This window comes from Ranitomeya imitator, chromosome 5, assembly GCF_032444005.1.
Source record: "Ranitomeya imitator isolate aRanImi1 chromosome 5, aRanImi1.pri, whole genome shotgun sequence".
Lineage (NCBI taxonomy): Eukaryota > Metazoa > Chordata > Amphibia > Anura > Dendrobatidae > Ranitomeya > Ranitomeya imitator.
Window position 1 is genome coordinate 636,881,641 of NC_091286.1, and position 144,179 is coordinate 637,025,819.

General features: G+C 46.7%; 1 protein-coding gene across 2 annotated transcripts; it reads right to left on the reverse strand.

Annotated features, from left to right (window-relative positions):
* Positions 1–14,792: 14,792 nt before the first annotated feature.
* On the reverse strand, positions 14,793–88,484 carry CYRIA (CYFIP related Rac1 interactor A). Of its 2 annotated transcripts, none has more exons than XM_069728118.1 (12): positions 88,373–88,484; positions 66,484–66,549; positions 32,900–32,979; positions 29,472–29,593; positions 29,075–29,180; positions 27,892–28,028; positions 27,655–27,732; positions 26,516–26,632; positions 26,345–26,424; positions 18,341–18,467; positions 16,697–16,767; positions 14,793–16,325 (listed from the first exon to the last, which is right to left on the reverse strand). In XM_069728118.1, the coding sequence occupies exons 3-12, from the start codon at positions 32,970–32,972 to the stop codon at positions 16,262–16,264; spliced, it is 975 nt and encodes a 324-aa protein (XP_069584219.1). In that variant the 5' UTR covers positions 32,973–32,979; positions 66,484–66,549; positions 88,373–88,484; the 3' UTR covers positions 14,793–16,261. The 2 variants fall into 2 exon arrangements, with proteins under 2 accessions (XP_069584219.1, XP_069584220.1); XM_069728119.1 differs by lacking the exon at positions 32,900–32,979 and adding an exon at positions 33,168–33,247.
* Between the last annotated feature and the right edge of the window lie 55,695 nt (positions 88,485–144,179).

A 144,179-nucleotide genomic window follows, 5' to 3' on the forward strand; every position in this document is an offset into this window, starting at 1 on the left:
TAAAGATGAAAGTCACAAACGCAGAAATGAAACAGGTTTCAGCAAAGGGAGGCCAGACTTACTAAATAGACAGAGGATAGGAAAGGAAGCTTTGCGATCAGCACAAAAAACCACGCAGAGTGTGCAAAAAGACCTCCGCACCGACTAACGGTGCGGAGATGCCACTCTGCATCCCAGAGCTTCCAGCTAGCAAGACAAAATCATGATATCCAGCTGGACAAGAAAACAATGAACGAATTAGATACTATCAGGAACTTAGCTTTTGCTGGAGTAGACAGGTCACCAGAAAGATCCAAGAGCGAACTGAACCAATGCAGAAACATTGACAGCTGGCATGGAGTAACGATCTAAGTGGAGTTAAATAGAGCTGCAAACCAAAGGATAAACCCCGTCACCTGTGTAAGGAACCTCAGAAGCAGCAGCTCCACTCACAGCCACCAGAGGGAGCCCACGGACAGAACTCACCGAAGTACCATTCACGACCACAGGAGGGAGCTCGACAACAGAATTCACAACAGATATCGTTGTGTTTGACATGCAGCAGCGATCTGGCTCCTGCTGTGCCATCGTTGGTCGGCGCAGAAAGTCCAGAACTTTATTTTGTCGCTGGATCTCCTGCAGACATTGCTGAATCGGCGTGTGTGACGCCGATTCAGCGATGTCTTCACTGGTAACAAGGGTAAACATCGGGTTACTAAGCGCAGGGCCGCGCTTAGTAACCCGGTGTTTACCCTGGTTACCAACGTACACGTATAAAAAAACCAAACAGTACATACTTACATTCCGGTGTCTGTCCTCTCCGGCGCTCTGCTTCTCTGCACTGTGTAAGCGCAGCGGCCGGAAAGCACAGCAGTGACGTCACCGCTGTACTCTGCTTTCCGGCCGGCGCTTAGTGCAGAGAAGCAGAGCGCTGGAGAGGACAGACACCGGAATGTAAGTATGTACGTTTTTTTTTTTTTTACGTTTACGCTGGTAACCAGGGTAAACATCGGGTTACTAAGCGCGGCCCTGCGCTTAGTAACCCGATGTTTACCCTGGTCACCAGGGGACTTAGCATAGTTGGTCGCTGGAGAGCTGTCTGTGTGACAGCTCTCCAGCGACCACACAGCGACGCTGCAGCGATTGGGATCGTTGTCTAGATCGCTGCGTCGCTTAATGTGACGGTACTTTTATAAAGGGAATTGCTTGCACCAGAAATTTTTAGGTGCTTCATAGCAAAAGCGGTGAATACATATTTTTAGTCATTTGATCCCATAAATTTAATTTATTCCTATATTTTTCTCACTGCACTTTACCAACTCAGACTATTTAGTGCTGATGCCTCGCACACAAATTGGATTACAAAAATATTTACACACAGGTTGTAATGAAACAAAATAGGTAAAAGCCAGGGGGTGAATAGTTTTGCAAACGGCTGTATAATAGTGTTTTCTTATTGGGTAGAGGTTCCTTTGTCACTGTAATGTATCTGCCACTCCTTGAACCCAAATACATTATTGGTCAACCCCACTAATTAAGGCTGCTTTCACACATCAGGTTTTTTGTTTCAGGCTAAATCTGGCTCTCGGGAGAAAAACCGGAACCGGAAAAAATAAAAACCGTATCCGGTTTTTCCATTGACTTGTATTAGCGCCGGATTGCCCAGTGTTCCTTCCGGCGCTTCCGGCTGTTTGCTAGAATGGAAGCCTATGGGAGCCGGAAGGTGCCGGATGCAGAAAATGGCGGATCCGGCAGCCTGATCCGGTTTTTTAAACTGAGCATGCTCCAAAAAATTTTTTATCCAATAATCTAGATAGGCTAGCCGGATCCATCAAAAAAACGGATCCGTCGCATCAGTTTTTCACAATCTGCGCCGAATCCAGTTTTTCCAACATTTGCCGGATTTAGCCTGAAACAAAAAATGATGAGGTCTGAAAGTAGCCTAATGGGCCCAGGCAGGTGAAAAACAAATACTCATCTCCCGGCCCGACTGTGCCCCTCAGTACTGCTTCTTCTCTTAGCATAAACAAAAACTGCCGCTGTTTTCCCTCAGTATTTACGTGATGCTCCCTATGGATGGTGATACCAGAAGTATGGAGGAGGCAAATAATGTTTTTTGGGTTTTTTTTTCCACCACTCTGTGCCTATTAATAGGGGGGTTGTTTTTGCTTTTTGTGATGATCTAGCCAGTGTCGGCAGTAATGGATTGTCTCAATGGGATATAAAGTAGAAGCACAGGGTGCATTTTTATGGCCACACCGGTATTGACTTCCACGATCCCATATGTTGTGAGTTAACGTCAAAGGCAAAGAATTGAAAGCAGGCGGGTGGAGACATTTATAAGATGACCATTTCCTTTCTCGCTGTCACATGGCAAGTTCACAATTCGTAAATATTTCAGACTCTCTATAACAAATCCATGAAAGGTACCAGGCCAGTGAGTTTATAGGAACTAGTAAATTTTATCACAAACTGTTTGTGCAAAAGGAATAGCCACATTCCTAAGTAATCAGCACTAAACTGGTTGTAAAAGAAGGATTTTAATTTTATTTATTGCATGAAAAAGGCTTCGATAACCAGTGGTTCTCCAGCCCTGTTAAGAGTAAAATGCCAAACTTTGGATTCCTCTTCTACCCATGTTTTACCCTTTAAGGACTAGAATTTTAACCTTAAAGTAAATCTCCATCTTTTGTAATTTTGCATATTAAGGTCTGAAAACCTGCTTTGAGCAGTTTCTCAATATATGTGTATAAAGGATGTGTTTTGTTTTTCTTAAACCCAAGCTCCAAATTACTTGTAGTCACAACGAGAGGGAGCTCACTGTAGCCTGTTAGGCCGGGGTCACACTTGCGAGTGCAAAGCGAGAAACTAGCGCAAGTCTCTTGCCTCAATACCCGGCACTGCCACCGGCACTTGGGACCAGAGCGTTCGGCTGCACGTATTTCTATGCAGCTGAACACTTCTGGTCCCGAGTGCCGGGTATTGAGACGAGAGACTCGTGCGAGTTTCTCGCATTGCACTGGGAAGTGTGACCCCGGCCTTAGACTCGAATCTGCTACCTCTAGTGGTGGCTGCAAGAAGCAAGCATGTTAGATCTCAAATTTTACTCAACGTAAGGGCTTTGGAACTTTGCATCAAAAAAGAATGTTAGAACTACTAAAAGGAGAAATGAGAATTTTTTACTCCCAGTAGAATTGTGCACCTATTTAGATTTAAAAAAAAAAAAAAGTAATAAAAAAAGGGTTGTCCAGTCTGAAAAAAGTGTGCAGTCACTTTGCGGCATACTTCTGAATAATCACTCAGTCAGGATTCTACGAAAGCGAACTATCATGTGAGCACAAATATGTTTCTGGTCACATACCAACTAGACGAGCTCGCCTCGATACAAGTGAATCGATACATACCGAGAAGTCTAGTCTGCACTAATAAAGTGCAAATTATTCCAGAAAACTGGAGAAACAATCATGATGAGTTAGGTCCAAACAGTCTGTAACAGGCACATGATGCAAAACTTTTAATAAAAACCATGTGATGCGAAAACTATTTTAAGTCCAAAATACATGCATTTAGGTGAAAAAAAAAAGTCGTCAGATTCCCTTAAAGATAACTAAATCTACCAATAACTGGATATAGCTTCACCAGGGGACAACATTCCTGTAACATTATGTCAAGTATTATTTGAGAAATAAGTATAAAAAATAAAAAAACAACATTAAAACCCCAATCCAGCCAACCTGGCAGCGGTCCAGCGGAGAACATTTGGGAAGCATTACAGGCCTTATCACAGGTAGCCTACCTTATAAAATCTGCTCCTGTACGTTTGCCTTTCCTGTACGCGGAGCACAAGGTTACCCTCGTTCTATACATTTGCGCTAGGAAATGCAATCTATTATACAGAAGGAATGTCTGCGAGCTGAACGCTCTTCATTATTTTGTAAAGCCTACGTTTTTATCCTTTAATCTAAAAGCAACACACGGGGGTTCAGCCCGGTGCCCCTTTCACGGGAAGGAAAAGCAGATTTGCACATTTTAAAAATCTCCAGTAGGTAAAAATTGTAAAAGGACATATTGTTCCAATGTACATTTATTACAAAGCATTATGTGCCGGCTGTGGGCAATTTCAGACTAAACTGTTAAACGGTGTGCAATATGGCACATACCTTCACTTGGGGATAGCTTTTTTTTTTATTTACAGGTTCAAACAGCTACATCAGAAACCGCAATCTGATCTCACCTAATTTCTCTTCATTGTGCTCTTACACGTTACAATAGGCCACATCAGAGACATAGAACAATTCGCTCTAGTTTTTCTGCCATAAATCAGCAGGCTATGAAGCGTGTATTGTTTATACTGGCAAATTGCCTCTACGGAGAGGAAGAGGGCTACAACTCTAGTGCCATTTACTGTAAGTAGCAATCCTAAAAGTCAATATCCTTGTCCAATGACCTAGGATAAAAGCCAAACCAGATTTTTCATTTCGCAGACACGCATTTCGGGGTGCTGCCCCTCATCAGTGCAAAGCAAGACATCGGATTTGGCTGTATGAGAGGCCTCCGACTGAGCCGAAGGGGTAACATCTCCTCTCCTTGTGGAGAGTGACATGACTGACATGAATATACACAAGGACACCTCCACATTCCCCCTACAGGAGCTTTTTCTAATGTTCCATTCTAAATCCACACCTATTAAGACAGAGTTGGTCCCTTTGCAGCTAAAACATATTCTGCTTTTATGGGAAGACTGGCTACAAGATTCTGGAGGTATCTATGGGAGTTTTTGCCCTTTCATCCAGAAGAGCATTTGTGAGGTCAGACATTGATGCGGTTGGAGGCCAGGCTCACAATCTCCGTTCTAGCTCATTCAAAATGTGTTGGATGGCGGGTTTGAAGTCCAGGTTCTGCGCACCCAGTCATGTTCTTCAAACCAAACTCCCGCAACCAATTTTTTTTGGACCTTGGATACTGGGCACGGGGAACAGAAAAGGGCCTTCCCCAAAGTGTTCCTACAAAGGCGGAAGCTACTATTCGCCAAAATGTCTAGTATGCTATCCCATGAAAAAAAAAAAAAAAGACCATTATTCAAATTTTACAGCTGTCCCAATGCAGGCAATGCTCTCCTTGTTTTCACCAAACCTAGACTCATCTATCACACAACAGATAAAATGATAGTGTAATAAAAAAAAGCATGAGAAAAAAAAAGGGTCCAATACATTAAAAGGTTATTCACATCTTTGTAAAGTGACAGAGGGTGGTAGCCGTGGATGAGTTGCTGCTTAATCACACCCTGGCACTTTACAGGAAAATTGTCTCCCAGGCCCGATATGCTACCTAGTGTAGGGTGCGTCACGCTCGCCTGTAGGCCGTAGGCCCCCAGTATCTCCAGGAGCCTCCGCACATAACTCAGGGGACACACAGTTCATTTCAACAAGCTAAAGTTTACTGGATGGTTCAAGCTCATCTTATCGTAACACGCAGTATTGGGCATGACACATCTCCTTAATACAGTGCATCTTCAGCATTACTATCTGGTCCTCCTGGACTATCCCTATATTTACTATTTCTTTCAGCCCCGGGGATTTCCTATCAGTTACCTTCCCTTATCGTGGCTCCACGTCCGTAGTCTCATGTACACCAGAGGGTAAGGCACTCTTCATAATATCTGTACTGATCTTTGAGCTTCAGACGTTGAAGGAAGGTCCGCAAAGAATTCCAATAAAGGCCCCTTCACATTAAGCGACGCTGCAGCGATACCAACAACGATCCGGATCGCTGCAGCGTCGCTGTTTGGTCGCTGGAGAGCTGTCACACAGACCGCTCTCCAGCGACCAACGATGCCGGTAACCAGGGTAAACATCGGGTAACTAAGCGCAGGGCCGCGCTTAGTAACCCGATGTTTACCCTGGTTACCTTCCTAAAAGTAAAAAAAAACAAACACTACATACTTACCTAACGCTGTCTGTCCCCGGCGCTGTGCTCTGCACTCCTCCTGTACTGTCTGTGTGAGCACAGCGGCCGGAAAGCAGAGCGGTGATGTCACCGCTCTGCTTTCCGGCTGACCGACGCTCACAGTCAGTGCAGGAGGAGTGCAGAGCACAGCGCTGGAGGACAGACAGCGTTAGGTAAGTATGTACTGTTTGTTTTTTTACTTTTAGGATGGTAACCAGGGTAAACATCGGGTTACTAAGCGCGGCCCTGCGCTTAGTTACCCGATGTTTACCCTGGTTACCAGTGAAGACATCGCTGGATCGGTGTCACACACGCCGATCCAGCGATGTCCACGGGAGATCCAGCGACGAAATAAAGTTCTGGACTTTCTTCAGCGACCAACGATCTCCCAGCAGGGGCCTGATCGTTGGTCGCTGTCACACATAACGATATCGCTGCTACGTCACAAAAAGCAACGATATCGTTAACAATATCGTTATGTGTGAAGGTACCTTTAGGCTTTCCACTGCCCCGAACGATAGAGGATTGCCCACTACAATTTGAACTTGCCCTTGGTTACTTTACTTTCCTATCTGATCATCTAAAAAAAGCAGTCCCTTTTTACTGGGGCTTTCCCCTCCCACTATGGATTGGTCCAAAATTTTAACCAGGTCTGAAACTGACAAATATACTTTTACAAACATTATGCATAGAATTTGCATACATGATCAGTACAAGTTGTAGCTGTCAGCCAGGCTGGTTTGCCAGAGACCAAATACAGTTGGACTCATGAGATCTCTCCCTCTTTAGCTTTACAGACAAAATGCTAATTTTAGTACCTACATTATACAGCCATTCTGACATGCATTATGAAAGTAAGTACATCAAGTCTAAGAGATCCATTTAATAATGCATGCAGCTAGCAGTATTCTGAAATTTGGTGACAGACCCGCTTTAATAAAGAATCAAGCGTCATAGCCTAAGGAGAGACTCGGGTTATTTTTTAACCCTTTCATGACTGAATATAGATGGCCAGAGCAAAATTTGACTTTTTGGAATGGTGTGTTCTGAAAATTGGGAATTATTCGTAATGCATCTAAGATTTTTATTTTATTTTCATAAATTATTTTAGTATACCTTTCCACCTCCTTGTTTCCCCTGTATCCCCACCCTACTATTTCTCTACAATGCCAGAGCTGTCAATCAAAGAAGAGGAAGGTGGAAATAGAGGGAAAACAAGCAGGTGGGAAGGAGCACTTAAATGTTTGGCCACACCAAGGGTGCACCCAGCGCCTGGATTTGGTTTGAACAGTCATTCTGTGCTGACACATCCCCTTTAAAAGGTAATCTGTCAGATCCCCTGATTCCGCTAACGTGGCGATCTAGGTGTGGATTTCTTTATTCTAATATGGTGTTTCATGCGACTTACCAATGCTGCAGTGTTCGCAAAATGAAATTTCATCCTGCAGTGTCGCATATACTAATGAAGTAGGACTAGTCCAGCGGGGCGCCCCTTATCCTGGTCTAGTCCTACCTATGAGCTTCTAATCACGCTTCCCTGGGCTCAAAGGACACAATGGTCTAAAGTAAACAGTCAGTGTATGATGCCTGTTAAACAAGGGCTAGGGAGGCGTAATTAATAAAATCCAAGTGAGACTTTGCGTCTGGAGGAGAGAAGGTTTTTCCACCAACATAGAAGAGGATTCTTTACTGTTAGGGCAGTGAGAATCTGGAATTGCTTACCTGAGGAGGTGGTGATGGCGAACTCAGTCGAGGGGTTCAAGAGAGGCCTGGATGTCTTCCTGGAGCAGAACAATATTGTATCATACAATTATTAGGTTCTGTAGAAGGACGTAGATCTGGGGATTTATTATGATGGAATATAGGCTGAACTGGATGGACAAATGTCTTTTTTCGGCCTTACTAACTATGTTGACACTGCACATTAATAGCTATGATATTTTTCAGACTATAAGATGCACTCCAGGTCTTGAAAGTAGAAAATAGGAAAAACTTATTTCCTACTAATTAATACTTTGGAGGTGTAAAGAAGTGGAGGGGTCAATATCACTCATTTTAATCCAATAGGTTAGAATAGGGAAGTACACAGTATATACTCATGTATGAGCCGAGTTTTTCAGCACTTTTTTTTGTGCTGAAAACACCCCACCTCGGCTTATACACAAGTCATTGTCCCAGATAGACAGCGGGGGAGGTGGAGTGGCGGAGCAGCAGGTCACAGAGGCAGAAGGTGGCTGCAGCTAAAGCCTGTTGCTAAAGAGAGATGAATATTCACTGTGCTGACAGTGAATATTCATTTCTCTTATAGCGCGCACAGTTACAGCCGCAGCCTTCCAGCACACATCCTACTCACTTTCCCTGCGTGTCCTCGCTGCATCTCGTTCATTCTGGCTCTTCCTGCCGAGCAATTACGTGGTCCTGCCCATTAAGGGAATGAACATTCACGCCTCAACCACTCCCATAGGCGTGGAGTAAATATTCATTCCCTTAATGAGCAGGACCACGTGATCGCTCGGCAGGAAGAGCTGCTGGCGCCAGAAAAACTGTATTTTCGGACTATAAGACACATCTGGGTTTTAGAGGTCTAAAATAGGGAAAAAATATTTGAAGCAAAAAAAAAAAAATTGGTAAAATTCAATAACATACTATTATGTGTGGTGTTATTATATATAATAGTATGTTATTATATTGGAAGCAGCGGGTAGAAGATGGTGCTGCGGGACCAGTGCGGTGAGTATAAGAATGGGGGCACAGGGCTTATATTCAAAGCACCACTCCAGAACTGAAAAATAACACTGGAATGCTGCTTTAAGATGCCATTGGGAGAACTATAACTCCCAGCATGCCCTGCAGATCCTATGGCATGCTGGGAGTTATAGTTCAACACAGGAGTGGCAGAGTGCTTTATTGTGTGTTGTAAAGACTAACCTTTTAATTGTGGCAGCCAGCCAATTACTGTGGTGAGCTGAAACGCTGGAGCATCCCATGACTGCACACACAGAGCCCTCCCTCTTGTTACCTCTCCACAGCACAGGTCATAAGAGGAAGCCTGCAGATTCTAGTGTGGGATCTCAAGGACCTGTGATGACATCAGAAGAGGGAGGGCTCTGTGCTGTCATGTGATGCTCCAGCCCGCCCACTTCATGACATCACACAGGTCCTTATGCCTCAGTATTCAGCATCCAACCCAGCCCAGGCAGGTATGCAGGGAAATTGTCCCCTCTGGCCCCTGCTGCTGCCCTCTCCTCCACCGGACACACAGATCTCCTTAGCCGCTGCAGGAATCCAGCGCTGGGGAAACCATGTGTGTTTCAGTGAAGGGCTATTCATTTGCTGCTCACTGCTCAGCTGACAGGTGGGCAGGGAAGCGGCTAATGAATATTCACTGCAATTTAATCATCGGGACCACATGGTTTCTCGAAACCAGAGCTGGGACATTTTTCTGCCTCCTGTAAGTGGGATCACAGTGCGATCCCACTAGCCGCTGCCCACCCTCCCCACATGCTACATTCCGACCATAAGACGCACCCGCACTTTCCTCCCAAATTTGGAGGAAAAAAAAGTGCGTCTTATGGTGGGAAGAATACAGTAGATGCAGCAAGGGCACACATTGATGCAGTAATTGATACAAAAGGAGCCCCAAACAAGTACTGAGTGCATTTACTGAACATTTCAGTAGGCCAACATTTCGGATTTTAAAATCATTTTTCAAGCTGGTGTTATAAAGTATTCTAATTTACTGAGATAATGACTTTTGGGTTTTCATTGGCTGCAAGCCATAATCATCAACATTAACAGAAATAAACACTTGAAAGAGATCACTCTAATGACTCTATATGAGATTCACTTTTTGTATTGAAGAACTAAAATAAATTAACTTTTTGATGATACTCTAATGAGAAGCACCTGTATAATCAGTGCTTTGCATGTGTAGTTTTCTGTACTTGTATTTAGCTAATAAATTAATGAAAAAAAAATAGTTTAGGGTCCTCATTATTAATAGCCAGCTGAGGAAAAGCAAACAGCTGTGAACTGGTGTTATTATTCTGGGGAGGGGCCAATATCCATGGATCTTCCCAACAGATAAGCTTTCTGCTTAGCCTTTACTTGTTAGTAAAGGGGGACATCTCACCCCAGAAATTGATGTGGTATCCCCCCTATTTTTAATAACAAGCAAAGTCTAATCAGACAGCTGAGGGCTATTTTTAATAGGATGGGGTCATGGATACTGACCCCTTCCCAGACAAATAAACACCAGCCTTCAGCCGCTCGAGAAATGGCGTAGCCATTAGATGAGACAGTTCTGGTGCTAAGCCTCGGCTCTTACCAATTGCCCTAAAGCGTTGGAAATTGGGGCATTGGTTTTGGGGTTGATGTCAGATTTTGTCATGTCTGCTGACATCAAGTCCAGGGGTTAGTAATGGAGAGATAAGTAAATAAGGCAGCACACTGCAGCGCTGAAACATGCAAACATGAAACACGAAAATTGAACTGCATTACTGCACTAGAAATATGAAAAATGAGAGTGTTTAGCGCATAACAATAGCCAATTTATGTGTACCTGGTAGCCACTTTAGGGCATCTCTCTTATACCAGGTCCTACACTTTCCTTTCCTCGCCGAGAATAAACGTCTCCATCTGAATGGGTACCTGTGAAACCTCTTCTTAGACTAAAATTATCTCTCTCTGTGGAGGGGTTATGGATCTGTTGCAATTAAAACACCTGTGGCTAAGAGGCGGAGTGCACAATCAGAAGGCTAAAGAATACATTTCAAACCCCTCCACAGAGAGAGAGAATTTTAGTCTAAGAAGAGGTTTCACAGGTACCCATTCAGATGGAGACGTTTATTCTCAGCGAGGAAAGGAAAGTGTAGGACCTGGTATAAGAGAGATGCCCTAAAGTGTCTACCAGGTACACACAAATTGGCCATTTTTATGCGCTAAACGCTCTCATTTTTCATATTTCTACTGCAGTAATGCAGTTCAATTTTGGTGTTTCATGTTTGCATGTTTCAGCGCTGCAGAGTGCTGCCTTATTTACTTGACTGTATACGAGTTGGTGACTCTAGGTTCAGCACCTGTTCACACTTAGTCTATGTTTGGATGTGATGGTCAGTTTTTTTAAAAAAGTAATGGAGAGATGTCCGTCAGATACACCCAGCAATCCACATTTTGCCAGGGAATCTTCCAAATAAATATCGGATTTGTCCAGTTTGAAAAGCCCAATATTTCATAACCTTTAACCAGAATCATTCTTTAAAAGTGAACGTTGGTCATGACTGATCTGACAAAATGTTACTAACGTGCTGTTGGGCGTTGTAGCCATGATCCTACATCATTCTCCCTCAGCTCCAGCTGCATCAAGAGCGGCTTACCAAATTCTCCCAGCTGTGGCGTCCTTTTATTCCACACTGAGTAATTTCACAGATAAATCTTTTTGCATCAGGAGTTTGTTTCTTTTTTTACTTAAATAAGTAGCCTCTTTTTTTTTTCGTTTTTGTGCTTCTATTCTCCCTTCTCTTGACTATTTTACCATCTACGTAGATCTTTTGGGGGACAGGTTGTAATTTTGAATGACACCATTCACATCTCCATATAAATGTATTAAAGAGCAAGGGAAAAAAATGCAAGTTCGGTAAAGGAGATTAAAAAAAAACAATGGAAGACAAAGCATTTTTTTTTTTTAACATTCACTACTCAGGGAAAATTCTTCAGCTCAGCACAATTACAGAGATATCAAACTTGTATATTTTTTTTTATTTTAGTGGTTTAAAAAAAATCCAGAACTTTTGGAGAAAAACAAAACATTTGTCGGTGTCACATTTGAGACCTGGAACGTGTTATCACAAGGGCTTGTTTTCTGTGTATCGAGCTGTAGCTTTTTCATTCATTTTTTTTTTTTTGGGGGGGGGAGGGGGGAGGAGGAGAAGTGAAGTCACCAAAATTCATCAATTCTGGAGGTTTTCTTTTATTTACGACTAGCTGAAGAGCCCGGCGTTGCCTGGGCATAGTAAATATCTGTGGTTAGTTATAGCACCTCACTTCTCTTATTTTCCCATCACGCCTCTCATTTTCCCCCTCACATCTCTCATTTTCTCCCTCACTCCTCTCATTCCCCCCTAACACTTGTCATTTCGACCTCACATCTGTCATTTTCCGATCACTCCACCATTTTCCCTCACTCCTCATTTTGCAATCACACTTTTTCATTTTCACCTCAGTATATACATGTTTGTCATCTCCCTTATATAGTATACACCTGTATGTCATCTCCTGTATATAGTATATACCTGTTTGTCATCTCCCCTGTATATAGTATATACCTGCTGTGTCATCTCCCCTGTATATAGTATATACCTGTATGTCTTCTTCTATATATAGTATATATCTGTGTCATCTCCTCCTGTATATAGTATATACCTGTATGTCATCTTCTATATAGCATATACCTGTATGTCATCTCCTCCTGTATATAGTATATACCTGTAGGTCATCTGCTCCTGTATATAGTATATACCTGTAGGTCATCTCCCCTGTATATAGTATGTACCTGTATGTCATCTCCTCCTGTATATAGTATATATCTGTGTGTCATCTCCTCCTGTATATAGTATATATCTGTGTGTCATCTCCTCCTGTATATAGTACATACCTGTGTGTCATCTCTTCCTGTATTAGACCTCGTTCACACGTTATTTGCTCAGTATTTTTACCTCAGTATTTGTAAGCTAAATTGGCAGCCTGATAAATCCCCAGCCAACAGGAAGTCCTCCCCCTGGCAGTATACATTAGCTCACACATACACATAAAAGACAGGTCATGTGACTGACAGCTGCCGTATTTCCTATATGGAACATTTGTTGCTCTTCTAGTTTGTCTGCTTATTAATCAGATTTTTATTCTTGAAGTATAATACCAGACTTGTGTGTGTTTTAGGGCGAGTTTCGTTTGTCAAGTTGTGTGTGTTGAGTTGCGTGTGGCGACATGCATGTAGCGACTTTTGTGAGATGAGTTTTGTGTGGCGAGTTGCATGTGACAGGTTAGTGTAGCAAGTTGTGTGCAGCGAGTTTTGCGCGTGGTGAGTTTTATGTGTAGTACCTTTTGAGTATGTGCAAGTTTTGCATGTGTTGCAACTTTTGTGCATGTGGCAATTTTTCCGCGTGTGCAAGTTTTGCGTGTGGCGAGTTTTCCATGAGGTGAGTTTTGCACTTGTGGCGAGTTTTGCGTGAGCCTAGTTTTTGCATGTGGCGAGTTTTGCGCATGGCGAGTTTTGAGCAGCGACTTTTGTGTTTCGACTTTTATGTGGCGAGGTTGGTGTATGTGTGGTGAAATGTGTGCTGAGGGTGATATGTGTTCAAGCACATTTTGTGTGTGTGTTCATATCACCGTGTGTGGAGAGTATCCCATGTCGGGGCCCCACCTTAGCAACTGTACGGTGTATATACTCTTTGGCGCCATCGCTCTCATTCTTTAAGTCCCCCTTGTTCACATCTGGCAGCTGTCAATTTGCCTCCAACACTTTTCCTTTCATTTTTTCCCATTATGTAGATAGGGGCAAAATTGTTTGGTGAATTGGAAAGCGCGGGGTTAAAATTTCGCCTCACAACATAGCCTATGACGCTCTTGGGGTCCAGACATGTGACTGTGCAAAATTTTGTGGCTGTAGCTGCGACGCCTCCAACACTTTTCCTTTCACTTTTTCCCCATTATGTAGATAGGGGCAAAATTGTTTGGTGAATTGGAAAGCGCGGGGTTAAAATTTCGCCTCACAACATAGCCTATGACGCTCTCGGGGTCCAGACGTGTGACTGTGCAAAATTTTGTAGCTGTAGCTGCGACGGTGCAGATGCCAATCCCGGACACACACACACATTCAGCTTTATATATTAGATATATCTGTGTGTCATCTCCTCCTGTATATAGTATATACCTGTATGTCATCTTCTATATAGCATACATACACACACATTCAGCTTTATATATTAGATGTTTATGGTTACAGTCAATTTTATATTTTGACAGATACGGATGCAGAGAAACCAAATAGGATAGGGAAAAAGAAAAAAAACAACTTTATTATCAGACTGGTTAAAGGTAGATGATTTAAAGGGGTTGTCGAAGACTACTTTTTTTTTTTTTTTTTACTGTGTTGTTGAGTAGTTAGAAACTACCTGCCTGTTCTATTAGGTGCCGTCTCAGAGCGGTCACAGTTTGCTCCTGCCAGCAACTCAGCTACTCCACGTCAACAGAATAGCTCTTCTTCCCGTCTGCTCTGTTGACGGGTGTAACTTCAGATGTCATGGTGATTGACCGCTGGCTCCCTGCAGGGAGGCAGTGGGGAGCCAGTGGTCAATCAGCATGATTTCCGCAGTCACACCCCATCAACAGAGCAGAAGAGACGCCGTTGCACTGTCGAGGTCATTGGCAGAATCGCCGGCAGGGGCAGTCTGGGACCGCTCTATGCTGGCAGACAGCAGTGCCAGGCATAAGAGGCAGGTAGTTAGCAACTAGCTGCCTGTTCTCAGGCACACAGTAAAAAGATTATTATAATCCTGGATAAACCCTTTAAGTTTTGTTTTATTTTTTAAAAAACATTTTTAACTTCCAAAACACATCACCGGTCGCCAAACGTTGAACTAAAAGTATTTTTAAGGCGCTTTCTTAATTTATTTGTTTTCTTTTAGATGCACCGAAACAACAAACATTTGGATGTAAAAGGTGAACTTGCCTTTTAAAGTTTTCAAGAAGTTCAGAAGTCCACAAAGAAAACTTCTACAGGAGAACACAGAGGGAACAAAGCGCTCAGCACCAGATTTCATTACAATACCCGATTTTAGCAGCACAGAAAATGAAAAAAATCAGGGACGTCTATTACAATTCAATTTATTTGGTACTGCAATGGAGTAGCAATCAGGACTTCTATAAAAGGGACTTCATAGATAGAGCATTAATATATAAGATCTGGACTCTCTTTATACTGTACGGGGAGTGTTAGCTCATGCTCTGTAACGGAGGAGGAATACAATACAAGCAGACATCTGTTAGCAGCACTGATCCACAATCAGCCAACCTTTACGTCAAAACTGGCCACGAAAGAATAAGAAGAATAAAACCGGAGAGCATAAAAAGCCGCGGTATTCTACAACGGAGGGCGGGCGGCCGCCGACGTCCAATGTCCCCAGTGCACACGTTCTTCTCCATCACTTGTGAGAATAAAAATCACCAAAGACTAAACCTTGAATTATCCTTCTTTGTCCGATGGTAAAAGGACATTCAACTGGAGGTCTAGTCCGGGGAAAGCTGAGCAGCAACCCATATGGCTATTATTACCGCGAACACAGGGGTCGACACTCGGCATTACAGTGAAAGACACCCTGGAACGGGCAATGACCGTATTCTCGCCCGGTACGACCTCAGATGTATGCAGAAGTAATACAGTGCCCACAGACACTGTGGCCACTGGACCAAATTTGTGCCTTTTATTTTTGGCCAACTTCTGCAGCATACGACAGCGAATATAGCACCTAAAGCTTTATAGTGAGCCGCCCACCAGGACTCCGTACATCACTGTCCCCCACATACAACAATCCTATATGTATGAAGGGGATAGGGCGTGCCTCACTGCTTAATTAATCAGCACTGGCTGTTCAGGAGTTTAGAAAAGCTGGGTGGCACAGACTGTGGACGCGGCAATAGCAGCCATATTTGTCACCACCCTACAGCCCTATTCAGCTGTTGGGGGTGACTACTTATAATTATTGGTGATTTTTCTTGTGGGGTGGGGGGAATGTAGTGGCGTTCAATGCACTTTAAGGCCGCAGACCTGACATCGGAGATGAAACAATTATAATAAAACAGTGCCTAAACTTCATCATAGGACAAACCGACACGTAAAAACACAACAGCAGATACAACCAACCAATTCACACAGTATTAAAGTATGGTTTAAGCACTTTGGTAAAAAAAAAAAAAAAAAAAAAAAAAAACCCTAAAAAAACAAAACAAAAAAAAAAACACATACATTTGTTCAATTTGCAAGTCCAAATGATGATAACGACAATAATAATAATAATAGTGTATGTGAATGTAAGGTTGTGCTAAATCAGTCAGATCACTCACTCTTCAGGCGGCGGTCGGACACGACCACCCTGCCCGCGAGCAGAGGACCCCGCGGACCCCTGAAGAGCTCAAGACAAGTATATAAGTCTAAGTTTCAGTGACGAAAAAGGTAATGGCTGTGTAAATACACATAAGTATTAACATCAATCTGTATTAAATTATGTAAACATATACATCTTCTGAGGTCAGTAAAAGAATCCCCTTCACGCGCAGGATTTTACTGAAGCATCGTCCGGATCTGTTTCGAAGTGGTCTCGTCGTTCAGGTGCTTTGTAGTAAACCTGCGGTGAGAGAAAGAAGTAAATTAAAGGGGTTCTCCACAGCTTAGGTCATCAATGTCAGATTGGTGGGGGTCATTGTCTGATACGCAGCCACCAAAATCACATTCGCTCTTAGATGCAGTATCCAAGAACGGCCACATGGAGCAGTACTGACTCCCCCCGGCTCTGTACATATGGCCGCCACAGGTGCAGCGGGACCGCCGCGTGTCACACAAGACACACAGATCTGAGATCAATGTCCTTCCTTATATACTGATTATATAACCAGGCGCTAAAAAAGGTGATGGACGGGCTTATAAATCCCAAATGTGCACCTTATACCCAAAAAACAATTTTTTTTCCAGGATGAGACAAGCTGTGCTGTACTGTACCTGAGTGCATTTAATAGGCCCTCCACAGAATCCGCCGGCTGCTCCTTCAATACCTTTATACAGCCCTTCATCTGCAAAGGGAAACAGATCAAAGAGACGCCAAAAATCATCACATTCCGATATTGAGAATATACAGTCAAAAATGAAGTATTTCTCCCAGAGAATTTTTATACACATTTATTTCCTTTCCGTGTACTGGAACAACACAAAAAAACTGAAAAAAGGCAAACTGAATCACATCCTTGAAAACATCCATAATACAATTAAAAATTAAATTATTCCCTGTTCATTACATAGAATAAACCCCCTCACCTCTGCTGCACTGTCCGTATAGAAAGGGACAACACGGTCACAATCATTAAACTCCTACCCGAGAGGCTCCCGTTATCAGGCCTGAACGGCCATTGCTTTCCCTGCAGGGGAGAATGTAAACCAGCTGTATTCACAGAATAGGTCCTAAATGTGTGTACAGTGGGGGTCCGTCTGCTGGGACCTGCATAGTTCCCACAAGAGAGTACCAGAAAGTCCCCCAAGTGACTGTATTGGCAATGTATATGCTCAACTACTGATACACAGCTACTTGACTGACAAGGGTCAGCCTGTCAGCCCCGTCTGGCGGCACACGGGACCCAGGTAACGCCGCACCATCTGGCGGCACACTGGTCCAAGGTAACGCCGCACCGTCTGGCGGCACGCGGGAACGAGGTAACGCCGCACCGTCTGGCGGCACACGGGACCGAGGTAACGCCGCACCATCTGGCGGCACGCGGGACCGAGGTAACGCCGCACCGTCTGGCGGCACGCGGGACCGAGGTAACGCCGCACCGTCTGGCGGCACGCGGGACCGAGGTAACGCCGCACCGTCTGGCGGCACGCGGGACCGAGGTAACGCCGCACCGTCTGGCGGCACGCGGGACCGAGGTAACGCCGCACCGTCTGGCGGAACACGGGACCGAGGTAACGCCGCACCGTCTGGCGGCACACGGGACCGAGGTAACGCCGCACCGTCTGGCGGCACACGGGACCGAGGTAACGCCGCACCGTCTGGCGGCACACGGGACCGAGGTAACGCCGCACCGTCTGGCGGCACACGGGACCGAGGTAACGCCGCACCGTCTGGCGGCACACGGGACCGAGGTAACGCCGCACCGTCTGGCGGCACACGGGACCGAGGTAACGCCGCACCGTCTGGCGGCACACGGGACCGAGGTAACGCCGCACCGTCTGGCGGCACACGGGACCGAGGTAACGCCGCACCGTCTGGCGGCACACGGGACCGAGGTAACGCCGCACCGTCTGGCGGCACACGGGACCGAGGTAACGCCGCACCGTCTGGCGGCACACGGGACTGAGGTAACGCCGCACCGTCTGGCGGCACACGGGACCGAGGTAACGCCGCACCGTCTGGCGGCACATGGGACCGAGGTAACGCCGCACCGTCTGGCGGCACACGGGACCGAGGTAACGCCGCACCGTCTGGCGGCACATGGGCAGAGGTAACACCGCACCGTCTGGCACCACATGAGACAGAGTTAACGCCGCACCGTCTGGCGGCACATTGGACCGAGGTAACCCCGCCCCGTCCGGCGGCACACAATAGTGAAAGACCAGTGTCACAAGGAACACAAACATCTGGCAGCTTACATCAATCTTTGACGTCTTGCAGAATGCTCCAACTGGATGTACATGGTCATAAAGAATGATAACGCCGACCATTACTCTCATACAGAACATGAGCGTGTCTTCACTGGTGAACCGACTGCTGTATTCTCTGCAGGCATTGAAAGAAGGGAAAAAAGGAAATAAATATAAAAACTACCAAATAACTACATACCCAGATTGTGAGATTCCCACCCCTGACTAATTTTTATGCAAATTAAAATCTGCTTTTTACAGTACTAGCAAAAACTACGAGATTACAGAAATCTCATGTAGACGCTTGTGTTTCCTAACAGAATTTAAAAAACTGCTGTGTTTTTGAAAACTGCAGCATTTCACTTTTGAGCGGTTTTTTTCGCCCATAAAAAGCAATAAGTGCAAAAAAAAAGCAGCAAAACGCTGATATCAAATTTTGCAGTTTTTAGTGAAAAAACCCCACAGGTACAGCAGGATGTGAAACACACACTGATTTTTGTGATTTTTCCAAGAATAAACCATAATGTCATGGCATGGATGTTAGTGTTAGTATAGTTTAATAAAATTAGTGTTATATGTTAAAGTAAACAATGCCCAACCAACTCAATGTCCTAACCAACATGTCTGGTAAGGCATTGAATTGGTAGGGCACAGTAACACATTGGTAAACTATTCAGTTGGTAAGGCACCATTTACCTAACACATTGGTAGGGCACTGAGTTGGTAGGGCACAGTAACCTAACACATTGGTAGGGCACTGAGATGGTAGGGCACAGTAACCTAACACATTAGTAGGGCACTGAGTTGGTAGGGCACAGTAACCTAACACATTGGTAGGGCACTGAGTTGGTAGGGCACAGTAACCTAACACATTAGTAGGGCACTGAGTTGGTAGGGCACAGTAACCTAACACATTGGTAGGGCACTGAGTTGGTAGGGCACAGTAACCTAACACATTAGTAGGGCATTGAGATGGTAGGGCACAGTAACCTAACACATTGGTAGGGCACTGAGTTGGTAGGGCACAGTAACCTAACACATTGGTAGGGCACTGAGTTGGTAGGGCACAGTAACCTAACACATTAGTAGGGCATTGAGATGGTAGGGCAATGTTTACCTATGTGTTAGGTAAGCAATGCCTTACCGACTCAATGCCCTACCAGTGTGTTAGATAAACCATGCCAGACTAATTCAACCCTCCTGCTGTTTTTACATTTGAAATTGTGTATTCTTTCATGAACAAACCTTAGTTAACTGTTTCAAACTTAAATCCACAATTTTTTTTTTTCGGAACAGTCACTATTACCTCAGGCATTAAAAAAAAAAAAAAAAAGGTTATCCCCTGAATTATGGGATCCTGAAAAACAGCGTATTGGCTGCAGTTTTTTTTTTTTACTGCCAAGAGATCAGGTTTTGGCTGCAGCAAAAAAGCAACATATCAACATAAGGAGTGCACATACCCTAAGGCTAAGCATTTGGTGCAGAAATTCTGCACCTTGCCAGGAAAAGTACAGCTTTTTTTTTTTTTTTTTTTGGTGCAGATTTTTCCCCACTCATTAGCTATAGTTGAAATCTGCAGCAAAAACGCTGAAAGAATTGACATGCTGCAGATTTAAATGTGCAAAAAAAACCTGACAAATCTGTAAAGTGTTCACAGGCCCTTAGTACATGCACCAAACCCAACATTAAGATAAGTCACAATGGAACTAGTAGTTTCCATAAACGCAAAACACCTTATCAATTATCAGTATATATTTAACCCCTTTCTGACATTAGACATACTATCCCGTCGAGGTGGGGTGGGCCCCTATGACCACCGACGGGATAGTACGTCATACGCGATCGGCCGCGCTCACGGGGCCTATCGCAGCTGACATCCGGCACTATGTGCCAGGAGCGGTCACAAACCGCTCCCGGCACATTAACCCCCGACACACCGCGATCAAATATGATCGCGATGTGCCGGCAGTACAGGGAAGCATCGCGCAGGGAGGGGGCACCCTGCGGGCTTCCCTGAGACCCCCACAGCAACGCGATGTGATCGCGTTGCTGCGAGGGCCTCCCTACCTCCCTCCCTGTAGCAGGCCCAGATCCAAGATGGCCACGGCATCCAGGTCCTGCAGGGAGGGAGGTGGCTTCACAGAGCCTGCTCAGAGGCTCCCCGGGACAAAGAAAAAAAAAAAAATTCCAAATGTGTAAAAAAAAAAAAAAAAGAAAAAAAGAAAAAAAACTAAATAATGAAAAAAATATATATTATTCCCATAAATACATTTCATTATCTAAATTAAAAAAAAAAAAACACAATAAAAGTACACATATTTAGTATCGCCGCATCCGTAACGGCCCGACCTATAAAACTGGCCCACTAGTTAACCCCTTCAGTAAACACCGTAAGAAAATTAAAAAAACGAGGCAAAAAACGCTTTATTATCATACCGCCGAACAAAAAGTGGAATAACACGCGATCAAAAAGACAGATATATATAACCATGGTACCGCTGAAAACGTCATCTTGTCCCACAAAAAACGAGCCGCCATACAGCATCATCAGCAAAAAAATAAAAAAGTTATAGTCCTGAGAATAAAGCGATGCAAAAATAATTATTTTTTCTATAAAATAGTTTTTTTGGTATAAAAGCGCCAAAACATAAAAAAAATGATATAAATGAGGTGTCGCTGTAATAGTTCTGACCCCAAGAATAAAACTGCTTTATCAATTTTACCAAACGCGGAACGGTATAAACGCCTCCCCCAAAAGAAATTCAGGAATTGCTGGTTTTTGGTCATTCTGCCTCACAAAAATCGGAATAAAAAGCGATCAAAAAATGCCACGTGCCCAAAAATGTTACCAATAAAAACGTCGGCTCGTCCCGCAAAAAACAAGACCTCACATGACTCTGTGGACCAAAATATAGAAAAATTATAGTTCTCAAAATGTGGTAACGCAAAAAATATTTTTTGCAATAAAAAGCGTCTTTCAGTGTGTGACGGCTGCCAATCATAAAAATCCGCTAAAAAACTCGCTATAAAAGTAAATCAAACCCCCCTTCATCACTCTCTTAGATATGGAAAAATTAAAAAAATGTATTTATTTCCATTTTCCCATTAGGGTTAGGGTTAGGGCTAGGGCTAGGGCTAGGGTTAGGGCTAGGGTTAGGGCTAGGGCTAGGGTTAAGGCTACAGTTAGGGTTGGGGCTAAAGTTACGGTTAGGGTTTAGATTACATTTACAGTTTGGATTCGGGTTTCAGTTAGAATTGGGGGGTTTCCACTGTTTCGGCACATCAGGGGCTCTCCAAACCCGACATGGCGTCCAATCTCAATTCCAGCCAATTCTGCGTTGAAAAAGTAAAACAGTGCTCCTTCCCTTCCGAGCTCTCCCGTGTGCCCAAACAGGGGTTTACCCCAACATATGGGGTATCAGCGTACTCAGGACAAATAGGACAACAACTTTTGGGGTCCAATTTCTCCTGTTACCCTTGGGAAAATACAAAACTGGGGGCTAAAAAATAATTTTTGTGGGAAAAAAAAAGGATTTTTTATTTTCATGGCTCTGCGTTATAAACTGTAGTGAAACACTTGGGGGTTCAAAGTTCTTACAACACATCTAGATAAGTTCCTTAGGGGGTCTAGTTTCCAATATGGGGTCACTTGTGGGGGGTTTCTACTGTTTAGGTACATTAGGGGCTCTGCGAACGCAAGGTGACGCCTGCAGACCATTCCATCTAAGTCTGCATTCCAAACGGCGCTCCTTCCCTTCCGAGCCCTCCCATGCGCCCAAACGGTGGTTCCCCCCCCACATATGGGGTATCGGCGTACTCAGGACAAATTGGACAACAAATTTTGGCGTCCAATTTCTCCTGTTACCCTCGGGAAAATACAAAACTGGGGGCTAAAAAATTAATTTTTGTGGGAAAAAATTTTTGTTTTATTTTTACGGCTCTGCATTATAAACTTCTGTGAAGCCCTTGGTGGGTCAGAGTGCTCAAAACACATCTAGATAAGTTCCTTAGGGGGTCTACTTTCCAAAATGGTGTCACTTGTGGGGGGTTTCAATGTTTAGGCACATCAGTGGCTCTCCAAACGCAACATGGCGTCCCATCTCAATTCCTGTCAATTCTGCATTGAAAAGTCAAATGGCGCTACTTCCCTTCCGAGCTCTCCTATGTGCCTAAACAGTGGTTTACCCCCACATATGAGGTATCAGCGTACTCAGGACAAATTGTACAACAACTGTTGGGGTCCATTTTCTCCTGTTACCCTTGGTAAAATAAAACAAATTGGAGCTGAAGTAAATTTTTTGTGAAAAAAAGTAAAATGTGCATTTTTATTTAAACATTCCAAAAATTCCTGTGAAGCACCAGAAGGGTTAATAAACTTCTTGAATGTGGTTTTGAGCACCTTGAGGGGTGCAGTTTTTAGAATGGTGTCACACTTGGGTATTTTCTATCATATAGACCCCTCAAAATGACATCAAATGAGATGTGGTCCCTAAAAAAAAAATGGTGTTTTAAAAATGAGAAATTGCTGGTCAACTTTTAACCCTTATAACTCCCTAACAAAAAAAATTTTTGGTTCCAAAATTGTGCTGATGTAAAGTAGACATGTGAGAAATGTTACTTGTTAAGTATTTTGTGTGACATCTCTGTGATTTAATTGCATAAAAATTCAAAGTTGGAAAATTGCGAAATTTTCATAATTTTCGCCAAATTTCCGTTTTTTTTTCACAAATAAATGCAGGTAATATTAAAGAAATTTTACCACTATCATGAAGTACAATATGTCACGAGAAAACAATGTCAGATTCACTGGGATCCGTTGAAGCGTTTCAGAGTTATAACCTCATAAAGGGACAGTGGTCAGAATTGTAAAATTTGGCCCGGTCATTAACGTGCAAACCACCCTTGGGAGTAAAGGGGTTAAAAAAAAACAATTGCCAAAATGGAGCCCCGTAGCAAATATTTTTGGAAGTTATAGATAGAAAATAAACAATAAGGGGTACACATCGTACATCTATTACACACATACCGCAACATTGGAAGTGAAGGGGCTGTCATAACAAGGGGGAGAGCAAGAGCAATACAGATCTTTACAGATAGTCGCTGTAAGGAATAGATTAAATAGGTGCACATAAAATATTTTTGCTTCAGCCCATCTCAAATTGAAGACTAAGGCTCTGTGCAAAAGAGATTATAGAATCTATATATATATATAATTGTCTAAGGGTTTTTCCGTCTGTCTGTCTGTCTGTCTGTCTGTCTGTCCTGGAAATCCCGGCTCTCTGATTGATTGGTCGAGGCCTGGCGGCCTCGACCAATCAGAGACCGGCACAGCATCGACGTAGAAATCCCGCGTCTCTGATTGGTCGAGGCCGCCAGGCCTCGACCAATCAGCAACGGGCACAGCGATGATGATGTCATAAAGGACGTAGAAATCCCGCGTCTGATTGGTCGAGGCCGCCAGGCCTCGACCAATCAGCAACGGGCACAGCGACGATGATGTCATAAAGGACGTAGACATCTCACGTTTCTGATTCAGCGACGGGCACAGTATCGACATAGATGTCATAATGGTTGCCATGGCGACGATGATGTCATAGGTTGCCTCGAACAATCAGCGACGGGCACAGTCTGCCGCGAATTCTGGAATCATCATTGTCCATATACTACTGGGACATGCATATTCTAGAATACCCGATGCGTTAGAATCGGGCCACAATCTAGTGATATATATATATATATATATATATATATATATACAGTGGGGCAAAAAAGTATTTAGTCAGTCAGCAATAGTGCAAGTTCCACCACTTAAAAAGATGAGAGGCGTCTGTAATTTACATCATAGGTAGACCTCAACTATGGGAGACAAACTGAGAAAAAAAAATCCAGAAAATCACATTGTCTGTTTTTTTAACATTTTATTTGCATATTATGGTGGAAAATAAGTATTTGGTCAGAAACAAACAATCAAGATTTCTGGCTCTCACAGACCTGTAACTTCTTCTTTAAGAGTCTCCTCTTTCCTCCACTCATTACCTGTAGTAATGGCACCTGTTTAAACTTGTTATCAGTATAAAAAGACACCTGTGCACACCCTCAAACAGTCTGACTCCAAACTCCACTATGGTGAAGACCAAAGAGCTGTCAAAGGACACCAGAAACAAAATTGTAGCCCTGCACCAGGCTGGGAAGACTGAATCTGCAATAGCCAACCAGCTTGGAGTGAAGAAATCAACAGTGGGAGCAATAATTAGAAAATGGAAGACATACAAGACCACTGATAATCTCCCTCGATCTGGGGCTCCACGCAAAATCCCACCCCGTGGGGTCAGAATGATCACAAGAACAGTGAGCAAAAATCCCAGAACCACGCGGGGGGACCTAGTGAATGAACTGCAGAGAGCTGGGATCAATGTAACAAGGCCTACCATAAGTAACACACTACGCCACCATGGACTCAGATCCTGCAGTGCCAGACGTGTCCCACTGCTTAAGCCAGTACATGTCCGGGCCCGTCTGAAGTTTGCTAGAGAGCATTTGGATGATCCAGAGGAGTTTTGGGAGAATGTCCTATGGTCTGATGAAACCAAACTGGAACTGTTTGGTAGAAACACAACTTGTCGTGTTTGGAGGAAAAAGAATACTGAGTTGCATCCATCAAACACCATACCTACTGTAAAGCATGGTGGTGGAAACATCATGCTTTGGGGCTGTTTCTCTGCAAAGGGGCCAGGACGACTGATCCGGGTACATGAAAGAATGAATGGGGCCATGTATCGTGAGATTTTGAGTGCAAACCTCCTTCCATCAGCAAGGGCATTGAAGATGAAACGTGGCTGAGTCTTTCAACATGACAATGATCCAAAGCACACCGCCAGGGCAACGAAGGAGTGGCTTCGTAAGAAGCATTTCAAGGTCCTGGAGTGGCCTAGCCAGTCTCCAAATCGCAACCCTATAGAAAACCTTTGGAGGGAGTTGAAAGTCCGTGTTGCCAAGCGAAAAGCCAAAAACATCACTGCTCTAGAGGAGATCTGCATGGAGGAATGGGCCAACATACCAACAACAGTGTGTGGCAACCTTGTGAAGACTTACAGAAAACGTTTGACCTCTGTCATTGCCAACAAAGGATATATTACAAAGTATTGAGATGAAATTTTGTTTCTGACCAAATACTTATTTTCCACCATAATATGCAAATAAAATGTTAAAAAAACAGACAATGTGATTTTCTGGATTTTTTTTTCTCAGTTTGTCTCCCATAGTTGAGGTCTACCTATGATGTAAATTACAGACGCCTCTCATCTTTTTAAGTGGTGGAACTTGCACTATTGCTGACTGACTAAATACTTTTTTGCCCCACTGTGTATGTGTATATGTGTATATATATATGTATATATATATATATATATATATATATATATATATATATATATATATATATATATATATATATTATAAAAAAAAAATTCTTGAAATCGGCTCTAATGGCATTATTTTCTATTATATTTCCAGATGAAGCCACCTGTAGAATGAACAAGCTAACTTCTTTTATCTGCGTCACGGTATCCGAAGAGAAGCGACATAATCCGCAACATGTTGCTTTGACATTCCATGTGCATTATGTCCTTTTTCTGCGGTGCTTTTTCAGACAAACTCCGGGGTAGAATCCGCCTGAAAACAGCCATTAAGTGCCCATGACCACACTGTACTTCAGAGCGTCATCCGAGCTTCATCAGTTTTTAACTTACATAAGTGTAGTAAGGATAAAAAGTCAAAAACCAAGTCCCACCTGCTTCTATGAAAATGAGGGATGACAAAAAAAAAAAAAAAAAAAAAACTGATGAAACTAGGATAACACCTGAGAAAAATCGCTCAGATTCTCTCAGCAGTCTGGGGACCCGCATCTTCCAAAATCACGAAACCCCTTGAAAAAGTCAGCTTTGGTGGCGAAACAAGGCTGATGTAAACAAAGCTGGCACCCTATTGGATGATCACTTTTCATGATAAACTTACGGCGTCTCAAGCATAACTTTGCACACGCTGGCCATGGTACTCAAGCAATCCGTTGTGTTTTCAATGGGTAAAGTTTTGTTCTATGGGGGGGGGAAGAAAAAGAAAAATCATTGAAATAATCCATTAGAGACATAATCCAGAAATCTTCCGCTGGCCGCCCCGAGGACTCACCTCAGACACGAAGCTGGTGGTGGCGTTGCTGAGCGTCTTCAGCATTGGCGTGGCTTCAGCGTAGAACAAGGACATCCTGTTCGCCATCTCATTGTTGACTTCATTTTCGATATCTAACTGTAATCAGATGAATCGCAATGACGGACGGACACCGGTCTGATCGCCAAAAAACACTATTCTAAGGAGATTTCACACATTACAATATCTTATAACGAACGGTCGGGGGCGCTGAGGATCTTTTACTGGGCAAACCAAAGAAAAACCCAAACCAATGTCACGTGTGGTCACAGCTTATACGTACCGTATAAATGAGAGGAAGCGCGGCAACCAGTAATAAATAATTCTTTATCATGTATATCATATGGGCTAAATGTAAGATTTTTATAAATTGGCGACAAATTTATATATATTTTTTTTTCATGCGGAAGAGGAAGCAAATCAAACATTTAGCCATTTTTTATTTATTTTTATTACTTTCCACTTTGAATTGCCAATAGGCTTTTAATAATGAAGGAGAGCAGACACCATCATCCGTCACAACTTCCCATGAAAATAGGGGATGTGCTGAGGACAATATTCCCACACCGTCTTTAATGTTTGCTTGGCAAGAAAGACATTAAAAAACGCACAGATCAGATCGCTAACTGGAGCGCCCGACATCCGCGGCGAGCAATGCTAGTTAACCGGTGCTTACAATGGATATATTGGGCAAGGATCAATTTGAAAAAGTGTTATCTGAGCATGCATGGGTGCTCAAATGATATGTTCAAGTCCCCGCAGCTGCAGGTCTCGCGGAAGTTCGACAGCCACAACACATACAGGGATCCTCTAACAAACAGGTAATCCATGCATGTGTTGTGTGTGTTCGACAGCCGTGACACATGCAAGGCTAATGTATTTTTCGAGCACGCCGATGACACTCAGCACTCGATCATGCTCAGATAACACCTTATCACAGCACGCTCGCTCATCACTACTGCAGAGGAATAAAAACTGATGTCATACAGATGACAAGTGAAGGCAAAAAAAAAAAAAAAAATCGGAGTTTTCTGGATGATTTTTTTTTTCCCACATTGGTGTGAACCCGGCCAGAAGACAACCATCGATTTACCAGAGTATCACCTCTGGCATTTACTCACATGCATGTTGTTTATCCTGTTACGACTTATCGTCCGCCTGTAGTAACTGAAGTCATTTTGGATTGCTGGATTCCTCATCTGAAAAAAGAAAAACAAACAAAAAAAGAGACTTTTTTTTCCATTATTCGCTATTTATAACGGGAAATTTTATTTTTCCCCGTCTGCAAAACTGCGCGCACACACACATACGTACACACACGCACGCACGCACACACCGCCTAGTTGCGCTGCAATTACCTTCAGTTCATCAAAGCGAAGTGTAAAGTGCAGAATTTCAGCAAACTCTTTCGCCAGGGCCTGCTCCCGCTCCAGGTGCTGTGTGGGGGTGTACGGGGGGCAGGTCAAGGACTCCAGTAAACTTTGCAAAGCTTTTTCTGAAAATATAAAAAACAAAAAAAAAGCGAAAATTGCAGAAAATGCAACATATAATCTAAATGTTTCTACATCCACTAGTAATAATTATGTATTTGCTGTGTATAGGAGGAAGCAGAGGAGCCCTAAACAACTCTGCAATGCCCCTGTAACTGGGGATAAATATACCAGCCCCGGTTACAGGGGAAATAAGTGATCCTTCAAAGGCCTTCTATGACCTAATGGGCGGCACAACATGTAAAATAAATAAAATTTAAAAAGAGAAAAAAAAAAAGAAAAAAAAAAAAACCACACACCACCATCAGTCTAAGTTGCTGTTACTAGACCTGACAGAAAAAAAAAAAAGTGTTGGCTATATAAAACTATTTGTTGCAAAATTGAAGAAAAAAAAAAAAAAAAGGAAAAAATATTTGACTATTTGAACAGTAAACTTTTTTTTTTTTTTTAATTTCATTGCGCTTTAAGTGGCATATCTGAAAAAAAAAATAAAAAATAAAAAGTCAAAGCTGTGCCTGGTCTTGAACCTGTTAAAGCTGTGACTTGGTAAAAATCAGAAAATTTTCAGTATCAACATAAAAAAGGGCTGATCCACGCAGTAGTTCAATGTGCATGGATGCCAAGGCAGTTGGGGGTTTATAAATTGCCCCTAGACTCCCCCCTCTCTGGTGAAAATGGGTTTCTAGAGCTCTGTGCCGCCTAAGTCTTGGCAAATAATGCGGCCACTAACCCCAGACCCCTTGGTTTAGGTACAGAGGTACAATACGTGGCCATCATCACAAATATGGCCACATAGCCCTATACAGGGGGAGGCCTAAGATGGGAAGTTCATAGCAGGACGGCCGCATCTCCTTCCGCTATTCTGGTACTTTGGGAAAAGGGTTAAAATTGGAACGAAAAAAAAAGAAAGAAAAAAAAAGGCAAATCTTCTAAAAGCTGAATGTTTTATATGAATGTAATGAGACTTTACGGGTCAGAAAACACAACCTTTACTTATAGTACATGGCGACATTTCTCCGTCGGTGCGTGGAGGACTGAACACACAACTTACCAAGTCTTAGGGAAAATTCGTAAAACCGTTTGAGTCGCACGACGAGGGGGCAGACCGAGTTCCAGGCTTTTTCTTGAAGATGGATGTCGTTCGGATTTTGGATGGCCTGAAAGAGACGGGAATCTCCATGTGAAGACACGTTGGATCTAGATGGACAATTCCTGGAACTTTAACCCTTTTACGATTAGGGTATTTATTTTTTATTATTTTTTTTTTTCTTTTAGGGATTACTACAACTTTTTTTACTGCTGGGTTCAAAAAGTAGATTTTTGCTCTTGGCCCAAATTTTGTAAAGGCATTATAATTGTCCATAAATTATGTAAAACTTGAAGTTATAACAAAAATATATTTAGATATTTTTTTTCGATTTTAGGCTAAGGCAAGGCGAGGCCCATACATCTCGTATCTCTTGTCCGGCGCCCTTGTACGCTTGCAGATCTGACAGGATGCTCTCAGACTCCTGCAGCACGGCGTTCACTTGGTTCCACACTTCCCGCTCGCAGTCCGTAGGCTGAGCATCTACAACACGGATACAAGAAGATTAGCATCCCCATATAGTACATGTGCGGCCAGTCTGATCTGATCCCCTCCGGGGGCTCGGCGGTCCCTGCTACGACAGTCTGGGCCCAGGAGTGAAACACAGTATTTGTATTTTCTGGGAATATTTGGCTGGGAACAACTCGGGCTTTCTGACGAGGACGCCTCACTGCCAGGAGCTGTAATGTACCCCGGGACGGCCGGCTCCCAGCACAATCCATCACGGCTGCCGGTAACGCCCTGGTCACACAGTACGTGTCTAATGGCCCCTCCGATACAGCGCTGCTCTGTGCCTCCATTCATGGTGCAAAATTACCCCAAATCACAGCTAAAAGCAGGAACACATCCAACGTCTATGTATTACATGGGCACATTCTGTTGGGGGCTGAGATAGAAAGAAGCTTCTTATTCCCCCCCACTTCCTGCAAGAAACAATGCCGCTCTTCTCAGAATAAGCCGCAGTACCAGGCAGGGCCACTAGTCAAGAGTGGCGCAAGTGGTGATAAAACTGTGGGACTGTTGAAAAGGCAATCTGTCCCTATGGGGGTGGGGAGGAATATGCGTGAAGGACTTAAGGACCCCCCCAATAATCTAATTTTCAAGTTGCCCTAGGGTAACTAACAAAATCATTGCCTCCATGGTGCTGAACAGATGATGGAATACATCTGGTTGTAAATGTGTGCGCAAAGTCTGCCTAAAATACCATTTAAAAAAGATATGGACACTTATTAGAGGAAATTATTGGAAGCTGTTGATTATGTAATATGAGGGCAGTAAGATACAGGGGCAGAGACTCATTTCAGCAAAGTGTCACTTACTAGTCTATGTGCTGTTTAAATACAGTGAGTGTTTTATCAGCAGGAGATTATCAGTGCCCGGACTAGCTGACCATGTTCTCCTGGTCCAACCATGTCCCCACCACTAATTTGTGGCTTACTGTCAATATAGAAAGTACACAGAAAGCTGCCAAACGCCTCTGCTACATCTACTGCAGAGAAAACACCGATTGTATGAGAAATGCTGCTCCCAGTAAAGAGACACATCACTGCCACCAAGGTATCTATCTCTACACTAGGTTTCGCTCATGAAGTAGCAAAAACCTAGTGACAGATTCCCTTTAAATGCATGTATTTTTAGCTAAAAAAAAAATAATTTCTAATAGTGTTTGCTCCAAAGCGTTGTACAGTTTGGTTCCTACAGCCTCTATGAATCACCGTACATAGGATACTGCAGAATGAGTTACCAGTGAATCAGTGATAGGTTTTAAAAACAGATGATTCAGGAGGAGAGAGAGAAAAGAGTTAATTACACTGGTTCACTGACAGATCTCTGATTCTGCAGACAGCCATGTACTCTGATGCATAGAGGCTGTAGAAGACACAAGGTCTAACATTTTCATTTTAGTAAAGAAATTTTTTTTTATATATATTAATTCATTAGGCATACAATAAAAAATATAAATGGACAGAATATCAACATTTCATAAAGAAATAAGCACATTTCAAAAATGAACAGACAGATCATACATTTATGGAAAAGCAGATCTCAGATTTGGTGAACAGGGTAAATGAAAAAGGCAGAAAAAAAAGGTATCAATAATTCCATACACATGCCATGCAAGCCAGTTAGACATGCAGGTTAGTGAGGACGACATGCAGGACAGTCACTGGCAAAACACAAAAATTCACTTAGTCCAGTCCAAAAAGTTTTTGTTCAGATGAGTAGCAATTCTGACTTTACCCAGTCGGTTATTTTTTCACTACACATGTGCCACTCCTCTGCACCCGTCTGTATACCGACAGCCGGACGCGCCCCATTCCTCTGGACAACGTGTGTCCCTAAAGTCTCTATGTGGGTTGGAATGGTGACGCCCTTTTGTCAATCAATTAAAATGTTTCCAGGCGGTATATCAGAGGAATTCCGCAACAGAGTTCCGAGAAAGCTCTCGCAGAATTTCGGTTTCATAGGAAATGCAGGTATGTACTAAACAGACAAGTCAGGACACCCGATAGGGTCTTCTTCAGGCTCTGGTTGCATCTCAGCACACGAACATGATCTGCGCTGGCGGTGGACGTGCTCCCGAAGCACACACTGATCAGAGGCGTAGGCCAGTTACTGACCCCCAAAAATGGCCGATGCATGCAACTATACAGTGGCATCCGTCAGTGCATGCTCCCAGAACCTGAACTGACCGATCGAGCACCCTGCAGCAGTACACAGCCCAAAACCTGGTGTCAGACTATACTCATACCTCCAGAAACTTGAGAAAACAAGAAAATGGTTAATAGACCAACACAAGAAAAGATCCACATGCAAAAAAAAAAAAGATTTGCAACAACTTAGAAATTTGGGCACCAGCTATGCATCATGGGGAATCGTCCCAATAACGAGAGAATAACCAGGAGTCTACCCCGGTGCACATGCTCAGGGCCATAACAATCCTGCTCCTGCAAAACTTGGCCATGGGATGAACCACCAGGGCTATGCCTTCCCCATGGTCAATCTGGGCCTCAAAAAACGGTTTCCAATGACTGTCACCACCGTACAAAGACTGCAATGTCTTAAGAGGGGACCCTCCAGGAATGTGTCGTCTCTAAAGGACATGTACCAAATCCCAAGCCGTCCCAAAGGGTCTGGTGCACTTTACCATGGCTTTAATCCCATCTATGACCCTTGTGGCATAGCCATGCTTGTTTGCCAATTTTTGGATATCCAATACAAAAATTTTCTGCTTATTAAAATTTTCAGCCGTTCTTGAGATGTTACCACTTGTTTACAGCTCATCGCCTTGGAGACCGACCACCGATGCTAGACAGTAAAAAAAAATGCAGCGCTTAAATTGAGCTTGTAAGCACTGTTTTGAAGCTGGCCAGGATCGCGGTTACTTACTAATCCCAACCAACTGCAGCGCTTACAAGCTGAACAGCAGCGGCGGTCGGTCTCCTAGACAACGAACTGTAAACAAAAAAAAAGTGTTACTATTTCACAAACGGCTGCACATTTTTATAAGCAGTAAATCGCAATAGTGCTGAGTTTTACAAGGAATGACCCCTTAAAGTTGCAGAAGTACCTCGACTCACAGAAACGTACACTTTCCCTTTAAAAAAAAAGAGGAAAAATGGGGTGAAGGCGGCCAGATTCTCGGACCCATCAGATGGTAATAACGCACTCTATATAGAATTTTTGTTTTTAAGGATATTCCCATCTAGATTGTTTGCAAATCTTCAGAAAGCATGCAACAGCGTTAGTAGAGAAATCATCACCGCCAATAGCTAGAGGAGTGCTCACTTTCAAAGTCAAGGAAAAAGTTTGGCCCCTGATCAAGCTCTGTGCATGTAAGAACTTTTAAAAGATTTCCCATTTGGCTCCTGGAAAAAGGAAATAAAAAAAGAGAGAAAAAAAAGGAAAGAGGTGCTAAGTGTGTGAGATATAAAGAAACATGCGAGCAGACGGCGCCTCCGGTGCAGAAGTGGTGGGCTCAGGCTCATCAGCTAAAGAAGAGGAGAGGGTGGTCACCGATTGTCTCGCGACACAGACATTTTAGTAGAAAACTTACTTTCAAAATCCAGGAAAAAATGTGGATAATTTTCTATTTCCCTTGTTAGCACTTTAAGAAGATTACCCATCCCAGCAAACCTGGTGGATATAATACAGAACAGTACACAATCATCAATGCAGGGGTTAATGGCAATCAGCAGATGAAACAATATGTGCCCTTTAAAAAAATAAAATAAACAAAATATGTCAAGTTAAAGGGGTTGTCTTCCGAGAAGATATTTGAGGCCTATCCCTAGGCTATGCCACGGGTCTGAGTAGTCTGCCACCTCTGTGCAATAGAATGAAGAGGCAGAGCGGCTGGGAACCACATGATCTCCTCAATTCACCCTCCTCTGCTCAACCACACGGACGACCATTACATAGAAGTACCGAACAGGAGGCCACCGGCTGGAAGAAAGCAGAGTCACGCCAAAAGGAGACTAGAGGGTATGACACTCACTTCTTTCAAGAGATGCCCCACTAGATTGGACACTGGCGGAGCATCCTAGGGATAAGCCTTCCCGGTCTTTGAGGAGACAACCCTTTAACGAAGGTTCCCACTTTGTGGATTTCAGTAGTTCCCCTTAAACTATACAAAAGTCCTCCTCCTCCTCTAAGTTTTTATCTTCTTAATATATTGCAGTCATCATATTATACAGCACTGTGTACTTACAATTGCTCATTTTGCCTTTCTACCCAGCTAATTGTTCTCTTTTCTCTGCTCTATGTAGAAAAAGGGAGTCTCTTTTTCCCTGCATTTATCATTCCCTTCTTCACCTCCTCACCCAGCTGCTCCGCTCGTCCCTCCCACCAGGTCCTCCCGACCTATCAGTGATCGTACTCAAAAAGTGGTAGTAAATGGATGCACATCCAATTGGAAGAGTGTTTTAAGTGGGGTACCACAAGGCTCTGTCCTGGCCCCAGTACTGTTCAACATTTTTATAAATGATCTAGATAATGGAACTGAAGGTAAACTGATCCAACTTGCAGACAATGCAAAGCTAGGAGGGATAGCTAACACTAGAGAAGGCAGAGAAAGGATTCAGAAGGATCTAAATAAGCTTGAACAATGGGCAGCGACTAATAGAATGGTATTTACCAGGGAGAAATGCAAGATTCTACATATGGGCAAGAAAAACAAAAATTACATCTACAGAATGGGAAGATTAGAACTAAGCAACAGCACGTGTGAAAGAGACTTGGGTATACTAATAGATCACAGACTGCACATGAGTCAGTGTGATGCAGCAGCAGCAGCAAAAAAAAGGCAACCAGTTCTAGGATCTGGGAATGTTTAGCTTGCAAAAAAGGCTAAGAGGAGACTTAATAGCGGCCTACAAATATCTGAAGGGCTGTCACAGTGTAGAGGGATCATCATTATTCTCATTTGCACAAGGAAAGACTAGAAGCAATGGGATGAAACTGAATGGCAGGAGACACAGATTAGATATTAGAAAAAAACCTTTTGACAGTGAGGGTGATCAATGAGATGAACAGGCTGCCACGAGAGGTGGTGAGTTCTCCTTCACTGGAAGTCCTCAAACAGAGGCTGGACAGATATCTGTCTGGGATGGTTTAGTGAGTCCTGCATTGAGCAGGGGGTTGGGCACGATGACCCTGGAGGTCCCTTCTATGACTTTGCAGTGACTGATGACTCATTCAGAGAAAATTGATCTCCTGTTCCTACATAGAGCTTAGAAGGATTCAGCTCGTCAGTTTTTAATCACGTGATGTCAGACCCAATGGGAAAGAGAAGAATTAGCTGGGTAGAAAGACAAAATGAGCAATTGAAAATACCCAGTGCTGTATACGATATGATACGATACACTTTATTGATCCCGGGGGAAATTACGGTATTACAGCAGCAATACAAACAGCAGTACACAAAATATTAGGACACAAATCTTGCACAAATATACCAACATTACATAACATGATGATTGCAATACATTAAAAGGATAAAAACTTTGATGGAGGAGAAGGAGTGCTTCTTTACAGACTTCGTGCTTCCTTCATCTGCTTGTACTGATCTTGGAAATCATTCAGTACTGTGCCTGCGCGGCTGCACCTTCTGTCCACACACAACAAAAAGAAATACAATCATTTTAGGTTAAAACTAAAAACAGCCATTCTGTAATCCAGCATCCATATGATCCTTCGGCTGCCGAAATATCAGACATTACACATTATTCTTATAGGCCATGTGAACCTTCACACTATTTTTTTTTATTCTTTTTTTCATAAATGTAAAATTAAGAACCCTTATAAAACTTCATTACGGTACAATTTTTTTTTTATCCCATTAAAGGGGTTGTTCAGCCTTGGGGCTTAAGCCTGCAGTCACTCTATGTGACTGCAGACTTGCGATTCCTCACAGCGCACATGGTGCATGCTGTTAGGAATCTCTGGTGACTGCAAGACTGCGGGTTGCATACTTCCTGACACATTCTGACTAGACGTCTCCGGCCTTGCTCTGTTCACTTGTGTTGAGTAAGGCCGCTCACGTCTAGTCGGCATGTGACAACATATCGCATACTTGTGGTCACGTGCCCTCCTGCTCCTGGAGGGTCCTGACAACGCGCATTGCGTGTGCTTTAAGGGTTCACAAATCTGCTGTCAGAGTGATGGCAGACTTGAGTCCCAAATCCGAACAACCCCTACCGAGACATCAGCAAAAAAAGATACAAATCTGCCAGAGCTCATGACAGGTCTTTGACTCCTCCTCCATTCTCTGAACGTTCGAGAGATAGTGGGGAGGGTAGTACATAGATTTTCATTGGATAGAGGAGAAAGCATATACAGTCTCAGAGGTGGCAGAGAAAACAGGCTGTAAATAATTATGAGAGCACACGAAGAGGAAAGGTAGCGCAGGATAGAAGCTGTGCTGATGCATGAGCCAATGAAGACAGCACCCTGGATATACAAAACTCACATCCAGCCTATATTACAGGAAGAAACACTCCCACAAGAGAAAAAAAAGGAAGTTTAGATCAGGCTGCAGACAAACTTAGAATAATCTTATAAAGCAAAAGTAAGCACTTGCATTCAGTATGTAAAAAGCAAAAATCGGGGCAGTACCACCTACCATGTAAATATAATTTTACCAGGGCTGTGGAGTCGGTAAGCCAAACCTCTGACTCAGACTCTTCAATTTCCAGGACACCGACTCCACAGCCCTGAATTTTACCCACGTTTAAAGAGTGCGTAGCCTTTCACGAGGGTATTGCCATCTCCATATATGCCATGAATGTCTTGTAAATGTGGTGGGAACAGCAATTAAAAAGGCCCCAGTCCTGCCCCCAAATATCAATAACCTGTAATGACAGCGCTGCTCCCTGGGGCATCTGAGAAATGGCCGTCTCACACAGCGCTTCATCAGCACGCTCTTGTCCTTCTAGAAGGTAATCCCTCCGATAAAGGTCCAATGGAGACTGAAACGTTATTTTTCTGGATTGCACCATTAAAGATCGTTTTCTTCCACACTACAAGGAGTGCTGGATCATTTTCCTCTTGATTATGCTTCAGAAATAAAGGTCAATCTACAGGTTAATAGCATGTCAATCCTGCCCTGCTGCCTCACTGAAAGCGCAGCAGCTACAGGGAGAAAATAAATGTTATTCCTGCTGGAGCTGCCGGCTTTCAGTCAGAGGTGCGCCTGCAGACGCAGCTCAGTACATAGTGAGCTGCGGATGTAAGCACACCCTGGCACTGTACTGACAGCTGTGCTGCAGAGCGAGCTGTCAAAGTGCACAGCTAGGGCGTGGTTACAGCAGCCACTCACAACGATGAGGCAAAGGATAAAGCAGAGGTCAAAATTTCCGTGTTCTACAGCCCCATCCTCTAAGCAAAAGGGGATAACTTTTGATCATGCGGATAACCCTTTAACCAAGGGAGCGATACTTTGTCCTACTACAAATAGGGCAGAGGGGGGAGGCTCCTGCTGCAGCCAGTTGTCATTTTCAGTGGTAGCAGCAGACTCTCCCATGAAAAGGAATTTTTGCAAAAAAAAAAAAAATATATATGTATATAAAAAATAGGACATATGACAATCCTATAATTCGGTTGACCACTTATTCTTTTAATAAATGGCGCCTGTACCAATCAGGAGAAAACAAAATGTTACTCTCCGGTAACTCGGATACTTCCAGCCTTCTCGAATAAAAATCCACCAGAACTTCCAGCGATGAGAAGGCGTCCGAGCGTATGCGAGGTTGTGTTTGTTTTCGACGAATGCTGCGGTCCCGTAAATGTCCCCCGGCTTGTGCCACCATGAAAAGGAAAAAGGGCCGCCGCTTGTCTGCGGCAGGAAAGCTTGTTTTTATTTTCGGTGAATAAAGGCCCGCAATGTGTAACCTTATCTGAATGGGGAAGGTGGTGCGGAGGATTTGTTTACTTACTCCGGAGCGCAGGATCCCCCCGGGGGGCTCGCTGCTGATGTGATTAAGCCCCAGCCATGTGAATTAAGGGCGTGAGTTTGTTTAGTAAAGGCCGGGCTGCTGTAAATGGAATAATGGCGGCCACATTACTGTGCAGACAGGAGCTGGAGACTGTGGCTTCCAGGCGAAACCGCGTCACACTTCATGGAGGATAATGTGCCCGCGGGTATGAGGCCGGGACGGTGACCAGTAGTCAGGAAAAACTAATCCTCAGACATTTCTTCTTCTTTCCCATCAGTGACCAACTATATAAAAAGCAGGACGGCGCTGACCGCAGCGCACACGACTATATGCCTGCCCGGGTTACGCTACATATGAAGTATTAAAAGGCAGGAATAGAGTTACACTTAAAAGGGAACGTCCTTCTGTTCAGACCATTTTACAAATATATTGGATTACTTATGATGCACCAAGCTGCGTTATGTGGTACTCCAGAGCTGCATTCATAATTCTGCAGTTCAGAAATGTCCCAGTATTCTGCTGGCTCAGCTGGTGTGGTATTTAAAAAGGAGTCCTTTCACACCGAGCGATTATCACGTACCCACAAAATAGGCAATACAATGCACAAATTTGTGGGGTTCTGATCGCTGGGACCCCCACCATTTAAAGAGGTTGTCCTATCCCCTTATCCAAGGGGAAGGTGATAATTTGACATTGGAACCCGCAACGATCAGAAAAACAGGGCACTTATTTGATTTAGAATAGACCTATATGTCATCGTCGATCCACTCATGCTCTGTGAGGCTGCAGAGCTTTTTTTGCCAGCTCCATGGAGAATGAAGCGTTGGTAGAGCGTCAACAGGGAGGAACGTGTCGCAACGAAGCACCTAAAATGTCCCCGTCCTGCCAATCTAAGTTGTCACCAGACCACCCCTTTAAGAGCACCTTTTGAAGTCAGCGCATAGCAGTGACTCCATGCCGGCACTCAGCCATGCCGGCACTCAGCCATGCCGGCACTCAGCCATGCCGGCACTCAGCCATGCCGGCACTCAGCCATGCCGGCACTCAGCCATGCCGGCACTCAGCCATGCCGGCACTCAGCCATGCCGGCACTCAGCCATGCCATCCAGATGTAGAAGAGTTGGGATCTTCGCGGGACACACAGATTGTCATCGGACAGATGAGGAACACGAGTTATTTTTAGGCTGGGGAGGGCCAATATCCATGGCCACTTCCCAGTCTGAGAATACCAGCTCCCAGCTGTCAGCCTTATGTTGGCTGGTTGTCAAAAATGGGAGGGGGCTCCGTGCCGAATTAAAAAAAAAAAAAAATTAAAGAATTCAAAAATATGGCATGGGACTGCTCTATTTTTGCTAGCCAGCCAACATAAGGCTGAAAGCTGGGAGTTGCAGCCCGCAGCTGTCAGCTTTAACTGCGCTGGTTAGCAAAAACTGGTGAATACTCATCAGCGTACGCCTGCTTTCACTGCCATCAGCCAAAGTAGTACTCTCTCATCAGCCGACATCTGTGACCAGCGGTAACCTTTTTAAAGACCTTACCACCGATCAGAGCTGGTGCTTCTTGAGATGACAGTATGGGAAAAACAGGATGTTTTGGCCCCCAATTCATTTAAATGGTGTCCAGGATCGGGAACCGCTCTGGCGCCCAAACCGAACATTTTTTCTATATGTTTTAAATGTTCGGCCAAGCCAGACGGACCCGAACATCCTTCACTACTCATGGGCTTTTAGGGCTGAGCGTGTTCCCACAATTGTGTACGAGCAGCAGGTTTTCATACACATACATAAATATTATTAAAGAAAAATGTATTAGCGACACACTTATTTACTGACTCGTCTATATTTGCCAAACAATATTATATTATCAGCAGCACATAATGTGTCAACACTGGGCGGCTATGTGCTGCCGAGAATTTTTTTTTTTTTTTTTTTACCATCTTAAACCATCCAGTCACCCAATGAATGAAACGGTATTCTGTGACTGCCGGCATGTTAAGCCATCCTACAAAAGATCATTTGCCTTTTATCTATTAGTCTAAAATGCATCATTAGTATTAAAAATGCTCTTTCACTGCCAGGGAGACACACAGGTCAGGATGGTACAGAAGCTTTTATTCATGTCATCGCTCCCTCCTCTGCCATGGAGACACACAGGTCAGGATGGTACAGGAGCTTTTCTTCATGTCATCATCTCCTCCTCTGCCATGGCGACACACGTCACGTCAGGATGGTACAGAAGCTTTTCTTCATGTCATCGCTCCCTCCTCTTCCATGGAGACACACAGGTCAGGATGGTACAGAAGCTTTTCTTCATGTCATCGCTCCCTCCTCTGCCATGGAGACACACAGGTCAGGATGGTACAGGAGCTTTTCTTCATGCCATCATCTCCTCCTCTGCCATGGAGACACACGTCACGTCAGGATGGTACAGAAGCTTTTCTTCATGTCATCGCTCCCTCCTCTTCCATGGAGACACAGGTCAGGATGGTACAGGAGCTTTTCTTCATGTCATCGCTCCCTCCTCTGCCATGGAGACACACGTCACGTCAGGATGGTACAGAAGCTTTTCTTCATGTCATCGCTCCCTCCTCTGCCATGGAGACACACGTCAGGATGATACAGGAGCTTTTCTTCATGTCATCATCTCCTCCTCTGCCATGGAGACACACAGGTCAGGATGGTACAGGAGCTTTTCTTCATGTCATCATCTCCTCCTCTGCCATGGAGACACACAGGTCAGGATGATACAGGAGCTTTTCTTCATGTCATCGCTCCCTCCTCTGTCATGGAGACACACAGGTCTGGATGGTACAGGAGCTTTTCTTCATGTCATCATCTCCTCCTCTGCCATGGAGACACACGTCACGTCAGAATGGTACAGAAGCTTTTCTTCATGTCATCGCTTCCTCCTCTGCCATGGAGACACAGGTCAGGATGGTACAGGAGCTTTTCTTCATGTCATCACCCCCTCCTCTGCCATGGAGACACAGGTCAGGATGGTACAGGAGCTTTTCTTCATGTCATTACTCCCTCCTCTGCCATGGAGACACAGGCCAGGATGGTACAGGAGCTTTTCTTCATGTCATCGCTCCCTCCTCTGCCATCGAGACACAGAGGTCAGAATGGTACAGAAGCTTTTCTTCATGTCATCGCTCCCTCCTCTGCCATGGAGACAGGTCAGGATGGTACAGGAGCTTTTCTTCATGTCATCACCCCCTCCTCTGTCATAGACAAACACAATTCAGGATGGTACAGGAGCTTTTCTTCATGTTATCACCCCCACCTCTTCGTAATCACAGCCTTAGATTCCCCTGGGCACAGCACATACAGAATCTATTTGCTAAAATCAACAATCTTGATTTTTTTCAGTTATTTTTGATGTTGATGAAGTCTCTTCATCTTGAAAGTTTATTAGTTGGAAAGGTCCCATCTGAGGTTCTGCTGAGTGAGACTTAACCACAAACGTGAATTTTGTTATGCATTATTTTACCAAGACGTTCAAAACTAAACTGGCCCTATATGGTGACCATACCAAAAACCTGACAACCTAGCCCATTCTCTGCTTAAGCGTGAAGATGCATACATGAGACACCAGTCACAAATCAGAAAGCATGGGCTGGGTCCTCAGACTCACAAATGGCGCCGAGGTGCTCTGCACACGCCCACTGGACCTCTAGCTGCTCATTAGCAAATAGGAAGGAAAGTCATTTTTGGAAGCCCATGTGGTGTAAGTGACAGATTGTTAAGATGCAAATTAGTTAGCAAAGGAGGACATCTAATGACAGATTCCCTTTAAACTGCTCATAGTGCAATTCCATAAGCCACAACCAAAAATGGTAAAGATAAGGTTAAAAGGGTTACATCCTGAAAAGCCAAAAAAAGGAGGTAAATAAAGGCATTACGTTTAGAAAGAAGCAAATTTGAAATACTCCATAATGAACAATAGAGAGAAGCCAAGTACAAAGCGAGTTATTGTATGAAGTGAGGCATTGTCCCGGAAAAGAGGCAAAGCTAAGCGCACACATAGGCGGACATTGTGCAGCTGTTATGACGACCCGGCAATGCTACTCGCTGGATTTCCTGAGAAGGAGACGCTCACAGAAGAGCATGAGCATCATCTGCAGTCATCCGCTGCCCCCTGCTGTTTGGTAGAGGAAGTGGTGCATAATTAGTGAAAAAAATGTGGAATTTCTTGGGAGTTTTTTTTTTTGCTTTCTGCGACACTTTCCAAGTCAACAGGATGGCGATTCTGCAGCAGGGGCCGGATCTGCCAAGGACAGATAAAGTTACCATAAAGGACGGTGCAAATCTGTGCCTGCCATCACTGGCGAACATTGCGATACTGGTGCATGGATGAACAAAAGAATGACCGAGCGCTACTTAGTATTCTATTCTAGAACATCAAAATGCCACGCTGAACCTTTAAAGGGTTCTCCACCGCAGGACAACCTCTCATCAATGGCCTGCATAAAGTTAAAGGTGTTTCCTTTGAGTTTTTATCATTTTTTAAAAACCCTGTCCCCTGAGTTGCAATACATTATAAAAAAAAAAAAAAAAGCTACAAACTTCGCTCCCTCACCCTACCTCGGTCCAGCACCAACACTTCCCCCTTCAACAGTGCTGCAACCAATCAGCGAGTTCAGTGGCTCACCAATTGGCTGCAGCGTTGATGTGACATCAGCGCTGCAGACAATTACACACATCAGGAGCAGCGTCGGAGACTCAGCGCTGGACCCAGGGAGGGTGACTTAAGTACTTTTTTTTTTTTTTTTTAAAGGAAAACAGCAGCCATGAGTTTTATGAAACCTATACATGACTTTCTGACGGCTGCTGCACTTCCACAAACGCCATCACGTGTTGCCAGTCGAGACACACAGGGACAAAAGCAAGGTATCAATGCTGGTCTGCGGGAAAAGTAGAGGTTTTTTTTAATTTTTTTAATTTTTTAACACCCTTCACCTCACACCCTGAGGACTGTGAAGAAAACGCTCTTAAGGGGGATTTCCACTAAACTGCTTAGCAAATTTCCATTTGTTGCCCATCACTCCCCATTGTAAAATGGGATCACCGAGGTTGGACCCCCAGCTAATATAAGGGGCACTGCTCATGAGACCCCTCTCCATCAGTGCATCCATGTATCGTGTTTGGAGAGAAGCCATCAGAAGCGGGCAGGCCATTGTGTGCAATCTACTTCACATGCCATTCCACAATGTGTCCACCAGGTGGAGCAAACTGCCTAAAAATCAGAATAAGGCTCCAGCATCTTCCTGTAGCCGCCCCTGGCAGCCGGGCACATGGGGCAGCAATGTGTCTCGCTGGTTGGCACGCTCTTCTCACAGAACTGGGGAACCCGGGTCTGAATCCAAGCTAAGAAAACCTCTACATAGTGGATATGAAATCGTAAAGGCCATTGATAATTTAGGAGCTCCATCTGATATCACCCTGCTATTACGCCCCGTCCACTTTACGCCTTCCTCAGGGCAGGCGTGCCCTGCTGGGCGCAAATCCATTTTACAGTCACAATAAAAAGGTCAACTCTGAATCCAGAGTAGGATCAATATACATTTAATGAGTTTTTTTCTGCAGGGTAGTAAAGAATGGACTACTATACCTCCCTCAGCCCGTCTGTGCTCTACCTGGAAAATGGGAAAATATATTTTTTTCCTTAACTGACCCTCAGAACCAAACCCTACCCATATGCAGTATTGGAGCAGGACATTTCCAAGGGCCAGAGAGCAGAGATGCTGACAAACGGCACGTGTGTGTGTGTGTGTGTGTGTGTGTGTGTGTGTGTGTGTGTGTGTGTGTGTGTGTGTGTGTGTGTGTGTGAACAGAAGCCATGTACAGTTACATTCCCACAGTAGTCGGTGAATATCGGGGGCACCATCAAGGGGGTCCTCTGGTTTAGGACTCATCTTTTATCCAGATCTGATTTATTCCACTGAAGGATCACTCATTGATAATGTGCAATACCCATTTTCCCCAGTGGTGGCGCTGCAGGGAAATTAAACACTTACTGCTGTGTGTTACTACAGATCGCCATGATCGACGCTCTACAAGGGTCCAATCTAACCCAGCAGCAAGTGTCAGCTTCCCCTGCAGCGCCACCACTGGTGAAGCACAGGCGCTCGGTGCACCTCTGGTGTGGCCAAACTTGTTTCCAATCCATCTCTGCCCCCCCTTTAGGATCCTGCAAAGCCTGAGCTGTCAAAGAAGAGGAGGATGGCGACAGATGGACACCAAGTAAGAGGGAAGGTGCACGTGCACTGAAATGTTTGGCCACACTGCACGCCTGTGCTTGGTCTGAACAGTCACTCTGCGCTGGCAGAGTCGCCATTATAAAAAGGAGCATGTGACTCCCAAATGACAGTATAAACTGAGCCCAAAGCCGGATATAGGGGATATAACCCCGGGTAACATTTGCATCTTCGTTGTTTTAATTGCTGCCCAGAAACAGAAATTTTAAATAAAAAAGGCAAATTATGGCAATGGTGCACCTCGAGTGTGGCCAAGAGGCACAGTGCACTGTACTACCCACTGGTATTGCATGTCCCCGTCTCACCCACTGCTGATTGATAGAAAGCCAGTGCCGTCAATGATCAGTGCCTGTAGAAGATGCTTAGGCAAGTCAGTGCTGTCAATCACCAGTGAGGCGGGGCATGTAAAAAAAAAAAATCAGTAGGTAGAAAGGTGCACCCAAACCCCTTGGCCAGGCCCCAGGGTACATCCAAACCCCTTGGCCAGGCCCCAGGAGGCACCCAAACCCCTTGGCCAGGCCCCAGGATGCACCCAAACCCCAGGATGCACCCAAACCCCTTGGCCAGGCCCCAGGATGCACCCAAACCCCTTGGCCAGGCCCCTGGGGGCATCCAAACCCCTTGTCCAGGCCCCAGGGTGCATCCAAACCCCTTGTCCAGGCCCCGGGTGCACCCCAAACCCCTTGTCCAGGCCCAGGGTGCATCCAAACCCTTTGGCCACACACAGGGTGCACTGAAGAGCCCAATTAGCATATCTAATTAAACTTCAGTTTCTGATAAGCGAAGGCAGTGTTGACTACAATAAAAGGTGCACTTTTTATAAATCCCTCTCTGTGACTAAGTGCATCCTAGAGAGAAAAAATAAAGACCAGGGTGAGGAAATCCAGGAACAGAAAACCTTGTGGGACCTGTTCGCTGGAGAACGAGGGAAGACATGGTGCATGCAGTGGAGACGGCCTTTAGGTAATCTGCCCCTTAGAATTGGGCCCATAAAATAGTAACATTATTATTTCCCATCTGTGGCACCTGACAAGGCGACATCACAGGCAGAGCAGCTGCGGGATTTCCTGCCCGGAGGAGCGGACCTGTGGACCTCTTGCATGTGCACCGCAGACACAGCCCTCTGCCAGGGGCAGGAACGTCACAGCTTACACTTCGCTGGAGTGTTTACATCCAGAGGAAAAAAAGAAAAAGTGGAAGTGATTGTTCTAAAGTTCTGGCATTCAGTGCGGGGAAATCCCAGGGCCGGCCGCACTCTGCCCACAGCCGTGAGGGAGGTCCGATTGTTCCAGCACATAGTGGGCCGCTCACAGCCACACAATGGGGCCTTGTGGCACAGTAATATATGCAGCACAGTGATACGTCACCGCAGGGGTTAGAGGAGGAATTACAAAACAAAACGCATGAAAAATATAAATATTTTAGCAGAAGATGCAATTTGTGTCTCCGGTTTTTGCTTCTGTTATTGTCAGTCTTCACTGTGGCTCCAGCATTCTGTTCATGAACCCAGACATCTAGGATGAGGAGCCCAATAAGTGCCCCCCGCAGGGGTGAAGAGGGATGGTCTCCTAGCCCGTTCCACAGCATGATAAAAGATGGTGAGAAAATCTGATTTTCAAGAGCGTCATAGTGAGGACTAATACACTGCTCAGAAAAATAAAGGGAGCACTAAAATCCCACATCCTAGATATCACTGAATGAAATATTCCAGCTATAAATCTTTATTCATTACATAGTGGAATGTGTTGAGAACAATAAAACCTAAACATGATTAACGTAAATCACAACTAATATCCCACGGAGGTCTGAAGTTGGAATGATGCTCAAAATCAAAGTAGAAAATGAAGTTACAGGCTGATTTAACTTCAGTGGAAATGCCTCAAGACAAGGAAGTGATGCTCAGTAGTGTGTGTGGCCTCCATGTGCCTGTATGACCTCCCTACAACGCCTGGGCATGCTCCTGATGAGGGATCTCCTCCCAGACCTGGACTAAAGCATCCGCCAACTCCTGGACAGTCTGTGGTGCAACGTGACGTTGGTGGATGGAGTGAGACATGGCGTTCCAAATGTGTTCAATCGGATTCAGGTCTGGGGAACGGGCGGACCAGTCCATAGCTTCAATGCCTTCATCTTGCAGGAACTGCTGACACTCCAGCCACATGAGGTCTGGCGTTGTCCTGCATTAGGAGGAACCCAGGGCGAACCGCACCAGCATATGGTCTCACAAGGGGTCTGAGGATCTCATCTCAGTGCCTAATGGCAGTCAGGCTACCTCTGGCGAGCACAAGGAGGGCTGTGCGGCCCTCCAAAGAAATGCCACCCCACACCGCTACTGACCCACTGCCTAACCAGTCATGCTGAAGGATGTTGCAGGCAGCAGATCGCTCTCCACGGCGTCTCCAGGCTCTGTCACGTCTATCACACGTGCTCAGTGTGAACCTGCTTTCATCTTGGAAGAGCACAGGGCGCCAGTTGCGAACTTGCCAATCCTGGTGTTCTGTGGCAAATGCCAAGCGTCCTGCACGGTGTTGGGCTGTGAGCACAACCCCCATCTGTTGACGTCGGGCACGCAGACCATCCTCATGAAGGCGATTTCTAACCGTGTGTCCAGCACATGCACATTTGTGGCCTGCTGGATGTCCTTTTGCAGGGCTCTGGCAGTGCTCCTACTGTTCCTCCTTGCACAAAGGCTGAGGTAGTGGTCCTGCTGCTGGGTTGTTGCCCTCCTACGGCCCACTCCACGTCTCCTGGTGTACTGGTCTGTCTCCTGGTAGCGCCTCCAGCCTCTGGACACTACGCTAACAGACACAGCAAACCTTCTTGCCACAGCTCGCACTGGTATGCCATCCTGGATGAGCTGCACTACCTGAGCCACTTGTGTGGGTTGTAGAGTCCGTCTCATGCTACCAAGAGTGTGAAAGCACAACCAACATTCAAAAGTGACCAAAACATCAGCCAGAAAGCATTGGTACTGAGAAGTGGTCTGTGCTCCCCACCTGCAGAACCACTCCTTTATTGAGTGTGTCTTGATAATTGCCAATAATTTCCATCTGTTGTCTATTCCATTTGCACAACAGCATGTGAAATTGATTGTCAATAAGTGTTGCTTCCTAAGTGGACAGTTTGATTTCACAGAAGTTTGATCTAATTGGAGTTATATTCGGTTTACGTGTTCCCTTTATTTTTTTGAGCAGTGTATCATAAACCCAGACAGCCTGCATGGCACTGCTAGGTGCGGCCACTAGGTACCTTCCTTCTGTATGACTTACTGTCAAGTGTAATCCATCTGCAGCAAAAGAAAAGCAGAGACCGGCCGCAAGGAGGGGGAAAGAAGACGGACCCCACCTGGCCGCAAGGAGGTAGGCAGTGGCTGTTGAGGGAATCATGAACACTTTAGATGAACAGCCAATACTAGTGGCATGTTTGATCGGCCTAGCTAATGTGTTGGGGGGTCTCTCAGATTTCCCCCGACACATTATGTCATGGACATGTTTTTGCTAGGAGGAGAGATGGAGGCAGTGCCAGAACCATCGGACAGCAGCTGCACATGGAAAACAGAAGTGATGGGCTGAGCAGAGGATTCCTGTGTTATGGGAGAATCGCTGTCACTCAAAGGAAATGATCCTCATGTCTGCAGCCATCTACAGGGGATGGCCAGCATAACTGTCACACTGCAGGGAGATATAACCGAGCAAGGGGCTTTCAATTGAAGGCGACAAGGAACTGGACAGTGGTGGGATCTGAAATGCAAGGATATGAAATAAAGGAAATTCCAGCACCTATAGTGCTGGCAGGTTGCTGATACACAGGAGAGTGGATCACAAGCAATAGCGCAAGAGGATCAGGACAGTTCCTGGACTTACAAGTCTGGTATGTGATCTACTACAAGCATTGCTCCCCCGCCATCCCTTCGATAGCACCACATATTCCATAGTGCAGTACACGTTCGCTGCTGCCAGGAACCACAGCGAGCAGCTATAATCTGCAGAGGAAATTATAGATCTAGTGGGCGACTGTAGAGGAGCAAGAGATCCTTTAGAGGGGGTCACCTATTGCCTATTGTTTTATTAGGAGTAGTGTATAACACTGAAGCTACAGAAATACTCAGGACTGGAGGAATGATTAAAGTTTCCCTTTAAATCCTGTTACAGCATACGGACATGGACAGAGGTCAGTCGCCCACATACTGCCAGTCCGGTACAGCAGGGAGTATCCCCTCAGCTCCAGACATCACATCACTGGAATTAGTAGTCGCTTCGGACCCGTCCCAACAACGACAGCGACATTTATGGGTTTTTGCAGAAGTTTGATACTTTGCAGCCAGATGAAGATTAAGTGCTGGTGCGATTCATCACTGGTCTGTACATAAAGGCAGAGGGCACCGACGCGGGGGCGGCAGAGGGCGCCGACGCGGGGGCGGCAGAGGGCGCCGACGCGGGGGCGGCAGAGGGCGCCGACGCGGGGGCGGCAGAGGGCGCCGACGCGGGGGCGGCAGAGGGCGCCGACGCGGGGGCGGCAGAGGGCGCCGACGCGGGGGCGGCAGAGGGCGCCGACGCGGGGCGGCAGAGGGCGCCGACGCGGGGCGGCAGAGGGCGCCGACGCGGGGCGGCAGAGGGCGCCGACGCGGGGCGGCAGAGGGCGCAGACGCGGGGCGGCAGAGGGCGCCGACGCGGGGGCGGCAGAGGGCGCCGACGCGGGGGCGGCAGAGGGCGCCGACGCGGGGCGGCAGAGGGCGCCGACGCGGGGCGGCAGAGGGCGCAGACGCGGGGCGGCAGAGGGCGCAGACGCGGGGCGGCAGAGGGCGCAGACGCGGGGCGGCAGAGGGCGCAGACGCGGGGCGGCAGAGGGCGCAGACGCGGGGCGGCAGAGGGCGCAGACGCGGGGCGGCAGAGGGCGCAGACGCGGGGCGGCAGAGGGCGCAGACGCGGGGCGGCAGAGGGCGCAGACGCGGGGCGGCAGAGGGCGCAGACGCGGGGCGGCAGAGGGCGCAGACGCGGGGCGGCAGAGGGCGCAGACGCGGGGCGGCAGAGGGCGCAGACGCGGGGCGGCAGAGGGCGCAGACGCGGGGCGGCAGAGGGCGCAGACGCGGGGCGGCAGAGGGCGCAGACGCGGGGCGGCAGAGGGCGCAGACGCGGGGCGGCAGAGGGCGCAGACGCGGGGCGGCAGAGGGCGCAGACGCGGGGCGGCAGAGGGCGCAGACGCGGGGCGGCAGAGGGCGCAGACGCGGGGCGGCAGAGGGCGCAGACGCGGGGCGGCAGAGGGCGCAGACGCGGGGCGGCAGAGGGCGCAGACGCGGGGCGGCAGAGGGCGCAGACGCGGGGCGGCAGAGGGCGCAGACGCGGGGCGGCAGAGGGCGCAGACGCGGGGCGGCAGAGGGCGCAGACGCGGGGCGGCAGAGGGCGCAGACGCGGGGCGGCAGAGGGCGCAGACGCGGGGCGGCAGAGGGCGCAGACGCGGGGCGGCAGAGGGCGCAGACGCGGGGCGGCAGAGGGCGCAGACGCGGGGCGGCAGAGGGCGCAGACGCGGGGCGGCAGAGGGCGCAGACGCGGGGCGGCAGAGGGCGCAGACGCGGGGCGGCAGAGGGCGCAGACGCGGGGCGGCAGAGGGCGCAGACGCGGGGCGGCAGAGGGCGCAGACGCGGGGCGGCAGAGGGCGCAGACGCGGGGCGGCAGAGGGCGCAGACGCGGGGGCGGCAGAGGGCTCCGACGCGGGGGCGGCAGAGGGCACCGACGCGGGGGCGGCAGAGGGCACCGACGCGGGGGCGGCAGAGGGCGCAGACGCGGGGCGGCAGAGGGCGCAGACGCGGGGCGGCAGAGGGCGCAGACGCGGGGCGGCAGAGGGCGCAGACGCGGGGCGGCAGAGGGCGCAGACGCGGGGCGGCAGAGGGCGCAGACGCGGGGCGGCAGAGGGCGCAGACGCGGGGCGGCAGAGGGCGCAGACGCGGGGCGGCAGAGGGCGCAGACGCGGGGCGGCAGAGGGCGCAGACGCGGGGCGGCAGAGGGCGCAGACGCGGGGCGGCAGAGGGCGCAGACGCGGGGCGGCAGAGGGCGCAGACGCGGGGCGGCAGAGGGCGCAGACGCGGGGCGGCAGAGGGCGCAGACGCGGGGCGGCAGAGGGCGCAGACGCGGGGCGGCAGAGGGCGCAGACGCGGGGCGGCAGAGGGCGCAGACGCGGGGCGGCAGAGGGCGCAGACGCGGGGCGGCAGAGGGCGCAGACGCGGGGCGGCAGAGGGCGCAGACGCGGGGCGGCAGAGGGCGCAGACGCGGGGCGGCAGAGGGCGCAGACGCGGGGCGGCAGAGGGCGCAGACGCGGGGCGGCAGAGGGCGCAGACGCGGGGCGGCAGAGGGCGCAGACGCGGGGCGGCAGAGGGCGCAGACGCGGGGCGGCAGAGGGCGCAGACGCGGGGCGGCAGAGGGCGCAGACGCGGGGCGGCAGAGGGCGCAGACGCGGGGCGGCAGAGGGCGCAGACGCGGGGCGGCAGAGGGCGCAGACGCGGGGCGGCAGAGGGCGCAGACGCGGGGCGGCAGAGGGCGCAGACGCGGGGCGGCAGAGGGCGCAGACGCGGGGCGGCAGAGGGCGCAGACGCGGGGCGGCAGAGGGCGCAGACGCGGGGCGGCAGAGGGCGCAGACGCGGGGCGGCAGAGGGCGCAGACGCGGGGCGGCAGAGGGCGCAGACGCGGGGCGGCAGAGGGCGCAGACGCGGGGCGGCAGAGGGCGCAGACGCGGGGCGGCAGAGGGCGCAGACGCGGGGCGGCAGAGGGCGCAGACGCGGGGCGGCAGAGGGCGCAGACGCGGGGCGGCAGAGGGCGCAGACGCGGGGCGGCAGAGGGCGCAGACGCGGGGCGGCAGAGGGCGCAGACGCGGGGCGGCAGAGGGCGCAGACGCGGGGCGGCAGAGGGCGCAGACGCGGGGCGGCAGAGGGCGCAGACGCGGGGCGGCAGAGGGCGCAGACGCGGGGCGGCAGAGGGCGCAGACGCGGGGCGGCAGAGGGCGCAGACGCGGGGCGGCAGAGGGCGCAGACGCGGGGCGGCAGAGGGCGCAGACGCGGGGCGGCAGAGGGCGCAGACGCGGGGCGGCAGAGGGCGCAGACGCGGGGCGGCAGAGGGCGCAGACGCGGGGCGGCAGAGGGCGCAGACGCGGGGCGGCAGAGGGCGCAGACGCGGGGCGGCAGAGGGCGCAGACGCGGGGCGGCAGAGGGCGCAGACGCGGGGCGGCAGAGGGCGCAGACGCGGGGCGGCAGAGGGCGCAGACGCGGGGCGGCAGAGGGCGCAGACGCGGGGCGGCAGAGGGCGCAGACGCGGGGCGGCAGAGGGCGCAGACGCGGGGCGGCAGAGGGCGCAGACGCGGGGCGGCAGAGGGCGCAGACGCGGGGAGGCAGAGGGCGCAGACGCGGGGAGGCAGAGGGCGCAGACGCGGGGAGGCAGAGGGCGCAGACGCGGGGGCGGCAGAGGGCGCAGACGCGGGGGCGGCAGAGGGCACCGACGCGGGGGCGGCAGAGGGCACCGACGCGGGGGCGGCAGAGGGCACCGACGCGGGGGCGGCAGAGGGCACCGACGCGGGGGCGGCAGAGGGCACCGACGCGGGGGCGGCAGAGGGCACCGACGCGGGGGCGGCAGAGGGCACCGACGCGGGGGCCGCAGAGGGCACCGACGCGGGGGCCGCAGAGGGCACCGACGCGGGGGCCGCAGAGGGCACCGATGCAGGGGAGGCAGAGGACGCAGATGTGGGGAGGCAGAGGACGTGGGGAGGCAGAGGGCACAGACGCGGGGCGGCAGAGGACGCAGATGCGGGGAGGCAGTGGGTACAGACACGGGGCGGCAGAGGACACGGACGCAGGGGAGGCAGAGGACGCAGATGTGGGGAGGCAGAGGACGCGGATGCGGGGAGGCAGAGGGCACAGACGAGGGGCGGCAGAGGGCACAAACGCGGGGCGGCAGAGGGCACAGACGCGGGGCGGCAGAGGGCACAGACGCGGGGCGGCAGAGGGCACAGACGCGGGGCGGCAGAGGGCACAGACGCGGGGCGGCAGAGGGCACAGACGCGGGGCGGCAGAGGGCACAGACGCGGGGCGGCAGAGGGCACAGACGCGGGGCGGCAGAGGGCACAGACGCGGGGCGGCAGAGGGCACAGACGCGGGGCGGCAGAGGGCACAGACGCGGGGCGGCAGAGGGCACAGACGCGGGGCGGCAGAGGGCACAGACGCGGGGCGGCAGAGGGAACAGACGCAGGGGAGGCAGAGGACGCAGATGCGGGGAGGCAGAGGGTACAGACGCGGGGCGGCAGAGGGCACAGACGCAGGGGAGGCAGAGGACGCAGATGCGGGGAGGCAGAGGGCACAGACGCGGGGCGGCAGAGGGCACAGACGCGGGGCGGCAGAGAGCACAGACGCAGTGGAGGCAGAGGACGCAGATGCGGGGAGGCAGAGGGCACAGACGCGGGGCGGCAGAGGGCACAGACGCAGGGGAGGCAGAGGACGCAGATGCGGGGAGGCAGAGGGTACAGACGCGGGGCGGCAGAGGACACGGACGCAGGGGAGGCAGAGGACGCAGATGTGGGGAAGCAGAGAGTACGGACGCGAGGGAGGCAGAGGATACTGGCGACAACTAATGCCCAGATCGGTCTTTATGAACCTTCCACCCACATTAAACCTCGATTCAGGCGTTCTAAATGATGTCGCCAAACTTTCTCAAACTGCGTTCAGCCAATCACTGATACAAGACACACTAATAAGCAATCCTACGGGTGGTCATACAATAAACCCCCTACAGTAGAGCTGCTGCCGACATCAGTACAAAAAAAAGTCACACCTAAGATGGAAATTGGTCATCTCAGTGACAAAACCATCAATCCCCCACCACTTTCTGTACACAGCTCCTATGCAAACTTGAGAATACAACCAAATCCTATGGAGTCCGATCCTGCACTCGGCTGCAGTTTCTGCTCTGGTCGTACGGATACATGACAGCTGCAGACAATCACTGGCTGCAGCACGGATGTCCTGGATTGTCCCTTTTAAGATCCCCCACAATAGGAACTTTAACTTTTTGGATAATCTCGGTTTAGGGTTAAAAAAAATGAACTTGTACCCTTACTCCCCAGCTCACATTAAGGGTCAGGTGTGGGGCCCAATTTACGCTGCTCTCCATGATAATTAACCTGGGTATGTGGCAGCTCCAGAAACCATGCTGATGGACTGAATGACAAGTCAAAAAGCCAACGCATCCAGAAACGCACTGCTGGTTTCTAACACTTGGGATAACTTTATGCTTAAATTGCATTTCGTTTCATTGTTTTGAAAGCTCCATTTTCTTCTACAGAACTGTAAATCTTACATTAAAGAGTTAAATGCTACTCTTCCACCACCACTAGGGGGAGCCTAGGAGTCGACTGCACACAATGTCTGCGCACACTATGTAGTCTAGCTCTTAAGCGCCCTCTAGTGGTGGCAGATTTAGGGATACATTGTCTATACATTGGCATTTGGAGAACTGGTAGAGAAAAAAAAAAATACCTGTAAAATCTAACAAAGCCAGAGACATTTCACGCTTTTGACCTACAGCCTATAAATATTCAGTAAACACTCAGATTATAAAATTCATGGATTTTGGCTAAAAATTCACGAAAAAAAAATTGAAAATCTGTAGAGTAAATAATACCAATATACCTAATTGACCAAAGCACCAGATTAGGATTGTTTAACCGCTTTGTGACCAGCTCACTGCACATGGCGAGGACTGATTGTTGAAGATCTTGCTACAGAACGTATAGTGGCAAGCTGTAAAACTTTTTAATGAAAGAACATATAACAAGTATTTGTTCCCCACTGACCATAGGAAGAGCGCATCAAATAAAGGGGTCGTCCGGTGAGGCCAAATCATCACTCACCTATTCACAGTATGAGTAATAACTATCATGATGTGTCGCACCAACTGCCAGAACAGGCCCCGTGACCGACCGCCACTATATTGGATAGGTGAGCGATGACTACTCCTCACCGGACAACCCCTTTAACTCAAATAGGCCAGAATACCTCTTATCGGCTTTCCTCTGGCCAAAAGACTTGGTTCCAGGAAAAGTTGAACAGTGGGACCTTGTCTCGAATACACCCTGTCGCATACGGACTCCAAGGAAAAGGCTACACTTGTGTATTGACATTATATAACTTTAGGTCAAACGCTGGGACCCTCACCGATCGGGCAGGGATCCCGGCACCCAAACTAAGTTATCACCTACCCTGTGCTTAGGCAACAGCGGGTCAACCCCTTTAAATAATGCAGCTACGAGATGTTGTGCAGTCCTCAACCTATTGTCCTCGTGAATACAGAAATATTGGTATAAAATTAAGGAATTATTATTTATACTAATATTTTTTCTATTTTACCATTTAAATAAAAAAAAATAAAAAAAAATAGTAAAAATAATATTTTTACTATTAATTTTACTATTTTTAGTTTTGGTTAAAGTAGTAAAAATAAGTTAAACTAGCAAAAAAAGTAAAATTAATGAAGCCTTAAAACAGTAAAGATAATGAAAGTAAGAATAATTCTAAAGTAATAGTAAAAAAATAATAAGTTAACCCCTTCCCAATATGCGCCGTACTAGTACTGCTCTGTGGGAATTGCATCCCCGTAAACAGCAGTACTAGTACGGCGCACTGATCGCGCGGCCTCACGCTGAGCGCCACAGAGATCGAGTGCGGGTGTCAGCTGTATGTGACAGCCCACAGGCAACACCCATGATCGGTGCTAGCATGGATCGCGGGCATTTAACCCCTCTCATGCCAGTGTCAGTAGTGAGGGGCATCGTGCAGGGAGGGGGCCCACTGGGCGCTTTCATCAGGACAAGGCGATGCAATCACGTTGTCCTGATGGTCTCCATGAAGACCCCTGGCACCAAGATGGCCGAGGGGTCCTTCCGGGTGCTGCAGAGATGATGGCTTGTGAGTGCCTGCTGAGAGCAGGACCTGAGACGTCTCTTTCCTTGCCTGTCAAATGCTGATATGATTCCCTGCAGTGCAGAGTGTCAGATAAGTGATCTCATGTAATATAGTAATGTCTCATCCTGTGACAATAAAAAAAAAAAATTAATTATATTATAAAAGGTAAAATATTAGAGGTTTTAGAGTGGAGTCTGAGGAGTCTCAGGTGTGTCAGGGCCAGAGTTAGGCCTGGCAACCCACAGCATACACAGTGGTGCTGCTGTCCACGATGACTGGTCACGGATGTGGACAGGTCTTGTGCCCGGAGGTGAACCGGAGGTAGACTGGAGTGTGTCACAGCTGCAGAGAGGAGGATGTCAAGGTCCGTGTACAGCTGTGAGTAGAGACTGTGATACAGCGGTGCCGGACACCCACGGGAACTAGTCAGAGGAGGACTAGCGTGTGTAGTGTCTGCAATCTAAAAGGGTGCTGTAATGAACTGGTGTGAACTAAACAGTGCAGTTATACGCTTGGAACCTTTTCTGCGTGAAGAGAACACATTAAAAAGACTTATGTTTGGACTTTGTGGGCCACTGCCTCTTCACTGGCTACTGATGAACTACTATATATTGTTTTTCCCAATACATTTATTTAAATAAAGGAAAAAAAAAAAAAACACAATAAAAAAAGTACACATATTTGGTATCGCTGCGCCCGTAACGACCTGCTCTATAAAACTGCCCCATTAGTTAACCCCCTTCAGTGATCACTGTAAAAAATAAAAAACAAAAAACAAGGCAAAAAACAAATGCTTGATCATACAGCTGAACAAAAATTGCAATAAAATGTGACCAAAAAGACGGATGTAAATAAAAATGACACCGCTTTCAGAATGAAGCGATGCAAAAAAATAATTTTTCTATAAAATGTTTTTTATTGTGTAAAAGCGCCAAAACTAAAAAATGAGGCATCTCTATAATCGTACTGACCCGAGGAATAAAGACGTCTTGCCAATTTTACAAGATGCGGAACGGTAAAAAAGAACAAAAAGCAATTCCTGAATTGCTGATTTTTGTTCATTCTGTCTCCCAAATATCAGAATAAAAAGCGATCAAAAAAAAGATTATGTGCCTGAAAAAAATGATACCAATAAAGAAGTCAGCTCGACCCGCAAAAAGCAAGCTATCACATGACTGTCACCCGAAATCTGAAAAAAATTATAGCGCTCAAAATATGGTGATGCAAAACCTAGTTTTCGCACTAAAAAGCATCTTTTAGTGTGACAGCAGCAAAACATAAAAACCCGCTATAAATCTGGTATCGCTGTAATCGCACCGACTCGAAGAATAAAGTCTAATCGCTTACACCACACGAGAAACGAAGTAAAAAGAAAAATTCTTCACATGCTGTTGATTTTTTCATTCTGCCTCCCAAAGATCGCAGTAAGGCTGGGTTCATACTGCGTAAAGCAACGCATGCGTTAAACGGACTGCGTTAACGCAAGTGCCGAAATTGCGATCATGCTAGCGCAGATAGAGCTAGCAGATGCTCTATCTGCGCTAGCAGTGATGGACCCGGAAACGCTGCTGCCCGCGTCCGGGGGGCCGTCACAGAATGACGGCACATCGCTAGCGCATGCCCATTATGGGGTTAATGGCCTTAACGGACTGCCATAATGTAATATGAACCCACCCTAAGGCTCGGCGCACATTTACCCTGCGCTCTATGCGGAGCGCTTACACCAGGGTTTCTGTGTACATCTCTGAAATACGCGATTCAGATGGAACCCACGGTGGAAAATTCCCTGTAATGAGGCAGATGGAGGTACTGTGGTAACTTGAGCGAGGATTCTGCTTTTCTAGCACTTAGGGGCTCTTTATATGGAATCCACAAACTATTCTAGGAAAATCTGTACTAAGAGGCAAATAGCGCTCCATCCCTCTGTATGGAGAAGTAGTACTGTACATCCACATATGGGGTATTTCTACACTCAGCAGAAATTGGGGGGACAAACTCTGGTGCCATTTTTACCAATTTCCCAGTGTGAAAATTTAAAACTTGGGGCTAATATACAATTCTTGGTGGTAAAAATGTAAATTATGTTTTCTTCACTGCCCTATGGTATAAAAGTCTGTGACACACCAGCGGCGTCAATATAATCACTGCACCCCTAGATGAATTCATTGAGAGGTGTAATTTGTAAAATAGGGTCACTTATGGAGTCGTTCTGCTGTCCGGGCACCTCAGGGGCTCTGTCAATGTAACATGGCATCCTCAAACAAGTGAGACCTGGAGTATAATCCAAAAGAGGGATTTTTGTGTACTCACCGTAAATCCTTTTCTCCGAGCCAATCATTGGGGGACACAGGACCATGGGTGTTATGCTGCTGCCACTAGGAGGACACTAAGTAATACAGAAAGAATAGCTCCTCCCCTGTAGTATACACCCTCCTGCTGACTCCAAGCGAACCAGTTCGGTAACAAAGCAGTAGGAGCTTAACATTTAAACAGGATGAACTATGTCAAAACCAAACCAACACAGAAAACCAAAGCCGTTAGGCTAACAGGGTGGGTGCTGTGTCCCCCAATGATTGGCTCGGAGAAAAGGATTTTATGGTGAGTACACAAAAATCCCTGTTTCTCCTACGCCTCATTGGGGGACACAACACCATGGGACGTCCTAAAGCAGTCCCTTGGTGGGGAACTATCAACTATAATTGCTCCTTGTACCCACAGGTTACAGATGCAGCACAGCCGCCTGCAAAATTCGTCTGCCGATGGTCGCATCTGCCGAGGCCTGAGACTGAATATGGTAATGTTTTGTAAATGTATGCAGACTGGACCAGGTCGCAGCTCTGCAAACTTGTGCTGCCGAAGCTTGGTGCCAGATGGCCCAAGACGCACCCACTGACCGAGAGGAATGAGCCTTAATCCCTGCTGAGACAGGATGACCTCTGACTCGGTAGGACTCCTGAATAGCTGAACGAATCCATTTGGCTATTGTCGCCTTGGAAGCGGGAAACCCTTTCCTTGGCCCTTCCGGGAGCACAAACAGGGCATCCGACCTGCGGAAGGACGCCGTCTGCGAGACGTATCTCTTGAGAGCTCTCACTAAATCAAGTGTGTGGAGGGCCTTCTCGATGCGATGTACTGGTGCCGGGCAGAGACGGTAAGACAATCTCCTGATTGAAATGAAAGGATGATACAACTTTTGGCAAAAAGGACGGGGATGTTCTCAAAACCACCTTATCCTGATGAAAATTCAGGAACGGAACTTGACAAGACAAAGCCGCCAGCTCCGAGACTTGTCTAATGGACGTGACCGAAACCAGGAAGGCAACCTTCCATGAAAGGGCAGGGAAACCTCCTGTAGAGGTTCGAAAGGAGCTTCTTGCAAGGCTTCGAGGACCAGATTAAGGTCCCATGGTTCCAACGGCATCTTATAGGGCGGCACCACATGGGAGACTCCCTGAATGAACGTCTTCACTTGTAATCTGTTGGCAATCCTGCGTTGGAACATAACGGACAGTGCTGAAATCTGCCCCTTGAGAGAACTAAGGGCGAGACTCAAGTCCAAACCCATTAGTAAAAATTCGAGGAGGGATGGAATGGAAAATTCAAGAGGAGAACGTCCCCGGTCGTTGCACCAAGAGAAGAAGGTTTTCCAAGTGCGATGATAAATGCGCATAGACGTTGGCTTTCTAGCGCTGATCATGGTGGAGATGACTTCTGGAGAGAAACCTGCCTGGGTTAGAACCCAGGACTCAACGGTCATGCCGTCAAACACAGGGCCTCGGAGTTCTGGTGGTAAATGGGGCCCTGTGATAGCAGGTCTGCGCGATTCAGTAATCAACAGGGAACATCGGCAACTAGTTCCGCGTACCACGCCCGGCGCGGCCAATCTGGCGCAATCAGGATTACCGGTACTCACTCCGCTCTGATCTTCTTGATGACTTTCGGCAGTAAGGGGAGCGGGGGAAATATGTACGGAAGCCGAAAATGATGCCACGGGAGTACGAGTGCATCTGCCCCGATGGCTGCTGGATCGTGGGACCGAGCTATGAAGTCGGGAACCTTGGAATTTAGCCATGAGGCCATTAGATCCACGTCCGGAGTTCCCCAACAACAGCAGATCTGGTGGAAGATCTCCGGATGGAGAGACCACTCCCTGAAGTCGAGGGTTTGACGACTGACGAAATCTGCCTCCCAAGTGTCCACTCCCGAGATGTGAGCCGCAGAAATCATTGAGCGGTTTTCCTCCGCCCAACGGAGAATGTAGCCTACCTCGTTCATGGCTGCCATGCTGCGGGTTCCCCCTTGTCGGTTGATGTATGCCACTGCAGTGGCGTTGTCGGACTGAATCCTGATGGGACGACCCGCCAGGAAGGGATGGAATTGGAGAAGAGCTAACCTGATTGCCCGAATTTCTAAGATGTTGATCGGAAGGCGTGATTCCTGAAGTGACCAGCGGCCCTGAGCAGTGTGATGTAAGAACACGGCTCCCCAGACTAGAAGACTGGCATCTGTTGTCACAACTAGCCAATGTACTGGAAGAAAAGACTTCCCTTGATTCAGGGAGTACTTCAACGTCCACCACCTGAGAGACTGTCTGACTCGCTGGGGAAGGAAGAACCGACGGTCGAGGGAGAACGGGTTCCTGTCCCAAACAGCCAGGAGGGCAGGCTGTAAGGGACGGAGGTGTATTTGGGCAAATGGAACCACCTCCAAGGCTGCTACCATCCTGCTGAGGACTCTCATACTGAAGCGCAGAGAGTGAGTGCGAGGTTGAGAGAGCTTCTGAGCTTCCCGCTGTAAGGCAGATCTTTTCCGGGGGAAGAAGCACCAACCCTTGGGACGAGTCCAGTATCATTCCTAGAAAGGAAATTCGCTGACCTTGGAAAATACCCTGGGAGCGGTGGCGAGGCCGAAAGGCAAAGCAACGAATTGGAAGTGTTGTTCCTGAACTGCAGAGCAAAGGAACCTCTGGTGAGAAGGAAAAATTGTAATGTGGAGGTACGCGTCCTGGATGTCTATACACGCCAGGAACTCGCCTTTTTCCATGAAGGCGATGAAAAAGTGATTCCATTCGTAACCGTCGTACCCTGACGAACTTGTTCAGCAGTTTTAGGTTCAGTATGGGCCGTACTATACCTTCCTTCTTTGGAACAATGAACAGGTTTGAATAAAAACCTTGAAATATTTCGCTTTGAGGGACCGGGATAATAACCCCGTCTTCTTTAGAGAGCTTATGGCTTGAAAAAACTCTGATGCCTTTGCCCTGGGGAGGTGAAGACAGGAAAAAATGATTTGGTGGAAAAGAGAAGAATTCTATCTTGTATCTGGAGGACACTAGGTAGCGGACCGAGAGCCACGCATCGGAGAAGGAAAGTAGGAGGTCGCCTACTTTGAGGGTGTCCTCCGGATACCACCGGGAGTCATTGTGTGGGAGGTCTGCCCGTTCTGAACCCCCTGGATCCTGACTGCCAATGCCTGCCTCTCCATGAAGGAGAAGGCTTGTAAGAGGTCTGGGGACCTCTACCCCTACGTTGTGCCTGACGGGTTCGGAAGATGTGGAAGAAGAGGACCAATTTGAGATGGAACGAGGGAAGAAAAAAAAAAAATAATAAATAAATATGAAAAAAAAAAAAAAAAAAAAAAAATCGGGACTGAGCCTGCTGTTGCTGGTTCTGAAAGGGCCAAAGGAGTTTCTGATGTGGACTAAATTTACTCTTCCCTCCAGTGGCGTCGGAAATTAATTGATCGAGTTTTTCGCCAAAAAGGCGACTGCTCTGATATGGTAAAGAAGTCAACAACTTTTTGGAAGCAGAATCTGCACGCCAGTCCCTGAGCCATAAGGACCTCCGAATGGTGATGGCGTTTGCTGCTGCTTGAGAAGCGCAGTCAGCGGCATCCAGAGACGCCGTCACTAGAAAATCCCCAGCTCTGGCTATCTGAGTAGCAAGGTCTGCTACCTCGGGGGGGGAAGATTGGTATCCAGAACAGCTGAAGACAAGACCTCAGCCCAATGGGTCATAGCCTTAGCCACCCACGTAGCGGCAAAAGATGGAAAGAGTGCGGTTGCTGAGGCTTCAAAAGCTGAAAGAGCCAAATTGTCGATCTGACGATCGGTGGGGTCTTTAATCGAGGCACCCTCCGAAGAGGATAAAATAGATTTAGTAGCTAGGCGCGATACTGGAGGATCTACCAGAGGAGACTGTGACCAATCTTTTCTTAGATCAGGAGCAAAGGGATATTTTGACTCCATGGGCTTTTGCCCTGTGAAGCGTTTATCTGGAAGGATCCTATGAGATTCAACGATTGCATTAAATTCGGGAGGTTTGGCGAACAGTCTGTGAGCCAACTTGGTCCTCTTAAAGGATACAGCATGATCCGTTTTAGATAAAGGTTCCTCATCTAGCTTCAGAGACTTGTTTACTGACTCAAAGAGAGAGTCGAGAGTCTCCTGATCATGTTGAAATTCCTGATCTAGGGACGTGTCAGAATCGTCCTCTGAGACAGGTTCTCTACTAGCCCCAAGGGAGGGGGAGCGAGAAATAGAACTCTCAGATCCTGATTCCCGGTGATGGACTGGGGACAAGGCATGAGTCCTTTTCCTGGAAGAGCGAGAGCTCCTTGGTAAGGTACGACGCCTAGTGTACAAGGGGTCTGATGATCGGAAGCATTATCCGTAAAGGTGCCCTGGTTAGAGTAAGGATCTCGGAACGAGTCTAACGCTTTGGCCAGGGATGCCATACACCAGGTAACAGAGGTAGCCCACTCAGGCGGACTAGGCTCCCTGGTTCGGTATAAGTAACAGGTGGTTCCTGAGCAGTCACCGGTTCACAAGCTGAGCATAACGCAGTATTGTGACCCCGGGGTAGAGATACCTTACAAGAAGTACAAGCAGCAAAAAACACAGTGAGTGTGGGTTTTCCCAGACTTTTTGTTAGGCTTTGATTGAGACATAGTGTAGCCTTGAGGAGAGTGCTTACTAGCAGGGGAAGGGTTAAGCTAGGTTTCTGCAGCTTACCCAAGTCATGTGTCTTGAGTCCCCGGGGGAGGTACGCAATGTGTCCAGAAAAATCACTAATCCCTGCAGCTGTGATTCAAAACGCTACAGCAGCGCTGCAGCATCAGCCCTGTTGGTGTCCAAAGATGGCCGCTGAGATGACGAACAGAAGGCGCTTCTCGCAGAACGAGAAGCACCAGAGAGAGTGGGCAGTGGTAACCACCGGTGGGCGGAGCCAACGTCCCGGCCTGGACGAGAGAGAAGCCGGAGGCTAAATTTTAAGCTTGCGGTTGCGGCCTACAGCGCCGCGGCCGCTATTTGTGCAGACCGACATGACCCACTCACCCAGGTTTTAAGGTATATGCGGACCTCCCTCATCCCAGGGACCAGGACCCCTCCAGCGCCTCGGCCCCGCAGGTGTTCTCACGGTAGATGCGGTGGGCCGGTGCTCAATCCACCATTGCCATAGTCAGGGAGGGGGTGGAGAGCTTCTGCCGCCTTCCATAATCCGCTATAACAGTGGTGATGCAGTGGGGGGCTGCACAGACGCCATAAACATCATGTCCGGCTATGCACCTGGCTCCAGGAGAGGTAAATGGAGGGCTACTCCATGTGGTCGCCTGCTATAGAGGGAGGAGATCGGAACACGAAGGAACCGTCGCCCATAAGGTGAGCTCAGGGCTGGCATCCAACGGTGCAGGAAAGGGTGCGGGGAGGGATGCTCTGCGTTCTTGCCTGTTGATGGTTCGGGGGAGATTGGAACCTAGAAAAGGATCCGTTGCCCCCATTCGCTCCATTAAGGGAAAAATAGAATAAAAACAAAAATAAAACCGGTGGGGTCTGAAAGCAGACCCAAGTGCCACCTACAGACACTAAGCAAGAACTGGTTCACTTGGAGCCAGCAGGAGGGTGTATACTGCAGGGGAGGAGATATTCTTTCCGTATTACTTAGTGTCCTCCTAGTGGCAGCAGCATAACACCCATGGTCCTGTGTCCCCCAATGAGGCGTAGGAGAAATATTTACTTTAAGTTTAAATAAATCACACAAAATGTTTCTTATACAATGTAATACAGAGGCTGCCCAGCTGCCCAAAAGGAACGCACCGGCCGGATGAATAAATAAAGTGCAAAATTCAGTGCACAGTCATTGTGCAAAAATGCACATTGCTGTATAGTTTCCTTCTAAAAATCATATTAGTAGTGCAAAAATAAACTGAATTTGCCTTAGTGAGGTTTCAGTGGTGCAAAAGCATCTTTAACCCCTTCATGACCTTGGGATTTTTCGTTTTTCCGTGTTCGTTTTTCACTCAGCTCCTTCCCAGAGCCATAACTTTTTTATTTTTCCGTCAATTTGGCCATGTGAGGGCTTATTTTTTGCGGGACGAGTTGTACTTTTGAAAGACATCATTGGTTTTAGCATGTCGCGTACTAGAAAACGGGAAAAAAAATTCCAAGTGCAGTGAAATTGCAAAAAAAGTGCAGTCCCACACTTGTTTTTTGTTTGGCTTTTTTGCTAGGTTCACTAAATGCTAAAACTGACCTGCCATTATGATTCTCCAGGTCAGTACGAGTTCATAGATACCTAACATGACTAGGTTATTTTTTATGTAAGTGGTGAAAAAAAAATTCCAAACTTTGCTAAAAAAAAAAAAAAAAAAAAAAAAAAAAAATTGTGCCATTTTTCAATACCCGTAGCGTCTCCATTTTTCGTGATCTGGGGTCGGTTGAGGGCTTATTTTTTGCGTGCCGAGATGACGTTTTTAATGATAGCATTTTGGTGCAGATACGTTCTTTTGATCGCCCGTTATTGCATTTTAATGCAATGTCGTGGCGACCTAAAAAACGTAATTCTGGCACTTCGAATTTTATTCTCTCTACGCCGTTTAGCGATCAGGTTAATGCTTTTTTTTAATTGATAGATCGGGCGATTGTGAGCGCGGCGATACCAAATATGTGTAGATTTGATTTTTTTTTTTATTGATTTATTTTGATTGGGGCGAAAGGGGGGTGATTTAAACTTTTATATTTTTTTTTATTTTTTTCACATTTTTTTCCCCTTTTTTTTTTTACTTTTGCCATGCTTCAATAGCCTCCATGGGAGGCTAGAAGCAGGCACAACGCGATCGGCTCTGCTACATAGCAGCGATCTCCTGAGCCCTGCATCAAAGCAGGGGATCTGACCTCGGATGTACTATCCCGTCCGAGGTCAGAAAGGGGTTAAAAAAAAAATCCCCTCCTGATGAAGTAACCACAAAACGTGCGTTGGGGGCGATTGGATTCTCACTGGCTTCTTTTTTAAGTTCCCTTCTTATATTGCAATGTTTATTCAGGACTGAGGGTATGCGCACACGTTCAGTTTTTTTCGCGATAAAAACACTATAAAAACGCATTAAAAAACGCCTACATATGCATCCTATCATTTAGAATGCATTGTACAATTTTTGTGCACATGATGCGTTTTTTTCAGCGAAAAAAACGCATCGCGGTAAAAAAAAAACAAAACAAACAGCATGTTCATTAATTTTGCGGATTTTACGCATTTTTCCCGCTATATAATGCATTGGGAAAAAACACACAAAAAACGCATGCGGATTTCTGGCAGAAATGTCCGGTTTTTGTCAGGAAATTTCTGCTAGAAAAATACGGACGTGTGCACATACCCTAAAACAGCATTGCTTCTTTTTGGCTACACATACTTAATGGTTATTCAACCGTCATAGTGATAAAACCATGAATAGAGACCATTAGCATTTGTTTCCCTGATTGATTTTTTTAATCAATCAGGGAAACAATTATTGTACATTGTATAACAAATATTTTGTGTGACGTATTTTAACTTAAAATAAATATTTTGGATTACAGCCGAGTTCTCGGTCCAAATAGTTGTTAAAGGTGGGCAATTTTGTGTTGAACCCTCAAACAAGTGCAGCAAAGTCTGCGCTGTAATATGGCGCTACTTCCCTTCTAAACTTTACACTGTGCCTCAAAAGTAGTTTTTGACCACATATGGGGCATCGGTGAACTCAGGAGAAATTGCATAACACACTATGGGGTCTATTTTCTCATTTTGTCTTTGTGAAAATACAAAAATTTGTAGCTAAAAAAAAGATTTCCGTGGGAAAAATTAGATTTTTTTTTTTATTTTCACGGCTTAACGTTATAAACCTCCGAGGGGTTCAAGGTGCTCAATACACATGTAGATAAGATCCCTAAGGGGTCTAGTTTCCAAAATGGGGTCACTTGTGGGGGGGTTTCCACTGTTTAGGTACATCAGGGGCTCTCCAAACACGACATGGCGTCCGCTGATTATTCCAGCAAATTTTACATTCAAAGAGTGAGATGGCGCCCCTTCCTTTATTGATTTATTTTATATAGCGCTAACATATTCCGCAGCGCTTTACAGACATTATCATCGCTGTCCCCGATGGGGCTCACAATCTAGAATCCCTATCAGTATGTCTTTGGAATGTGGGAGGAAACCAAAGAACCCGGAGGAAACCCATGCAAACACGGAGAGAACATACAAACTCTTCGCAGATGTTGTCCTGGGTGGGATTAGAACCCAGGACTCCAGCGCTGCAAGGCTGCTGTGCTATCCACTGCGCCACCGTGCTGCCCTTCCCTTCCGAGCCCTGCTGTGCACCCAAACAATGGTTTCCCCCCCCCCCACACATGGGGTATCTTCATGCTCAGGAGAAATTGTACAACAAAATGTATGGTCCACTTTCTCCTGTTGCCCCTGCGAAAGGAACAAAAAATAAAATAAAATAAAAAAATAGGCCTAAAGGAAAATCTTTGTGATAGAAAAGTAAATGTTTTGAGCAGGTGTAATTTTTAGAATAGTGTCACTTTTGGGCATTTTCTGTCATGTAGACCCCTCAAAGTCACTTTAAGTGTGAGGTGGTCCCTAAAAAAAAAAAATGGTTTTGCAAATTTTGCTGTCAAAATGAGAAATCGCTGGCCATATTTTAACCCTTATAACTTCCTAACAGAAAAAAAAACTGTTTCCAAAATTGTGCTGATGTAAAGTAGACATGTGGGAAATGTTATTTATTAACTATTTTGTGAGATATGGCTCTCTGATTTAAGGGCATAAAAATTAATAGTTTGAAAATTACAACATTTTCAAAATTTTTGCCAAATTTCCAGTTTTTTTTCCCCACAAATAAATGCAAGTCATACCAAAGAAATGTTAATGTTACCACTATCATAAAGTACAATATGTTACAAGAAATATATACTGTGTGTGCGTGCATATATGTGCGTGCATGCGTGTGAGTGTGCATATATATGTGTGTATATATGTGCGTGCGCATATATGTGTGTGTGTGTATGTGCGTGCGTGTGCATATGTGTGTGTGCGTATATGTGCATGCGTGCGTGTGTGTATATGAGCGTGTGTGTGTGCATATATGTGCGTGCGTGTGCATATGTGTGTATATGTGCGTGCGTGCATATATGTGTGTTCGTGCGTGTGTGTGTGCATATATGTGCGTGCGTGTGTGTGTGCATATATGTGTGTGTATATATATGTGCTTGCGTGCGTGCGTGCATATACAGTATTATTTATTATTATTATTAATAATATACACACCCTGGACGTTGGGGTTGGACAGCTCCTTAGGACGCAGCGCAGCCATTTCCTAGCCCACCTTACTCTCGATGACTCCTGTACCATGGAGGGTCTCTAAATTCCCCAGCCGGGGTTTTATAATTAAATATACGGATCACAAAAATCACTGAAAATTCATTTACCTTTTCCACCAAGTTTCTGAACGACCTCTTCAAATGATTTTCCCTCTTAACATGAGTTCCCCAAACCTGTAAGAAAAATAAAATAAATAAGATTTGTGTTACAGGTTGTGTCTGCCTGAATGAAACATACATAGAGTTTCTGGAGCTAACATCTTCCGGTAATATAATAAATTGCATAATCCAAAAATCAATAAGCTGGAGAAAAAAAAAAAAAAAGGGTTAATCCAGGAGCATGAGTAGCGCGCCCCTCTGTTGGCACGTCCGTCGCCAGCAGACGGTACCTTCAATGAGCGGATTGTCATGCAGATCCCCCCGTATAGAATGCGGACACGTTCACATGCTGGATGCCAATTCTCTTTTACGTCCTTCAAAAAAAAAAAAAAGGCCAGGAGGAGGGAAAGAAGCGTCCCTGGCAGGGGAATCAGTAGGAAGCCCCCCCAAGTGACAATGAAATGGTCCCAATAGAACGTGTGTGCCTACGGCAGCGACCATATATGGGCATGACGGCTCGCACACGGCCGGGGACATCCTTTTATCAAATGTGAATCCGTGCGCCGTTATCAGCAGCGCCGGCCGCCCGCAGACTAAGCATCGCCCGTACAGGGGGGACGCGAGCGCTGCAGAGGAATGGAGACGGCCGCTTCTCCTTAGTCTCATCATGGATTACCTGCCAGTGCTGGTTCTGGGATCAGACATCCCCTTTAAATGATTGTTTTTCGTCATCTACGACAGTAGGGTCCGTATAGTTTTGGATAATAAATGGTTAAACACAGATCTTCCCCCATCTTTTACACTTAGGGGAATGATCAGCTTTCTGCTCCCCTTACTAATGTAACAAATCGGCAGATCTATGGCTCATGTCAGCAATCCGTCCCTTTCCCAGCGATTCGCAGAACTACAACTCCCAGCAGCCTGCACTGAAACAACCATAAAAAAAAACTGCCCAAAGTGAGCGATCTGCATATATGAAGCAAAGCTGCAGTGTAAAGCATGGAGCGAGACACAGCTGACGTGTGCATTGGCTGGCATTAAGCAGGTAAGACACAGACTAAGTGGGGGTCTGCAATGAGCTCAGGGTGTAAGCGACAGACCCTACAACATCTCCAGACATCAGTATCCGCCACCTCCTTGGCACGTAACTCCTCCCCTTTGTCAGTCATTTGTACTGTAATCTACATATAAGCGGAGATGTCGGCAGGCAGAGTCCCAGCTTCTCCGGGACCCCTGAGATGTAACGAGTCCTGGTTGTTGCAGTAATGTTATTCTTCCACCAGGGGGAGTGATGTTACATATGAAGGCAATGAAGGACATCTTCTGTCCAGGAATCACAACCACAATACACACTCCAGGCCGCCAGGGGGAGCCATGCTTCTATCTATTATGGCACTCCTCACAATTAGGTAAAACTGGTACTCTGGGCAGAAAGTGAGAAGGAGGAGAGCAGACGGAGGTCTGTGGGAGAACAAGGGTTCACGGAGCTGCGCCTGCCCCACGTGCTGCAGCATCCAAAGAAAGAGACATTGAAAGGAATTGTGTTGCAGTGAGTGAGAAACGAAGTCATAGCAAAAGGAGAGAAACATCAGAGGGAGACCAGCTAGAAGCAGGCTGCCTCCTTCTGAAGCGCAGTAGCGGTAGCCAGAACACCGAGGGAGTAAGGATCTCTATGCTTTACTTCAGAGACAGGCAGGACAGTTGATTCTACGTTGACTGCCCGACCATATACCCAGGAGGCACAGTGGCAACTTGTGGGGGCTGGGCGTTTCTAGGGTCCCTATAAAAAGCCTCAGGCCACCAGTCATACGGGTTTGTCCTATTCGTCAGGGGGACAGAGAGAAAGAGACTTAACACCTACGATAGTTGTGAGGACCTCACCGAGGAGCTCAGCAGGGAGGTACTACAACACTCAGGCGCTATAGGAAGGCTACAGATTTCCACCGGGATAAGAGGACTCTGGATTTGCCTTCAGACCGGCCGGACTCTGCCTACCCTGTGGTCCCTACCCTGGACTGTGGATGCTGAAGTCTTCAGTAAAGGTAAAGAGACTGCAACCTTGTGTCCTCGTTATTCACTGCGCCTTACATCATCCACCATCACCATCTACACTCTGGGAAGCCCTGGGGACATACTTCACCTGTGGGAAGGTATACCATCTAGCTGCCATAACATCACCCCAGCGGACCCCTAAGCAGCGTCGGTCACCCTGACCGAATACCACAGGTGGCGTCACGAACATCCCTTTAAAGACCTTTCCCTCATTTTTTCAACAGACGTCCCCTAGGGTCAAGGACCGGGTCAGCCACCGTGACATGCCCATTGAGAACAGAAGGGCCCGGATCCAAGTACCCCACTGGGGGGCGATTCATAACCAGCAGCATGGAGGTCATTGTACAGCAGTACTGAGCAGTGTAGCTGGGAATCCAACTGTGGGGTGAGAAACACTGACTAGAAAGCAGCAACACAAAGTCTGCTCCTCCACTCACCATAAACAGGGAGCAGTAATCGCATAATCCCTCTAATATATTCTAGCTCTTTTTCCACAGTGAATGTGGCTTTCAGGAGGTAGAAAAAACTAGGGGAGGAGAAGAGATGGCTCATGAGTGGAGAAAGTATATTTCGCTGATAAGCTATCACACAAAGATTCTTCTATTTTCTCATTATCGATGGCTGCAGAGTTTGTGACTGAAGTCCTGCCAACACTGTGCCACGGGAAAGTCAGACCATGAGCTCCGGGAATAACAACTGTGACATATGTTCCGCTATTACACGGTAGAACCGTGACGTCCGGCAATCCTCCTGTTCTAGAACAAGTCAGCTCCATGTTATGTCAGTCACTAGCAGAACACAGGGCCAGCTAGGAAGACATGACTTCTCCGATGCCAGACATGTGGGACTCACTGGTGACAGCTTATGTCACGCTCCATCTCCAAAACACAGAGCGATGACACCGGCCGTTCACATAGTGAGAAATCCCTTTAAAAAGGTTTGCACTATCGATTTTCATGAGCGCACCGCTCCCCTACCTCCCAGGGGCACGGTGCGCTCCTGAAGACTGACAGCTCAGCCACTGCACACTGTCCAATGGTGCCAGCGTAGTGCCTCTGTAGCATCGGGGGAGCGCAGGGATACGGAAGACGGATCTGGCCAGCTTCAGTGCAGCGCTTACAAACTCTACTGAAAAGTGCTGCACTCCTTGCTTAAGAGGCCGGCCACCGCTGCTAGACTGCCGAGTAGTGATGGGCGAGCGTTCTCTGATAAAGGTGTTATCTCAGCATGCTCGTGTGCTAACCGAGTGTCATCCGTGTGCTTCAAAAATATGTTTGAGTCCCCGCGGCTGCATGTCTCACCCACAGGAGCGGCATCGGTCTGGTAGGGAAGCTTTCCTTTTGGTCTTTGGTCTAGAAGTGCATTGGGGGCGTCAATGTTTTCTGTATCAGCACGCCCCCTATGCACTTCCAAGCTAATTTGCATGTGGCTTCGAGGCTCCATTTCTCAGCACTAGCACAAGAACAGCATTTTTACTTTCTGTGTTAGGACACGTACAGCCAGACCACTAGTTTATTTAGGATCCTGACAGGTCCCCTTTAATCCCACCCTATACATTATTTTGCCATTACACGCCATATTACCACCATAAATGCCATTCATTAAAATGAAATGAAGAATGTGCCAGGTAAATGAATCCCCGGCAGTAAGCTGACCGCTGCAGGGCGACTTGGTAACCGGATACCGGGGTCCGGCGCACAGGAGCCGGCTCCATGATAAACGATCTGCTCCGAGGCATTCCTGCAGAGCTATTCTATTGTCTCTGTAAGCAGATACATAGAGACTCGTACACAGGAAATTATCAGATATCCTTATTGTCAGCGCGAAAAATCACAAGTTAAAGGGCAAGCAGAGAATTAAAATGGTTAGAAAAAAAACTCCTCTTTATTGTGGTTTTAAAAGGGGCCTGTCACCAGGTGAAAAGTGTCCAATTTGTGCTCCTATTTTATTCATTGAGTATTTCGCTTTTTTCTTTTTTAAAATCCGCCATACGGTTCCAGAGATATGGTCATTTTATTATTTTCTCCTCCTTTTTATGGTTTACCAAAATGGGCGTGTCTCAGATTCCCTGGGGAGGGTGTGTCATTAAGGTAATCTGCATATTCACCCTTTGTAAAGGCCATAACAACGAGCCCTAAATCAGAAGGCAAATATCTCTAGAACCGTATGGAGGAATTGAAAAAAGAAAACAGCGGATTAATCAGGGAAGCGGCGGAAATAACACATAGGAGAAAAAACTGGTCATTGTTGATTTGGTGACAGGTCCTCTAAGATGTTGAAACACACACACACACACACACATATATATATATAATCGTCTAAGGGTTTTTCCGTCTGTCTGTCTGTCCTGGAAATCCCAGCTCTCTGATTGGTCGAGGCCTGGCGGCATCGACGTAGAAATCCCGCGTCTCTGATTGGTCGAGGCCGCCAGGCCTCGACCAATCAGCAACGAGCACAGCGACGATGATGTCATAAAGGACGTAGACATCTCACGTTTCTGATTCAGCGACGGGCACAGTATCGACGTAGATGTCATAATGGTTGCCATGGCGACGATGATGTCATAAAGGTTGCCTCGACCAATCAGCGACGGGCACAGTCTGCCGCGAATTCTGGAATCATCATTGTCCATATACTACATGGACATGCATATTCTAGAATACCCGATGCGTTAGAATCGGGCCACAATCTAGTATATATATATATATATATATATATCTTTTCTGAGTTCTCCAGTGTCCAGAGTAGCCCTCTTTATAGGGCTGTTCTAAAAAAAGAAAAAAAAAAAAAAAAGAAATAAAATTAAAATATAGCAAATTGGAGGGTATGGTTTTTGACTTAAGGCCCCTTCACATTAAGCGACGCTGCAGCGATACCGACAACGATCCGAATCGCTGCAGCGTCGCTGTTTGGTCGCTGGAGAGCTGTCACACAGACCGCTCTCCAGCGACCAACGATGCCGGTAACCAGGGTAAACATCGGGTAACTAAGCGCAGGGCCGCGCTTAGTAACCCGATGTTTACCCTGGTTACCATGCTAAAAGTAAAAAAAAAAAAACACTACATACTTACCTACAGCCGTCTGTCCTCCAGCGCTGCGCTCTGCTTCTCTGCTCTCCTCCTGTACTGTCTGGGAGCCGGAAAGCAGAGCGGTGACGTCACCGCTCTGCTTTCCGGCTCACAGACAGTACAGGAGGAGTGCAGAGCGCAGTGCTGGAGGACAGACAGCGGTAGGTAAGTATGTAGTGTTTGTTTTTTTTTACTTTTAGCATGGTAACCAGGGTAAACATCGGGTTACTAAGCGCGGCCCTGCGCTTAGTTACCCGATGTTTACCCTGGTTACCAGTGAAGACATCGCTGGATCGGTGTCACACACGCCGATCCAGCGATGTCTCCAGGGAGTCCAGCGACGAAATAAAGTTCTGGACTTTATTCAGCGACCAACGATCTCCCAGCAGGGGCCTGATCGTTGGTCGCTGTCACACATAACGATTTCATTAACGATATCGTTGCTACGTCACAAATAGCAACGATATCGTTAACAATATCGTTATGTGTGAAGGTACCTTTAAAGCGACCATATCAGGCCAAAATCTTAAATGGTAACATCTACATGGAGAAGGCACGCTCCCTGTGAGCTTGTCTGGGTACTCATCTTCATGTATGGGCTCTGCACTATCCAGATGAATATTGACACTGTAAATAACGGGCAAGCAGTCTAATGTGAAAATGGGAACGAGGTGGTCATTAACAAACAAAATAAATTACTAGGAAACGTGTATACAATGTTTGCATAGCAAACAACAGGCGTTGAACACATGTACGTGACTGCGAATAAAGGGGCACTAATCCTAGACAAGCGAGAGATTCAACCAACAATATGGCTCCTTTTCTTGGCCCCTGCACACGACTATTCGAGACCAGTGTTGTAAGGGTGCGCAAAACGGCACCCATAGTACTGGGAAGATGCCGCTAACTTATAGCTCCGGTTCAGCATTCTTTTTGCGTGTCTTTATTCTGAGAGTAAAATTTTTTTTTTTTTTTTTTTAGGCAGTTTGTAATTCTTGTGCTAGATTGTTTATAGCTTTTTGATTTTCTTGAAATACAACATTTTTTGCAAGTGACCTTCAGTGCCCTAGAAAAATACTAAATTTGTAAATTTTTGTGCAGTCGAAGACTAACATGCGACACTATAAAGCTTTATAATAAAAAAAATTATAGATAGATAGATACATAGATAGATAGATAGATAGATAGATAGATAAAAAAGACCACAGCAGCACATGTACATGAATCGGCCATGTGAAAACACAGACAAATATACATTTCACAAAAATATTTTTTCATAAAAATAGGCTGGTGGCCCAAGAGTGGCATGTACAGTAGAGTTAGGACCCATCAGGGGGAGATCACCTTGCCGTGGTTGATGGGCATACATGAATTGGCCAATTTATGCGCTAAGAATCTCCATTTTTACTGTAAGTTTTATGAAAAAAAATTTTTTGAAAAAATATTTTTGTGAAATGTATATTTGTCTGTGTTTTCACATGGCCGATTCATGTACATGTGCTGCTGTGGTCTTTTTTATCTCTGTGTTGCAGTTTGCACGTGTTCACATTGGAAGTGCTGATTTGGATAGATAGATATATATATATATATATATATATATATATATATATATATATCTGTATCTCTCTCTCAGGGCCTACATGCCTTTCCTCTTGCTCCATTACATGACCTCCGGATCTCCCTCACTTGCATATAATAACTCAGCCATGGTCAGTAGACCCAGACGCGGTCAGGGCGGTCTTCTGATTCGAGGACGGTCCATGTTTTACCAACATGTGAAAAAGGCAGAATAAAGCTTTGCCTTTCTTGAGAAATATGGTGCTTCAAGGAACAGTTCAAGGAGAATCTATGGGTTTCTAAGTACAGGTCTCCAAGTGCCACTATCCATGGCGGTGCACACGGCCAAGTAAAGTCAAGGTGACCGTACGGCTTAGGCAACTTTTGGCCGAGTACTCACCTTTAGGCTACAAGCACAAGAGCCTATTATACTATCTGTGCATGGACTGCAAAGCCCGAGCCGACTGCAGGTCTCCTGACCAGAACCAAAAGCCGCACCTACAGGGGCATGCAAAAGTTTGGGCACCCCTGGTCAAAATTATTGATATTGTGAACAGTTAAGCAAGTTGAAGATGAAATGATCTCTGAAAAGGGACAAAGTTAAAGATGACACATTTCCTTTAAATTTTAGGAGGGGGGGGGGGGGATAAAAAAAAAATTAAAAAAAAATAAAAAAAAAAAAACCACGTACGTACATCCGCAGTGTCCTGATGTTACAACATAGTGGAGGGGATTTCAATAAATCCCACATCCACTATGCGTGCATGGACACCTCTGGCTTACCTGCGGAGACGAACGCGCGGTGCGTCTTTCCAGACCGCAGCATGTCTATTTATCTTGCAGAGACGCACAATCTCCGCAAGATAAATATCATCAGTCCAATGTATAGGGTTCAGTGAACACATGTGGAATCACCTACGTTCAAAAGCCGGCAGCGCTTTGGATGGAGCGGACATGTGCTGCGTCCATAGTGCTGCATAATACTGGCTGTGGGAAGTTTTACTTTTACATTGATGGCCCATCTTTAGGGAGCAGTCAGAACGCCATATAAAATCAGACCCAGATTGGAACGGACTGAAAGGAGTGGCCAGCCGTTCTAACGACCCAAGCCGGACAGCTTTACGTATTTCTCTACAGCCACCACACTTGGGTCGGTAGAGCTGCTGGCCAGTCTGTGCACGGTATTCCGATCTCGGTCCGATTTACGAGGTCTTTTGAGTGCGCCCCTAGAATAGGTGATCAATATCTGATCGCTGGGGAAGCGGCGCCCGGCAGCTCCACCGATCAGCAGTCCCTGGCTATCCTAATCAATAAGGGGCGGATGTGCAGCATGGCACCGGAGACAGCTGATCGGTGAGAGTCCAGGTATCAGTCTCTCACCGTTATTGCATCGATTGCCTATGGATAGATCATCAATATCTAAGCCCAGGACAACCCCTTTAGTGTTTAATATGCACTAGAAAGACAGACAGACAGACTTTTCTCTCCTCACTATCTGGATCTGGAAATGTAGGGGTATAATGTAAAAGATAATAGTTTTATAAATATCGGCTAAATATGATCAATTTCCTAATGAAGCAAAACAGTGGTAGAGCTTAAAGTGGACCTGTCGCCCGATATCACAACACAAGCTGCATTTATTATTAAATAGATCATAGAGGCTGGTGTATTTACTGTGAAAATCCAAGTATTCTGTATAACCTTGATATTAAAAATTTGTAAAAAAAATATCAGGAGTAAAAGTGTATTCGGTCTCCAATGACCCAGCCTGACTGTCGACTGCTGCTTGTACTGAGCAGTGTGAGGTCTTACCAGGGAGGAGGGACACTGAGGAGCTGTCAGCCAGGCTAGGATTATTCAGGGAACTGCCCGGCCTCATCAGGTCCAAGATCTATTTAAATGTATGCAGTTTACATTGTGAGATATGATGATAGATCCTCTTTGGATGACCTTATCCACCCACTTTGCAGCAGCCGCGCTTGTGTGGGAGCATTCTGTCTTCAGAGCCCTGATGCCTTGTAAACCGATGTATTGGCAGGACAGTAAAACTATGGCGTGGTTAGGACGGCATAACAACACATGGCAGAATGATGGAGAATTTCTCATACAGAATCCATGCACTTGCTACAGAACGATTCACAGTATGGAATGAATCTACCAGAAATCAGAGGTGTGACTACACCCGGATATATTCTAGGTGCTACCATGCCAAAAACAAAAGAAAATAAAGACGCATATCCTCAGTGGTCACAGCACCCGCAGAGCAGGTTTTCACATACAGTCACCGCGTCATTCTGGTATTTTCTCACAGGCTCGTGTCAACAGACGGTTCTTTTGGAGGCGTTACAAGCAGGAGTCTGCTTAGCGGCACACGAGTATTCCTGCATATGGCGTCTGTGTACCGCACCTTGTTGTGGCGGCACGAGCTCTCTTCGGGGGTATAGGTTTTAGCTCTAAAAAAAGAGCTCATGAAACCCCAAGCACAAGACTGTACATCCCGAGCCCGTAGACAGGGCTGTCATATAGGCACGCGCACAAGCGCGATCTCGTACAAAGCAGCAAAATATATATTACCGTATATACAAACATGATGTAGCGGTTTAATATAAGTGTTCTAGAGATTGTGGATGAGCCGAATCCGGTCCATAGGGTACATCAGTAATTTGTGTCTACTGGACAGGATCCCCAAAAACCAGAGCTGTGGAGTCAGTAAGCCAAATCTCCGACTCCTCAATTTCCATGACACCGACTACCAAAATGGGCTCAGACTCCACAGCCCTGCCGAAAACCATCTCCTACCACCTGGCATCCGCATCTTGGTACACTGTAATATGTAGGCCATGCCGTAACGATGACGGCTAATCAAGAGTCGTCTCTACTAGAGAGTCACCGCCAGACTCCTTTCTCCGAGAACAGAGGCCCAGTAGTCCGAAATTGGATATGCCGAATCTCCATCTCCCCCGACATTATCATTTGGGGGCCCGCTTACACACTAGACTGTTGGCAGAGACTGCCGATATTAGGCCTACTTTAGTCTAAGGAGGCTGGGGAAAGCCTAAAAGCTACGGTATTCTCGGACAAATAAATAAACATGTGGATCTCCAAAGGTTGGACAGATCCTATTACCTGCACACAAGATCTCCATGTACAAGACATGCAAGCTGCCCTGCGGACGTACAGCGTCGTATCACCGATGCATCACCATGATCACAAAAATCATTAACATAGACCAGAACGAAGGCAGAAAACCGCTCCTAAATGATAATGATCACAAAAAGAAGGGAAGTCAGCTCATATTCAGGACATCGTGGTCTGGCTACTAATTGGGGTACAGAGGGCTCTTAATGTACGTCCGACACTAAATTTGAAGTAGGATTTCTACTATGACATTTTATGGCAGGATTCTTGTTGCGTGAAGGGGTTTATAAATGGGGACGGGATTTTAGCTATAATCAGGTATATGGCGGCCAAATCACAACATAATATGCCCTGTCCAATGGAAACAATGGATTGGCAAGGTAAAATCCAATATGCTCCGATCCTGGGCAGAAATCGGCTGCACTCTAAAGAGGAACGGATCATAAATAGGATGAATTCGAAGATTGTTATGAAAAGAGCATGAAAACAAGAAAAAACATTCAGCCGGCATCTGCCTGAGCATCCAAGGTCAATGACGCCACGTGAACGAGATCTCAATGGCAGTTTTTAGATCATGAACGTTCTAACTTCTTATTCCAATATTCTTTCGTTACCAAAGTTTCCAGCGACTTTACCATTAAGTTTACGGGCAACTAAAGTTTGTGTTTGGACGAGAATATAGGAGGCGAAGTTGGGAGCTCCCATAGTCATAGGATACAGTTTCCATTCTTCCACCCATGTAACACTTCGTTGTTTTTCCCTTATTTCATCCATTTTGACCCGGTTTAGCATTGGAAACGCACAGATTCTCGGGCTGAGTAAATGCGCCTCTTCCCACTTGCTGAAATACTCTGCACTGCTGTGAACGATCTGAGGAGCTAATAAACTTGGGAGTTGGACCTCCGCAGAACTAAGTAATAATCCCCAAACTTTCAGAGTTATCAGTGTCTTAGATCAGGGGGGATACTGAAATTCGCATAGGACTGCCACTCGTACACCTGGTGGATGAAAGTCCCGGACAAAAGGCGCGATGACAGAAGACGGGGAACTCTCACCATTACGTGACCCTTCCTCTGTAAGGACACACGGTTACCTTTAGGCCATGTGTCTTCAAAGGCAAAGTAACCAATATCCTGTGTGAAACTTAATCTGCGAGCCACAAACAGCCCAAAATAAAGGGCAAGGTCGTCAGCAAGCTTTCTAGGGTTACTGTACTACAACTCCCAGCAGCTTCAGGAAATGTAAAAGTTTTATTTACATGAAATGGGGAAAATCCATCAGCATCTGACTTTTTTTATTCCCCTAAAGTGAACCTGTCGCCAGGTTTGTCCCATGTGAGATAAGGCCACCACCTATCAGCGCTGATGCACAGCATTTTAATATGCTGTATACATGCCTGAAAGACAAGAAAAACACCTATTATACTCACCTACGTCACCCAGTCTCCCAGCATTGTGCTCCTGCACAGGCGGACGTCTCTGACCTGTCAAAGGCGGCAGTGCAGTGCACCTGTGCCAGAAACGGCCAAAGACGCAGAACAAGTGCACTGCAGTACTGTACTCTGCCCTCGTCAGGATGGGGAAGGACGCCTGCGCAGGAGCGATGCTGGACTGTGTGGATGATGTAGGATACGTCATCCACATGAAGTACAGGAGGAGGACGGCATCACTAGAAAACAGGAGGCACTAGAACAAGACATCGGACCCAACAGCCCCGCAGGTGACTAGAATACAAGGTGTTATTGTTTTGTTGCAGGCCACATTGGGGGGCATATATACAGCATATCAAAATGCTGTATATGAGGGCTGAAAGGTGGTGGTCTTATCTCATATGGGACTAACCTGGCAACAGGTTCCCTTTAAGAAATTTTGCAATATTTGTTAATGGAGAAGAAAAACGTAGCCACTATTTACTAGTTTTGGTTGGAGGAGGGTCCTGGTTTTAACACCTACTGATCGATCAAAGAAAGGGGCAGACGACGAGCACAGCGATGTACAGACCTGCAGGCTCACCTCTTCTGGATAAGCCGGGCTCGTCTGGCCCTTTATTTGACCGAGGAGGATGGTGGAGATGTTGAGCCCTTCTGCCCTTTCTTTTGCTCCAGCAGCGCTAGGTCTGAAGACCTGGACACCCACCGAAAGGGGCAGCAACATAAAGCCGACCAAAGCTCGCTATGTACAATAACATGATGTACTGACTATAAGTCTGGGAAGTATCAACCTGTGGAGCTTCCAGCAGGACCTGAAAGCAAGAGAGCGCATGGCACGAAAGGTGGACCGGTCTTGTACATGCAGATGGGCAAGACGTGGCGGAGGCCGTAAGTCACCGGGCCAGAGACGCTATTGGGAGGTATTCCAGCGTAAACATGGGAATCGGAGGTCTAGGAATCTGATGATGGCTACAAAAGTCTAAACCAGGATGTTCTCTAGCACTAATGGTAAGTAGGATAAAACTTAGCTCTTAAGAACATAGGATAGAGAAAATATAATCACAATGTGTAAACAGTTAAAAGTAATCCATCTTGGCTGACTCGTTTTGGGGGAAAAATACCCTTAATCATGGCTTGAAAGTGAAGATAGCCAAGTTTTAAACTTGAATGTACTGTAGTACGAGAGAACATGTAAAGCAGGGCTGCATAGTGGTAAGGCCTCTTACACATTTCCGTCGGTACGGGGCCGTCGCAAACCGTCGGCCCGACGTACGTTGTGCAAATAGTGCACAACGTGGGCAGCGGATGCATTTTTTAGTCACATCCGCTGCCCATTATGAGTTCCGGGGAGGAGGGGGCGAGTTCCAGCGGCACATGCACGGTCGGAAATGGCAGTTCCGATAACCGAAAAAACGTTACATTGAACGTCTTTTCGTCACGACGGGCCGCAAAATTACGACAAATGCGACGTGTGGCCATACGTCGCAATGCGTCGCTAATGCAAGTCTATGGAGAAAAAAAGCACATCCTGCAGGCAACTTTGCAGGATGCGTTTTTTCTCCAAAACGACGCATTGCGACGTTGGCCAAACGACGGAAGTGTGAAAGAGGCCTTAGTCAAACCTCTGACTGACTCCACAGCACTGGTCACTACTGAGCATGTGCATAAAGTGCAGCACAGATTCATCTCATCTATGACTCCAAAGCCCTGTCTCACTACTGAGCATGTACATAAAGTGCAGCACAGATTCATCTCATCTACGACTCCACAGCACTGGTCACTACTGAGCATGTGCATAAAGTGTAGCACAGATTCATCTCATCTACGACTCCACAGCCCTGTCTCACTACTAAGCATGTGCATAAAGTGCAGCACAGATTCATCTCATCTATGACTCCAAAGCCCTGTCTCACTACTGAGCATGTACATAAAGTGCAGCACAGATTCATCTCATCTACGACTCCACAGCACTGGTCACTACTGAGCATGTACATAAAGTGCAGCACAGATTCATCACATCTACAACTCCACAGCACTGGTCACTACTGAGCATGTGCATAAAGTGTAGCACAGATTCATCTCATCTACGACTCCACAGCCCTGTCTCACTACTAAGCATGTGCATAAAGTGCAGCACAGATTCATCTCATCTATGACTCCAAAGCCCTGTCTCACTACTGAGCATGTACATAAAGTGCAGCACAGATTCATCTCATCTACGACTCCACAGCACTGGTCACTACTGAGCATGTGCATAAAGTGCAGCACAGATTCATCACATCTACAACTCCACAGCACTGGTCACTACTGAGAATGTGCATAAAGTGCAGCACAGATTCATCACATCTACAATTCCACAGCACTGGCCACTACTGAGCATGTGCATAAAGTGTAGCACAGATTCATCTCATCTACGACTCCACAGCCCTGTCTCACTACTAAGCATGTACATAAAGTGCAGCACAGATTCATCTCAACTAAAAGCCCAGATCCTTAGATAAAGAACAGAACAGGCATTTACAGGACATTACATAACTTTACCAAGTTCTTATGAAAGCAGTTACAGAACATCCTGCATTGTACTACTGTACCCAATTTACTATATATTGTCAGAGTCCACCAGGATGACCCCAAATAACAGAGAGAGGCAGTCCTTAGGAGGACCAAATTCTCTGGGCAAAAAGAAAACTGTAAACTAAAATTTTGCAAGTCTGCAACAAAAAAAGGGCATGAAATCCCTCTGTCGGCCTCGTCCAGAGCAAATTGATTATTCAGTAGAGGAGACGTGATCCACAGCCCCAGACAGCTGACATCATGTTTTCCTGCGCTGACAGATGGACAACTATTCCAGGAGGGGGTTGGATCGGAACATTCACGTATAATCAGAACTCGCCCCAAAAATCATTAATCAGAATTTATGCAGAGAAAGAAGTTTTGGCCAATGCCCCCACTGTGCGTCAGTGTGGGGATTCATGGGATGCCGACAGCTCTTAGGGTTAATTCACACTTTTCAGTTTTTGATGCAATTTTCCCAAATTGCAAATAAAAAAAAAAAAAAATAAAGTAAAAATCAAACATGTAAATGTGCTCCCTGGAGATCTGCTGGAGGTCAGCGTGCGCAGTGCAAGGCACCGCTCGATGGATCGAAAGTGACTGCTGGAATATAACAAGTGTCACACAAAAGAAAAATTACATTAAAGATGCTTCCACCCGTGTCATTATCAGCACAAATCACATGCAAAGGTCCTATAATGCAATCACACGTCTCCGCACTCCGCAGACACAAAGCAGATGCACTACAAGTCCCAATGTTTTCCTACACGCAGACTAATCCACAGATAATAGAGGATGCCCCCCGTGTGACCCTGGACACAATGGAGGCTTCACCCATTCAAAACGCAAAAGACTGAAAGAGCGAAGAGCTTTCCAGCCTCCCACCATCTGCTGTCACCGCAGCGGCCATTATCCCGTCCTGCAGAGCAAATGTGACAAAGCGAGAACCCGGCACACAGAGCAGCAAGAGGCAGCACTACCTGTACCAGGACGGACGCAAGCTGTACACAGGAAAGGAAGAGGCAGCACTACCTGTACCAGGACGGGCGCAGGCTGTACACAGGGAAGAAAGAGGCAGCACTACCTGTACCAGGACGGGCGCAGGCTGCACACAGGGAAGAGGCAGCACTACCTGTACTAGGACGAGCGCAGGCTACACACAGAGCAGCAAGAGGCAGCACTACCTGTACCAGGACGGGCGCAGGCTGCACACAGGAAAGGAAGAGGCAGCACTACCTGTACTAGGACGAGCGCAGGCTACACACAGGGCAGAAAAAGGCAGCACTACCTGTACCAGAACGGGCACAGGCTGTACACAGGGAAGGAAGAGGCAGCACTACCTGTACTAAGACAGGCGCTACCTGTACCAGGACAGGCTGCACTCAGGGCAGTCAGAGGAAGCACTACCTGAACTAGGATGAGTGCATGCTGCACACAGGGCAGAAAGAGGCAGCACTACCTGTACCAGAACGGGCACAGGCTGTACACAGGGAAGGAAGAGGCAGCACTACCTGTACCAGGACGGGCGCAGGCTGCACACAGGGAAGGAAGAGGCAGCACTACCTGTACCAGGACGGGCACAGGCTGTACACAGGGAAGGAAGAGGCAGCACTACCTGTACCAGGACGGGCGCAGGCTGCACACAGGGAAGGAAGAGGCAGCACTACCTGTACCAGGACGGGCACAGGCTGTACACAGGAAAGGAAGAGGCAGCACTACCAGTACCAGGGCGGGCGCAGGCTGCACACAGGGCAGAAAGAGGCAGCACTACCTGCACCAGGACGGGCGCAGGCTGCAAACAGGAAAGGAAGAGGCAGCACACAGGAAAGGAAGAGGCAGCACACCCTGTACCGGGACGAGCGCAGGCTGTACACAGGGTAGAAAGAGGCAGCACTACCTGTACCAGGACGGGCGCAGGCTGCACATAGGGAAGAGACAGCACTTCCTCTACTAGGACAAGCGCAGGCTGTACACAGGGTAGAAAGAGGCAGCACTACCTGTACCAGGACGTGCGCAGGCTGCACACAGGGAAGAGGCAGCACTACCTGTACTAGGACGAGCGCAGGCTGTACACAGGGTAGAAAGAGGCAGCACTACCTGTACCAGGACAGGCGCGGGCTGCACACAGGAAAGGAAGAGGCAGCACTACCTGTACCAGGACAGGAGCCCACTGTACACAGGACAGTAAGAGGCAGCACTACCTGTACCAGGACAGGAGCCCACTATACACAGGGCAGTAAGAGGCAGCACTACCTGTACCAGGACAGGAGCCCACTATACACAGGGCAGTAAGGGGCAGCACTACCTGTACCAGGACAGGAGCCCACTATACACAGGGCAGTAAGGGGCAGCACTACCTATACCATGACAGGAGCCCACTATACACAGGGCATTAAGAGGCAGCATTACCTGTACCATGACAGGAGCCACTATACACAGGGCAGTAAGAGGCAGCACTACCTGTACCAGGACAGGAGCCCACTATACACAGGGCAGTAAGAGGCAGCACTGCCTGTACCAGGACAGGAGCCCACTATACACAGGACAGTAAGAGGCAGCACTACCTGTACCATGACAGGAGCCCAAAATACACAGGACAGTAAGAGGCAGCATTACCTGTACCAGGACAGGAGCCACTATACACAGGACAGTAAGAGGCAGCACTACCTGTACCAGGACAGGAGCCACTATACACAGGACAGTAAGAGGCAGCACTACCTGTACCAGGACAGGAGCCCACTATACACAGGACAGTAAGAGGCAGCACTACCTGTACCAGGACAGGAGCCCACTATACACAGGACAGTAAGAGGCAGCACTACCTGTACCAGGACAGGAGCCCACTATACACAGGGCAGTAAGAGGCAGCATTACCTATACCAGGACAGGAGCCACTATACACAGGACAGTAAGAGGTAGCACTACCTGTACCAGGACAGGAGCCCACTATACACAGGACAGTAAGAGGCAGCACTACCTGTACCAGGACAGGAGCCCACTATACACAGGGCAGTAAGAGGCAGCATTACCTGTACCAGGACAGGAGCCACTATACACAGGGCAGTAAGAGGCAGCACTACCTGTACCAGGACAGGAGCCCACTATACACAGGGCAGTAAGAGGCAGCACTACCTGTACCAGGACAGGAGCCACTATACACAGGACAGTAAGAGGCAGCATTACCTGTACCAGGACAGGAGCCCACTATACACAGGACAGTAAGAGGCAGCACTGCCTGTACCAGGACAGGAGCCCACCATACACAGGGCAGTAAGAGGCAGCACTGCCTGTACCAGGACAGGAGCCCACCATACACAGGACAGTAAGAGGCAGCACTGCCTGTACCAGGACAGGAGCCACTATACACAGGACAGTAAGAGGCAGCACTACCTGTACCAGGACAGGAGCCCACTATACACAGGACAGTAAGAGGCAGCATTACCTGTACCAGGACAGGAGCCCACTATACACAGGACAGTAAGAGGCAGCACTGCCTGTACCAGGACAGGAGCCCACCATACACAGGACAGTAAGAGGCAGCACTACCTATACCAGGACAGGAGCCACTATACACAGGGCAGTAAGAGGCAGCACTACCTGTACCAGGACAGGAGCCACTATACACAGGACAGTAAGAGGCAGCACTGCCTGTACCAGGACAGGAGCCACCATACACAGGACAGTAAGAGGCAGCACTACCTGTACCAGGACAGGAGCCCACTATACACAGGGCAGTAAGAGGCAGCACTACCTGTACCAGGACAGGAGCCACTATACACAGGACAGTAAGAGGCAGCATTACCTGTACCAGGACAGGAGCCCACTATACACAGGACAGTAAGAGGCAGCACTGCCTGTACCAGGACAGGAGCCCACCATACACAGGGCAGTAAGAGGCAGCACTGCCTGTACCAGGACAGGAGCCCACCATACACAGGGCAGTAAGAGGCAGCACTGCCTGTACCAGGACAGGAGCCCACCATACACAGGGCAGTAAGAGGCAGCACTGCCTGTACCAGGACAGGAGCCCACCATACACAGGACAGTAAGAGGCAGCACTACCTATACCAGGACAGGAGCCACTATACACAGGGCAGTAAGAGGCAGCATTACCTGTACCAGGACAGGAGCCCACTATACACAGGGCAGTAAGAGGCAGCACTGCCTGTACCAGGACAGGAGCCCACTATACACAGGACAGTAAGAGGCAGCACTACCTGTACCAGGACAAGAGCCCACTATACACAGGGCAGTAAGAGGCAGCACTGCCTGTACCAGGACAGGAGCCACTATACACAGGACAGTAAGAGGCAGCACTACCTGTACCAGGACAGGAGCCCACTATACACAGGACAGTAAGAGGCAGCACTACCTGTACCAGGACAGGAGCCCACTATACACAGGGCAGTAAGAGGCAGCACTACCTGTACCAGGACAGGAGCCCACTATACACAGGGCAGTAAGAGGCAGCACTACCTGTACCAGGACAGGAGCCCACTATACACAGGGCAGTAAAAGGCAGCACTACCTGTACCAGGACAGGAGCCCACTATACACAGGACAGTAAGGGGCAGCACTACCTGTACCAGGACAGGAGCCACTATACACAGGGCAGTAAGAGGCAGCACTACCTGTACCAGGACAGGAGCCACTATACACAGGACAGTAAGAGGCAGCACTACCTGTACCAGGACAGGAGCCCACTATACACAGGACAGTAAGAGGCAGCACTACCTGTACCAGGACAGGAGCCCACTATACACAGGGCAGTAAGAGGCAGCACTACCTGTACCAGGACAGGAGCCCACTATACACAGGGCAGTTTTGGGCAGCACTACCTGTACCAGGACAGGAGCCCACTATACACAGGGCAGTTTTGGGCAGCACTACCTGTACCAGGACAGGAGCCCACTATACACAGGGCAGTAAGAGGCAGCACTACCTGTACCAGGACAGGAGCCCACTATACACAGGGCAGTTTTGGGCAGCACTACCTGTACCTGAGTGCTCTTTGCACAATCATTACAAAGTAAATCTGTATCTATTGATTGTCCGGACATTTCCAGTCTCCTTGTACTACTTATTCTAAAAATGGATGAGGAGGATAAATATTAATGATGTGATTGCTGTAAGTGACTGCGGTAGATTCCACGTGCCAAAAACATTACAAACAGTATTAGACGAGTGCAAGCTCTTTAGCCAACAGAATAATTTTGATACTTTATATGACCTCAAAAATCACTAATTTCATCCAATTAATGGGAGATTTACAAAACCTGGTGCTGAGGAAAAGCGGAGGAGCGGTTCATGAAAAATTGGAATTTTGTTATCTGAGCGGTTGCCATGGGTAACAGCACTTTTTCGCAGCACCCATTGCCACTTCTCTGTGGGATGAAACTACTGAGCTTCTCCATAGATGAATCTCTAGGGACTTTTCCTGAAAATAACTAGATATGGCCTCCGACTATAACCCCAGGCCATAACTGGTGGACACACCGAGCACGTGTATTAATGGACAGCCGGCATGCAACGCTAAACTGCAGGCAATGGGGGAAATACACAGACGGGCATTTCTAACCAGGATATAGGGGGCCCAATGCCCATACACATTTGGTAAACATTGGCCAAACTTATGGATGTTGGCAGGACCAGTAGACCATCAATTGTGACCCCAGGCTGTCCCGACTTTCCTTTGACTGCAGATGTGGGGATGAAAGAAGGATTGGACATGTTGGATGTCAACATGCCTGATCCTTCTATTCTAAAGGGAAATAAGCTGCTACTAGAGGGGTCCGCATTTCTGTCTTCTCATTGAGCGGTGGGGGGAGAGGACCACTGTTGCACTCCTTTAGAGAAGTCATCTTATTGACAATAAGGACCTGTCCAAATGAGAAGACCTCTATAAAAGGGGTGGTGTCATCAGAAATAATCCTTTCCAGAATGCATCCCCCTCCCCGAGATGATCAGCTGATGGGTGGCACGAGCGGAGCTGGAGAAAACTGGGTCATGTCGTATAACATGGCAGCCAACAAAATGAACTTTTGGCCATGCTATACCGGGACAGCGTCAGCCCTCCAGAACAGTTCTCTCTGCAGAAGACCCCCTTTGTGGTGTCAACTTGCCCCTTACAGAGCACATAGGGTGGATTGCATTTAAAGGGTTTTCCCATCTCACATATTAGATACCTTATTTGATCGCAGGGGGTCGAACTGCTCCCCCCAAGCCAATGGCTCGCTGCAGGTTGCAAGCAGTGGGACCTAGGGAGGTCAGATAGGTTAATATTTTGGAAGGTACATGGGGGTAGTATAAGGAAGGCAGAAGCTTCAAGTATTCCTATATACCAAAAGGATTGGACAGGAGTCTAAAAAGGTAGATAAATATTAGGCAAAAATCTGTCGAAAATTAAAAAGGATGAAATCCACACATACATGGTGAATAGTTCTCAGCCCCAGCGATGGAATGAGGCCGATGAGAAGAAGCAGCGATGGCCGCCTGATCCTGGTGTTAATGTTAGGATTAAACACAGGCCCCGAGGCTAGAACTAAAACAATAGATGGGGCGGGAGAGACCCCAGAGCGCTCAGGAGAGGGCACGACAACACATCGTGGCACTGCAGCGACCACAGGCACCTACCACAGAGGCGACCTTACTATCCCTAAAGGGGGTCAGCAACAGTTTTTCTTAAAGGGGATGTCCATAACTGTTCAAAGCCATAAATGCTTGGACTTCGAAACGAGACGCGCTTCAATCCTTGATGCTAGTCACTGCTCCCAGGATCGGAAGGGGTCAGCGCGTCCCACCATCAATAAAACTACATTTACACATCCTGTATATAGTATAATCGTATATATACACCGCTGTCCTGGACCCGCACCGCTGCAAATACACCTAGGCTGTGACTCCTAGTGAAGGAGACAACGCCGCCATAACCTTAAGGCCTCATTCAGACTATTGTGTTAGTACAGAAATGCTTCGATTCTGCACTTAACACTAATGCATTTTTATGTGCGTTTTTTTATTTTTTCAGCCTCTCCCACAGAAGCTTATAAGGGGGAAAAAACGCACCAAAAACACATAGATCGGCAACTTCTTTAGAGTATGTGCACACAAGGTCTGATTTCAAGAAGATTCCACCCGGAAACTGTCTGAAAAAGTGTTAAAAAAAAAAAAAGTGTGAACGTCTGAACAAGACTCGCTGCGTACGTTCCGTCTTTTATCCGCTTCAGGCTTTGGAATTCATAAAGTGGCTAAAAGCTATAAGAGGTCTATATGGCGGCTTCTGCCGCCGCGGTATATATGGAATTAAAATTTAAAAAATATACTCGCGCTTTCCTGAAACGTCAGTGTGTGCCCGGACCCCAGAGCCGCAGCGGGCAGGGGCTCTCATTAATTCACATGCACTAATGATTTTACTGGTAAATGAACATTTTCTAAAAAAAAAATAAAATAAATAAATTTAAAAAAATGCATTTATGCTATGTGAGAACACGGCCTTTGAAGAAAAAAAAAATGCAAAATGGCCCTAAAAATGCACAAAAAAAAAAAAATAAATATTGCCTTTGAGCTTCTGTTTTGACCGGCGCAGCGCTATATGCAATAATACAGCATAATTTTTGCATAATAAAAAAAATAAATAAACAGCGCGTAAACCCACCCCAGGGCTCGCTCCCACGGGACGGACCTGCCGTGGAAATTCCTAGTGGAAAAAAAAAAATTCACAGCAAAAAAATAACAAATAAATGTATTTTGTGGCATTTCCACTTTTGCTGTGGATTTCCCACTATGGAAATTCCACGGTGGGGGGAATGGCCGCCTATAGGATGCCTGCAGAGTGGGCGCAATGCCACCAGGACGGGTGCCCACCTCAGAGACATGGCAGCAGGGTGCTGAGGGTTAACCCTCCGGATGCCGGGAGCATCCTCCCAGCACGGTGTGTGGGCGGGTGGAGCAGCACCGGCCGCACTGGGAAGAAGATGCGCTCGCCCTTCCCGGCGCTTTTTATTCCCTACCACCCGCACCGGGTGAGCGGAAGGACACATAATTAGAAGGCGGAGGGATACGGTGCCGCGATAAAAACATCCCCACACGTTCGGTTACTCACAGCTCAGGCGCAGCGCTCGCTCCTCTTCTCCTCCTCGTTGCCGCTGCTGCCGCTGGTATGAGCGGAGGTAGCTACGCATGCGCCGTGATGGTAACAAACCACCCCCTCCTCTCGACAGTGTGATAAGAGGCGTTGCCTATGTTTGCGCAGGCGCGAAAGAGGAGGCGCGGTAAAGTCTGTGTCACAGGTTGCTAGGGAGATTGGTTGCTGCAGGAAGCGGCTGCGCTCAGTGCTGTCACCGGGAGGCGGAGAGACCACCGAAACCATCAGTTCCCCCCCCCCCAGCTCGGGACTTGGTACACCCGCCACAAGACATTGTTCACACCTTGCGTTTTTTTTTCTCCTGCCATTCATCACGTTTATTTATTTCTCCACACAGGAGCTTATTTCTTGCTGTTTTGAACGACCCCATTCGTGGCTCCAGAGTTTCTTTTATTTTAATAAATAAAAGATTCAGAAATTTGTAAAATATATATATATATTTCTTTGTCTCCATTTAGAAAGAGCAATAACGTTATTATTTCCCCCCTGAAGGAGCCGCGTGAGGGCGCGATTTATTTTTCTTTACATTTTGTACATTTTCATCTCTTTTATTATTTGTGGGGGAAACAATAACCATTCTGGCAGATTTATTATTTTCCGCTTGATGCCATTAACCGTATGGGTCACATTTACATGTTGGTGTAGCTTTGTTGCAGAAACATATATTTACTTTTATTTCAAATTATTTTTATGGGTTTTTCTTTATTAACTTTTGTTATTTTTCATTTTCAGTCCTGCTGTGGGGTCAGAACCTGAGGTCACTTGTAGAGATGGGAGGACGGAGTCGCTCCACAGGGGCTATGGAAGCCCAGGTTGCTTTGATAGCAGCCTTCAGCTCGTCTGCATTGTTGGGTCTGGTGTCTCATCCTCCTCTTCACAATACTCCATAGATTATGGGGTTAAGGTGGGGTGAGTTTGCAGGACAATCAAGCCCAGTGATACTGTTGTTTGTAATCCAGGTATTGGTACTTTTAGCAGTGTGGACAGGTACCAAGTCCTGCTGGAGAATCAAATTTCCATCTCCAAAAAGCTTGTCGGCAGAGGGAAGCATGAAGTTCTCTAAGATTTCCTGGTGGACGGCTGCACTGACTTTGGTCTTGATAAAACATAGTGGATCCTTCACTAGCAGATGACATGGCTCCCCAAACCATCACTGATTATGGAAACTTCACACTAGACCTCCAGCATCTTGGATTGTGGCCTCTCCACTCTTCCTCCAGACTCTGGGACCTTGATTTCCAAATGAAATGCAAAATTTACTTTCATCTGAACACAACAACTTGGACCACTAACAACAGTCCAGTTCTTTTTCTCCTTGGCTCGTGTAAGACGCTTCTGTCATTGTCTATTGGTCATGAGCGGCTTCACACAAGGAATGTGACACTTGTAACCCATGTCCTGGATAAATCTGTGTGTGGTGGCTCTTGAAGCAATGACTCCAGCAGCAGTCCACTCCTTGTGAATCTCCCCCAAATGTTTGAATGGCCTTTTCGTAATCCTTTCAAGGCTGCGGTTATCCCGGTTGCTTGTGCACCTTCTTCTACCACACTTTTCCTTCTTCTCACCTTTCTATTAATATTCTTGGATACCACACTCTGAACAGCCAGCTTCTTTAGCAATGACGTTTTGTGGCTTACCCTCCTTGGGGAGTGTATCATTGACTGCCTTCTGGACATCTGTCAGATCAGCAGTCTTCCCCATGATTGTGGAGCCTACTGAAACAGACTAAGGGACCTTTTTAAATGCTTAGGAAGCCTTTGCAGGTGTTTTTTGTTAATCTAATTTACTGAGATAATGACTTTTGGGTTTTCATTGGCTGTAAGCCATAATCATCAACATTAACAGAAATAAACACTTGAAATACATCTCTCTGTTTGTAATGACTCTATATATGAGTTTCACTTTTTGAAGAACTGAAATAAATTAAGTTTTTGATGATATTCTAATTTAGTGAGAAGCACCAGTAAGACTCACGTTTGGTATTACTTGCCAATGCAAGAGTCCAATTTGTATCCCCACATAATAATCCCCCCCCCCCACCGATGAACCCTTCGAATGGAGGGGGAAGCGCATCGGGAAGCTACACAAACTTTCTTGGGCAACTTGTGAACAAGCTATACTTGAGCACTGCCCTTGTAAGGATGGGAGCATTGCAGGGGCATTACATGGAGTTTTAGGAAAAATAGAGTAAATTATCTCCCCCCTGTTATCATTGTTTCCCTCGTGCTTCTGTCTTGTGCATTCAGTAGAGAAAGAAAACTACATTGGTGAAATCAAACCATATTTCTATTATTATTTATTTATATAGCACCATTAATTCCATGGTGCTGTACATCAGAAAGGGGTTACGTACAGAGTTATAGATATCGTTTACAGTAAAAAAAAAATTACAATGACAGACTGGTACAGAGGGGAGAGGACCCTGTCCTTGTGGCAGGGCTGGACTGGCCAGCTGGCAATTCTGGCAAATGCCAGAAGGGCCTGTCTGGTCATGAGCTGCCTTGACTGCTACGTTGTTAACAGAATCGGTGTTCTCAAGATACCCATACTGTTAAGAGTTGTGATGAAGCACAAAGTTGCTGACTCCGTCACTTACCCCAGCAGGTCACGGGTATCATTAGACATATTGGTCATGTAGAAAATCTTCCTGTCCTCCATCCAGGGTAATATTAGTAATATATCCCATGTGGTTCATGGGGACGGGGACAACATGAGCCTGTGTGATTTCAAATGCCAGGGCTGAATTTTAGCCCCAGTCCGTACCTGCCTTGTGGACTTACATTCTACGGGATAACGGGGAAGAGACAGAATGTCAGGGGGGCGGCAGCTCTGGTGGTGGTGAGGCGGCAGCTCTGGTGATGGTGAGGCGGCAGCTCTGTGGTGATGGCGCGGCAGCTCGGGTGGTGGTGAGGCGACAGTTCGGGTGGTGGTGAGGCGGCAAAATGGTTATTGCAGGCTGTAGGCTTTCCTGAAGAGATGGGTTTTCAGGTTCTGTCTGAAGGATCTGAGGGTGGTGGATAATCGGACGTGAGGCATGGAATTCCAGAGGATTGAGGATATTTGGATGAAATCTTGGAGCCGGTTGTGTGAGGAACGAATAAGTGTGGAGGAGAGTAGGAGGTCTTGGGAGGATCAGAGATTATGTGAGGGAAGATATTGGGAGATTAGTTCCGAGATATAGGGAGGGGACAGGTTGTGGATGGCTTTGTAGATCAGTGTTAGTAGTTTGAACTGGATTCGTTGGGCATTGGGAGCCAGTGGAGGGATTTGCAGAGGGGAGAAGCAGGGGAGTAGCAAGGAGAGAGGTGGATTAGCCAGGCAGCAGAGTTAAGGACAAACTGGAGTGGTGCAAGAGAGTAAGCAGGGAGGCCACAGAGGAGGGTGTTGCAGTAATCGAGGTGGGAGATGATGAGGGCATGCACAAGAGTTTTAGTAGATTGTGGGCTGAGGAAGGGACGGATTCTGGCAATATTTTTTGAGGTGGAGGCGACAGGAGGTGGCAAGAGTTTGGACGTGCGGTTTGAAGGGCAGGTCAGAGTTGAGAGTTACCCTGAGGCAGCGGATTTCAGGTGCAGGAGAGAGCGTATTACCATAATAGATAGATCAGGTAGGGGAGATACACAAGATGGGGTACAGATGATAAGTTCGGTTTTATCTACATTTAGTTTTAGGAAGAGAGAGGTGAAGGAGGATATGGCTGAAAGACACTCTGGGATTCTGGACAGCAGAGAGGTGACGTCTTTTGACCAGAGAGGTAGATCTGAGTGTTGTCCGCATACAGGTGGTACTGGAAGCCATGGGACTTTATGAGTTGTCCTCGGCCAAGGGTATAGATGGAAAAAAGTAGGGGCCTTAGGACAGAGCCTTGAGGGACTCTAACAGAGAGAGGGCGGGATGAGGAGGTAGTGTGGGAGTGGGAAACGCTAAATGTGCGGTCGGAAAGGAATGAGGCAATCCAGGACAGGGCAAGGCCTTTGATGCCAATGGGAGAAAGTATCTGTAGCAGTAGGCAGTGGTCAACTGTGTCGAAAGCAGAGGACAGGTCGAGAAGGAGGAGGATGGAGAACTGGTTATCTTGAGCACTAGCACTTTATGTCTTGTCTAAATTGTTATATGTATATATGTTGGCCTTATTTTTATGGTACTAATTAAAAGTTATATTTTATTGAATTCCTTACCTTGAAAGCTATTATACTTACTGGAAGGAATGGTGGCCGGTTATACCCACTGTACTCTTGCTGGGTTCTTCTTGATGTGAGGATTCACAAGTCTGCAGTCACATAAAGTGACTGCGGACTTGTACCCTAAGGTCGGACAACCACTTTAAAGCTGATGATAATAATCTAATGAGGATTAGGAAAATTAGTTCCACTAAAGTCAGCACATTCACATCCCTGCTCACCGGCGTCCCAAGAAATGTGATCTTACTATGCGCTATGGAAATGAAAGTCCAATCATCTGGTCTCTGCGCACATTGGAATAGAACAAGGAAGCGATGTATCAGCTAATCACAGGGAGAATCGCGGCCCCGCTGTATTTCCCATTCCTGACTTGATTAGCTATTGTGTATTCAACATGCTAAGTGGCTTTTTAGATTCTGACTTTGGCTTGTGCCTATTTTTATCATAATTATATTTAGCACTGTCTATTATCCTTCTGTTCAAGCTATAATAATGTCAGAAGTGTGGCACGTGACCAATGACGCCACCGCGGCAGTCATGTGGCAGTATGGCATATCATGGCTGGCGGTCTGGGAAGCCGTGAGAACCGCCTCTCACCAGATGGCATCTGCTGCTCTTCTATTGATTAGCCGTCCTGGTGCAACCTCACATCTACCTTGTTCTGTCTCCACATGAGGAGAATGGAGGTGTAGCTGACTGATAAGGTGCTGTGAGATTTCTCCTACCTCCGTATCCAAGATGAGGAGCAGAAAGGACCAGCGCAGACTCAGCGTCGAATATAGAACCACAGCGTGGTTACAATTCAAGACTTGGTTCATTTAATCCCGGATACAGAAATAATACTTGTCGAAACGATACTGTAACGTTCTCTGAAGTCGCTGACGTCAGTTGCTGCTGGTCAGAGATTGATAACTTCACAAGCCCAGCACAAGGGGTCCCTGTCTCACAGCAACTCGGGCTAGAAAATGGCTGCCTAGAGCAAGTAAAGGGGTCGTCCACTACTAGGACAACCCCTTCTTAAACTAAATGTTTGGCCTTGATAAGATAATAAAGCCTATACTCACCTCTTATGCCAGTACCGTTCCCATGGTGTCGGCGCTCGCTCTCCCCAGGGATGTGATACGTGGTTGTGACACGTGACGCCGGTGCCCAGTCAGCGCTAGTGTCACTGTCTCTGCCTTCGGACAAACTGAACATGAAGAGGAAGCTGGGGCTGCAGCTGATCTCGGACTTCATCTTCATGTTCAGTTTGTCCAAAGGCGGAGACAGTGACACTAGCGCTGATTGGGCACCGGCGTCACGTGTCACAACCCCGTACCACATCCCTGGGGCGAAGCGAGCGCTGACACTGCTGGAGCAGAGCCGACACAGGAGGTGATTATGGGCTTTATTATTTTATCTAGTTTCAGGGTTGTCCTAGTAGTGGACAACCCATTTACCGTAACTTCCATGTGAAGCCACACCCAGTTTGAACCAACTTAATTGGAACGAACAAAAGCGAGCGGTAAACAAATACTGTCCAGCTGATGGCGGCTTAGCACGAGAATACATTTAACTGGTAAACAAATGTAGAACTTATTTTCTAAGATATGCAAACCGAACAGCTGAATGGTAATTATTTCTGGGGGAACAGCAAATACATTGCACACAATGATGATGTCGCATCAGGCCGACTAATCAAAGGAAGAGCCGTGAAAGGTGTTTCTCACAGCTCCCATCCAACAGCAACAGCTTACAGATGTGACACTTTGAATCAATTTTCACCAACTTTACTGCTCAGTAAACTTCTACTTAGCTGCATAACCAAACCGCCATTACTCAACAGCTATGTGGTGCAGTTTTATACATATATTCTTTACAGGTGATCTCACTTAACCAAACCAGACCTCTTGCTTTGCACTGATGAAAGACAAGCACCCCGAAACACGTGTCTGCAAATGGAGTATTTGGTTTGAATTTTTATCCAAAGTCATGTGGCAAGGCTAATTGAAAGGTAAATTTTAGCTTCAGGATTGCTACCCCCAGTAGCTCTTTAAAGGTGAAACGCATTTTTTAAGCTTCATGAAAAAACTTAGCAGCTGAAGATTACAAAAGATTGCAAAACCCCAGCAATTCATTGAATGCATTTTTAAGCTTTTTTGCTATACAGTTTTAGTCACCAAAGTCTTATGTAAATAGAGTTATTCCCAAAATCGTAACTTATCCCTAGCAATCCCGAGAACGAGGTCCTAGATCCCAGGAATTGGGCTCTGTAGTACCCAGTCTTCAGTGTGCCATTTATTGTCTATAGCAGTCTTGGGCAGAGTGCGGCCGGCGGGCCACATCATGCCGTATATAAGGGGCTATGTGGGAGCTCATACTGTATATATGAGGCTACGTGAGGCTCATACCATATGTAAGGGGCTATGTGGTGGCTCAAATCATATAGGGGCTATGTAGGGGCTAATATTGTTTATAGGGACTGTGTGGGAGCTAATGTATATACAGGGCTATGCGGGGGCTCTTACTATATGTAGGGGGCTATGTGGGAGTTCATACCATATAAAGGGGGCTATGTGGGGCCCATTCTGTAAATAGGGGGCTATCTGGGGGCCCATTATGTGTATAGGGGGCTATGTGGGGGCCCATCCTGTATATCGGGGGCTATGTGGGGGCTCATACCATATATGAGGGCTATGTGAGGATCCATATTGTATATAGGAGGCTATGTGGAGACTTTTACTGTATAGAGGGGCTATGTGGGGCCTATAATGTATATAAGGGGCTATGTGGGTGCTCATACCATATATAGGGCCTATGTGGGGGCCCATTCTCTATATAGGGGGCTATGTAGGGGCTCATACCATATATAGGGGCTATGTTGGTGTTCATACCGTATATAGGGGCTATGTGAGTGTTCATACCAGGCTCATCTGCAGGGTCAGTTTTAGACAAAGTGGGGCCATGGGCAAAAGTTTAAAGTGTGGCCCCAAATGCTCACATATTGCACCATCACACACAAACATTTCGGTTGTATATACATGCGCTGAGTTCAGGCTCAGATAACCCCGGAGAGTCGGGCACAAAACTCCTAGACAGAGCATCCGCCTTCACATTTTTAGAGCCCGGAAGGTATGAAATCACAAAATCAAAACGAGCAAAAAATAACGACCAACGGGCCTGTCTAGGATTCAAGCGCTTGGCAGACTCAAGATAAGTAAGGTTCTTATGATCAGTCAAAACCACCACGCGATGCTTAGCACCCTCAAGCCAATGACGCCACTCCTCGAATGCCCACTTCATGGCCAGCAACTCTCGGTTGCCCACATCATAATTACGCTCAGCAGCAGAAAATTTCCTGGAAAAGAAAGCACATGGTTTGAACACTGAGCAACCAGAACCTCTCTGTGACAAAACCGCCCCTGCACCAATCTCAGAAGCATCAACCTCGACCTGGAACGGAAGAGAAACATCAGGTTGACACAACACAGGGGCACAGCAAAAACGACGCTTCAACTCCTGAAAAGCTTCCACGGCAGCAGAAGACCAATTAACCAAATCAGCACCCTTCTTGGTCAAATCGGTCAATGGTCTGGCAATGCTAGAAAAATTACAGATGAAGCGACGATAAAAATTAGCAAAGCCCAGGAATTTCTGCAGACTTTTTAGAGATGTCGGCTGAGTCCAATCCTGGATGGCCTGAACCTTAACCGGATCCATCTCGATAGTAGAAGGGGAAAAGATGAACCCTAAAAATGAAACTTTCTGCACACCGAAGAGACACTTTGATCCCATCACGAACAAGGAATTAGCACGCAGTACCTGGAAAACCATTCTGACTTGCTTCACATGAGACTCCCAATCATCTGAGAAGATCAAAATGTCATCCAAGTAAACAATCAAGAATTTATCCAGATACTCACGGAAAATGTCATGCATAAAAGACTGAAAAACAGATGGAGCATTGGCAAGTCCGAACGGCATCACCAGATACTCAAAATGACCCTCGGGCGTATTAAATGCCGTTTTCCATTCATCTCCCTGCCTGATTCTCACCAGATTATACGCACCACGAAGATCAATCTTAGTAAACCAACTAGCCCCCTTAATCCGAGCAAACAAGTCAGAAATCAATGGCAAGGGATACTGAAACTTAACAGTGATCTTATTAAGAAGGCGGTAATCAATACACGGTCTTAGCGAACCATCCTTCTTGGCTACAAAAAAGAACCCTGCTCCCAATGGTGACGACGATGGGCGAATATGTCCCTTCTCCAGGAACTCCTTCACATAACTGCGCATAGCGGTGTGTTCAGGTACGGACAAATTAAATAAACGACCCTTAGGGAATTTACTACCAGGAATCAAATCGATAGCACAATCACAATTCCTATGCGGAGGTATGGCATCAGACTTGGACTCTTCAAATACATCCTGAAAGTCCGACAAGAACTCTGGGATGTCAGAAGGAATGGATGACGAAATAGACAAAAATGGAACATCACCATGTACTCCCTGACAACCCCAGCTGGTTACCGACATAGAGTTCCAATCCAATACTGGATTATGGGTTTGTAGCCATGGCAACCCCAACACGACCACATCATGCAAATTATGCAGTACCAAAAAGCGAATAACTTCCTGATGTGCAGGAGCCATGCACATGGTCAGCTGGGCCCAGTACTGAGGCTTATTCTTGGCCAAAGGTGTAGCATCAATTCCTCTCAACGGAATAGGACACCGCAAAGGCTCCAAGAAAAATCCACAACGTTTAGCATAATCCAAATCCATCAGATTCAGGGCAGCGCCTGAATCCACAAACGCCATGACAGAATATGATGACAAAGAGCACATTAAGGTAATGGACAAAAGGAATTTGGACTGTACAGTACCAATAACGGCAGAGCTATCGAACCGCCTAGTGCGTTTAGGACAATTAGAAATAGCATGAGTAGAATCACCACAATAGAAACACAGTCTGTTCAGACGTCTGTGTTCGTGCCGTTCTACTTTAGTCATAGTCCTGTCGCACTGCATAGGCTCAGGCTTACTCTCAGACAATACCGCCAGATGGTGCACAGATTTACGCTCGCGCAAGCGACGACCGATCTGAATGGCCAAGGACATAGACTCATTCAAACCAGCAGGCATAGGAAATCCCACCATTACATCCTTAAGAGCTTCAGAGAGACCCTTTCTGAACAAAGCCGCTAGTGCAGATTCATTCCACAGAGTGAGTACTGACCATTTCCTAAATTTCTGACAATATACTTCTACATCATCCTGACCCTGGCATAAAGCCAGCAGATTTTTCTCAGCTTGATCCACTGAATTAGGCTCATCGTAAAGCAATCCCAGCGCCTGGAAAAATGCATCAACATTACTCAATGCAGAATCTCCTGGTGCAAGAGAAAACGCCCAGTCCTGTGGGTCGCCGCGCAAAAAAGAAATAATAATCAAAACCTGTTGAATAGGATTACCAGAAGAATGAGGTTTCAAGGCCAAAAATAGCTTACAATTATTTCTGAAGCTCAGGAACTTAGTTCTGTCACCAAAAAACAAATCAGGAATCGGAATTCTTGGTTCTAGCATCGATTTCTGATCAATAGTATCTTGAATCTTTTGTACATTTACAACGAGATTATCCATTGAGGAGCACAGAGCCTGAATATCCATGTCCACAGCTGTGTCCTGAAGCACTCTAATGTCTAGGGGAAAAAAAAGACTGAAGACAGAGCTAAGAAAAAAAAATGATGTCAGGATTTCTTTTTTCCCTCTATTGGAAATCATTGGAGGGCTCCTTGTACTGTTATGGCTGGCAATCAGGCAACACAGCGTGCAGTAATCAGCGCACATACAGAGATCTGGCAATAACCAAAAACAATAGGACGAGCTCTGAGACGTGGAATCTCTGTAGACTGCAGTACCTGATCTATCCTCACACAACTATAAGCAGCAGTGGATTGCGCCTATCACTACCTATGCAACTCGGCACTGCCTGAGGAGCTGACTAGCCTGAAGATAGAAATACAAGCCTGACTTACCTCAGAGAAATACCCCAAAGGAATAGGCAGCCCCCCACATATAATGACTGTTAGCAAGATGAAAAGACAAACGTAGGAATGAAATAGATTCAGCAAAGTGAGGCCCGATATTCTAGACAGAGCGAGGATAGCAAAGAGAACTATGCAGTCTACAAAAAACCCTAAAACGAAAACCACGCAAAGGGGCAAAAAGACCCACCGTGCCGAACTAACAGCACGGCGGTGCACCCCTTTGCTTCTCAGAGCTTCCAGCAAAAGTTAATAGCAAGCTGGACAGAAAAAACAGAAAACAAACTAGAAGCACTTATCTAGCAGAGCAGCAGGCCCAAGGAAAGATGCAGTAGCTCAGATCCAACACTGGAACATTGATAAGGAGCAAGGAAGACAGACTCAGGTGGAGCTAAATAGCAAGGCAGCCAACGAGCTCACCAAAACACCTGAGGGAGGAAGCCCAGAGACTGCAATACCACTTGTGACCACAGAAGTGAACTCAGCCACAGAATTCACAACAGAAGCCCCCCTCAGAGTATAATGCTGCTCCTCCTTAGAGTATACTGTAGCCCCACACACAGTATAATGTAGTCTCCTCATAGAGTATAATGCAGCCCCACACACAGTATAATGCAGCCCCCCTCAGAAAATACTGCAGCCCCCTCAGAGTATACTGCAGCCCCCTGAGAGTATAATGCAGCCCACACACAGTATAATGTAGCCCCCTCAGAGTATAATGCAGCCCCCTCAGAGTAAAATGCAGCCCCCTCAGAATATAATGCAGCCCCACACACGCACATAGTATAATGCAGACACATACAGTATAGTGCAGCCCCCCACACACAGTATAATGCAGGCCCCCACACAGTATAATGCAGCCCCCCCACTCACAGTATGCTGCAGCCACCCCACACAGTGACACAGTATAATGCAGCCCTCCTCATAGAGTATAATGCAGACCCCACAACACAGTATAATACAGCCCCCCACACAAAGTATAGTCCCCTCACAAACCTCTATGATGTCGATTAGTTGAGTACCCAATGGGGGGTGGCCCTCTTACAGGCCCCATAACAGCCGCGTGGTGTGCTGCTATTTGCGGCACACTAGTGGTCCCTAGAGTAGCTTGGGCCCTACGCAGCTGCCTGGTCTGCCTGCCCCAAACACCTGCTCATATCGTATATAGGGAGATGTCAGCATACTTAATTCTGCTCAATATTAATTGATATAATTAATATTAATATAAAATCATTATAATTAATATGTTAACATTAATACTGAGCAGAATTAATTTTATCTTATTGCTTTGGCCCTCCATAACAGTCATGGTCTCTCATATGTCCCCTTGGCACTGATGAATCCCGACAACACTTAGTGTGTGAGGTATGAGGACTCACAAGTGTGCAGTCACATAGAGTGTGTAGCGCTACTACAGACGTCCCTGCATGGTGTCCTCTTCTCTCCATGTAGGGACGCTGGCTTCCTCACCGCCCCAGTCCCCGGTGTGCTTCCTGGTTGTGTGCATGCTGCCGCCCCTGGTGGCGCACCTAGTGTGCACGTGCTCTCCTCCTTTTAAAGGGTCAGCGTGCACATTTTGCTAAATGCCGTCAGCCTATTGCTGAGAGACATTTAGCATAATGTGTACACCTGCAAGATGACTCCCAGTCAATAACTGGGAGACATTTTGTCTAAAAGTCTCCCTCTTCCTTAGGGAGTCACCAAGCAACAAGTTGAATCATTAGTGAGTAAAGTGAGCTACTAGTGAGTTGTGAAGTCCCCTGGTCCCTGTGCGTCCAGCGTCCTGAACCGAATCCCTGGTCCCCTTGCGGCCAGTATCCTGAACCCGAATTCCGGTACCGGTGTGACCAGTACCGGCACGTTGTCTCCTGGTCCCGGTGCGGCCAGTCCTGTATTCAAAGTCCCCTGGTCCTGAAATGGCCAGTCCTGTTCCTGAATTCCACTGGTCCCAGTGCGGCCAGTTCTGTTCCTGAATTCCTGGACCTAGTGGGACCAGTGCCTGAATGTTGTCTCCTGGTCCTGAAATGGCCAGTCCTGTTCCTGAAGTCCCCTGGTCCCAGTGCGGCCAGTTCTGTTCCTGAGTTCCCTTGGTCCCAGGGCAGCCAGTGCCTGAATGTTGTCTCCTGGTTCTGGAGTGGCGAGTCCTGAATCTGAAGTCCCCTGGTCCCAGTGCGGCTCGTGCCTGAACATTGTCCACCAGGCCATGTGCGGCCATTCTCTGTTCCAGTATCCTAGACTGTTGTGTCTGAACATTGCCATAGCCCAGACCAGTGTCAGCGTACCTGCAGCCCAGGCTGTCTCCACCATCAGGGGCTCCAGTAAACACATGGTAGCAGTATAGCTTTGTCCCTTCATAGGCTGGCCCGACCATGTGGCACAGTGGGTCCACAAATCCGCATGCGCCACCCTTGGGGTGTAACAGAGTAACTGCAGACGTTGTTGTCATATCTCTACAACCCGATTAAGAAAAGCAGCTTTTAAAAAGTTCCCATTTCCTGACAGAAAAGCTCTGGAAAAATGATGAGTAACTGAAACACAAAATATATTAGAAGGGTGCAGAACATTAGCATTAAATTGACACGGAAACCCCTTCAGCTAAATACTGGGGTGAATGAGATTCCAATGTTTTTTTACCAGCCGATTGGACATGTAGAGATGACTCTGACCCCCCACAGAATGAAGTTATGAACAATGCCTGACACCCGCTGGGCTTAGTGTACTGTTCACTATGTGATGGGGATGGGGGCACAGCGGGGGGCTCACAATGCACTTGGCATAAACATTTTGACAGCAATAAAACTCTCAGTCCACAGCAGTGCAGTAATCATTAACATTCTTTATTTAAAGGTACAGTGCAGACTTAAGAGCACTGGTGAGCCAATCACAACACTCTTCAATATTAAGCCTAGTTCCCACGCAACATAAAAGCTCAGTTTTTATCTACTATGAAGAGGGATTGTCCCGCAAAATCTGCTGCGTTTAATAGTTCAAGCAAAGTGGATGTGATATCATGAAATCTCATGCCTAACGTGCGTTTAGAGACGCTGCTGGATCTGTGCATTCTTCTGGGGGCATTTTTAACCCATGTAAAATCACTGTAACCTGTGTTTCTGCATTTAAAATAAAAATAATGAAAAAATAATGTTGCATAAATTTCTCATGAAATATACATAAAAAGAAGCAAAATGCATTAAAAAAAAACAGTTTGGTATTTCATACATTGGTGTGGACACCTGCAGAAAAGTGCAGTAGAAACCAGCTATGTTCTTGATAACATGTACAGTCATGGCCAAAAGTATTGACACCCCTGCAATTCTGTCAGATAATACTCAGTTTCTTCCAGAAAATGATTGCAAACACAAATTCTTTCGAACTATTATCTTCATTTAATTTCTCTTAAATGAAAAAACACAAAAGAGAATGAAGCAAAAAGCAAAACATTGATCATTTCACACAAAACTCCAAAAATGGGCCAGACAAAAGTATTGGCACCCTCAGCCTAATACTTGGTTGCACAACCTTTAGCCAAAATAACTGCGACCAACCGCTCCCGGTCACCATCAATGAGTTTCTTACAATGCTCTGCTGGAATTTTAGACCATTCTTCTTTGGCAAACTGCTCCAGGTCCCTGATATTTGAAGGGTGCCTTCTCCAAACTGCCATTTTTAGATCTCTCCACAGGTGTTCTATGGGATTCAGGTCTGGACTCATTGCTGGCCACCTTAGAAGTCTCCAGTGCTTTCTCTCAAACCATTTTCTAGTACTTTCTGAAGTGTGTTTTGGGTCATTGTCCTGCTGGAAGACCCATGACCTCTGAGGGAGACCCAGCTTTCTCACACTGGGCCCTACATTATGCTGCAAAATTTGTTGGTAGTCTTCAGACTTCATAATGCCATGCACACGGTCAAGCAGTCCAGTGCCAGAGGCAGCAAAGCAACCCCAAAACATCAGGGAACCTCCACCATGTTTGACTGTAGGGACCGTGTTCTTTTCTTTGAATGCCTCTTTTTTTCTCCTGTAAACTCTATGTTGATGCCTTTGCCCAAAAAGCTCTACTTTTGTCTCATCTGACCAGAGAACATTCTTCCAAAATGTTTTAGGCCCTTTTCAGCCTGGCTTTTTTATGTCTCGGGGTAAGAAGTGGGGTCTTCCTGGGTCTCCTACCATACAGTCCCTTTTCATTCAGATGCCGACAGATAGTACGGGTTGACACTGTTGTACCCTCGGACTGCAGAGCAGCTTGAACTTGTTTGGATGTTAGTCGAGGTTCTTTATCCAACATCCGCTCATTCTTGCGTTGAAATTTCTTGTCAATTTTTCTTTTCCGTCCACATCTAGGGAGGTTAGCCACAGTGCCATGTGCTTTAAACTTCTTGATGACACTGCGCACGGTAGACACAGGAACATTCAGGTCTTTGGAGATGGACTTGTAGCCTTGAGATTGCTCATGTTTCCTCACAATTTGGTTTCTCAAGTCCTCAGACAGTTCTTTGGTCTTCTTTCTTTTCTCCGTGCTCAATGTGGTACACACAAGGACACAGGACAGAGGTTGAGTCAACTTTAATCCATGTCAACTGGCTGCAAGTGTGATTTAGTTATTGCCAACACCTGTTCGGTGCCACATGTAAGTTACAGGTGCTGTTAATTACACAAATTAGAGAAGCATCACATGATTTTTCGAACAGTGCCAATACTTTTGTCCACCCCCTTTTTTATGTTTGGTGTGGAATTATATAAAATTTGGCTTTAGGACAATTATTTTTGTGTTTTTTCATTTAAGACAAATTAATTGAAGATAGTAATACCAAATAATTTGTGTTTGCAATCATTTTCAGGAAGAAACTGAGTATTATCTGACAGAATTGCAGGGGTGTGACTACTTTTTGCCATGACTGTATATAAGCACGCACTGCCCAGCTCTAATGTGTAGCAGCCACTGCTATGTACTGCAGTCTGGTACTTCGCAGCGGAGCTGTTCTGCAGGACTTGCCAGCAGCTGCTACACGTTGAATGGAGCTGTACAGATGCTAGAGCTGGTAATAGCTGTCACACCTCCACCGATTTGATAGTGACTTATTCTACGTATAGTTTATCAATATCTTCTGACCATGCAGACCCATTAAAGGGGTGGTCCTCTTTCCGAAAATTCTGGGCACAGGCGATTTATTCTAATAATAAAAAAAAACGCACTCCATACCGTGGTTACTTCTGGCTTCCGTGGAAAGGGGGACAACCCCGAAACATTTTATGGTGTACAAATAGACTTAATCTCAGATATGGACTTACCATTGGTGCAACGTGGGCAGCTGCATAGAGGCCCAAAAGGTAAGGGGGCCACATCCAGCTCCAAAGCAGGTGGAATTTTACATTATGACGAGCTACTGGACTGCAAAATGACACTGTTTTAGACACATTTTTGTCTGTATCCACTCCTACTTAATCGACCTCCATGCATGACCCAACCATGTGGAACATAACAGCCCATAGTGGACTGTACCGATACTGGGACTTGTTGTATACCCTGATGAATAGTGAATCTCGGTATGTTCTGATTTCAATAATAAAATAATATTTTGATATTAGTATACTGTATTTACATTTGGAGTGATATGTGCCTGGAAGTTTGGAGGCATGTTAGAGAACCCCTACTATCAAAGTACAAACTAAGGGGTGACATCTAGTGTTTGGACACTATCGAAAGGATATATCAGACACTGTCTGTGGACAGATGTGGCACTATTTCAGGAAAAAGATAAAAATAAACCCTTGATTTCAGATACTGGACAAGTCCTTTAACACAAATGGCTATAGATAGGCCATCATCGATTGATTGGTGGAGGTCCACAGCCAGGTTATTTGCTTATCAGCACAGTGGACTGTTTGTGGTGTTCAAGGATAGACATGTAAGGTACGTAGTGGACCCCTTTAAGGTATGCGTTCTTCTTATAGGCCAGTCTATTTTATATATCAGTGCCTGTCACCATGCCTATGATTCTGCTTATTCCAGTACGAAGGCGGAATACTATTCTGCTATCTCCTCGCTTTCGTTGCTTTCTACCCACTTGCTGTCTGTTGTTTTTTCATCAGTCAGATTAGCACAAGTACTGAAATATTTATGACATTCAGATTTCTTTTTTTTCAGACCAGAGGTGTAACATGAACCTCATGGACCCCAATGGAAATCCTATAATAGAGCTCTCAACTAGCCTTCAGCTGTCGCACTGGTGTTTTGTATAGCGATGTTCCCAAAAGTCATCGTGGGCAGACTCGCTCGAATTGACTTGAACTTCCAAATTAATATTGCCCCGATTGTCCAGACCCCTAAGTATAATAAGGAGGTAAAGGGTTAAAAAAAAATAAAAAATATTATACTCGCTTGTCTCAGTCCAGGTGTGACACGTGATGCCCCCATGTGACCATATGGACCTCAAAGATGGAAGAACTAAAGACCCGAACAGAGGACCAGGGAGCTGAAGGATTGAGGTGGAGGCCTAGGACAGGTGAGGATTTTGTGTGTTTTTTTCACTTTCAAATGTCAGATAATTTGCTGAATTCGGGCCTATTGAATCCCCCAAATTTTCTGATTTTCTAGAATGTAAAGTTTTCAGAATGAATTTGATTTGTTATAAATGGATTTGCTTATCTCTAGTCTTTTCCAATAGGACTTTTGATCCCTCTCGGACTCCAGGGTTGGGGTGCAACTGCAAACTGTGCACCTCCTATAGTTGAGCTGCAGCTTCAGGTGGTTTTGATCACAAAACAGATTACATGTCTGTGGTTTTCTACCATAACGCTGGTTCTGAATCCTTTACAGCCAAAAGCAAATGGTTAGTGTTGCGTGTATTTTTTGTGACAAGTCAGAGATCAATGTGGCCCGGCATGTGCTCAAGGGAATTAGATGGCAGATTTTAAAGATCGGATGTTATCCGTCCTAGTGAGTGAAATAAACAGCATCTCTTGGTGACCAAGGTCAGTACAAGGGCATCCTGAATGATTTCAGCAAAGGAAAGTAGAACAATGCAGCCAGGACTGCAAAAATGAAAGTCAAGGCCATAGGAGATGCAATAATTCCTTACAATCCAGTGAAAGAGAAGTCATCTCCACAGTTGGAGAAGATTTTCGGGAATCGAGCTAGGAGCAATTTCATAACAATTGCATACTGTAATACCTAGTGTCCCACATTGCAGAGAGGGGGCTATGTGACAAAGTCAAAATTGAGCTTAATCGTACCTATATCTCGTCCCAAGGCCATACTCGCCAACTTTCCTGGAATGGCTGAGAGGATTCCCGAAATAGTGGGAGATCTTCTGGACGATTCAGAAAACATCCTGGGTAGAGATGAGCAAAGCCCCCGTTACAAATTTACAGAAAAAAAAAATTCAGATTGACCAGTATCTGAATTCTTCTTGATTTGGATAGCATGAATTTGAGGAAAAAGGAAACCGTCCAGTTACCGTTTTTCTGGACTCTGAGTCGTGTAGAGGGTAAAAAAGGAGGCCTGGAAGCAGAAGAAGAAAGGTAAGAGAGAAGACGAAGGAGCTGATCGGCAGGAGAGGTATAGGGAGGATTGCTGAGGATTATGCCAAGGATTTTTTAATGACTTCCCTGGTGATTCGACCCCCACTGAATATATTCATCAAAAATCACATTTCCTGGCTGAATTTGAGGTTTGGTAAAATCACTCACTTATGAGCTCTGCTTAAAACTTCTGGAAATCAGCAATTCTAGTAGAGTTTTTGTGTCTGTATGTCTCAAGAATCGAGGCCCCAAAACAAATAATAGGTGAAGAGAAGGTGTGACACTGCTACTCACCTTTTTATCTCTTAAGGTACCTTCACACTAAACGATATCGCTAGCAATCCGTGACGTTGCAGCGTCCTCGCTAGCGATATCGTTTAGTTTGACATGCAGCAGCGATCAGGCCCCTGCTGTGATGTCGTTGGTCGGGGCTAGAGGGCCAGACCTTTCTTTGGTCGCTGGCTCTCCCGCTGACATCGCTGAATCGGCGTGTGTGACACCGATTCAGCGATGTCTTCGCTGGTAACCAGGGTAAACATCGGGTTACTAAGCGCAGGGCCGCGCTTAGTAAACCGATGTTTACCCTGGTTACCATCCTAAAAGTAAAAAAAACAAACGCTACATACTTACCTACCGCTGTCTGTCCTCGGCGCTCTGCTTCTCTGCACTCACTGTGAGCACAGCGGCCGGAAAGCACAGCGGTGACGTCACCGCTCTGCTTTCCGGCTGCCCGGCGCTCACAGCCAGAGCAGACAAGCACAGCGCCGGGGACAGACAGCGGTAGGTAAGTATGTAGCGTTTGTTTTTTTTACTTTTAGGATGGTAACCAGGGTAAACATCGGGTTACTAAGCGCGGCCCTGCGCTTAGTAACCCGATGTTTACCCTGGTTACCGGCATCGTTGGTCGCTGGAGAGCTGTCTGTGTGACAGCTCTCCAGCGACCAAACAGCGACGCTGCAGCGATCCGGATCGTTGTCTGGATCGCTGCAGCGTCGTTTAGTGTGAAGGTACCTTAACTTCTTCTCTCACGCTTTCACAGCTTATGAACTCTCCTTACCACCAAGATGGAAACACGCTGAACTTGATCCTCTCCCGGCTCTGTACAGTGGATGATTTCACTAACTACTTTCTGACCACAACCTTCTTTCATTCTCTGTCAAGAACTGTCACCCCACTCAGGACACCCGCCGCTTACTACACTTAATAATAAATAATAATATTTATTTTTTACATCACTAACATATTCCGCAGCACTTTACAGTTTTGCACATATTATCATCACTGTCCCCAACACTTACAGGAATATACACTGCTCAAAAAAATAAAGGGAACACTAAAATCCCACAACCTAGATATCACTGAATGAAGTATTCCAGTTGTAAATCTTTATTCCTTACATAGTGATCACCGTAAATCACAACTAATAACCCAAGGAGGTCTGGAGTTGGAATGATGCTCAAAATCAAAGTGGAAAATGAAGTTACAGGCTGATCCAACTTTAGTGGAAATGCCTCAAGACAAGGAAATGATGCTCAGTAGTGTGTGTGGCCTCCATGTGCCTGTATGATCTCCCTACAATGCCTGCCATGCTCCTGATGAGGCGACGGATGGTCTCCTGAAAAATCTCCTCCCAGACCTGGACTAAAGCATCCGCCAACTTCTGGACAGTCTGTGGTGCAACATGACGTTGGTGGATGGTGCGAGACATGATGTCCCAGATGTGTTCAATCGGATTCCGGTCTGGGCAACGGGCGGGCCAGTCCATAGCTTCAATGCCTTCATATTGCAGGAACTGCTGACACATACCAGCCACATGAGGTTTGGCATTGTCTTGCATTAGGAGGAACCCAGGGCCAACCGCACCAGCATATGGTCTCACAAGGGGTCAGGATTTCATCTCGGTACTTAATGGCAGTCAGGCTGCCTCCATGGCATCTCCAGACTCTGTCATGTCTGTCACATGTGCTCAGTTTGAACCTGCTTTCATCTGTGAAGAGCACAGGGCACCAGTGGCGAATTTGCCAATCCTGGTGTTCTGTGGCAAACGCCAAGCATCCTGCACGGTGTTGGGCTGTGAGTACAACCCCCATCTGTGGACGTCGGGTACTCAGACCATCCTCATGGAGTCGGTTTCTAACCATTTGTTCAGACACATGCACATTTGTGGCCTGCTGGAAGTCATTTTGCAGGGCTCTGGCAATGCTCCTCCTGTTCCTTCTTGCACAAAGGCTGAGGTAGTGGTCCTGCTGCTGGGTTGTTGCCCTCCTATGGTCTCCTCCACATCTCCTGGTGTACTGGCCTGTCTCCTGGTAGCGCCTCCAGCCTCTGGACACTACGCTGACAGACACAGCAAACCTTGCCACAGCTCGCATTGATGTACCATCCTGGATGAGCTGCACTACCTGAGCCACTTGTGTGGGTTGTAGAGTCCGTCTCATGCTACCACAAGTGTGAAAGCACAACCAACATTGAAAAGTGACCGAGACATCAGCCAGAAAGCATTTTTATTGAGATATGGTCTGTGGTCCCCACCTGCAGAACCACTCCTTTATTGAGTGTGTCTTACTAATTGCCAATAATTTCCATCTGTTGTCTATTCCATTTGCACAACAGCATGTGAATTTGATTCAAACAGTGTTGCTTCCTAAGTGGAAAGTTTGATTTCACAAAAGTTTGATTTACTTGGAGTTATATTCTGTTGTTTAAGTGTTCCCTTTATTTTTTTGAGCAGTGTACTTGCCATTAATACCCAGAAACTTATGAAGAATTTGCAGTCATGATTGGCCCCAATCTCCTCCATCTCATGTCCTGACTCTGCACTGAAACATTAGAGTGAAACATTGCAAAGTGCCCTGGATGAGGCTGCACCTCCTACATTCAGAACAACTCAGCATAGACAGCAACAACCCTGTCACCTGCTGCAAACACATTTCTCTAGTGGTGCTCCAGGTGTGCTGAAGGTCTATGGAGAAAATCCAGTCTAGCCGAAGATTTCATCCATTATAAGTTTATGCGTAAAACATACAACTCTGCCCGTTACATCTCTGAACCTACAACACCCTCATCACCGCACTATCCAACAATCCTAAACGAATCTTAGAAACTTTTCATTCTCTTCTTAGTCCAAGAGTTCAGGCCCTCACCACTGAACTCAGCGCTGACAATTTTGCAAATTATTTATAATAAATAATCCCCCAATATCATGCATTTTCTACCCTCCTGCACTTCATCCAGCTCACATTCAGTCTTTGATCTGGTTATGGAAAATAAGTTAACAGACTCCTTGCATCTTCTTGCCCTACCACCTGCACCAGTGACCCTATTCCCTCACATTTCCGTTGGTCCCATTCCCTGGCTTTCAAAATAACAGGCTCCTTGCATCTTCTCTCCCTAATACCTGCACCAGTAACCCTATTCCCTCACATTTCCTTCAGGCCCTTTCCCTAGCTGTCACTGCTCACCTTACTAAAATATTTAATCTCTATCATCTGGTATCTTTCCCTCATCATTTAAGTACGCCAGTATACATCCATTACTTGAAAACCAACCATCGACCAGAACTGCGCTGCTTGCTGCAGACCTGTCTCTAATATTATCTTCATCTCTAAACTCCTGCAACGCTTGTTCCACTCCCATCTAATCCGGTATCTCTCAAGTTACTCTCTTTCTGACTCTTTACAATCTGGTTTCCGCTCCTCACACTCTACTGAAACTGCCCTTATTAGAGTTTCTGATGATCTACCAACAGCTAGATGCAATGGTCACTACTCCCTGCTGATTCTCCGTGATCCCTCTACATAAATCAACACAGTAGATCACCAGCTCCTCCTCACTATGCTCATTGATATCAGCCTCAAGGATGCTGCTCTCCTGGTTCTCCTCCTACCTCTCTGACTACTCCTTCACTCTGTGTTTGGCTGCCTTCTCCTCCTCTTTTCTTCCCCTTACAGTTGTAGTTCCTCAAGGATCAGTCCTAGGTCCCCTCCTCCATCAATAGATTCGGTTTTCAGTGCTATCTCTATGCTGATGACACCAAAAATTATACTGTCACGGGTGCACCCCTCTGTGTGTGTGGGATACAGTTATTGACAGCTCAGCCATCCAATCTGGTAAAGGGGTGTGCTGAACTGTCAGTGTGTTAATCCAGAATATTCATTCTAAGACTGCGAGGCACTGGCTGTTTCAAAGTGTTCATTATCCACGGTGGTTGCCATGCTACTTAACTGAGCTGTGTCTCCCACACCTTTGCCAGACGTACATTCAGCTAAGTGTGGTTTATTTCCTCTGTGTCTTAAGTTCTGTATGTTGATCTTTCGTTGCCTGACCTTGGACCTTGTTCTGACCATCCCTCTGTTTAACTCCTTCTGCTCTGATCCGCTATCCTCCTGGTATTCTGACCTCAGAATGTTATCTACGCTTTTGTCTCTTCCTCCTGTTTATGGCATACCCTCCTGGCTTCTGAACTTGGACCCCTTGACCATCATAACTCACAGCTTGGCCGTGAAAAGTGACTAGCGTCACATATACATATCGTCTCCTGACAACACCCATGCATTATTACAAAATACCAGTGATTGCCTTTCCTCTGTCTCTAACATCATGTCCTCACTCTATCTAAAAGTTAATCTGTCAAAAACTGAACTCCTTGTTTTTCATTCCTCTACTAACCACCTATGCCATTTCCGTGTGTGGTTCCACCATTACTCCCCAGCAACATGCCAGCTGTCTTGGGGTCATATTTGATTCAGATTTTTCATTCACCCCTACCTCCAATCAGTAGCTCGCTCATGTCACGTACACCTCAAAAACATCTCTAGAATTCATCCTTTTATTACCTTTGACTCTGCAAAAACTCTTGTATAGCTCTTATTCATTCTTGTCTGAACTATAGCAACTCTACTAATATGTCTCCCTCTTACTAAACTCTCCCCTCTCCAATCCATCCTGAAAGCAGCAGCCTGGATCATATTACTTTCCAACCGCTACACTGATGCCACTACCCTGTGCCAGTCACTGCACTGGTTGCCCATCTGCTACAGGGTCAATATAAACTCATCGCTCTCACCTACAAAACGCTCCGTGGTCAGCACTGCCCTACATCTCCTCTTTTATCTCTGTCTATCACCCTACCCATACCCTCTGTTCTGCTAATGACATAAGACTAAAGGTACCTTCACACTAAACAACTTCACAACGATAACGATAGCGATCCGTGACGTTGCAGCGTTCTGGATAGCGATATCGTTCAGTTTGACACGCAGCAGCGATCAGGATCCTGCTGTGATGTCGTTGGTCGGAGCTAGAAGGCCAGAACTTTATTTCGTCGCTGGACTCCCTGCACAGATCGCTGAATCGGCGTGTGTGACACCGATTCAGCGATGTCTTCACTGGTAACCAGGGTAAACATCGGGTTACTAAGCGCAGGGCCGCGCTTAGTAACCCGATGTTTACCCTGGTTACCATCGTAAAAGTAAAAAAAAAAAACACTACATACTTACCTTCCGCTGTCTGTCCCCGGCGCTCTGCTTCTCTGCACTCCTCCTGCATCCTGTGTCAGCACCGGTCAGCCGGAAAGCAGAGCGGTGACGTCACCGCTCTGCTTTCCGGCCGCTGTGCTCACAGTCAGTGCGGGAAGCAGAGCGCCGAGGACAGACAGCTGAAGGTAAGTATGTAGTGTTTGTTTTTTTTACTTTTACGATGGTAGCCAGGGTAAACATCGGGTTACTAAGCACGGCCCTGCGCTTAGTAACCCGATGTTTACCCTGGTTACCGGGGACCACGGCATCGTTGGTCGCTGGAGAGCGGTCTGTGTGACAGCTCTCCAGCGACCAAACAGCGACGCTGCAGCGATCGACATCGTTGTCGGTATCGCTGCAGCGTCGCTTAGTGTGAAAGTACCTTTACATTGTCAATAATCCGAACTCCCGTCTCAAAGACTTCTCGCAGGCTGTGCCAATTCTTTTGAATGCGCTACCCAGGACAAGTCAAATAATTCCCAATACCCACAGTTTTAAGCGTGTCGTAAACACTGAATTCTTTAGACTGGCCTATTGCCTCACCTCACTTATCAAACTTTCCCCGTTTTACCTGTTCAAAATTTTCCTCAAAATCAGGATCCTCGTATTCTCTGTTCACACTCCCTCCATGCACTTAATAGCCCTCTGTATCTGTACACATGCTGGTTAGTGACCGGTTCATGCAGTGTTATCAGAGGAAAGATATAGTAGAAACATGCAATATGCTAAAGTAAAGAAAGAGTATGGACGACACTTCCAAAAAATCATACATTAATGCCGCTAGGCAAAAATATAAATAACAGAACATGAGTTTCTTAGTTTAACGTTCTGTTCAGCCTGTATGAAGTCCACTGCCCGTCATGGCAAACATTTTTCTACAGTTCTGGTATTACAATAGAAAAACGTCACCACTTCTGCAATTTTAACCCACTCTTGTTTGTGGCTTACAAATACTGATGTAAAATATTGACCAAATACTGAGCGTGTGAACGTGGCTTAATGAATAGGATAGATGCACCCCACCTGCCGATAGCACACATGTCCCGGAAGGTATCGGCACTAGTGTTGAGCATTCCGATACCGCAAGTATCGGGTATCGGCCGATACTTGCGGTATCGGAATTCCGATACCGAGATCCGATATTTTTGTGATATCGGGTATCGGTATCGGAAGTGTAAAATAAAGAATTAAAATAAAAAATATTGTTATATTCACCTCTCCGGCGGCCCCTGGACATCAGCGGGAGGATCCGGCGTCCGGCACGGCTTCTTTCTTCAAAATGCGCGCCTTCAGGACCTGTGGAATGACGTCCCGGCTTCTGATTGGTCGCGTGCCGCCCATGTGACCGCCACGCGACCAATCAGAAGCCGCGACGTCATTCCTCAGCTAAAGTCCTAGAATGAGCGCCTTCTAGGACCTGAGGAATGACGTCGCGGCTTCTGATTGGTCGCGTGGCGGTCACATGGGCGGCACGCGACCAATCAGAAGCCGGGACGTCATTCCACAGGTCCTGAAGGCGCGCATTTTGAAGAAAGAAGCCGTGCCGGACGCCGGACCCTCCCGCTGATGTCCAGGGGCCGCCGGAGAGGTGAATATAACAATATTTTTTATTTTAATTCTTTATTTTACACTTTAATATGGATCCCAGGGCCTGAAGGAGAGTTTCCTCTCCTTCAGACCCTGGGATCCATGAGGATACATTCCGATACTTGATGTCCCATTGACTTGTATTGGTATCGGATATCGGTATCGGCGATATCCGATATTTTTCGGGTATCGGCCGATACTATCCGATACCGATACTTTCAAGTATCGGACGGTATCGCTCAACACTAATCGGCACACATGACGTACCCTACCCCACTCACCTCCTGATGCAGAAGAGAGCAGAGCAGGACTCTTTCTTTAAGACCCAAGTTAACACCATCAAGTGATGTCAACTGAATATTGCAGATAACTCTGGTCCAAAACGTATAACCCCCTTAGATGCTGAATTTCAAAACTCTTTTAGAGATAGATAGAGCGACATGCGTCTCCTTTTTGATAGAAAAATGTGGGACCCGTATAACGTGGCATGGGATGGTAGCCATGGGCGCATGGGCGAGGTGCTAATCTCTTACACCCTGGCACGTTACATGAAGATGGGGGTCCTGGCTGGGTGTGTGGACTTTGTCTAGGGGGGCACTACGACCTTGTAGGCCATGTGCTACCGAAGACTTTGGTTGCCCAGGAGCAGATGTTGAACAGTTCAATGAGGGAGACCACCAATCAATAATAAAGTCTTTTACTGAACAGCAAAATGGTGGGACCGATATACAATATATAGTGGGTGCTTAACTTCATGAATATTTCCTTTACAATATGGAGCATTTTCACACACGATCGCTTTACCTCTTCCAAGTTTACTTGTTTCTACCTCAAGGTCCTTTATCTTCACCACAATTCAGCACAGTGCTAGAGTACAGTTAATGAGAGTCGTATTTTCAACCTGCGGTTCTGCATCCTCTTCCCCTCTAAGGGGAACTAGTTTGCCAATATGGCCGGTACTTAGTTTCTCTACTTGCTGAAGCCTTGGAACTTGGGGCAATCTCTTTATCTCAGGTTCCCTATTTTTTCCACCTTCTGTCACTTTTCCTTTCTTGACACTAGATCTCGCTATCTCCTGTTTCCACTCACATCATGGACACCCAAATCTGTTGACTAGTCAGATGTTAGGTCTCCTTCTGTGGCACGCTGGCCCCTATCTAGCGTCCTGACTGGAAACTCTCTCTGTCCTTTCACTTTAGTCCCTCCCACTTTGGGCTAGTTCCAAATTCTCTCTACTGTCGGGCAGAACATAACACCAACACCAATGGTGCATGTCACAATATACATCATAATAGTATGTATGTCTTCAAGGGGAAACGTGGGCAGTATGTCCATCTACTTATAGAATATCCTGTGCAACTGCCATGAATGTCTGAGATGGAAATACCACTTTGAATGCAAGTTATTCACCCAAACTTAATAGATCATAGAATCATAGAATGTTAGAGTTGTAAGGACCTCCTGGTTCATCTGGTCCAACCCCCTACTCAATGCAGGATTCACTAAACCGTCCCAGACAGATGTCTGTCCAGCCTCTGAAGACTTTCATGGAAGGAGAACTCACCACCTCTCATGGCATCCTGTTCCACTCGTTGATCATCGCTATAGTAATTTTTAAATGGCACATGAGGTTTAATTCCACTCGAGAGTCTGATCATTCTCAGTTCGCCACTTTCAGATGGACAAGCAATATAACATTGGTCTAATTAGAGACAGATGAGCTGGAATAGGACTTCAGCTGTGAAATGTGCTGGGTGAATCTGCTGATGGCATAAAACTATGGGGCACAGTAGGATTTGGCTGAGGTCTGTCGCTTGGCTGAGCTGGAATAAATGAGCGCTGACAGTTGTAGGCGACTTACATCTGCATATCAACACAAATCAATGTGACTGAGCGGTAGACTCTATCTGTCTAACTATATCATATCTATCTACAGTGCCTTGCAAAAGTATTCGGCCCCCTGGAACTTTTCAATCTTTTCCCACATATCATGCTTCAAACATAAAGATACCAAATGTAAATTTTTGGTGAAGAATCAACAACAAGTGGAACACAATTGTGAAGTTGAACGAAATTAATTGGTTATTTAAAATTTTTGTGGAAATTCAAAAACTGAAAAGTGGGGCGTGCAATATTATTCGGCCCCTTTAACTTGATACTTTGTTGCGCCACCTTTTGCTGCGATTACAGCTGCATGTCGTTTGGGGTATGTCTCTATCAGTTTTCTACATCGAGAGAATGAAATTCTTGCCCATTCTTCCTTGACAAACATCTCAAGCTCAGTAAGGATTGATGGAGAACGTTTGTGAACAGCAGTTTTCAGCTCTTTCCAAATATTCTTCATAGGATTGAGGTCTGGACTTTGACTTGGCCATTCTAACACCTGGATACGTTTATTTGTGAACCATTCCATTGTAGATTTTGCTTTATGTTTGGGATCATTGTCTTGTTGGAAGACAAATCTCCATCCCAGTCTCAGGTCTTTTGCAGACTCCAACAGGTTTTCTTCAAGAATGGTCCTGTATTTGGCTCCATCTATCTTACCATCAATTTTAACCATCTTCCCTGTCCCTGCTGAAGAAAAGCAGGCTCAAACCATGATGCTGCCACCACCATGTTTGACAGTGGGGATGGTGTGTTCAGGGTGATGAGCTGTGTTGCCTTTACACATATCATTTGGTATTGTTGCCAAAAGGTTCGATATTGGTTTCATCTGACCAGAGCACCTTCTTCCACATGTTTGGTGGCTTATTGCAAACTTTAAACAACACTTTTTATGGATATCTTTGAGAAATGGCTTTCTTCTTGCCATAAAGGCCAGATTTGTGCAGTGTGCGACTGATTGTTGTCCTATGGACACACTGTCCCACCTCAGCTGTAGATCTCTGCAGCTCATCCAGAGTGATCATGGGCCTCTTGGCTGCATCTCTGATCAGTCTTCTCCTTGTTTGAGATGAAAGTTTAGCGGAACGGTCGGGTCTTGGTAGATTTGCAGTGGTATGATACTCCTTCCATTTCAATATGATCGCTTGCACAGTGCTCCTTGGGATGTTTAAAGTTTTGGAAATCATTTTGTATCCAAATCCGGCTTCAAACTTCTCCACAACAGTATCACGGACCTGCCTGTTGTGTTCCTTGGTCTTCATGATGCTCTCTGTGCTTCAAACAGAACCCTGAGACTATCACAGAGCAGGTGCATTTATACGGAGACTTGATTACACACAGGTGGATTATATTTATCATCATTAGGCATTTAGGACAACATTGGATCATTCAGAGATCCACAATGAACTTCTGGAGTGAGTTTGCTGCACTGAAAGTAAAGGGGCCGAAAAATATACGCCCCCCACTTTTCAGTTTTTGAATTTCCACGAAAATTTAAAATAACCGATAAATTTCATTCAACTTCACAATTATGTTCCACTTGTTGTTGATTCTTCACCAAAAATTAACATTTGGTATCTTTATGTCTGAAGCATGATATGTGGGAAAAGGTTGAAAAGTTCCAGGGAGCCGAATACTTTCCCAAGGCACTGTATCTATCTATCTATCTATCTATCTATCTATCTATCTATCTATCTATCTATCTATCTATCTATTCAAAAAAACGGAACAGCACAAATCTTCTACTTATCTCTGGGTGCAAATCCTCCAGGCAACCTGTCCACTGGTTATCCCTTAGTCCATAAATTTTCAAAAAGAAGGCAGCCCTCCATTTTCTTAGTAAATGTGCAGGATTTAATCAGACCCACATGTCTGGGCAACGTTTTGGCTCCAAATGCGAAAGGCTCATTTGGAGCCGAAACGTTGCCCAGACATGTGGGTCTGATTAAATCCTGCACATTTACTAAGAAAATGGAGTGCTGCCTTCTTTTTTGAAAATGTATCTATCTATCTATCTATCTATCTATCTATCTATCTATCTATCTATCTGCAGCGCCCCAGGGTCCTGGTCGTTGCAGTAATGTCATTCTCCTCTACGGGGGAGTGATGTTACATTTGGAGGCAATGAAGGAGATCTCTTTACCAGGTAACACAAACATACAACACATTTCATACTCCAGTCCACAAGGGGGAGCTATGCTCCTATTTATTAGGGCACTCTTCACACTTAGGTAAAACTGGTGGCCTGGAGAGGAAGTTAGGCAGTTGCTGTCTGAGCTTTGCTCAGGTAGTTGGTCCCTGACAGGGGTCGGAGCCTGTCAGAGGCCTAGACGGAAGGTCACGGAGCTGCGCCTGCCCCACGTACGGCAGTTCCTAAGAGAGGACACGAACAGAGAACTGTATTGTAGAGAGTGAGAAGTCATAGCAAAAGGAGTGGATACCAGAAGGAGTTCTGCCCTGCACAAGCTGCCTCCTTCTGAGGCGCAGGATCCCGGTAGCCGCAACACCGAGGGAGCAACAGTCCTTTATGCTTTGCTCCACAGAGAAGAGAAAATTTGAGACAATATTAGCAGGACTGCTAATTTCAAGTTACTGATCTGCCCCACACCCAGGAGGCAAGGTGGCACCCACGAGAGGCCGGGGCATGATAGAGTCCCTGTAAAAAGCCTCACGCCACCGGTCATACGGGTTGTCCTATCCATCTGGGGAACAGGGAGAGAGAGACATAACATCTATAACATCTACAACATCTGTGAGGACCTTATGAGAGGCTTAGCAGTAAGGTACTACAACACCAAGGCGCTAGAGGAAGGCTACTGATTTCCACCTGGATACGGGGACTCTGGATTTGCCTCCAAACCGGCCGGACTCTGCCAGCCCTGTGATCTGATGCCCTGGACTGTGGATGCTGAAGCCTTCAGTAAAAAGGTAAAGAGACTGTAACCTTGTGTCCTCGTTCTTCACTGCACCTCACACCATCCACCATCTACACTCTGAGAAGCCCTGGGGACATACTTCACCTGTGGGAAGGTATACCATCTAGCTGCCATAACGTCACCCCCAGCTTACCCTTAAGCAGCGTCGGTCACCCTGACCGAATACCACAGGTGGCTGTTGTGAATTCTGCTCTTGGGCTCCCTCCGGTGGTTGTAAGTGGCACTTTTGTGAGTTCTGCTCTTGGGCTCCCTCTTGTGGTTTCAAGTGGTATGGCTGCTCCTTGGAGTTAGCTGTCATCAGCTGCCTCCACTTATCGTCTCTTCTGCTCGGCTATTTAGGCCTGGCTGTTCCTTCAGCCAGTGCCACTTGTAAATGGTTCCTGGTTGGATTCACATCTCTTTGGATTTCCCTGTTATCCTGACCAGTTCAGCAAAGCTAAGTTTTTGCTTGTGCTTTTCTGTTCACAGATTGTGGACTTATCCGTTCAGTGCTTTCTATGTTTGTCCAGCTTATCAGTGTGAATTTATTCTGTCTTGCTGGAAGCTCTGGGAGGCAGATTTGCCCTCCACACCTTTAGTCAGGTGTGGAGATTTTTTGTATACTCTGCGTGGATTTTTGTAGTGTTTTATACTGACCGCACAGTATTCCATCCTGTCCTATCTATCAAGCTAGACTGGCCTCCTGTGCTCATCCTGGTTTCATTCTGTGTATGTCTTTTTCCTCTCCACTCACAGTCATTATTTGTGGGGGGCTAATCTATCCTTTGGGGATTTTCTCTGAGGCAAGATAGTTTTCCTGCTTCTGTCTTTAGGAGTAGTTAGCACTTAGGCTGTGACAAGATGCCTAGGGAGAGTTAGGAGCATTCCACGGCTACTTCTAGTGTTGTGTTGAGCTTAGGGACTGCGGTCAGTACAGTTACCACTTCCCTCAGAGCTCGTTCCATGTTGCTCCTAGACCACCGCATCATAACAGTACAAGTGGCCAAAAATGAATTAAATGCATTTCAAAAGAAGGAAAAGAAAGTTCTGAACCATTTTTTTTTTCTGTGCTCTGGTTTGTCTTTTTTTTCCTCTTGATATCTGGGTGGTTCAGGATATATGCTTTGGCATGGATGTTCAGGGTTTGTTTTCTCGGGTGGATCAACTTGCTGCAAGAGTACAGAGTATCCAGGACTATGTTGTCCAGACTCCGGCTTTAGAGCCTAGAATTCCTACTCCTGATTTGTTTTTTGGGGACAGATCCAAGTTTTTGAACTTTAAAAATAACTGCAGATTGTTTTTTGCTTTGAAACCCCGTTCTTCTGGTGATCCCATTCAGCAAGTAAAAATCATCATATCCTTTCTGCGTGGTGACCCTCAAGACTGGGCTTCTTCTCTTGAAACAGGGGATCCGGCATTGTTGAATGTTGATGCATTTTTTCAAGCGCTCGGATTATTGTATGATGAACCTAATTCTGTGGATCATGCAGAAAAAACCCTGTTGGCCTTGTGTCAAGGTCAGGAAGCGGCAGAGTTGTACTGCCAGAAATTTAGAAAATGGTCTGTGCTCACTAAATGGAATGAAGAGGCTCTGGCTGCTATTTTCAGAAAAGGTCTTTCTGAAGCCCTTAAAGATGTTATGGTGGGCTTTCCTACGCCTGCCGGTTTGAGCGAATCTATGTCTCTAGCCATTCAGATCGATCGGCGTCTGCGCGAGCGCAAAGCTGTGCACCATATGGCAGTATCCTCTGAGCAGAGTCCAGAACCTATGCAATGTGATAGGATATTGACTAGAACAGAACAGCAGGAATTCAGACGTCAGAATAGGCTGTGTTTTTACTGTGGTGATTCTACTCATGTTATCTCTGATTGCCCTAAGCGTACTAAGAGAGTCGCTAGGTCTGTTACCATTAGTACTATACAGCCTAAATTTCTCTTATCTGTGACCCTGATTTGCTCATTGTCGTCCTTTTCTGTCATGGCATTTGTGGATTCAGGCGCTGCCCTGAACTTAATGGACTTTGAATTCGCCAGGCGCTGTGGTTTTTTCTTGCAGCCCTTGCAGAGCCCTATTCCTTTGAGGGGTATTGATGCTACACCCTTGGCCAAGGATAAACCTCAGTACTGGACGCAGCTGACCATGTACATGGCTCCAGCACAACAGGAAGATTGCCGTTTTCTGGTGTTGCATAACCTGCATGATGTTGTTGTACTGGGTTTTCCATGGTTACAGGAACATAATCCGGTGCTGGATTGGAAAACTATGTCGGTGACTAGTTGGGGTTGTCAAGGGGTACATAGTGACGTTCCTTTGATGTCAATTTCCTCTTCCCCCTCTTCTGAGGTCCCTGAGTTTTTGTCGGATTTCCAGGATGTATTTGATGAGCCCAAGTCCAGTTCCCTTCCTCCACACAGGGACTGTGATTATGCTATTAACTTGATTCCTGGTTGCAAGTTCCCTAAGGGCCGACTTTTCAATCTGTCTGTGCCAGAGCATGCCGCCATGGGGAGTTATGTTAAGGAGTCTTTGGAGAAGGGGCATATTCGGCCCTCTTCGTCACCATTGGGAGCGGGTTTCTTTTTTGTTGCTAAGAAGGATGGCTCCTTGAGACCCTGTATTGATTATCGCCTTCTTAATAAGATCACGGTCAAATTCCAATACCCCTTGCCTTTGCTTACTGATTTGTTTGCTCAGATTAAGGGGGCTAGTTGGTTTACTAAGATTGACCTCCGAGGGGCATATAATCTTGTTCGTATTAAACAGGGTGACGAATGGAAAACTGCATTTAATACGCCCGAAGGCCATTTTGAATATCTTTGATGCCATTTGGGCTCTCTAATGCTCCATCTGTGTTCCAGTCTTTCATGCATGATATTTTCCGCAATTATCTTGATAAATTCATGGTCGTATATTTGGATGATATTTTGATTTTTTCCGATGATTGGGAGTCTCATGTGAAGCAGGTCAGGATGGTGTTCCAGATTCTTCGTGATAATGCTTTGTTTGTGAAGGGGTCTAAGTGCCTATTCGGAGTTCAGATGGTCTCTTTTTTGGGATTTATTTTTTCTCCCTCGTCTATAGAAATGGATCCTGTTAAGGTCCAAGCTATTCATGACTGGATCCAACCCACATCTGTGAAGGGCCTTCAAAAATTTTTGGGCTTTGCTAATTTCTATCGCCGTTTCATTGCCAACTTTTCCAGTGTGGTTAAGCCCCTTCCTGATTTGACGAAGAAAGGCGCTGATGTGACGAATTGGTCCTCTGAGGCTGTTGAGGCCTTTCAGGAGCTTAAACGCTGATTTACTTCTGCCCCTGTGTTGCGTCAGCCGGATGTTTCTCTTCCTTTTCAGGTTGAGGTCGACGCTTCTGAGATTGGGGCAGGGGCCGTTTTGTCTCAGAGGGAGTCTGATGGTTCTTTGATGAAACCGTGTGCTTTTTTTTCCAGAAAGTTTTCGCCTGCAGAACGCAATTATGATGTCGGCAATCGGGAGTTGTTGGCTATGAAGTGGGCGTTTGAGGAGTGGCGACATTGGCTTGAGGGAGCTAAACACCGCGTTGTGGTCCTCCTGACCGATCATAAGAATCTGATTTACCTCGAGTCGGCCAAGCGGCTGAATCCTAGACAGGCTCGATGGTCCCTGTTTTTCTCCCATTTTGATTTTGTGGTCTCGTATCTTCCGGGATCTAAGAATGTTAAGGCTGATGCCCTCTCTAGGAGTTTTTCGCCTGATTCTCCTGGAGTCCTTGAGCCGGTTGGCATTCTTAAGGAGGGGGTGATTCTTTCTGCTATCTCCCCTGATTTGCGGCGGGTGCTTTAGGAATTTCAGGCTGATAGGCCTGACCGCTGTCTTGTGGGGAAGCTGTTTGTTCCTGATAGATGGACAAGTAAGGTTATTTCTGAGGTTCATTGTTCAGTGTTGGCTGGTCATCCTGGGATTTTTGGTACCAGAGATTTGGTTGCTAGGTCCTTTTGGTGGCCTTCTTTGTCGCGCGATGTGCGTGCTTTTGTGCAGTCCTGTGGGACTTGCGCCCGGGCCAAGCCTTGCTGTTCCTGCGCTAGTGGGTTGCTTTTGCCTTTGCTGATCCCTGAGAGGCCCTGGACGCATATTTCCATGGATTTTATTTCGGATCTTCCTGTTTCCCAGAAGATGTCTGTTATCTGGGTTGTTTGTGACCGGTTCTCTAAAATGGTCCATCTGGTACCTTTGCCTAAGTTGCCTTCCTCCTCAGATCTGGTTCCATTATTTTTTCAGCATGTGGTTCGTTTGCATGGCATTCCGGAGAATATTGTCTCTGACAGAGGTTCTCAGTTTGTCTCTAGATTTTGGCGGGCCTTTTGTGCTAGGATGGGCATTGATTTGTCTTTTTCTTCGGCGTTTCATCCTCATACTAATGGCCAAACTGAGCGAACTAATCAGACCTTGGAGACCTATTTGAGATGCTTTGTGTCTGCTGATCAGGATGATTGGGTGTCTTTCTTGCCGTTGGCCGAGTTTGCCCTTAATAATCGGGCTAGTTCGGCTACTTTGGTTTCACCTTTCTTTTGTAATTTTGGTTTTCATCCTCGTTTTTCTTCTGGGCAGGTTGAGCCTTCTGATTGTCCTGGTGTTGATTCTGTGGTGGACAGGCTGCAGCAGATTTGGACTCATGTGGTGGACAATTTGACGTTGTCTCAGGAAAGGGCTCAACATTTTGCTAACCGCCGTCGGTGTGTTGGTCCCCGGCTTCGTGTGGGGGATTTGGTTTGGTTGTCTTCTCGTCATGTTCCTATGAAGGTTTCTTCCCCTAAGTTTAAGCCTCGGTTTATTGGTCCTTATAAAGTATCTGAAATTATTAATCCGGTGTCTTTTCGTTTGGCTCTTCCAGCCTCTTTTGCCATTCATAATGTTTTCCATAGATCTTTGTTGCGGAGATATGTGGTGCCCGTTGTTCCCTCGGTTGACCCTCCTGCCCCGGTGTTTGTTGAGGGAGAGTTGGAATATGAGGTTGAGAAGATTTTGGATTCTCGTTTTTCGAGGCGGAGGCTTCAGTATCTTGTCAAGTGGAAGGGTTATGGCCAGGAGGATAATTCTTGGGTTGTTGCCTCCGATGTCCATGCCACCGATTTGGTTCGTGCTTTTCATTTGGCTCGTCCTGATCGGCCTGGGGGCTCTGGTGAGGGTTCGGTGACCCCTCCTCAAGGGGGGGGTACTGTTGTGAATTCCGCTCTTGGGCTCCCTCCGGTGGTTGTAAGTGGCACTTTTGTGAGTTCTGCTCTTGGGCTCCCTCTTGTGGTTTCAAGTGGTATGGCTGCTCCTTGGAGTTAGCTGTCATCAGCTGCCTCCACTTATCGTCTCTTCTGCTCGGCTATTTAGGACTGGCTGTTCCTTCAGCCAGTGCCACTTGTAAATGGTTCCTGGTTGGATTCACATCTCTTTGGATTTCCCTGTTATCCTGACCAGTTCAGCAAAGCTAAGTTTTTGCTTGCGCTTTTCTGTTCACAGATTGTGGACTTATCCGTTCAGTGCTTTCTATGTTTGTCCAGCTTATCAGTGTGAATTTATTCTGTCTTGCTGGAAGCTCTGGGAGGCAGATTTGCCCTCCACACCTTTAGTCAGGTGTGGAGATTTTTTGTATACTCTGCGTGGATTTTTGTAGTGTTTTATACTGACCGCACAGTATTCCATCCTGTCCTATCTATCAAGCTAGACTGGCCTCCTGTGCTCATCCTGGTTTCATTCTGTGTATGTCTTTTTCCTCTCCACTCACAGTCATTATTTGTGGGGGGCTAATCTATCCTTTGGGGATTTTCTCTGAGGCAAGATAGTTTTCCTGCTTCTGTCTTTAGGGGTAGTTAGCTCTTAGGCTGTGACGAGATGCCTAGGGAGAGTTAGGAGCATTCCACGGCTACTTCGAGTGTTGTGTTGAGCTTAGGGACTGCGGTCAGTACAGTTACCACTTCCCTCAGAGCTCGTTCCATGTTGCTCCTAGACCACCGCATCATAACAGGTGGCGTCACGAACATTATCCCTTTAAAGACCTTTCCCTTTTACAACGGACCTCCCGAGGGCCACGGACCAGGTCAGCCACTGTGACATCCCCCTTGAGAACCGAAGGACCCGGTACCAAGTACCCCTTGCCCTACACGGGGGCGCTCCATATCTATACAGAAAAACCCTGACCAGCACTTCCTAAGTGTAGTTGGAGCGCCCCCAGACACAGGGCCACGAGTTCTCGGTACCGGGCCTCTCTGGTTCGGTTCTGAGGCTGTCACGGTGGCTAGACCCGGTCCGCGACCCTGCTAAGGGGCGTCCAATAAAGGTGGTACAGTCTATCAGGGATTCGTGACGCCACCTGTGGTGTTTGGTCAGGGTGAACGACGCTGCTGTGGGGTCCGCTGGGGTGATGGATTGGCAGCTGGATGGTATACCTTCCCACAGGTGAAGTATGTCCCCAGGGCTTCCCATTAAGGTGGATGGTGATGGTGTGAGGTGCAGTCAATAACGAGGACACAAGGTTGCAGTCTCTTTACCTCTTTACTGAAGACTTCAGGATCCTCCATCCAGAGCACGCTTAAGCGGGCTATCTGAGACCGGCCGGTCCGATGGGCACTTCCAGAGTTCCCTTTGCAGGTGGAAATCAGTGCCTACCACTAGCGCCTGTGTGTTGTAGTGCTACCCTGCTGAGCATTCGGAATAGTCCTCACAACTTCTGTTCTCGTTCGTTTTTTCTAATTCATTCCCTTTCTTTCTAGTTCAACATCCCCCAGGTATGTTATGGCTAGGACGCACCCGTATGACGGGAAGGCCTGGAGTTCTTCCGGGACCCTAGAGACGCCCCTCTCCCACAGTTGCCCCCTATGTCTTCGTAGGTGTTTAGGTGAGACAGCCAACCTATAATTAACTGTCCTGCGGAGTTTGAAGTAAAGCGTAGAGTCAGTTACTCCCTCGGTGTTCCAGCCACCGGCTACGCGCCGCAGTAGGATGTTGCCTCGGTCTCACGGCACGACTCCTACTGGTTCTCCTTTGTGCTTGATCTCGTTTCTCACTGTTCCACAATATCCTTCGCTTCGTGTCTCTTTCTTAGGATACCGCCGCAGGGTGTGCAGGCGCGGTTCCGTAACGTTCTGCTCTGTTTGCTAGGCACCTGCCAGGTTCCTACGCCTGACAGGGACCCCCCTGTGTCTTCTCACTGCAACACCCCCTGCCACGGTATGTTGCCTGAATCCAACCCAGTCAGCTTCTGACTAACTTCCTATCCAACCCCTAGTTTTACCAGTGTGAGGAGTGGCCTAATAAATAAAGCCTTTTGCTCCCCCTAGTGGCCGGAGTGTGAAGTGTAATGTGTGCTGGTGATACCTGGTCAGTAGAATTCCTTCAGTGCCATCAGACGTACCATCACTCCCCTTAGTGGCAGAGTGTCATACTGCAATGACCAGATCTCTGGGGCGCTGCACTTCCCCCCGGTTAAATCCAGTACTCCTGGACTGGGAAGAAGAACAACCATACATTTCAGCAAAAGACATACAAAATTTTTGAAATGCTTAAAACAAGTAAATAGAACAATGCTTCCCTTTATGGGAGGTGAGGACACTTGAACGTTACAAACAAAAACAGGATTAAATATTTTTAAATTACATTATGACTATAAATAACTCTTTTCACCCAACCGGGTATTCTACTCAGTGCAAATTCTGAACAATAAGTTAACTTTTCCTTTAAGGGCGTATAAGCTGAACCCACGAAAGGCCTACTACAAAATACTATAAAATAACTCAACTTGTCTTTCCTTTCTAGCTTCACCAATGCAGGACCGCCTAGCTCCTGGGCCGGGCCTACTGTCATTGTCTATCTTTCAGCAACCAACTGTCGTTCTACGGTTTTCAGGAGGACTCTTTCTCTAACCCCTACGGGTTTACTTTCAATCTTTCCTGCCCTCAATCTCTATCAACATTATCAAACTATTCTAAATTTCAACATTATCAACATTTCCTAAGGCAACATGTAAACATTCCCTTTAAGAGGGAGCCGAGTCTCTATGAGGTAGTGCAGATTCTCTCTGTCTGCAAGTCCAATGAAAGCAAGACCTTCTGCGTCATGTCCAGAAGCATTATCTTCGCAAAGTCTTCTTTCTTTTGTAAAACCAGTAGGGAGCACCTTTAAGAAGGTGCAAACTATATACAAAACAGTTTTGGAATCATTCACTGTTCATGATCCGGCAGTCTTTTAAACAATGATGAACTTGTGCAAAATAGAAAAAGGAATGAAAACAATAGGGATCCCGGGTCAACAAAGGGATCCCTTTAAGAAATAACCCTGGACGGGTTTAAAGCAGCAACAGCAAGAAACAGTTAACTATTTACATTTGTTGGGGTTTCGAGGTTTATTGCTGCGACGGTTCCGGTCTTACCTTGCAGACCACCCCTCTCGGCCGAGAACGGGTGGGACCCCCAATGACACGCGGGGCCTGGTCTGTCTGGTGGTCCGCAGCAGGGGCTTCACCCTCGGGAACCTCAGCTGCAACCTGAAGGACTGCGCATCGCTGGACACCCCTGGACACCCAGCCGGTCTCCCTCTGCCATCGGGTGTAGGTCACAGCATCCCCAGGTCTCAGGTCACAATCCTCATCAACCGTTCCATAACAGGGCTCCACTTCGCTCCGGTTGACACGGACCTGCAAGGGCTCTCCAATCTCCTGGATGACCCCCCTCTCCTCCTTGGGGTTATAGAAGACCACCACTCCCCACTGTGATGGTGGGACCTTCTCCTCTTCTGTGAGGTCAATCATGGTCACAGGTCGAGGCTGTTTCCTCCATGCCGCCACTAGGCGTCGCTAGTATTCCGTCACCGGAAGGATCCTCAAGTCCGGCTCCTGCGGAGCGCGATTCCCTAGTCTGGTGCGGGGCTCTGACGCGGCCGGAGTGGGTAGAGGAGGGGACACGGGGGAGAGACGGATCTCCATCGGGTGGCCCAACCGGGAACTCACCCGAGCGCGGGCCTCCAGGCAGTGCGCCAGCCACCGAGCCTCAGCGGCGGCCACCCAGCCATCAGGCATCCGTCCGTCGGATTTTCCCTCAGGCAGCTCCACAGCGGTCGATCTCTGCAACGGCGGTGATTCCGGGGTCGCCGCGGGTGATGCAGGCCTGCGTCTGGTCGGGTTGTCTCCATGTGGTGGCCTGGAAGTCGCCATCATTGTCCCCTCCTCTGGATCTTCTTCCGGGGCTCTTTTTCGGGGGCGGCTCCGTCCCCACTGTCCCCACCCTCCATAGAGGATGAGAAGGCGGACCTCAGCGGCTGACGGGCCCGCCCTCACGATACAACAATACTTAGACTGGGCGGCCATTATCTTTCGCGCTCTTCAGTTCTTTCACGCCCACTTCCACGCCCTTCTTCTTCTCCTGCGCTCCTCGTGGCGATGTAATGGTGGCGGTTTTGGCGGGAATCTTGCGGCAGATAGCAATACACAGTCCTTGCAATGAATCACAGTCCAAACACGTTTCAATCACAGTTCCAAGGCACACATGACCTGCTTCTCAGGCTTAAGTACGATCCTGCTCGTGACGCCAAGTTGGAGCGTCCCCAGACACAGGGCCACGAGTTCTCGGTACCGGGCCTCTCTGGTTCTGTTCTGAGGCTGTCACGGTGGCTAGACCCGGTCCGCGACCCTGCTAAGGGGCGTCCAATAAAGGTGGTACATTCTATCAGGGATTCGTGACGCCACCTGTGGTGTTCGGTCAGGGTGACCGACGCTGCTGTGAGGTCCGCTGGGGTGATGGAACGGCAGCTGGATGGTATACCTTCCCACAGGTGAAGTATGTCCCCAGGGCTTCCCAGTAAGGTGGATGGTGATGGTGTGAGGTGCAGTCAATAACGAGGACACAAGGTTGCAGTCTTTTTACCTCTTTACTGAAGACTTCAGGATCCTCAATCCAGAGCACGCTTAACCGGGCTATCTGAGACCGGCCGGTCCGATGGGCACTTCCAGAGTTCCCTTTGCAGGTGGAAATCAGTGCCTACCACTAGTCCTCACAACTTCTGTTCTCGCTCGTTCGTTCTTTCTAATTCGTTCCAGATCTTTCTAGTTCAACGTCCCCCAGGTATGTTATGGCTAGGACGCACCCGTATGACGGGAAGGCCTGGAGTTCTTCCGGGACCCTAGAGACGCCCCTCTCCCACAGTTGCCCCCTATGTCTTCGTAGGTGTTTAGGTGAGACAGCCAACCTATAATTAACTGTCCTGCGGATTTTTAGTAAAGCGTAGAGTCAGTTACTCCCTCGGTGTTCCGGCCACCGGCTACGCGCCTCAGTAGGATGTTGCCTCGGTCTCACGGCACGACTCTTACTGGTTCTCCTTTGTGCTTGATCTCGTTTCTCACTGTTCCACAATATCCTTCGCTTCGTGTCTCTTTCTTAGGATACCGCCGCGGGGTGTGCAGGCGCGGTTCCGTAACGTTCTGCTCTGTTTGCTAGGCACCTGCCAGGTTCCCACGCCTGACAGGGACCCCCCTGTGTCTTCTCCCTGCAACACCCCCTGCCACGGGATGTTGCCTGAATCCAATAACACAGCGGCACTATGCATAAGTTTAGGCCATGTAAAAACACTGAAAAACATTAACCCCTTTCTGACATATGACATACTATCCCGTCGAGGTGGTATGGACCCATATGACCACCGACGGGATAGTAAGTCATCACCGATCAGCCGCGCTGACTATCACAGCTGACATCCAGCACTATGTGCCAGGAGCGGTTACGGACCTCTCCTGGCATATTAACCCCCGGAACACTGCGATCAAACATGATCGCAGCGTTCCGGCGGCAAAGGGAGGCATCGCGAAGGAAGTGGGCTCCCTTCGTGCTTCCCTGAGACCCTCGGAGTAACACATTGCTCCGAGGGTCTCCTACCTCCTCCTCCCTGCAGACACCGGATCCAAAATGGCCGCGAGGCTCCTTTCTGCAGAGCAGGCGCCAGCAAGCCTCCCTGCAATGCCTGTCAGATCGCTGATCTGACACAGTGCTGTGCAAAGTGTCAGATCAGCGCTCTGTCTCTATAATGTGATGCCCCCCCCCCCGTGACAAAGTAAACAAGTAAAAAAAAAATATTTACATGTCTAAAAAAAAAAAAATCCTAAATAAAGAAAAAAAAATATTGTTCCAATAAATACATTTTTTTTATCTAAATAAAAAAAACAAAGAATAAAAGTACACATATTTAGTATCGCCGCGTCCGTAATGAACCGACCTATAAAACTGTCTCACTAGTTAACCCCTTCATTGATCACCATAAAAAAAAAAAGAGGCAAAAAACAGTGCTTTATTATCATACCGCTGAACAAAATGTGGAATAACATGCGATCAAAAAGAGGGATATAAAAAAAATGGTACCACTGAAAATGTCATCTTGTCCCACAAAAAAAACGAGCCGCCATACAGCGTCATCAGTGAAAAAATAAAAAAGTTATAGTCCTCAGAATAAAGCAATGCAAAAATAATTATTTTTTATATACAATAGTTTTTATCGTATAAATGCGCCAAAACATAAAAAAATATAAATGAGGTATCGCTGTAATCGTTCTGACCTGAAAAATAAAGCTGCTTCATCAATTTTACCAAATGTGGAACGGTATAAGCTCCCCCCCCTCCAAAAGAAATTCATGAATAGCTGGTTTTTGGTCATTCTGCCTCACAAAAATCGGAATAAAAAGTGATCAAAAAATGTCACGTACCCAAAAATGGTACCAATAAAAATGTCAACTCGTCCCGCAAAAAACAAGACCTCACATGACTCTGTGGACTCAAATATGGAAAAATTATAGCTCTCAAAATGTGGAGACGCGAAAACAATTTTTTGCAATAAAAAGCGTCTTTTAGTGTGTGACAGCTGCCAATCATAAAAATCCGCTAAAAAACCCGCTATAAAAGTAAATCAAACCCCCCTTTATCACCCTATTAGTTAGGGAAAAATTAAAAAAATGTATTTATTTACATTTTCCCATTAGGGTTAGGGTTGGGGCTAAAGTTAGGGTTAGGGTTGGGGGTAAAGATAGGCATGGGGCTAAAGTTAGGGATGGGGCTAAAGTTGGGGATAGGGTTTGGATTTCATTTACGGTTGGGATCAGGGTTAGGGGTGTGTTTGGATTAGGGTTTCAGTTAGAATTGGGGGATTTACCCCCACATATGGGATATCAGCGTACTCAGGACACATTGCACAACAACTTTTGGGGTCCAATTTCTTCTGTTACTCTTGGGAAAATAAAAAATTGGAGGCGAAAAGATCATTTTTGTGAAAAAATATGATTTGTTATTTTTACGACTCTACATTGGTGGGTCAAAGTGCTCACCACACATCTAGATAAGTTCCTTAGGGGGTCTACTTTCCAAAATGCAGTCACTGGTGGGGGGGTTTCAATGTTTAGGCACATCAGGGGCTCTTCAAACTCGACATGGCGTCCCATCTCAATTCCAGTCAATTTTGCATTGAAAAGTCAAACGGCGCTCCTTCCCTTCCGAGCTCTCCCATGCGCCCAAACAGTGGTTTACCCCCACATATGGGGTATCGGCGTACTCAGGACAAATTGTACAACAACTTTTGGCATCCAATTTCTCCTGTTACCCTTGGGAAAATAAAATAAATTGGAGCTGAAGTAAATTTTTTGGGAAGAAAAGTTAAATGTTCATTTTTTGTTAAACATTCCAAAGATTCATGTGAAACACGTGAAGGGTTAATAATCTTCTTGAATATGGTTTTGAGCACCTTGAGGGGTGCAGGTTTTAGAATGGTGTCACACTTGGGTATTTTCTATCATATAGACCCCTCAAAATGACTTCAAATGAGATGCGGTCCCTAAAAAAAATGGTGTTGTAAAAATGAGAAATTGCTGGTCAACTTTTTAACCCTTATAACTCCCTAACAAAAAAACATTTTGTTCCAAAATTGTGCTGATGTAAAGTAGACATGTGGGAAATGTTACTTATCAAGTATTTTGTGTGATATATCTCTGGACATAAAAATTCAAAGTTGGAAAATTGCGAAATTTTCAACATTTTCGCCAAATTTCCATTTTTTTCACAAATAATCGCAGGTAATATCAAAGAAATGTTACCACTATCATGAAGTAGAATATGTCACGAGAAAACACTTTTGTTGATTACTCGGCACTAAGCTAGATATACAGTAGGACTTACAGACTCCCTGCAGGCACAAAATGGTAGGACATTCTTAATGCAGACTATTTGGGAAGTTGGTAAACTTTGCATTTAGAAAAGCAAATGAATAATAAATATTCTGTGCGAAAGTTACATAGTATAAAAAAGACCTAGGTCCATCAAGTTCAACCATTAAACAAAGTTTGTACATGTGGACGATATCACTTCTATCTACGTCATTGCTTGAAGTCTTTCACACGCTGGTGTCCGTACTACAGACAGTGTAGGTTCATATTCTCGGGGCTTGGATTTCTCTATTTCTTGCCTTCATCATCCAGCATTCAGGAAGATTTATGTCACTCATAATTGTTGTCTTCCCTGAATAGAAAAATAGTGAACAGATGTCAGGAAGGACTTTTCCGCTACATGAGGGAATAGAGCCAAACGTGTCAGTGCTGCCGAAGCGAAACACAACAACACGGCCGGGGGATGACACACCCGTAATCATCGCGTCACCGCTCCGCGCATGCTCTGCTGTCATACAGAGCGCAGGTGTGACTTTAAAATAGATTCATTTAAAGTGACCCTCCAGATTTTCCTGACCCCCTACCAAAGCAGGCTGCTAAAACAAGGGGTCACCTTCAAGCGCATCTGTCACCAGATTTCACGACGCAAACTGCATACATAATCAAATAGATCTCTCGTACTTGATGAGGCTGGTACACTTACTTTGAAAATCCAAGTCACAATGGCTGTATAATCTTAATTAGATTCGAAACCACATTTTCTTAGCAAATGTAATGTCCCTTATTACACTCTGTGATCTCTCCAGAACCCAGAGCTTAATAAAGGTACTATGTGAAAAATAAGAGAAATCCATATTCCCACCCTTCGTTCACCTCTCCAGCTCCTCCGCTACTCAGCAACACCTGTGCGGCCCTTGTCACAGGCGCGTGGGAGGATAATGATGTCATGATGTGCGCCATGACCTTCCATGGTCATGAGCAGAACTCGCCGCCTGCCATGACGTCCATAAGGCCAGTGCAGCAGGAGAGGCTGAAGGTTCCATCGCGAGCAGCGGGGATCAAAAGATGCAGCAAGGACCGGAAGGGTGGCAGTGAGTAGTGGAGGGTCCGGGGAGGTGAGGGTTGAGGTGAGTATAAGGTTTTGTTTTATTTTTTTTTATCCTATTGACAACCCATTATGGTTTAGAAAAATGCCGAACAGCGGCCCCCTGTAATTCCGCATGGAAACGAATGACAAAATACCTTTACAGACTTTTGTGTTTTTTTCACAAAATTGTATTTGCTTTTGCATCACCGTATTTTGAGAGCAATAACTTTTTTAATTTTTCTGCCAAAACATATATGTTTTGGAGGGGGCGGAGGCTTGTTTTTTTATTGAAGAAGTTGAAGTTTTTATTGGACTACATTACATTTGTTTTAGTGGTTTTTTTATTTTGATGTAGCACAGTGAACTAACACCAGATTATGTTTATATGTCATTCACAGTGCAAAAGTGGTAAGGAAACGTTATTCTTCAGGTCAATATGATCACGGTGATTCCACGTTTATATAGGGGTTTTCATGTTTTTGCTACTTTTGCAAATGAAAAAACTATTTTTTTTTTACTTAAAGTTTTTTTATTTTTGCATTTCCTTATTCTGACAGCTGTAGCTTTTCTTAATTTTTTCGTCATGAAGACCGTGCATCGGTGTGGCCTCCCCAGGATTCAGTGGGCCGTGGACAAAGAACAGAACCAGACAACTCGTGAAGGAACTGTTCTTCTCACATCCTGATTTTGCGTCCATATGAACATGCGCACGCCCGTTGTATTCAATGGTGGTGCACACATGTCAGGTTTTTCCACACAGACAGCGTGAAACCCACAGACATTTTCCTGGTCACTAAGGCTCGCCCCTGCGGTCTGACACTGTGAGCTCTGATTGGACATTGGACATTTCCAAGAGGAAAAAAATTTGCAGTGTGCAAATTTTTGGTGCTGCCTCCTATGCGTGGCATGGCATAGCAGGAATGGTGTGGTTTTGTTTTGATGGGGGTGTAGCTTCAAATGTGCCGATATTTTGGTGCAAAAAATTGATCTAAAAGTAAGAAAACCAATGTGAGAGCGGTGTAAGGATAGAAAAACTAATTTTTCATTCAATAGAATAATGCATTGAGTGCCGGGCAGGATTAGTAATTCTGTGCCAACGTCTGCATTGAAAAAGGCGAGGGTCCAGAAACTGTGCCATATGCGGATTTAGAAATTGAAGCATTATTATACCGCCAAATCCTCGGCTAATCCTAAAACCTATTGATTTTTGGTCTCACCTGACCTGACGTGGGATTATAACAGATCAGGAGGGTAAATGCAGCAAATCAGTACCAAGGGCAATCACTGGAGTCGGCTACATACGTGCCACACAGACACATGACAGTGCGCCCGCCAGACATCAGGCACCAAGGCCACGTGTTCTGCAAATAGAAACAGTTCTACAGGAGAAGATGCTTTGTAGCAAGTTACACAGATCGCTATGGAAACAAAGAGCGGAGATTGTAAAAAGGAAGATAAGAGCCAATAGGGGGGCACTACCCACACAAAGCAAGAGGGGAGAGAGGCGCAGCCTGGCAGAGGACTGAAATATACCCAAATCCCACATGTGTAACCAATCTAATCTATCTATTATCTATCAATGACTGATCAAACAGAATGAAGCAAATGTGATCAGGTGCAAGCTGCCGTGACTGCATATTATACAAGTAAGGCTATGTGCACACGTCAGGATTTTTAGCGTTTTTTTGTGGAATTTCGCTATAAAAACGCTATAAACCCACATAAAAAACGCTAAAATTATGCATCCTATCATTTAGAATGCATTCCGCATTTTTTGTGCAGATGTATGCGTTTTTTTCCGCAAAAAAAAAACGCATACCGCAAAAAATCCGGACATGCTCTATCTTTTTGCGGATTTTTTGCGGATTTCTAAGCAAAAAGGACATTCCGGAAAAAAAAAAAAATCTGCAAAAATTCTGCAGAATATCCACGCAAAATCCGCGCAAATTCCGCGAGAAATCCACGCAAAAAAAAACCGCGGATTTCTGGCAGAATTCTCAGGATTTTGTCAGGAAAAAATCCTGATGTGTGCACATACCCTAAAAGATGCATCTTAGTTCATGAAGTGTCTGCTGCACTCTGGGTTGTATATTAGGCATCATGGCAGCTTACACCTGCTCACACTTGCTTTATTCTGCTAGGAGGTGCCTCCATATTTGGCTGCGCTCCTCTCGTCAGTCTATGGCTGATCCTACCTGCTTTTTACATTTGTAGGCATTTAGCCAAAAAGAGGCATGTCAGATAAATATTAAGTCTAGGCTTCTATCAGAGAAAGGTCGCCTTGTCACGGCTGGTGGGCTCTCGTGAACTGGTCAATTTATGTAGTATAACTAAATGTCCTAATGATACCAAGAACCCATATTCAAGGGTAAACCCTCTTCTCAAAAATGAACTGAATTGCAACAAAAACTAAACCTTTGGTAGAAGGAAGTGTTTCAAAAAACATATATTAAAAAAATATATATTTTATTAAATTAAATTAACAATACCAATAAAAACAGAGAAAAGGTACAAAAAAAAAGATGAAGATAGAGGGACCGGAGTATATAAATGAGTTTTGCAATAGGTAAGTATTTTAAACTTCTGGAATTGCATCAAATAGACCTGATTATGTCAAAAAATAATTCTGGGTTCATCGTGCTTCAAAAATGAAAAATGCTGTATGCTTTCATTTGTTGCCTTCTCTATCTACAAGCAAAAAAACATTGTTTTGAACTTTTGACTTTCAGGCTCCATTTCTCATCATCCACTACCGCTTCAAATGTGAGACTGCCATCATTTTATAGACAATCATCTTGGCTATTTCATACATGAATATGACTTGCAACTATATAGCATATGATTAGTTATGTAGATTCTTGTCATGTCACTACATTGTTACAGTTTTGCTCCTGGTGGTGGAAAAATCTTATTCTTCCTGTATACTACAAATTACAACCTGTTCTCACATTCCCTAATAGCTCAGTGTGTTATTAGGTTGATTTCCAAGTGAAAGGTCCCTGGTTCAAATCGAGGAGCAGCCATGAAGAAGGTTTCCCAAGAAAAGAGAAACAGCATCACCCAGCTCATCGATAGCGGTCTATCAGCCAAGAAATTAGCCAAACTGTATCACGTGCCATGACAGTTGGGAGAATACAAAATAAAGTCCGTCCATCCATTGAAAAGCCAAGAGGTGGGCGTCAAGGCAAAATATCGGAGTCAACAAATTGGTTCATCACAAGGTCTATCAGTTCTGTCGTGACAAACCCGGCAGTAGAGGTGGCTCATATACTTCATAATAGTGAGATCACAGACATCCATGCAAGCACTGTGCAACGCATGTAAGGAGGTTGCTTTCTCTGCTCCTTGCCTGGAACCACTTAGTCAGACAGCTGGGTTGTTGGGGGGAAGACTTTCTACCCTGGACAGAGGGGACGAGGTGACTGCTGGGAAGAGAGAGGGGTGTGGTCAGAAAAAGAGCGGGAGAGCAGAGAGAGGGCAGCGCGCCAAAGAGAGGGCAGGCTGCAGCGCCGTGCTCCCCTAAAGGTAGTGCACCCCGTTAGGGCACTAAGGCTGAGATACCCACCATAGTGAAGGCTGGATGTGAGAGTGTGGACTTGGCAGCCTTCGTAATCCGAAAAGACGCATCTCCTGACAGTGACCTGAGCGCACAGCCCCGGTGACCGCAGTGACAAGCCAGAACCCCTGAGTGTGACAAGTAAACTGTTCAGTGTGTGTGTAGCATTGCAACTGCAGAAAGCTTGCCAGCCTGATATACAGAGACTCCTAGAAGAGTGGCTGAATTACTTCCTGATTTCAGCTTCACTGGAAGGAAAGACTTAACCCCGGAGTCTCCAGTTCCTAGGAGACAGAGAAGAGACTTCAGGATCTTCAAGCGCTGCTGGTGACTGTATCCACTTTGGAATAAAGGTACCTTCACACTGAACGATATTGCTAGCGATCCGTGACGTTGCAGCGTCCTGGCTAGCGATATCGTTGAGTTTGACAGGCAGCAGCGATCTGGATCCTGCTGTGAGATCGCTGGTCGGAGCAGAAAGTCCAGAACTTTATTTCGTCGCTGGACTCCCGCACACATCGCTGAATCGGCGTGTGTGACGCCGATTCAGCGATGTCTTCACTGGTAACCAGGGTAAACATTGGGTTACTAAGCGCCGGGCCGCGCTTAGTAACCCGATGTTTACCCTGGTTACCAGCGTAAACGTAAAAAAACAAACACTACATACTTACATTCCGGTGTCTGTCCCCCGGCGCAGTGCTTCTCTGCACTGTGTAAGCGCCGGCCGGAAAGCAGAGCACAGCGGTGACGTCACCGCTGTGCTTTCCGGCTGGCGCTCACAGTCAGTGCAGAGAAGCAGAGCGCCGGGGGACAGACACTGGAATGTAAGTATGTAGTGTTTTTTTTTTTTTACGTTTACGCTGGTAACCAGGGTAAACATCGGGTTACTAAGCGCGGCCCTGCGCTTAGTAACCCGATGTTTACCCTGGTTACCAGGGGACTTCGCATCGTTGGTCGCTGGAGAGCTGTCTGTGTGACAGCTCTCCAGCGACCACACAGCGACGCTGCAGTGATCGGGATCGTTGTCTAGATCGCTGCAGCGTCGCTAAATGTGACGGTACCTTAAGGACCCTCAAGTCAGGACCTCCATGGATTGATAAGTTACCAGAACATTTGTTAACCGTTTGCGATTCCGCTTAGCTGCTTACTGTTTGCTTTATCTCTATTAACCCCCTGCTTACTCCCTGCGAGGAGAATCTTACTCCTCTTTATAAATTCCCCTCAACAGTTGGTCTGTCTGTTCCGTGTTGACATACTCAACCCTGCACTCTATTACACGCACATTACACAAGTCTGGAATGGTGGTTCAAAAAAAGGTGAAGAAGCCTCAACTTCAATATTGTTATTTGCTCGACTTTGCAAAAAAGTACGAAATGTGGACAGTAAAAGACAGGTGATTTGGAGCAATGAGGCGAAAATCAATAGACTAGGCTCTAGCAATGAGCGAGTGTACTCGTTGCTCTGAGATTAAGTTTTCATTGCCTCAGCTGAATGATTTACAGCTATTAACCAGCTTGATTACATGTGGGGATTCCCTAGTAACCAGGCAACCGTCACATGTATTCAGCCTGGCTAATAGCTGTAAATCATTCAGCTGAGGTGATGAAAACTTAATCTCCGAACACTAACAAATACTCGGAGGCCACCAAAATTTGTTTGGTGATCTGAAACATTTAAGTGTGACAAACATGCAAAAGAATAGGAAATCAGGAAGGGGGCAAAAATGTTTTCACACACCTGTATATGGCAATACCACTTATTGCAATTATTATTATATGACAGTGCTTGTTATCACCCGATTTCGAACATAGGTGCTAAGACACATTTCTAACTATCAAGTGATTTCTCTAGCACAGACCTGGGCAAAGTGCGGCCCACGGGCTAGGCCACATCCAGCTTTCTGGCTTTTCCAGTCTGGCCGAAGGGCTGAAAACAGTGGCCTAAAGGTCCCACCATGCTCTCGCCAGCCCCCTGTCTAGCGGTAAATATATTGGTGGAGGACAGAGACGCCGGCTCCTTCTTCCACCAATCAGCGTAGGTGACTGAGACAGCAGACACGATGACATCACTAGTACTACATGGCATCTGCTGTGTAGAGAGTCAATGCACTGCAGAATGGAGCAGAGCATCCGGGAAATGAGAGCGAGGTAAGTATTTGGGTATTCTTTTCATATGTGTATGGTATGTGTGCTTGTTATGTGAGGGCACATACTGTATATAGAGAGGCTATGTGGAGGCTCATATTGTATATAGAAAAAGGATTGGAAATCCAGTGAGGCATATGTGGTAAAATCCAGAAAAAACTTTATTATAAAAAATAAATAACATTCTAGAACAAGGATGAAGTCACCAGCGGCACAATGATCAACGCGTTTCGGCTATGGAGCCTTATTCATGGCAGTGAATAAGGCTCCTTACTATTCACTACCATGAATGTGCCCCCTTAGCCGAAACGTGTTGGTCAGTGTGCAGCTGGTGACTCCATCCTTGTTCTTGAGTTTTATTTATTTTTCATAATACATTTTTTTTCTGGATTTTACCACATATGACTCACTGTATTTCCAATCCTTTTTTTATTGAAGATAGTGCCTTGCTCCAGGCCATCCATGCGGGACTCGTCATTTATATTTCTACTACCTGGTGAGCTGACTTCCTTCCTCATTTTTTCACCTTTTATATTGTATGTAGGGGATTATGTGGAGTGCTCATACTGTGTATAGGGAAGCTATATGGGGGCTTACACTGTATATAGGGGTTTAATAGGGGTTTATGTGAGGACTCATACTATATAGAGAGAGGCTATATGGTGGTTCACACTGTATATAAGGGGCTATGTGGGCTCATACTGTATATAGGAGGCTATGTGAAAGCTCATACTGTGTATAGCGGGCTGTGTGCGGTCTCATACTATATATAGAGGTGCTGTGTGGGGGTTCATACTGTATATGGGGGTGCTATGTGGGGGCTCATACTGTTTATAGGGGGCTTTGTGGGGGCTCATTTTCTATATACGGTGTGCTTTGTGCACGCTCATACAAAATATAGGGGGTTTTCAGCATACTTTATTCTGCTAAATATTAAGTAATACAGTTAATATTAATACGTGTTTGCCTGGGTTTACTCCGGGTTCTCCGGTTTTCTCCCACACTCCAAAGACATACAGATAGGGAATCTAGATTGTGAGCCCCATTGGGCAGAATGATGATAATGTATATAAATCGCTGTGGAATAAAATAGCACTATATAAGCAATGCATAATAAATAAATATGAACTAATAATTATAAGTAATATGTTAATATTAAAGGGAACCTGTCACCCCCCAGGCGCTTTTAACTAAAAGAGCCACCTGACGATATCTGACGATTCCTATGACGCTGCACAGTAGGAAAGAGGTAGAGGTAGATGAGGGAGACCCGCAGAGAACTACTGCGCATGCCCAAGATTCCCAGCCCCGCAGTGTGAATAAATCAGAAGAGACTACGGGGCGGGATCTCAGGCCGCGCGTCCACGCAGGCGCAAAAAGGAAGACATCATGTGATGTCAGTGGAAGGGCAGCGGGTAAATAACTGAACGCTGAGGAGGCGGCACCCAGAAGAAAGGAGGAAATGACTGATGGCTGTGAGGCGTCTGTGTCAGGAGGGAAAGACCTGCCCACCTGACAAACTAGAGGTATGAGCAGGGCCGGACTGGGACTAAAATTCAGCCCTGGCATTTGAAGTTACACAGGCCCACTTGTCACATGGTGACTGTATAATACCTTTGTACACTTGTAGGCAGGGCCGTGTTAGGCAAAGTGGGGCCCTAGGCAAAGTTTAAAATGGGGCCCCAAATGCTAACATACACACACAGAAGCATTTCGGTTGTATTTACAAGCGCTGAGTTCAGGCCGCTAAATGAGTTTGATCGACAATACTGAAGTTGTTCAACGCTTGTTTCCCGGCCTCTTTCCACCAGCTGAGGAATAATGATGGGACAGAACGATCACTAATAGATCACTAGCATATCACCATACAGTATCATGTTATCAGCAGCACATCTACAGTTTACATCGGCATACCTCCCAACCGTCCCGGATCCAGCGGGACTGTCCTGATTTCTGCGATCACGGGCGGGACATTAGTTGTCCCGCACTGGTTGGGAGGTATGTATATCACCCGGTCCGCTCCCTGAATCCCTGCACCCGCAGGGCAGCACACCACATATTGGCTGCTCTGTGCGCACAGGACCTGTGATAAGGTCACAGGATGGGAGGAGTCAGGGCCACATGATTGGGAGGACCTCCGTGTACAGGACTCTGCTGGTTGCCATGGCGTCGGACGAGGGTAAGCGTAAGTGTGAGGTCAGGAGGTGTTTACAGTGTGGATGTAGCAGAGTCGTGTGTGTACGAGGTGTATGGATCGGAGCAGCGTGTGAAAGGTGTATGGAGCGGAGTGTTGTGTGTAAGAGTTGGACGGAGCCGTGTGTACGAGGTGTACGGAGCGGAGCGGTGTGTGTACGAGGTGTACGGAGCGGAGCAGAGTGTGAAAGGTGTATGGAGTAGAGTTGTGTGTGTACAAGGTGTACGGAGCGGAGCCACGTGTGTACAGAGGAGAGCCACGTGTGTACGAGGTGTGCGGAGCGGAGCCGTATGTGTGCAAGGTATACGGAGCGGAGCCGTGTGTGTACGAGGTGTGCGGAGCCGTGTGTGTGCAAGGTATACGGAGCAGAGCAGCGTGTGCAATGTGTATGGAGCGGAGCCGTGTGTGTACGAGATGTATGGAGAGGAGCCGTGTGTGTATGAGGTGTATGGAGCGGAGCCGTGTGTGTGCAAGGTATACGGAGCAGAGCCGCATGTTCAAGGTGTATGGAGCGCAGTCGTGTGTGTATGAGGTGTACGGAGTGGAGCCGTGTGTGTACGAGGTGTACGGAGTGGAGCCGTGTGTGTACGAGGTGTATGGTGCAGAGTCGCATGTGTACAAGGTGTACGGAGCAGACACTGGCTGAGTCGGATCGGAGCAGATATTGCTCCTTGCTCTGACACTGACTGGCAGAGGAGACACGGAGAGGTCTTTATCAGTGGCGTATCACAGCTGCTGCAACGTGAGCAGTTAGCGGCGCAGCTGGATGACACCATTCAGCGCCGTGGGAGTGGAAGCTGCCAGCTGCTGTGAGGGTGCGCGGTGAAAGGTGTGTGTGTGTAGTGATGGAGAAGGCAATGATGGGAGTGGGGGTAACCATGTGTGGCCATTATACTGTATCCAGCATTGTGTGGGGCCATTATACTGTACAAAGCATCATGTGGGGCCATTATACTGTATGGACCATCACGTGGGGCAAGTATACTGTACACAGCATCATGTGGGGCCATTATACAGTATGGAGCATAATTTGGCCATTATACAGTATGGAGCATCATGTGTGGCCATTATACAGCATGGGGCACTGTGTGGCCATTATACAGTATGGAGCAACATGTGGAGCCATTATACAGTAAGGAGCATCATGTGCGGCCATTATACAGTATGGAGCATCATGTGTGGCCATTATACAGTATGCAGCATCATGTGTGGCCATTATACAGTTCAAAGCATCATGTGGGGCTATTATACAGTATGGAGCATAATGTGGCTATTATACAGTATGGAGCATCATGTGTGGCCATTGTACAGTATGGAGCATCACGTGGGGCCAGTACACTGTACGCAGCATCATTTGGAGCCATTATACAGTATGGAGCATCATGTGTGGCCATTATACAGTATGTAACATCATGTGGGCCCATTATACTGTATGGAGCATCACGTGGGGTCAGTACACTGTACGCAGCATCATTTGGGGCCATTATACAGTATGGAGCGTCATGTGTGGCCATTATACAGTATGGAGCATCACGTGGTGCCAGTACAACGTATGCAGCATCATTTGGGGACATTATACAGTATGGAGCATCATGTGTGGCCATTATGCAGTATGGAGCATCACGTGGGGCCAGCACACTGTAAGCAGCATCATTTGGGGCCATTATACAGTATAGAGCATCATGTGTGGCCATTATACAGTATGGATCACTGTGTGTCCATATTTTTTTGTTTATAATTATTGTTTACGAAACATTGAGATCAGAAGTGCTAAATGGGTGTGGTTGGGGCGTGACTAGTTGTGAAATGGGTGTGGTCAGGTGTGTGGCTTAAAATTTGCCGCGGCGCGCTATGCGTGCCGCTAGCTCTGTCCTTCTTTCCGTTCCTCAAAAGTTGGGAGGTATGCATCGGCGATGTGCTGCTTTGAACAATGATTTTTGTTCCAGCAAAAACAATCTGAATATGCAGCATTTTACTTGTTTAGTCAAATACACCCCATAGTCCTCCATATATTATAATGTGCACCACAGTCCTCCATATAGTATAATACACTCCCTATAGTCCTCCATATATTAAAATACACTGCTCAGTCCTCCATATAGCATAATACACTCCTCATAGTGCTCCATATAGTATAATGCACCGCCATAGTCATCCATGTAGTACAATTCACTTCCCATAGTATAATGCACCCTTTAGTTCTTCATATAGTAAAACGTATTCCCCATAGTCCTCAATACAGTATAATGCAGCCCACATATAGTATAATGCAGCCACCACCCTACAGAATATAATGCCGCCACCCCAGAGTATAATGCAGCCATCCCAGAGTATAATGCGGCCACCCCTTAGAATGTAATGCAGCCCTCCTCATAGTTTAATGCAGCCCCCTCATAGAGTATGATGCAATCACCCCTCAAAGAATATAAATACAATACAGCCCCCATAGAATATAATGTAGCCCCGAATAGAATATAATAAATTCCACATCCCCACAGAATATAATGCAACCCCATCAAAGAGTATGATCATCCCTCATAAAATCTAATACAGCCCCCCATAGAATATAATACAGCCCACCTCCCCATAATATATAATGTAGCCCCCAAAGAATATAATGCAGCCCCCATAGGCTATAACACAGCCTCCCCCATATAATATAATATTCCCCGCATAGTATATAACACAGCTTCCCCCATAGAATATAATATACCCCCACAATAGTATATAACACAGCCACATAGTATATAACAGGGCCTCCCCCACAGAATATAATATACCCCCCATAGTATATAGTAAAGCCCGCATAGTATATAGCACAACCTGCATAGTATATAGCAAAGCCGCATAGTATATGGCACAACCCGCATAGTATATAGCACAACCCGCATAGTATATAGCACAACCCGCATAGCATATAGCACGACCCACATAGCAGATGACACAGCACACGTAGTAGTATACAGCACAGCCCATACAGTAGTATACAGCACAGCCCACACAGTAGTATACAGCACAGCCCACACAGTAGCATACAGCACAACCCACGTAGTAGTATACAGCACAACCCACATGGCAGTATACAGCACAGCCCAGGTAGCAGTATACAGCACAGCCCACATAGCAGTATACAGTACAGCCCACATAGCAGTATACAGCACAGCCCACATAGCAGTATACAGCACAGCCCATGTAGCAGTATACAGCACACGTAGCAGTATACAGCACAGCCCACGTAGTAGTATACAGCACAGCCCACACAGTAGTATATAGCACAGCCCACATAGTAGTATATAGCACAGCCCACATAGTAGTATATAGCACAGCCCACATAGTAGTATATAGCACAGCCCACACAGTAGTATACAGCACTGCCCACACAGTAGTATTCAGCACTGCCCACACAGTAGTATACAGCACAGCCAACACAGTAGTATGCAGCACAGCCCACACAGTAGTATATAGCACAGCCCACATAGTAGTATACAGCACAGCTCACATAGTAGTATATAGCACAGCCCACATAGTAGAATATAGCACAGCCCACACAGTAGTATACAGCACAGACCACACAGTAGTTTATAGCACAGCCCACATAGTAGTAAACAGCACAGCCCACATAGTAGTATATACCACAACCCAGCCCACATAGTAGTATATAGCACAGCCCACACAGTAGTATATAGCACACCCACATACTAGTATACAGCACAGCCCGCATCTCTCCTCCCCCCCCCCGAAAATGGCCCCACAGTCCAGTAAAAACACTCCTCACCTCCCCTCGTGCCTGCAGTGCTCCCTGATCCTGTCTTGGCAGCTGCCACTGCACTGCCTGGGACACAGTGAGTGCGCGCACCCGCAATGTCAGAGGCAGAGCGGGGAATGATGGGAGAGGGAGCGTCAGCAGACGCCCTCTCTCCTCCATCATTGCATTCAACTGTACTGTAGTTGAATGCTGCGGTGGCGCTGTTGGGGGGGGTGAGTCTGCACACAGCGGCCT

Excerpts from the sequence above, each read along its gene's own strand:
- CYRIA (XM_069728118.1), bottom strand. The coding sequence starts at position 32,972 with ATGGGAAATCTTTTAAAAGTTCTTACATGCACAGAGCTTGATCAGGGG. Across the intron at positions 28,029-29,074 it reads CGAATTTTCCCTAAGACTTG|AAAAAGCTTTGCAAAGTTTA; the intron begins GTAAGTTGTGTG and ends TTATATTTTCAG. Across the intron at positions 16,326-16,696 it reads GGCCTATTAAATGCACTCAG|GTTTACTACAAAGCACCTGA; the intron begins GTACAGTACAGC and ends CTCTCACCGCAG.